Below are 137,606 nucleotides of genomic sequence, written 5' to 3'. Positions count from 1 at the left end.
CAATTCAGACCTAAAGACACATGCAGACTGAAAGTGAAGGGATAAAGAAACATTTAGCATGCAAATAAATGTAAAAAGAAAGCCAGAAGTGGCAATACTTACATCAGACAAGATAGACTTTAAAACAAAGACTGTAACAAGAGACAAATAAGGACATTATATAATCATAATGGGAACAATCCAACAAGAAGACATAAGAATAAATATTTATGCACCCAACATGGAAGAACCCAAATACAAAGACAAACATAAAGGAAGTAATCAACAGTAATACAATAATAATAGGTGGCTATAATACACCACTTACATCAATGGACAGATAATCCAGGCAGAAAATCAACAAGGAAATGGTTGCTTTGAATGACACATTGGACCAGATGGGCCTTAACAGATATATTCAGAATATTTCATCCTAAAATAGAATGCATATTCTTTTAAGTGTACATGGAACTTTCTCCAGAATAGATCACATATTAGGCCACAAAACAAGTCTCAACAAACTCAAAAAGATTGAAATAGGCACCTTTTCTGACCACATATTATGAACCTAGAAATCAACCACAAGAAAAAATCTAGAAAGAACAGATACATATGGAGGTTAAATAATACGCTGCCAAACAATAAATGGGTTAACCAATAAATCAAAGAGGAAAAAGAAATATATGGAGAAAAATGAAAATGAAAACACAATGGTCCAAAATCTTTGGGATACAGCAAAAGTGTTTCTAAGAGCAAAGTTTATAGCAATGCATCCTATCTCAAGAAGCAAGAAAAATCTCAAACGACTTAACCTTACACTTAAGGAGCTAAAAAAAGAACAAACAAAACCCCAAACCAGTAGAAGGAAGAAAATAATAAAGATTAGAGCAGAAATAAACAAAATAGATACTAAAAAAAGAATAGAATAGATTAATGAAACTAGGAGCTGATTCTTTGAAAAGATCAACAGAATTGATAAACCTTAGGCCAGACTTGTAAAAAAAAAACAAAAACAAAAACATCGAGAAGACTCAAATAAACCAAATCAGGAATGAAAAAGGAGAAATAACAACTGACACCACAGAAATACAAAGGATTGTAACAGAATATTGTGAAAAATTATATGCCACAAAGATTGGACAACTAGAAGAAATGGATAAATTCCTAGAAACATATAACTTCCAAAAACTCAATCAGAAATAAATAGGAAATTTGAACAGACCAATTACTAGCAGTAATTGAATTGAATCAGTAATACTAACAAACAAAACTCCAGGACCAGACAGCTTCACAGGTGAATTCAACCAACCATTTAAAGAAGAGTTAATTGAAAAGAACAGCTTTAAATCCAAATGACAGCCCTGCCTTAGTTTAAAGCTAAAGTTCTCTTTTCTGCTTATTATGGATCTTTGATAAGAAATACAATTGCTGAGAAGTCTGTTTTGCTTGCTGTTTGCTACGAGCATTGTGAGGCCTTTCCTGAATGTAACCCGCTGTGTAGTAGAATGGGTTGTAAACCTTCCTAAATGTAGTCTGATATGTAATGGAATGAGTGATTATACATAAACTAACCGGCATTTCTCGCTTCTGTAAACCTGCTTGCTTAGCACATTCCCCACCTACCCTACCCCCTTCCCCCTTCCCCCTTTTTTCCTCCCGCCACAAGTAACGGACAAAGCCTTCCCGCCAAAGGACAGACAAAGGACGCCCAATCAGAGAACAACAAATGTCCTTACTTTAAAATCAACTAATCAGGCCCCTCATAATTTGAAACCTCCCCTGTGCTATTTGTCTCTGTCTATAAAAACGCTGTACCAACCCTGATCGTGGCCTCTTGCGTCACCGGCGACGAGTGCGCAGAGGACCAGGTTCGAACCTGCAATAAACGACCCTTGCCGCTTGGCTTTGACTTACGACTCTGGTGGACTTTTGTGGGAGGTTTCGGAACTTCGGGCATTACATTTGGAGGTCCCACCGAGATCCCCCCCGAGCCCACCAGACTTCTGGTCAACGGGTCGTATCTGATTCCGATCGGTAAGTAAGCCGGCTCTAATGTTCTTCCTTTTCTCTCTGATCTGTCTTTCTTCTCTGGAGAACCGGTTCTGTCTGGAAGCTGGTGTGACCCTGGCGGACGCGCTATAGGGCACCCAGCCGGGGTCAGTTGGAGACGTCCACTGACATCTGGGGGCCTTCTTGGCCCGTCTGGGGGCCTTCTTGGCCCGTCTGGGGCCTTCTTGGCCCGTCTGGGGGCCTTCTTGGCCCGTCTGGGGGCCTTCTTGGCCCGTCTGGGGGCCTTCTTGGCCCGTCTGGGGCCTTCTTGGCCCATCTGGGGGCCTTCTTGGCCCGTCTGGGGGCCTTCTTGGCCCATCTGGGGACCTTCTTGGTCCATCGGGGGACCTTTTTGGCCCATCAGGATTCTTTTCTGTGGGCTGCTTACGCCCAACGCGCCTGCGAACTAAATACTTTCATTTTCTCTATGAACTACCAGAGTGCTAAGAAATATCTCTACGCGTCTAAAAGAAAAACCATCTAGGCATGCCAATTGTTACCCGTATTTTGATGTGATGTGTGTCTGTGTGTCTGTCTGTTAAACTGACTGGAATGATTGTTGGGAGTCAGGGGCACGCGCCTGACTTACCCTATATGTAGTCCCACGGCATAAGCTACGGGATTCGAGTGGGCTCTAACCCGACTTCCGCGGTGATCCTCATACGGCTTAAGGCGGTCAAAATTTATTTTGATCCAAGCAGGGGGATTATACCTGCCCGCCCATGCTAAGAGGCACCTAAGTTCCCGAGAGGGACGCGGACGGGCGAGTACGCGAGTGCTTCTATGTCAGTCTAAATGTATTGTCACCCCTGGGCCCTTGTAATTACCGCCGTCCTAGCCACAACCCTCTCTGTTGGGCTGGCCGAGACGGCACCAGAAAGTTGGAACCGCTGCGAAAGATTCTTGTTAGTTCTTGTTTTTCTTTCATGGGTCGGATGTTTTATTGGAATTGAGTGTTTTATCGGCTGATCAGAATTAATTATTCCATCCTTTGTTCCTCTCTCCTCCTTCCTCAGCTCCCTGCGGCTTTCCCTCCCGCCCCCTGGCCAGCGGCGCCCCTTCCCCCACGTCCGTGCTGCCCGCGCCCCCTTCTCTTCTCCTCTTCCTCAGAATCATAACATGGGCCAAACGCAGAGCACCCCTCTCTCCCTCCTTCTCGCCAACTTCAGGGACGTAAAAGCTAGGGGACACAACTTAAGCCTAGACATTCGCAAAAGGAAGTTGATCACCTCTTGCCGCTCTGAATGGCCCACCTTTGGGGTCAATTGGCCTACAGAGAGAACCTTCTGCCTCCCTGTGGTCCTTAAAGTAAAATCAATAATTTTCCTACCAGGGAAAGAAGGTCACTCGGATCAGATTCCCTATATTCTGGAGTGGCAAGATTTCGTAGAAAACCCACCTCCCTGGATGGCCTTTTTTTTTAACAACAGGGCCATGCAAAATTCTAGCGGCTAAACCTATCAACCCTCCCAAGCCGCCAACTCCAACTGCACCCCCTGTTCTCCCCGACAGCCAAGATTTACTTTCCCTTGACCCTCCCTCTTACCAGGTTCCTCCTCTTATTCCGCAAGCTGCCCCTATCCCTGCTGCGCCGGCAGAGCCTCCTGTAGCCCAGCCCATAGGAGAACTAGAGAATAAGGAGGCTCAACCCGCGCCCATGCCTAGTGGGGGCGAAGTCCAAAGGCCGGCTGGACGCACCTGTAGGCGGGCCCCTCATGAGCCAGGACTCCGCCTTCCTGACTCCACCGTAGCTTTACCCTTACGGGAAATAGGGCCTCCTGATGGTACGGGGAATCCCAGACTTCAATACTGGCCCTTCTCTACCAGTGACCTATATAACTGGAAAACCCAGAATGCCCGATTTTCTGACAACCCTAAAGATTTAATAAGTCTCTTAGACAGTGTTATGTTTACCCACCAACCCACCTGGGATTATTGTCAGCAGCTCCTCCGACTCCTGTTCACCACCGAGGAGCGAGAAAGAATTCAATCGGAAGCAAGAAAGTTGGTTCCTGGAGATGACGGCCAACCCACTGCTAACCTTGATCTCATTAATGCAGCTTTTCCCTTGACCCGACCCCCACAGGATGGCTGGGACTACACGGCAGAAGGTAGGGGACGGCTGCGCATTTATCGCCAGACTCTAATGGCAGGTCTCCGGGCTGCTGCACGCAAGCCCACTAATTTGGCAAAAGTGTATTCAGTAATACAAGGTAAGACAGAGAGCCCTGCCACTTATTTAGAAAGATTAATGGAAACCTTCAGACAGTATACCCCCATGAACCCCGAGGCCCCCGAAAATCAAGCTGCTGTTGTAATGGCCTTTGTAAATCAGGCAGCCACTGATATTAAAAAGAAACTCCAGAAACTAGAGGACCTGGAGGGAAAACAGATTCAGGACTTACTCCGCATTGCCCAGCGTGTCTATAATAATAGAGAGACTCCAGAGGACAGGCAACTTAAAGCCACCGAGGAAATGACCAAAGTCCTGGCCGCTGTTGTCCAAAAGCCCCTGGATAAACAAAAGCCCCTAGATAAGGACCAATGTGCCTATTGCAAAGAAAAAGGCCATTGGGCCCGAGAATGCCCTAAGAAGAAAAAGCCACGTCATGATCAAAAACCGTGGCAGCCAAAAACCACACCCGCCCTCTTCACTCAAGATGCAGAAAAGGGGGTTGGGGTTCGGATCCCCTCCCCGAACCTAGGGTAACGCTACAAGTGGAGGGGAACCCAGTTCAATTCCTAGTCGACACAGGGGCACAACATTCGGTCTTGATCAGACCCCATGGAAAAATTTCTGAAAAATCTTCCTGGGTCCAAGGGGCTACCGGAATAAAAAAAATATCCCTGGACCACCCAGAGGACTGTGGACCTAGGAAATGGAGAGGTCACCCATTCCTTCCTAGTCATCCCCGACAGCCCCTGCCCCTTATTAGGAAGAGACTTACTCACTAAAATGGGGGCCCAGATTCATTTTATGCCAGGGGGCCCCCCCAAGTGACTGGCCCTCACAACCAACCCATGACCATACTTACTCTAAGATTAGAAGATGAATATCGACTCCATCAGGAGCCACCCTCACAAAGTCAAAACATAGAGCCCTGGCTCCAGCAGTTTCCAGAAGCATGGGCTGAAACCGTGGGTATGGGGTTGGCTAAACATCGCCCAGCTCTATTCATAGAGCTGAAACCGGGGGCAGATCCAGTTCGGGTCCGACAATACCCGATGTCAATGGAGGCCAGAAATGGCATCACGCCACATATCCGTCGCCTCCTAGACTTAGGCATCTTGCGTCCCTGCCATTCAGCCTGGAACACCCCCCTGCTGCCTGTACGAAAACCTAACAGTGCGGACTACCGTCCGGTACAAGATCTGAGAGAAGTTAACCGCCGAGTCATGGACATACACCCAACAGTACCCAACCCCTATACCCTCCTAAGTGCCCTCAGCCCAGAAAGACAATGGTATACTGTCCTTGATTTAAAAGATGCTTTTTTCAGCCTGCCTCTGGCCCCCAAAAGCCAAGAGCTCTTCGCCTTCGAGTGGTCCGACCCTGAGAGAGGCATAAATGGGCAACTCACCTGGACCCGGCTCCCCCAAGGATTTAAAAACTCACCCACCTTGTTCGATGAGGCACTTCACGAGGATCTGGATCCGAGGTAACCTACTTGGGGTATCTGTTAAGAGAAGGCCAACGATGGCTCACTGATGCACAGAAGGAAACCGTCCTCCGCATCCCCCGACCCACAACGCGAAGGCAGGTAAGAGAATTCCTGGGATCGGCCGGGTTCTGCCGCTTGTGGATACCTCGGTTCGCCGAGATGGCTAAGCCTCTTTACCTGGTCACCCGAGAACAGGTGCCCTTTGAATGGACAGAGGAAACTGAGCAGGCTTTCCAGCAAATTAAACTCGCCCTGTTGTCGGCACCAGCCTTAGGGCTCCCCGATGTCTCCAAACCCTTTCATCTCTTCATAGATGAAAATAAAGGGGTAGCCAAAGCAGTGCTGACGCAACTCCTTGGCCCATGGCCCAGGCCCATTGCCTATCTTTCAAAAAAGACTGGACCCAGTAGCGGCTGGCTGGCCCCCTTGCCTCCATATGATCGCTGCTACAGCTCTAATGGTAAAGGATGCTGATAAATTAACTATGGGACAAGAGTTACATGTTACAGCCCCTCATGCCATCGAGGGAGTCCTCAAACAACCTCTTGACCGATGGATAAGTAATGCCCGACTGGTTCACTACCAGGGACTATTATTAAATCCCCTCAGAATCATTTATGCTCCCGCCCCCGAACACTAAACCCTGCCTCCCTGTTACCAGACCCGGACTTGGATACCCCCCTCCATGACTGCGCTGAGAAATTGGCACAGGTTCATGGAGTTCGGGAAGATTTACAGGATGACCCTCTACCAGACGCCGAGGTTACCTGGTTCACTGACAGCAGCAGCTTTGTACATCAGGGTCAAAGGTATGCGGGGGCAGCAGTCACAACTGAAACTGAGACTGTTTGGGCAGAGCCTTTGTCAGCTGGCACCTCTGCCCAACGGGCTGAACTTGTGGCCTTAACCAAGGCACTGACTTTGGGAAAAGACAAGAGACTAAACGTGTATACCGATAGCAGATATGCTTTTGCTACGGCCCACATACATGGAGCTATATACAGAGAGAGGGGACTGTTAACTGCAGAGGGGAAAACTATCAAAAATAAAGAAGAAATATTGGCTCTTTTAAAGGCACTCTGGCTGCCTAAACGACTAGCCATCATACATTGCCCAGGCCACCAAAAACCGGTCACACCGGTGGCCAGAGGAAATAATTTGGCTGACCAGGTGGCCCGAGAGGTGGCCTTACAGGTGGACTGTGCTTTAACGACCACCCTACCAGACCCCGGTCCAGCTAGTTTACCAGAAAGTCCCACCTACACTAAAGAAGACCTAAACTGGATCCAAAAATTGCCTATGACTCAGTGCCTTAATGGATGGTGGAGAGCAGCAGACTGTAGCATAATCCTCCCAGAAGAAATGGGAAATAAAGTCTTATCCAAGATGCACCGAGCCACTCATACGGGCACAAGAAAAATGCAAGACTTAATAAGACATGCTAGGATCACCATTAAAGACTCTAGGACAAAAATTGAACAGATAGTTACTAGCTGTAAAGCTTGCCAAACTAACTAACGCCACCAACCACGGGAAAAACCCTGGCTCCAGAACCCACGGAACCAGGCTGGGAGCCTATTGGGAAGTAGACTTCACCGAGGTAAAGCCTGGAAAATATGGGTACAAATATTTGTTAGTGTTTATAGATACCTTTTCAGGATGGACAGAGGCCTTCCCCACCAAGCATGAGACTGCGCAAGTAGTAGCAAAGAAAATGTTGGAAGACATCATGCCCAGGTACGGATTCCCTACCCTAATAGGATCAGACAACGGACCAGCATTCGTTTCAAAGGTAATACAAGGGATAGTGTAGTTTATTGGGGCCGATTGGAAACTACATTGTGCATATAGACCCCAAAGTTCAGGACAGGTAGAAAGAATGAATAGAACCCTAAAAGAGACCCTAACCAAATTGACCATGGAGACTGGCGCTAACTGGGTAGTCTTACTCCTCTACGCTCTGTTCAGGGTGTGGAACTCCCCTTACAAACTGGGATTAACCCCCTTTGAAATCATGTATGGAGTGCCCCCCCCTATAATTCCCAACCTACAGTCTAATGTGTTAACTGAATTTGATGATCATAAACTTCTTATTTCCCTGAGGGAACTCCAGCGCACCCACCAGAAAGCTTGGCCCAGACTGAGAGCCGTTTACGAGACCGGGCCCCCTCCTGAGCCGCATCACTACCGACCCGGAGACTGGGTATACGTGAGGAGACATGAGCGAAAAAAGAAAGAACAGGAGGCAGGATGGTTTGAATCCTGGTTCAGTGCATCCCCATGGTTAACTACCCTGCTCTCTACTTTACTCGGGCCTCTAGCCATCCTACTTCTCCCTCTCACATTAGGCCTCTGCATCATAAACAAAATTATTAATTTTGTCCAAGACAGGTTCAATGCTGTACAATTAATGGTCTTACGAACTCAGTACCTACTGCTCGAGACATTACAAACAGAGGCTTAAAAGACCCAAGATTGGCTCTTTAGGCACAAGGAAAAGGGGGGAATGAAAAGAACAGCTTTAAATCCAAATGACAGCCCTGCCTTAGTTTAAAGCTAAAGTTCTCTTTTCTGCTTATTATGGATCTTTGATAAGAAATACAATTGCTGAGAAGTCTGTTTTGCTTGCTGTTTGCTACGAGCATTGTGAGGCCTTTCCTGAATGTAACCCGCTGTGTAGTAGAATGGGTTGTAAACCTTCCTAAATGTAGTCTGATATGTAATGGAATGAGTGATTATACATAAACTAACCGGCATTTCTCGCTTCTGTAAACCTGCTTGCTTAGCACATTCCCCACCTACCCTACCCCCTTCCCCCTTCCCCCTTTTTTCCTCCCGCCACAAGTAACGGACAAAGCCTTCCCGCCAAAGGACAGACAAAGGACGCCCAATCAGAGAACAACAAATGTCCTTACTTTAAAATCAACTAATCAGGCCCCTCATAATTTGAAACCTCCCCTGTGCTATTTGTCTCTGTCTATAAAAACGCTGTACCAACCCTGATCATGGCCTCTTGCGTCACCGGCGACGAGTGCGCAGAGGACCAGGTTCGAACCTGCAATAAACGACCCTTGCCGCTTGGCTTTGACTTACGACTCTGGTGGACTTTTGTGGGAGGTTTCGGAACTTCGGGCATTACATTAATACCTATTCTTCTCAAACTATTCCAAAAACTCAAAGAGGACAGAAAGCTTCCAAATTTATTCTATGAGACCAGCATTACTCTGATACCAAAACCAGAAAAGACACTACAAAAAAGAGAACTAGAGGCCAATACTTCTGACGAACAAAGGTGCAAAAATCCTCAACAAAATATTAGCAAACTGAATCCAACAATACATCTAAAAAAATCACTCACCAGGATCAAATGGGATTTATTCCCAGGAAGTAAGGGTAGTTCAATATTTGCAAATCAATCAGTGTGACACACTACATCAAAAAGAGAAACAATAAGAACTATATGATCATTTCAATAGATACAGAAAAAAGCATTTCACAAAGTACAACATCCATTCATGATAAAAACCCTCAACAAAGTAGGTTTAGAGGGAACATACCTCAACTAAATAAAGGCCATATATGAAAAACTCACAGCTAACATCATACTCAGTAGTGAAAAACTGAGAGCTTTTCCCCTCAAGTCAGGAATAAGACAAGGATGTCCATTCTCATCAGTTTTATTCAACATAGTACTGGAAGTCCTACCCACAGCAATCAGATGAGAAAAAGAAATAAAACTCATCCATATCAGTAAGGAAAAAATAAAACTTTCACTCTTTGACATGACACTGTAAACAGAAAACCCTAAAGACTCCACCAAAAAACTACTAGAACTGATAAACAAATTTAGTAAGGTCACAGGATACAAAATCAATGTACAGAAATCCTTGCATTTCTATACACTAATAATGAAGCAGCAGAAAGAAATTAAGAAAGCAATCTCATTTCTAATTGCATCAAAAATAATAACATACCTAAGAATAAACTTAACCAAGGAGGTGAAAGACCTGGATTCTGAAAACTATAAAACATTTAGGAAAGAAACTGAAGATGTTCCATGCTCATGGATTGGATGAACAAATATTTTTAAATGTCCATACTATCCAAAGCAATCTACAGATTTAATGTAATCCCTATCAAAATACAAATAGCATTTTTCACAGAATTAGAAGAAACAATCCTAAATTTTTCATGGAACTACAAAAGACCCTGAATAACAAAAGCAATTTTGAAAAAGGAAAACAAAGCTGTAGGTATCATGATTCCAGATTTCACATTCTATTATAAAGCTGTAGTCATCAAAACAGTATGGTAATAGCACAAAAATAGACACACAGATCAACAGAACAGACCAGAAAGCCCAGAAATAAACCTGTAATTATATGGTCAATTAATCTTTTTTTTTATACTTTTTCAAATGTTTATTTATTTTTGAGAGAGAGGGAGAGACAGAATATGAGTGGGGGAGGGGCAGAGAGAGAGGGAGACACAGAATCCAAAGCAGGCTCCAGGCTCTGAGCCGTCAGCACAGAGCCTGACGCGGGGCTAGAACTTACGAACCGTGAGATCATGACCTGAGCTGAAGTCGGACGCTCAATCGATTGAGCCACTCAGGCGCCCCTATGGTCAATTAATCTTTGACAAATGAGACAAGAATATGCAATGGGAGAAAGACAGTGTCCTCAACAAATGGCTTCGGGAAAACTGGTCAGAAATATGTGAAAGAATGAAACTGGACCACGTTCTTATATAAGACACAGAAATAAAATCAAAATGGATTAAGAACCTAAATATGTGGGGCGCCTGGGTGGCTCAGTCGGTTAAGCATCCAACTTCGGCTCTGGTCATGATTTCGCAGTTCGTGAGTCCGAGCCCCTCACTGGGCTCTGTGCTGACGGCTCAGAGCCTAGAGCCTGTTGTGAGTTCTGTGTCTCCCTCTCTCTCTGCCCCTCCCCTGCTCATGCTCCATCTCTCTCTCTCTCTCTCTCAAAAATAAACATTAAAAAAATTTTAAGAAAAGAACCTAAATATGAGACCTGAACTGATACAAATCCTAGAAGAAAGCACAGGCAGTAATTTCTCTTACATCAGCCAGCCATATAACAACTTTTTTCTAGATAGGTCTCCAGAAGCAATGCAAACAAAAACAAAAATAAACTATAGAGACTATGTCAAAATAAAAATCTGCACAGCAAAGGAAACAATCAGCAAAACTAAAAGACAACCTACTGAAAGGAAGAATAACATATTTGATAAAGGATTAGTATATAAAACATATAAAGAACTTATACAACTCAACACCAAAAGTCCCCAAATAATCCAATTAAAAAATGGGCAGAAGACAGGAACAGACATTTCTGCAAAGATGACATACAGATGGCAAACAGACACATGAAAAGATGCTCAACATCACTTATTATCAGGGAAATTAAAATCAAAGCCACAATGAGATATCACCTCACACCTGTCAGAATGGCTAAGTCAAAACCATAATAAACAGTAAGTGTTAGTAAGGATGTGGAGAAAAAGGAACCCTCATGCACTGTTGGTGCCAATGCAAACTGGTGTGGCCACTGTGGAAGACAGTATTAAATTTTAATTTAATTTAAAAAATAAAATTAGAACTACCATTTGACCTAGTAATTGCACTAGTAGGTATTTACTCAAAGAATATGAGAATACTAATTTGGAAGAATATATACACCTCTATGGGGTGCCTGGGGGGCTCAGTCGGTTAAGCGTCTGACTTCGGCTCAGGTCATGATCTCACGGTTTGTGAGTTTGAGCCCCGTGTCGGGCTCTGTGCTGACAGCTTGGAGCCTGGAGCCTGCTTCAGATTCTGTGTCTCCCTCTCTCTCTGCCCCTCCCCCACTCATACTCTGTCTCTATCTGTCTCTCAAAAAAGAATAAACATTAAAAAAAATTTTTTTTAAAAAGAAAGAATATATGCACCTCTAGGTTTATTGTGGTATTATTTACAATAGCCAAGTTATGGAAGCAGTCCAAATGTCCATCAATAGGTGAATGGTTAAAGAAGACGTGGAATATATACACAATGGAATATTATTTCAGCTATGAATGAAATCTTGCCATTTGCAACAACCTGGATGCATTTAGAGAGTATAATGTTGAGTGAAATAATTCAGAGAAAGACAAATACCATATGGTTTCACTCATATGTGGAATTTAAGAAACAAAACAAATAACCAAAAGGAAAAAGGAGGCAAACCAAAAAACAAATTCTTAACTACAGAGAATAAACAGATGGTTACCAGAGAGGAGGTGGGTAGAGGGATGGGTGAAATAGGTGAGGGGGATTAAGAGTATACTTATCTTGATGAGAACTGAGTAATGTATAGAATTGCTGAATCACTACATCTGAAACTAATATATCACTGTATGTTAACTAAAGTGGAATCAAATTAAACTAAATTAAATTAAAATTAAAAAACAAAAAACAAACCAAAACAGAAGATGCAATATGGGATTAATATAAATCCTTGGTGAAGAAAAAAAGCAAGAGACTAAAAATACTTAAAAATATAATTAAACAGTTTTCCTGAAAACAAACAAAATATTGGCATCCAGACTATTATGTGTGTAATGTGGGATAAAGTAAGTATGTATTTATAGAATAGTATAATTCTACCAATTCCTGTGTCTCTAAGAACCATGAGTCCCAATGAAAGAAAGGAGATAAAGATGTAACATAGAGGTCAAAGACTGTAGCATCCTCAAATTTTGGTTGGTGGTATTAAATATTTTACCCTAAAGTATGTATAAATATATTTTTAAACATGGAACTAGGAGATAGTTGGATAGAAAAAAAAAAAAAGGAAAGAAAGGAGGGAAGGAAGGAGGGAGAGAAGACAGAAGGAGAAGGAGGGAGGGAGATCTTTTAAGATCTATCCACCCAAGAGGCCTAAAAACTGACCAACCCAGTAGCAATAAGCATCTCTAGTACTGAACTGTGTGGTCTTAACATTTTCCACTTGAAAACAAAACAAAGCAAACAAAGACAACAACCAAACACCAGGGCCTGTTGGAGAAAGTTAATTCAGTGCGTGGGTCAGGAAACATACAAAATAAACCTAGAACATCTTGTCCGAAAGATAGCAAGGAAGTTATGAAAGATTACTAGGTTATATCAAAAGGGTTTGAAGAAAACTTGAAGAGGATCCTAATGGCCAAAGGTGGAAAAATAGAGCATTTAAATAGATAACTGCAATTTATTAAAATCTATCAAGTGTGAGGAAATAAGTGAGCAGGAAGAAAACAGAAAGCAGGGTGCTTATCCCAGCAAGACCAAGACAGAAAACCTCATGTCAGTTTGTGGGGTTTGTCTTCTAGGTGGATTGAGCACAGTGATACTGAATCATGGCTGTGTTTGCAGACATGATTCTAGGACAATCTATTACTCAAGAAAAATCAGAACAGCCATGGACCTGCTGGAGCCTTTACCCAGAGTCAGGGAAGGATTATTCCTACTGAATAAAGTTTCAAAGAATGGTGAAGGATTAAAAAAAAAAAAAAAAAAAAAAAAAAAGTGATGTTTTGATTATAATCCATGGGACTTGTTTATTCAACATATCAGTTACATGCATAAAATATAACTCCGTCCCCATGGAGCAGACAATCTAGAAAGATTTTACATGCATACAAATAACAATAATGAAAAATAGTATGAAATTTGTGCCACAATAGAGGCACAATCAAAATTCTATAGTTCAGTAGGCAAAAGTATCACTTCTGACAATGGTGAGAGAGAAAAGCAGGATCAGAGCTGGTCTTTCAAGGATGAGTGGCATCTAGTAGGCAGAGATAACAGGGAAATCATGCTAGTCTAAGGAAATAGATTGAACAGAAATGCAGGATAGGAAAGTACAGGGACTGTCTTGAATTGCAATAGGAAATTCCAACTGTCTGGAGAGAAGGTATGTGATGAAGAAGTGAGAGACAAGGCTGGAAAGATGATTTGGGAACAGGCAGCTGCACAGGCCTGCATCATCAGTGTAAAAGCTTGGAATTTATCCCATAATAGAGAGTCACTGAAAGTTTTCAAATGAAATAAAAGTCCTACCAACTAAAAAGCATTTTAGAGTACATGAAGGATAGGCTCAAAGAAAGAGCATGCAGAAACAGAGGGACCAGTGAGGAGGCCATGGCAGTCATTAAAGAACCAGGCTGCCATGGTGGCAGTGGGGATGGAAAGGAAGAAAGGGGTGCCAGAAATATTTTGAATGAAATCTCAAAATAGATTTTTGATGAATGACTAGATACGGAGTTGAGAAACTTGAAGCAGATGAGGTTAACTGAAACTACATGATCAGAAAGAGCTACGATTGGAGAGGAGAGAATTTTGTGTCTTCTCAACTTGCAGTATGTTGAGTGGGAGAAGCAGGAATCAGAGAAGAGCTGGGGAGAAACTGGAATCAGAGAAGAGCTGGGGCAGGAAACAGTTTTATGAGACAGGCCCAAAATGCAACTCTGGGAGAGTAAATGAACACTCAAGGAAGTGCAGAGGAAGAAAAGAAGGGAATCAGTGACAGGCTCTTGGGAGAGACTGGTATTTGGTGAGGGCGGAAGGAATCAATGGAGAGTAGGGTAGACCCAGTGCAAATTCTCCGGCATAGTCTCCCAGGGCTTGCGCTGCCTACCCTGGGTTGATTACATCAACCCACCCGTTCCACTAGACACTCACTACCCAACAGAAGGCACACTGTAGAGTAGCACTTCACAACCTGTGACGAAAGACCCATTTTTCCTTTTCAATTTGTTAGAATCATTACTTGTATAAAATCAATATAAGTTAATCACTAAAAAAGAAAATGATCAAGTGCTTCGATGTTTTGGCAATATAAACTGCTGTGAAAGTTTTTGAAAGCTTACTTTCAATTTCTGTACTTACACCGTGGTAAATATAAACACCAACATATCCAAGTAGCGTAAGAGGAACTGACACCAAGACAGGATGCTGTTTCTAGTTCTGTTATTACCACTGTGACTACTGACAACCCTTTTAACTTCTTTGAGCTTACAGTCCCTTGTTTGTAAAGTAAGAGGATTAAATCTGTCCTATAAAGTCTAGATTGTATGGTGTTTAAATGTTAGTTGAAACCACAATGGCCTGATTAAATTATCATTCTGCCCATTCTCACTTCCGTGCCTAAGTGGGAAAGAACTGTTTTCATCTCCTGGAGTATTTCCCCCCTCCTAATATTTTAAAGTGTATTGTTGTATTTTGAGGCTAGGAGGCTCAGGGAGCCAGATTTTCTGCAAAACTATTCTGAACTAATCTCTAGTTGTCTCTAATCATGGTACATCAAAACCACAGGAAATCTAAAACAAAAACCTTAATCTGAATCACAGAGCCAGTTTACATAACAGGATCCATGATTCACCTACTCAGGATTCCAGGCTACCAGCACCCTGAACCGGGCTGAGGGTGTGCACGTTTCCACATGCCCCAGTCGATTTGAGATGGTCAGTAGCATTTATCATATCCTGTTTATCTTCTTGCTAACAGGCATACAGTAAATGCCCAACAGCTCTTTCCCAAGTAAATAAATGAATGAAGGTGAATGCCTCATGTCCTACAAAAGCCTTCCACACCCCAGGGTGACATTAAGTTTCTCTTTATTCAGTGTTTCCCTAGCACTTATTCCGTGAAGAAATTACCTGTTTTCTGTCATTTGCTGTAGGAATTGTGATTCACATCTCTGAAAAATGCCTGTCTGGACTGAACTGTGTCCTTCCCCTTTCTCCAAATTCATATGTTAAAGCCCTACCTCTCAATGTGACTGTATTTGGAGATAGGATCTGTAAGAGGGTAATAAAGGTTAGGAGAAATAATAACAATGAGGCCTTGATATGTTAGGGCTGGCATCCTTATATGAAGAAGAAATCTCTCTCACTCTCCCTGCACATCGCAGAGGAAAAGCCATATGAAGAGACAGTGAGAAAACAGCCATCTGTAAACCAAGAAAAAAGTCCCCGCCAGAAACAGAATTTGCCAGTATCTTGATCATGAACTGTGAGACATTGCTTAAGCCACCTAGTCTGTGGTATTTTGTTATGGCGGGCCAAGCAGACTAATACAATACCCTTTCCTGATTTCTCCCATGCATGCATCAGATGATCGAATGAAACTAGTTCCATAAAAGCAAGAAAACAGGACTATTCACAAATACATGAAAATTAACTCTTGAACAACTATTGAGTCAAAAAGGAAATCAGAAGAAAATTAAAAAACATCTCAAGACAAACACAAATGAAAACAAAACGTATCCAAACCTATGGGATGCAGGAAAAGTAGCAATATGGATGTTTATGATGATAAATAGCTGTATTAAAAAAGAAGCAAGATCACAAATAGTAACTTTACACCTCAAAGAACCGGAAAAAGAATAAACTAGGCTCAACATTGGCAGAAGAAAGGCAAAACAAGTATCAGAGCAGAAAAAAAAAAATGAAAGAGACTAGAAAGACAATTATAAAGATCAATGAAACTAAGAGGATAAACAAAATAGAAAAATCTTTATTTACGCTAAGAAAAAAAAACAGGGAAGACTCAAAATCACAAATAAAAGGAGACATTACAGCTGATAACACAGAAATACTAAGGATCATAGGAAACTACTATGAACAATTATGTGCCAACAAATTAGGTAAACTAGAAGAAATGGATAAATTACTGGAGGCATATAATTTATCAAGATTGAAGCAGGAAGAAATAGAAAATGTGAACAGACTGATAACAAATAACGAAATTGCATCAGTAACCAAAACATCTCTCTCAACAAAGAAAACTCGAGGACTATCTGGCTTCACTGGTGAATTCTACCAAACATTTAAAGAAGAATTAATACCAATCCTTTTCAAATTCTTCCAAAAAAATAAAAAAAAAAAAGGAGGAAACACTTCTAAATTCATTTTACAAGACCAACAATATCCTGGTATTAAAGACAGACAAGGGCACTACAAGAAAATTACAGGTCAATATCTCTGATGAACATAAATGCAAAAAATCCTCAACAAACCAAATTTAGTAGTACATTAAAGGAATCTGGGGCACCTGGGTGTCTCAGTCGATTGGGTATCCAACTTTGGCTCAGGTCATGATCTCACAGTTTGTGAGTTCGAGCCCCTTGTCGGGCTCTGTGCTGACAGCTTGGAGCCTAGAACCTACTTCAGATTCTGTGTCTCCCTCTCTCTCTGCCCCTCCCCTGCAAATGCTCTCTCTCAAAAAATGAATGTTAATGGGTGCCTGGGTGGTTCAGTCAGTTAAGCATCTGACTTCAGCTCAGGTCATGATCTTGCAATTTGTGAGTTCAAGCCCCATGTTGGGCTCTGTGCTGACAGCTCGGAGCCTGGAGCCTGCTTCGGATTCTCTGTCTCCTCTCTCTCTGCCCCTCCCCCACTCATGCTCTGTCTCTCTCTCTCTCTCTCTCTCTCAAAAATAAACATTAAAAAATTTAAAAAAATAAATATTAAAAAAATTTTTAAAAAGGAATCATACACATGATCAAGAGAGATTTATTCCTGAATGTTTCAAAATATGCAAGTCAACAAATATGTTACAGCACATTAATACAATTAAGGATAAAAAGAATATGAGCATCCCAATGTATGAAGAAAAAATTTTGGACAAAATTCAACATTCTTTCATGATAAAAACTCTCAACAAGTTAGGTACAGATGGACTGCATCTCAACATAATAAAGGCTATCTATGATAAGCCCACAGCTAACATCATACTCAATGGTGAAAAGCTGAAAAGTTTTCCTCCAAGAGCAGAAACAAGTCAAGAATCCCCACTCTCATCACTTCTATTCAACATTGTAGTGGAAGTCCTAGCCCAAGAAATCAGACAAAAAAAAAAAGGGGGGGGGCATGGAAATAGTAAAGGAAGAAGTTAAATCTTCTTTGTCTGTAGATAATATTATATATAGAACAGCCTAGTGTCTGTCAAAAAACTATTAGGCTAATAAATTTAGTAAAATTTCAGGATACAAAATCAATACACAAAAACTAGTTGTTCTTCTATATACTAATAGTGCACTATTCAAAAAAGAAATTAATAAAACCCTATTTACAATAGATTCAAAACCAATAAAATATTCAGTAATAAATTTAACCAAGGGGGTGAAAGATCTGTTCCCACAAAAACTATAAAATATTGATGAGAGAAACTGAAGATGATACAAATAAATGGAAAGATATTCCGTGTTTATGGATTGAAAGAATATTGTGAAAATGTCCATACTACTCAAAGCAATCCATAGATTCAATGCAATCCCTATCAGAATTCCAATGGTATTTTTCACAGAAATAGAAAAATCAATCCTAAAATTCATATGGAAGCACAAAACACCTTGAACAGCCAAAGCAATCTTGGGGAAGAACAAACTAGAGACATCACACTACCTGCTTTCAAACTGTATTATAAAACTGTAGTAATACAAACAGTATGGTATTGACATAAAATCAAACATACAGACAAATGGAACAGAATCAAGAGCCCAGAAAGAAACCCACACATACATGGTCAATTAATTTTCAACAAAGGTGTCAAGAATAAACAGTGCGGAAAGGAGAGTTGCTTCAATAAATAATGTTGGGGAAACTGGATATACACATGCAGAGGAATGAAATTTGGGACCCCTACCTTATACCACATACAAAAATCAACTAAAGTGTACTAAAGACTTGCAGATAAGACCTAAAACCATTAAGCTCCTAGAGGAGAACATAGCAGACCATTGGCATTGGTTAGGCAATGATTTTTTTTTGGATTTGCCAACAAAATCTAAGGCAACAAAAGCAAAAATAAACAAATGGGACTACATCAAACTAAAAAACTTCTGTACAGCAAAGGAAATGATCAACAAAATAAAGGGCAACCTATGGAGTAGGAGAAAATATTTACAACCACATATTCAAAAAAGGGTTAATATCCAAATTATACAGGAACTCCCACACTTCAATAGCAAAAAACCCCACATGACCCAATTAAAAAATGGGCAAAGGACTTGAACAGACATTTTTTTCCAAATAAGACATACAAATGGCTAACAGATACATGAAAAGATGTTCAACATCACTCACTAATCATGAGGGAGATGCAAATCAATACAGTAATAAAATATCACCTCACATCTGTTGGGATGGCTATTGTCAAAAAGAGATAACAAGTGCTGGTGAGGATGTGAAGAAAAAGGACTTGATACACTGTCAGTGGGAATGTAAACTGGTATGAAACTGGTATGAGACTGGTATAGATGGTATGAAAAACAACACGGATGTTTCCTCAAGAAATTAAAACCGGAACTACCATATGATCCCGATACCTCGCTTCTGGATGTGTATCTCAAGGAAATGAAATCATTATCTCAAGGAGATATCTACACTCCCATGGTCATTGCAGCATTATATATGATAGACAAGATATTGAACAACCTAATTGTCCTTCGAAAGATAATGGATAAAGAAAATGTGACACACACACACATCATATACACAATAGAATATTATTCAGCCTTTAAAAACAAGAAAATCTTGTCATTTGCAATAACGTGGATGACTCTGGAGGGCATTTCACCAAGTGAAATCAGCCAGATAGAAGACAAATACCACACATTATCACTTATATGTAGAGTCTTAAAAAAAAAAAAAAAAAAGCCAAACTCATAGAACTAGAGAGCAGAATGGTGGTTATCAGAGGCTGGAGGAAATAGGGAGGGGTTGGTAAAAAGGTACATTAACTTTTAGTTATGAGATGAATAAGGTATCAAGATCTAATGAATTGTATGGTGACTACAGTTGCCAATACTTGAATGGATTTTAAGTGTTCTCACCCACCTACCCTCACCCAAAAAAAGGGAAATATGTGGTGATGGGTGTGATGGATGTGTTAAGTCTAAGAATCCTTTTACAGTTTATTTATATATCAAATAATCACTTTGTACACAGTAAACACAATTATACTTTGATAAGACAAAAATAATTTGAGTCCATTTTCCTAATTTTAGAAGGATAAATATGAAGGGTAGCAAAGGTGTTATGAGATTGAAACTGCAAATAATTACAAAAACAGAACCACAAATATTTGCAAACCACGTATTTGATAAAGGGTTAATAACCAAAATAAACTGGATGCATCACTGTTATTCAATAAATGGACGGATGAGAATCTCAAACGCAAAGGGTGTTCACCAACATCATCAATTTCCTTCCTCCATCACCACAAGAAATACCAGGAGAGAGAGGTAGTGATTTTTGGTAACTGACATCTCCAGTATGCTTAAATACTTAATTCTTGTGCTATTCTACTGCCCTCTGCTGGACGTATGTGATACTCAAAACTAGGTCTAGAGTGGTGGCAATAGTGCTCATTATCATATTAGCAGCAGCATTAAAGGTCAAGCACTGTGCTAAGTGCTTTACATGCACTATTGAATTCAATCCTCTTAATAACTCTATAGCTAGAAAATGCTATTCTCATTTTGTAGGTGAGGAACCTGGAGGTTCAAAGGCAAGCAAACTAAATTTACATAACTAAAGAAAGGGAACTGAGAATTAAATACTGGCTCTAGAACCCAGCTCTCAGCTACCTCTTGTTCACTAAACACAAAACTTTCATACTATCAACTGTATTAGAAATAAACCTGGAAAGGTATTTTCATTTGAGACCTGTTTATTCACTAACAATGGAATCGAGAATATGACCTCTATTCTAAAAGCCCAAATGTATATCTTCTAAGTTTTCCCTCTTAGGAAGCCCCCAAATTATTCAAAAAGGAAAAGTTTACTCCTCAATCAAGAGCAGGAGAGTGTTTCTTAGGGGTTCTCACGTGTGATCCATGAATCTCTTGCATCAGAATCATGTGAATTACTTGTTCAGTACACAGAATCCCAGGCATCCAGATGTACTATTGGAGGTAGAGAGGACAGAACATTACTATGGCATCATGTGTTACTAATGTAGGGATGGACAGAAAGAAAAATCAAAGATGATTCCTAGGATTTTTGGCTCAGCAACAGGATTGGTAGTAATGACATTAATTGAGATGGGGAAAATTGGAAGAAGAGAATGGGTTTTTAGCAGTTCACTTGTGATAGGTGGGTGTTTGGCAGTGGATAAAAACTGGGAGCTTTGATTTTGACATGTTAAGTTTGTAATGTCTAACAGACAGCCAAATAAAAATGGAAAACAGAGGAAACTACAAAGGAAATAACTGAGACTTACTTTTTTAAATTCAAAACCGTGTAAGATCGATCCATGTTGTGTTATGTTTATCTATTCTGTTTCTAATAGCCATGTAGTACCTCATAACCCTACCAATGAAAATAGCCAGATTGCTTCCAACTTCTGTTACCACAAATAATACAGCAATGGCATCCTCCTATCTGTTCCCTGTAAAATAATAATATATATTGATCCTTGCCCTCAGCTCTTAACACAAGGCTCCTAAACCTCTTAGAAATTCCTAAGTGATAAGAACACTAAGAGCATCTTTTGTTCTACTGAGGTGATTCTGGGTAGGTTCTTGGTTGGCTGCTGGTAACCAGGAAGACCAAGCCATGATTAGAAGCTTGGAATTTTCAATCCCACCTGTCATCCTCCAGAGAGAGAGGGGCTAGAAATAGTTAATGATTGATTATGCCTATGTGAGGAAGTCTTCATAAAATCTCAATAGTACAGGGTTACTTTCAGTTGGCCAAACACAGCCACACCGGGAGGGTGAAGCATCCCAATTCCACAGGGACAAAAGCTCCCGCACTCAGGACCCTCCCGGACCTCATGCTATATAGATCTCTTCATCTGGCTGTTCATCTGTATCCTTTATCATATCTTTTAATAAACCGGTAAAACATTAAGTGTTTCTCTGAGTTCTGTGAGCCACTCTAGAAAATTGAGACCGAGGAGGGCATTGTGGGAACCTATAATTTGTAGCCAAATTGGACTGAGTTGTGAGTAACCTGGGGGCCTATTACTTGGAACTGGGATCTGAAGTAGGGTGGATAAGTCTTACGGGACTGAGCTCTTAAACTTTGGGACTGATAGCATCTCCAGGTAGTGAGAACTGAGTTGAATTACAGGACGCCTAACTGGTGTCACAGAAAATTGCTTGACGTGGGGAAAAACCTCCACACAGTTGGTGACTAGAAGTAAAATGTTCTACACAAGTAGTAAAGGAGAAACACAGGTGCAAAATATATCCCTATAAGATCTTCTGCATCTATTCCTTTGGATTATACACTCAAGAGTGAGACATTCTTAATTTGACCAGGTATTACCAGATTCATCCCTAAAATGGCTGTGTCAGTCTACACTCCAGCAGTGCACAAGGGTTGGTTCCAATATCTTCACATGTCTTTGAATGCCTGCCATTATCCAACAAAATGTTTGCCAACTGAATAGGTACAAAGAAGCATCTTGTTTTAACATCTTTCTGGTAAGTTTGACTATCTTTTTTTTTTTTTATTGTTTATTTTTGAAAAAGGTGGGGGTGGGGAGAATCTCAAGCAGGCTCCGCTCCATTAGTGCAAAGCTGGACGTGGGGCTCGAACTCACAAGCTGTGAGATCAAGACCTGAGCAGCAATCAAGAGTTAAACACTTAGCCAATGGAATCGCCCAGATACTCCAAGTTTGAGTATCTACACATCTTAGCTTTTTGAGTTTTTCTTCTATAAACTGCCTATTCATATTTCATCTTTTTAAAAAAAAAATTAGAATTCCTGGCTGTGGACTTTGAGTCTATAAAGTGGCCCACAACGATCCTTGCCTCACAGCATTCACATCTTTGTATAGTTGCCTTCCACACTGGATAGGGCTGACCTGTGCAACCACACCGGATAGGGCTGACCTGTGTAACCACACCGGATAGGGCTGACCTGTGTAACCACACCGGATAGGGCTGACCTGTGTAACCACACTGGATAGGGTTGACCTGTGAAGCCACACTAGATAGGGTTGGATACTAGGGAAACCACGCTGTGAATTCTCAGACTAGGTCATAAAATACACTGTGGTTTCTGCCGTACTCTCTTGATGACTTGCTCTTGGAAAAGCCCCATCATGTCGCGAGGACACTCAAGAAACCTGATGGAGAGGTCCACATGGTGACAAATAATCACTAGTCAGCACCAACCTGCTGGTCATCTGCCAAGACAGTCATCTTAGAAGCGGATCCTCCAGGTCCAATCAAACCTTCAAGCACCTGCAACCATGGCCAACATGCTGACTGGCAACATCACTAAGACCTTGCCCAGAAACACAGCTAAGCCACTCCCAAATTCCTGATCTACAGAGACTGTGAGATAATAAGTGATTATTACTGTTTTAAGCCACTAACATTTTGGGGCAATTTGTTATGCAATGGACTGACACCCTGATTTTTCTGTTGTTGATTTGTAGGATTTCCTTGGATAGTCTAAAAAGATGAGTCTCCTGTCAGTTTTAGACTTTATAAATATCCTTTTCTAGACTACCGTTTAATAGAAAATTTGTATTGTCTTTTTAAAACAAATTCATAATTTTCATATAGTAAAATTCATCTATTTGCTGAATTATGGTTCATGCTGGGTAGGGGAAGGACTGGTTTTCAAGGAGACTTCTACATACTAGGTCACAAGGTATTTCCTATATTTTCTTCTAGAAAGTTTTTAGTTTTACCTGTGATGGCTGTTCTGGCCTACTTCATCCTCTCTTCAGGGAAGGTTTACCTCAATTCAGGCATATGTAATTTTTTGCTGCAAGAATATGCCCCTTCAAATCTTTGCAAGTAGAAAGAGTGTAAGTTATAAATTCAAAGCATTTTCCATTCTGTAGCTTAACAAGTAATAAGCTTTACCTATAAAGCTCACGTGCTTTTAAGAGTTCCTTCTAACAAGCTGTTATTCTTACCTAATATTTTAGGAAAATCTAGGCTTGAGTTGCTTGGTTGTCTGTCCTTACTTCAAATAGAAGTCTATATCCTAAAAAATAAATCAAGCATTATTTAGGTAAGTGAGCTTCACAGAGTGCTTTAGGAGCTCTCAAGTCATTATCACATCATCATGTATTTCCAGAATAAATCATTCATGTGCAGAGGTCAGAATAAACATTCTTCTATTTGGCTTAGCTGAGGAGTATATTTTGAAGCTAGTGTTTTAAAGTTTATTTGAGAGAGAGAGATAGAGGGCACACATGAGTGGAGGAAGGGCAGAGAGAGAGGGAGAGAGGGAATCCCAAGCAGGTGCCATGCTCAGCACACAGCCCCATGTGGGGTTCAATCTCATGGAGCTGGTAGATCATGACATGAACTGAAATCAAGAGTCAGATGCTTAACCAGAAGAACCACCCAGGCACCCCAGAAATTGATGTTGTAAAAAACATAAAGACCTCTGCCTCAAGATGTAGAGAGCTGAAAAAAGTATTTCTTCCATCCTTGCGGCAAAAAAAGAAAACTAGCTTCAAATTTAAGAATTTATGTAAACCCACAGGAGACCTGAGGTTGCAGAGAAAACACCTGGTCCAAAAGCTTCCCTCCAGCAAGAAAGAAGGGTGGCACAAGCCCACCAGAGGGAGTAAACTGGTATGGCTGGGAAGCAGTGAAGGCAGACTCCAGAATGCAGAATACTGTGAAACCTTTGGGGCCAAACATACTGGGGGGAGTCCACACCCTCTTCTTCCATGGACTCCATGTGGCACTCACAGAAGAGATCAGAAGGAGCCTTAAGAAGTATCTGCTGTGGTGCTGACCCAGGGTGGGGGAACAGCAGCTATGCACGGGTGGGGGGGGAGTAGAAACTCCACCAAGATTGTTCCCCTCTATCTCTACTATAGAACAAAATCCCTCCAAAAAATACAGATTACCAAACTCAAGAATAGTTATATCATAAACAAAGTAACTGAATTTGTATTTAAAACTTCCCCAGGGGTGCCTGGGTGGCTCAAACGGTTGGGCATCCGACTTTGGCTCAGGTCATGATCTCATGGTCTGTGAGTTTGAGCCCCACGTCGGACTCTGTGCTGACAGCTCAGAGCCTGGAGCCTGCTTCAGATTCTGTGTCTCCCTCTCTCTCTGACCCTCCCCCGTTCATGCTCTGTCTCTCTCTGTCTCAAGAATAAACATTAAAAAAAAAAAAAATTAAAAAACAAAAAACAAAAAAAAACTTCCCCCAAAATCTCCAGGCCCAGATAGATGACTTCACAGGAAAATTCTATTTGTACACAATATCTTCGAGAAAATAGAGAGGCAACACTTCCCAACTCATACTATTGGGCTAACATTACTGGAAAACCAAAATCAAAATTAAAGACATTAGAAGAAAACCATTGGCAATATCCCTCATGAACATAAATGTAAAACTCATCAATAAAATTTCAGCAAATTTGAATCCAGCCATAATAAAAATATGTGGTTCATCTGAGGAATGCAAGGCTATCGCAATAATCAATGTAATCCTTTTTTACAGGCATAATACAAAACACTATATGACTGTTTCAATAGATACAGAAGACAAATTTGACCAAATTTAACATTTATAACAAAAATTCAGCAAACTAGGGATAGAAGGGAGATTCCTTAACCTAATAAAGGCTTAACACAAAAAGCTACAACTAACATCCTACTTAATGGTGAGAAACTGAGTGCTTTCTCCCAAAGATCAGGAACAGGAAAGGATGTCCACTCACATTACTCCTAATCAACACTGTACTGTTCAATTAGGTAAGAAAAATACAAGACACATAGATTGGAAACAAAAAAGTAAAATTATCTATATATGCAGATGATACGATTGTCTATATAGAAAATCTATAGGACCTGCAATAAACAGGAATTGAAAATGAATTTAGCAAGGATACAGAACACATCAGTATATGAAAGTCTGTTGTATTGCAAGCAATAAACAATTGGAATTTGAAATTAAGAAACCTAGTCTGACTTCAGCTCAGGTCATTATCTAAGCTCATGGGTTTGGGCCCCAACGTCAGGCTCTGTGCTGGTAGTTCGGAGCCTGGAGCCTGCTCTGGATGGTGTCTCCCTCTCTCTTTGCCCCTCCCCTGCTCGTGCTCTGTCTTGCTTTCAAAAATAAATAGTGAACATTAAAAAAAAAAAAAAAAGAAAGAAACCTAGCAGACACCACCTTAATCAACTGCTTCCTAACATAATGTTAAAAGGGCACACCAGCTCTGTGGTATTCTTTCCCAAATTTTTTAACCTCAGTCTCATCATGAGAAAACATCAGATAAATCCAGATTGAGGGGTATTGTACAAAATTTCTGACTATTACTCTTTAAAACTATCAGGATCATGAAAGATAAAGACAGAAACGGTCACAGATTGGAAGAGACTTAAGACAACTAAATACAGTGTATCCTAGATTGGATTCTGGAACAGAAAAAAGACATTAAGTAAAAAAAACTCGGGGGAGTGTGAATAAAATCTGCAGTTAATAGTATGATATCAATGTTAATTTCTTAGTTTTGATAAACATGGTTACATAAGATGTTACAACAGAGGATGCTGGGTGAAGGGTATACAGGACTTGTAATGCTTCTGTAAATATAAAATTATTTCAAAATAAAGTTAAAAAATAAAGAAAACTATTGCCATTTGCTACTATTTATACAAATCAGAGTTTAAAAATACTACCACGAAGCTAATATAAAAAGTAAATTAGGTGCAAAGGCTTTAAGACTGTCATCCATGATCCAAATTTCATCAAAACAATTATTGTTCTCATAAAACTCATGAGTTTAAAAACACATTCATATCATTAACACATCCATTTTGTATATATTAAGGATCTATACAAAGATTTCAATTGGAAAAAATTACTGAAACTAAAAAAAGGTTTGACCAACAAAATGGCTTATGCCACCTAGTGGTGACTGAAATATGACCTTTACTTGAAAAGATTTGAGGTTATCTATATTATTGATAAGACTAACTGGGAAAAAGTGCTGACTATGTGATAATATCTAATAATAGATATAATTTAGATTAAAGGTATTCAAAAATAGAACACTTCAGTAAAATCAGTTTGGAAGATTAACAAAGGAAAAGAGCTGGCTGGCTTTATGAGCAAGCAGGATATCTGAAGTGTATTCGATGATGCTCATTTTTGTATCTCCATATGACACCCTATCAGACAGCATCTTAACTCTACCAAAACATTATCTTTATAATGGAGATTTCCTTGCAATAAAAGAACTGAACTACAAATGGGAAAAGGAGAAAAGTAAAGGGGCACTGAAAGAGAGTATTCTTGAATGATGAGAAAACAGCAACAACAAAACAAGGAAAGTTCCTTAGAGGCAGGGTTAGCCATTCCATTATATGCAGAATGGAAAGAACAGAGCCAAGAGGCAAAGTACAAAGAGAATATATCCTAATGGGCATTCTGGTCCTTCTCCCTAGTTGTCCCACAGTAGAATGCATTTGACCTTTCTGAACTTCTACACCCAGATCTATACACTGATGTGATACAACCAAGAGATCCCTTTAAATTCTAATATTCTACCATGCAATTTCCAGAGATTTTTTTTTAATGTTTATTTTGAGAGAGGGAGATGAGAGAGACAGAGAGAGAGACAGAGAGAGAGACAGAGAGAGAGAGAGAGAGAGAGAGAGAGAACGAGCACAATTAGGGGAGAGGCAAGGAGAGAGGATCCCAAGCAGGCTGTGCACTGACAGCTCGTTGGGCTCGATCTCAGGAACCGTGAGATCATGACCTGAGCCGACATCAAGAGTCAGATGCTTAACCAACTGAGCCACCCAGGTACCCCCCGTTTCCAGAGTTCTAAAATACTACTATAGGGGCGCCTGGGTGGCGCAGTCGGTTAAGCGTCCGACTTCAGCCAGGTCACGATCTCGCGGTCCGTGAGTTTGAGCCCCGCGTCGGGCTCTGGGCTGATGGCTCAGAGCCTGGAGCCTGTTTCCGATTCTGTGTCTCCCTCTCTCTCTGCCCCTCCCCCGTTCATGCTCTGCCTCTCTCTGTCCCAAAAATAAATAAACGTTGAAAAAAAAAATTTTTTAAATACTACTATCATCTTTTGATAAGAAGCAAGAAAAACAGTCTCCTTACACTCATTTTTATTAAACAAATAAGGCTGGTAGTGGAACTTTTTTTATTTAATGCATAAACATATAAGTCCCTTTATTAGAGAAATTGTACATATTGGTGTATATGGTCAATGTCACATCTATGGGTTAATTCTTTAAAAATCAGAACCAGTAATTAGGATAAATTCTATGCTCTCTTCGTTACATTGTGAAGTGTCTTGTGTAGTCATATTCTATTGTTGGAATGACAGCTTGTACGAACTTCAAGAAAATTAGAAGATACCTAAAGGTCTTTAGCTAAGGAAAATTGATTGGTAAATAGTACTAGGATTTAAGCTAACATTGTAATTATCCTTATTAAACAATTTCTCAGAAAAAATACATAAGACAAAATCTTAAGTATATTAAAAAATAATTCATGGAAGTTTGTGTCTATTCAACATGAGGTTCTCTGTAACTTGAAGACTGCTTGACCTACTCCCATTTAGCATCTAAATGTGAAACTTCCTAATAAGTATGAGTTTGCATGAGCCCATTTTTTTTTTTTTTTTATATAAAAGTGAGAACAAGGTTGTTCATGTTTAAATGAGTGGGAAATGGTTCCTTTACTGCCTATTAGTTTGTTAGAAAATAAGACAGGGTAAAAAATATAAAAGCACTGAAGCAAAAGAGAAAAAAATAATTAAGTGGAAACCCTCCATAAGGACTGATTGTAGTTAGTGTATGTACTTGCCATACAATCTGCTACACTAGACTGTGTTTAATAAAATCCTGAATTTTTTTTCTATGTTCCACTGCACCTGAAAATATTAAGACCTTAACTTTTATTGGGGGAACTGATGACTCAATTATTAAACACAGAGTCTTACAAGTCGCTACCCAGTCTCCAACACAGAGATGAATGCTCAAGTTATGCGCAATAGGGTTTCAGGAATCAGATTGGCTTGGTCCGAGGGTTCCAGGTTTGTTTCAGTGTCAAATAAGCCCAGTGTTCCTCTGAGGGACACACTTTATTAGCAATTTTTAGGTCCTTTACAGTTCTAAGACAGGGGTGACCCCTCACAGTCTACATCTAACACTAAGTGGCAAGAACCAAGTGTTATATCAATGTAGCACCAAACTTATGTAAACTATCTGGCATCTACATTATTGACTTTGGCTGCTTTTGCCAAATCCATGCTATGGGTACATGTATTTCAGGATCCAGCAGTTTACTTAGTTTACTCTTGTCAACCCCAGAAGTAGGAAAACCATAGTAAGATATAAGAAGGGTGCTCTTAAAATAAAAAAGATACTCTATTTTAAGAATATATGAAATATACTTCGTGTGCTTTACTTTTTATTAACCTATTAAGCTGAATTCTGTTTCAGAGACCTCAGAATGACACAACCTAACTTTACTTTTACCTGATGGGAAGCACATTTTTTAATAATAGTTAAACTGGAAATATACTTAGGGAAAAGATACTCAAGTGTTATCCTCTAAATTAGGAGGTTACTCTTCTTTTTGCCCGTTTTTTTCCATTAAGAGCAATGGTTCTATATTCACATACTCTTAGCCATTGCCTCCTCCACAAACAAAAGCAACTAGCAAGCTGCTATGAGGGGCTAAAACAAGTTATAGGTACTGTGTCATTAACATTATACTACATGTCCCAAAGAGGAAAACAATCCTAGGAGCCAATGTGCCACTAATGACATACACAGGTAAGGATACATATGAACACCAAGTTCTCCCCCTCCTTCTGCAACAGTCTCAATGATTTTCTTCATCACCTCAGCATGCCTAAAAGCAAAAGAATAAATAAATCTTATCAGCATAGATTAGATCAAAATAGGAAAAGCAAGGAATCTACCTTATTAGTGTCAGTGAATTAATTTTAACGTAATAGTTATATTATAAAATATTCTCCTTCCTATTCCCAAACAAATCAGATTGTTGAGTCACGTAGAATATTTTACTGGAGCTCAGGCTAAATTTTAAAAGCTATGGTAGTCACAAACACAATGGCACTAGTTAGCTATCCTACAATGCGGGCTGAAGGAGTTTGGGGGATAGTGCAGCAGAAAACTAGAGAAAAGGGAAACCATGCCAGGGTATAATTGCAGAGCAAGGGCTGTGTGCTCTAAGAAACAAGAATTATACCAGGCAAATTCAAAAAACCTACATGGTAACAGCTAATCAAAAAAAAAAAAAAAAAAAGAGACATATTTACAATGCTGGAATTTCAGCTGCTCAAATATTTAGCTGAGAATAAGCCCCTGCTCACTCTCTCTCAAAATAAAAATAAAATACAGTTAAAAAAAAAAAAAAAAAAAGATTCTCAGAGTCCTGAGAATCCAAAAACATAATCTGAGGTGGCCCATGGCCAGGCCTAAAATGTACTTGAAATCTTACCTTATAGGCCCCCAACTTTTTGCTACTTACATTACATTGTATAATACAGCCATTTATTAAAACGTTTAACATTAATTACCAGTTAAATTACTTATCTCTTTTCCCTAACACAGCTAAGAAAGAGACATGCCTCAGTTTGATAAGCACCATCCTAAAACCTCAAACCATCAGAGAAGGCAACAAAATAAAATGAAAACCTTTCAGATAATCCAAAACTAAAACTAAGGACTCTTGAATTACTTTTCAGTTAGCAATATTAACAACTCTTGACATAAATGAACTGGAAAAATGAACTAGGCTTTCTATTGGATAAAGTATGAGGATAAAGAGGTTGCAAAAAATAAGAAAATACTAAGAATTTTTAAAAACTAGAATGTTGCATCTAATTAGTCAATGGAATACCAAAGTTTTCATCCAAAAAATATTGTTACCAGAATTTCTCAGTGATTTGTAAGAGTTACCCATTAGAAATAACAGAGTAAATTGTGCATATAGAGCCCGCTTCACTTACTTGGCCCTACGAAAACACAATGATGCAAAGAAAATCCCAAATAGTAGGGCTGAATATCTCTTAACTGGAGACTAAAGGAAAATAGAAACTCTGAATACATCTTCCTTCACTAACCAATAAAAGGAGATAAATAAAAAACACAAGGATAACTTTATACTCCACATTCATAGCAAGATTTATCACAATAGGGCAAACCATGTCTAAATGATGAGTACTTTTTAATCTAAAGAGCATCTTCTAAACTATTCTTGGAGCTGAAAACAGTAAAACCACAAAGATCTATACTACACTATAGCTAAACACACAAAGAGAACAAAAAATAGTCTTATTAATTAAACTTATAATAAATTGGGTCTTTTTCCTTTGTTCTTACATATTTAAGCACAAGAACCTTTCTAAAAAAGACAAAAGAGAATTTTACTTGCTTATTAAACTTTTCTGTTAGGACACTTTGTTTACAGACTCTCAAGTAATAAATCCTTATGGACACACAACACACACACAACACACACACACACACACACACACACACACACACACACACACACACACCTGCACGGGTGAACTGAACACATAGGAGGAGGTGGGAGATGAGGGTGATTTTCAATGGTCACTGTTTTCTTCACATGATCTTGACTGATGTCTTCATACATGTGTTCAACTGTTAAAGGCTGCCTTTGCTGAAATGATAAAAAATGTTTTGAAATCACTGTTTAAAATCTTTCAAGCCTGGGGCACCTGGGTGGCTCAGTCAATTGAGCATCGAACTTCGGCTCAGGTCATGATCTTGCGTGGTTCAGAAGTTCAAGCCCCACATTGGGCTGGCTGCTGTCAGCACAGAGCCTGTTTCAGATCCTCTTGCGCTCTCTCTCAAAAAACAAAAACAAAAACAAAGAAACAAAAAACACTTAAAAAATTTCAGGCCTAAACTTCAATGTTTAAAATAGATATATCCCTCCCTCCCATATCACCTGCAATACACTATTACAGACTATTTCGAATCACCAGACTCTTTGGGGAAGAAATTACAATTTATTTATACTAGGGAAAGGAGGAAGGAGTCTGTACACCAAGGTTATATAACTTCAGCTGCAGTAAAGATTCCACAAAAAAGTAGGTTCATAGCTGTCGAAACAACTTTATAACTTTATAATTCATCTTTGGGGCCTATTTTGTTTTACTTTTTTATTTTCCCATTTATAGTCATAAGAATGACATACATGTTAAAACAAGTTGATTTTATTTCAGTTATCCCTTAATTCAATTACGTAAACAAGTTAAAAAAAAAAAAAGGTTTTCCGTCTTAAGGAAAAAAAACACACGCAACATGATCATTTTGTAAATGTCTTATGTATGCAACAAATGTAATATCCCCAAAATTTAATACAAGAAACTAAGTTCAATTTCTCTTATATTTTGAATGAATAACCTCAAGAACAAAGCAATAAATATGTAGCAGATTATTTCTGTTTAATTCTTAGTAGTGTTATTGTCACACTGAATAATTCATAGTTTCTTTAAAATAAGAATCAAGTTCAGTATTAATCATGAAATTATAAAACAAATGATTTCTAAAATTTAAAAGGTCACAGTATATACACATGGACCTAATGACAAAGGAATTAAATCCAAAAATTATAAATATATTTTCTGTTTGTACCTCATCATAGCCGAACAACCATAGCCGTGGTGTCTGGTAGTATTTATCATAAGTGATATAAAGGTCGTAAGTTCGCGTTTGCAAAATAGCATCTTCACCTCCAGCATCAGTTTTAGCTTTACAAGCTTCTACCATTTTCCTTGTGTCTAGGGTAGCCTAGCAATAATGGAGAAAAATTTACAGCCGTTAAAATTAGTATGAATGTAACAATTTAGAAAAGGTAATTTTCCCACCTTATATTTTTTTCCAAAAACAAATAGAACTTAAAAGTCAAAGCTAAAATGTTATACACTATAACCAATGTAAACATACAAATAAAAGTTTACTGGAAAGATCAAGATACTATTAGAAATATTAATCAGCAAGTTTATTCAGTAAAAGTTAACTAAAAACTCAATTTACAAACCTCATCTGTTTCCAACAATCCACTCTCTTCATATTCTGTTATAAAAAGCAACAAAAGATTAATCAAGTACAAGATTTCTTAAACCAAATAACATATATTACTTCAGAGTATGATTCAAAACCTGGGTTTTTGCTTTTGTTTTTACTTTATTTACTTATTTATTGACTTTTTTATTTTGAGAGACAGAGACAGCATGAGCAGGAGAAGGGCAGAAAGAGAGGGGGAGAGAGAGTCCCAAGCAGGCTCTGCACTGTCAGCACAGAGCCTGACACAGGGCTTAAACTCACGAAACCATGAGATCAAGACCTGAGCCAAAACCAAGAGTCGAATGCTTAACCGACTGAGCCACCCAGGCACCCCTGCTTTTGTTTTTAACTGAAGATATTGAATAGGTATGAGTGGGCTAATTCCACACTTCCAAAGCAGCACTATACCTGACAAAGCCAGAGAACATTAGCATGGCAAGGCTTGGTCCACACTACTGTCTATTAGCAATACCAAATGGCATGATACTGTAGAACCCTCCAGTGACTCCACTGTATAACATAAGGCTGTTTATATAATTGCATAAAGTGTGCTTATTAAAATCATCAGTGACTTCCTCTTTGCTGAATCCAGGGGTAAATTCCCAGGTTTCATCTTAACTGACCTTCCAAGACCATCTGGATGATTTATTCCCACCTTCCTGAACACTTTCCTTGGCTTTGCCTCTCATCTCAGTGGCTTCTCCTTTACTAACTTCTATGCTTGGTTCTTCTTCATCTCAACTTTATTTCCTTTTTTTTCTTTCTTTTCTTTTAAAAAAACTCTATAGTAACCAAGGGCTCAGTTTTTGGACTTTGTCTTTTCTCTATCTACCCTTACTCCCTTGATGATTTCATCCAGTCTGATAGCTTTAAATGCTACTGATCCCCAAATTTACCCCTGCTCACAATATCTAACTCTTCACTTATGGCTCCAATGGAATGACTAATGTACATGGCAAACAGCACACATCTAAAACTGAACTCCTAAACTCCCCCTCCAAAGCTATTTGGTCCTACAATTTTCCTCATCTCAGTTCAAGACACCTTGCCAGACACTCACACCAAAAATCTTTGGCTACTCTGTCTCTCCCATGCCACTTCCCACTCAGCAGCAAATCCCTTTGACCCTACCCTCAAAATATGTCCAGAAGTCTATTTCTCATCACTTTCAGTGTTGCCACTCGAGCCCAACCTCTTATCATTTCTTGCCTAGATTATCCAAACAGCGTCCTGTTGTCCCTAATCCCCTTCAGCCTGTTCTCAATACAACAATTACAGTGATTCTGTTAAAATAGTAAATCTTATTCTAAGTTGCTCTTCTAGTTAGAAAAACCTTCCAATGGCTTCTCATCTCACTGAATTAAATCCAGGGCCCTACATGATCTGGTCCCAAGGTTACCTCATTGACTCCATGCCTTACTTCTCTGCCCTCGCTCATCTCTGGACACAGGATTTTTTTTTTTTTTAAAGTAAGTTCTGTACCCAATGTGGGGCTTGAACTTATGACCTCGAGATCAAGAGTCACATGCCCTACCGACCGAGCCAGCTAGGTGCCCCTGCTCACAGTATTTTATATAAGCCACACAAGCTCCTTCCTCAGGGCCTCAGATATCCAAATAGCTTGCTCACTCACCTCCTGCCAGGCTTTACTTAAAATTCATATTCTCAATGAATTTCTTGACCAACCTATTTTAAATAGTACTCATCCCTCCCCAAGACTCTGTCCCCTCCCCCTCCTTTATTTTGCTAATACTTATAACCACCTAATAAAGTATATTGCTTATCTATTTTTTTTGTCTCCCATAACTAGAATATAAGCTCCGTAAGATGTCTACTGCTTTATCTCTAGCACCAAGAACAGTGCCTGCTACATAGATACTATATTGCCCAATAAACATTTGCTGACTAATGAAAACTGCCTGTTATATTAATTATTATATTACCTCCTATACCATCAACACAGTTTTTTAAGCAAAATTCCACACACAGCAATTTTTTCTTCAGCTCTATCCAAGGGAAATGTCACAAACACACTAAAAGGCTGTCGGTCAGATATTTAAGGCAGTCCCACAACTTGTACTCTAAAAACAGTGCTTTCTTCACTGTTTTCTTCCTACCCTCTACCCCAGCCTGGGTAACTGTACACCATTCAGACAGATGGAATGCGCAAAAGTATTTGTGCAAGAAGGTGGTTCTGACAATTATGAGACATCCAGGTACAAAGGAAACTACACAAGTACCTCTGAAGTTCAGGATATCTGGACTGGAGGTTTAGATACAGAAGTCGATCACTGGGATGATTGGTATGTGAGGTTGCTGTGAGCAATTCTGGTTACAAGTAACTCATACAGATTTCTTCCAAGAATGGGTGTTTGCCACAAAAATAAGGACAAAACTCTCACTAGAATTCAGTAACAGATATACAGCTAGGTTTCATGAAGACTCAAAAGTAATTTAGAAAACAAAACAGAAAAGTACTTTGAGTCAAGACTATGCTGGTAATTCAGCTACGCGTCATCTCCTCATGAGCAAACGCCACTTGCTATTAACAGCACCTCGACTCTCCCTGGCACCATCTTCCACTTCTGCGTGCTACAGAACATTTCTATCTCACCATAAATTCTATGTATTTGGTCAAAAGAAGAAAAGTAAATGCATAATACAAGAGCACACTTTGCTCTGCTCTAAAATAGTTTTCAAGAATTAGCTTTTAAGTGGGCACCTGGGTGGCTTAATGGGTTAAGTGTCCAACTCTTGATTTTGGCTCAGGTCATGATCTCTTGGTCTGTGAGTTTGAACCCTGCATCCAGCTCTGCGCTGACAGCATGGAGCCTGCTTGGGATTCTCTGTCTCCCTCTCTCTCTGCCCCTCCCCTGTTCAAGCATGTGCCCACATTGTAGGCGCGCTCTCTCTCTCTCTCTCTCTCTCTCTCTCTCTCTCAGAAATAAACATTAAAGAAAAAAAAAAAAGAATTAGAGCTGTCCCCAGTGTTAAAGATTTATGACTAAGATGTATCCCACTAGAAATAATACTATCAAGGCTATGCCTTAGGTAAAGTAGAAGAGTCCAAGATAAGGTAAGTTCTGCACTACTTAAGTTTAAATAAAAGCCTCTGTAGGTTGTTAAATGTTAAAACCTAGAACACAATGGAGTAGAATTCTTGTCCACCTCAACTAGAAATACTCCAAAATCCATATTCTAGTGTGATTAAAGCAAATCTAGAACACAAATACCTTCCATATCTGCAGCTTCTCCTTCATCTTCCTCTTCTTCCTCCTCACATATTGCTGAGCAATCTTGAAGTTTTATACTGTCCTTTGAAAATAAGTATATTTAAAGTCACTTAAGTATGTCCATTAGTTCACACACTGAGCACTCATGCATCAGCACAGTGCAAACCACCGTGAAAATAAGAGTGGTAAAGACAGTTCTTATCCTCAAGAAACTCCTACTCCACTGGAGATGACAAACCCATAAGCCAAATATTAAAAATGATATGCTAAGTGCTGTGACTGAAAAATATAAAAGTATTATAGAAGTACCAAGAATCACCTAAGCTCTCCATTTAAAAATAGTTGTCAGTTGCACTTCCAAAAAACTGTATTTTTATTTAACCAATTCATTAGTATTAGGAAACTGGTTCATAGTTATAACTTACTTACACACATAATTTAAAAGAAAAAAAAGGTATATTTTATAAATCACAATACATTTATAAGTTAAACTTATTAGAAATCAAACATTATGTTCTAATTTGTTAACAATATCTTCAGTTGAATTTAGTAAAATTATCAGACTCTACAGTTACTATAATATGTAAGATTTCAGTTCAATTTTTAACCTATATTTGCACTAGAATAAAAGAATAATGCTAACCAAAGACAAGCCTAATATAGAATTATTTCACAAAATCAATATTCTAAAAAAGTGAAGTCAATGTAGTAAAAAAAAAAAAAAAAAAAAATCCTGGATATCTAGTTTCACCTAATTCGTAATTTTACTTAGGGAAGATTTTATTTACCACTAGAAGCTTAAATTGTATGTATCATTACTACACTCAAAATGTGAAACCAGAGAAGAAAGATAATATCTGGGTAATTATTAGAAGAGCCAATATCTGACAAAGTGATTGTTAAGGGAAATTTTAATCATGTTGATGTCATGGTGATCATACTTGAAACAGAATACAGTAGAAATCAACAAGAAAGATTAATATTTGGGTCTGGACAACAAATATTCTAAGCACTAAATTATGAAAAATAATATAAATTCTATATTAAATAGGAAATGACAGGAAAGATACATTCCAGTTGTCCATTATTCTAAGTAGTCACACTTTAGTAGGACATAAGGATGTTAGATGGGATATCAAGTACCATATTAACCACTACGGCATTTATAAAAAATTCTTTCAAGAATTATCATCAACCTATCATAAAATGCTACCCCACACTACACTGCCATTTATCATTCCCAAAGGCTGAAGGATACATAATTAACAGCCGGAGTAAACAAGATTTTCTAAAGTAGCCAAAGCCATTTTGGGGTTTTTCAGTCATTCAAACTCTCCAAAAAACAGAATTTCAAAAAGCTGAATTTTCAGGCCAATGAACTGAACCTTAATCCCTAGCAAGCATAAAACTGTACATTAAAAAAACAAAACAAAAAGAAAACTTGTTTTAGTTTCTAACCCTTCCTGTTAAGACTCAGTTATGAATCCCAAAAGATCTAAATGATAAAAACACACAAAAAAGAGTATCTTAAACTTGTAGCAAATGTTGTATCAAGTGTTTCCTAAGGACAAAAGAAATGCAATTATTCTGTCCAAACATTCTGCTCTCTAAGAGATCTATTAACAAAATAATAAAGAAAAGATAAGAATAAAGGCATTTTGTATTTTTCATATTATTTCAAATATAAAAATATGAAGACAGCTTCAATCATCCTCTCTTTAGAAATGAAAAGTTTCTATAATAAAGTTAGCTTGAATTAACTGAAAATTTTCAAGCAGAAAAATTCCACCCCGTTACAGATTTTTATCCCCTCTCCCCACAATAAACCATACAATAAAACCCAACTGATTTAGCTCCCACTCAGTCAAAATCCATTCTGGATGATGTTAAAATTTACCTTTAAATTTTCAAAAACAAAATTTTCAAAAACAAAAACTTCCACTGAAAACAACAGTAAATTAAGAGATTACAGAGGGAATGAGTAAATTACTTAAGACAATGTTTAAACTACAAAATTTGAAATTAGTAGCTACTAATCACTAAGTACATAAACCTCTTCAAAAACTTCTATTCACAGAAAATTTTGTACTTAAAAATAAAAAAATTTCTTTTAAACTAGCGTAGTAGCCTTCCCAATTAGTGACAATTAGTTGTTTTTACCAGTTACAATCTGAAAAAAAAATTTTATCATACACAGATTTAGGAAGATAAGCACTGAGAAGGAGTAGTTTTGATATGATCATATAAAAAAGTGAGAGGAGAAAAAAATAACTCGAATTTTAAAAAGCTTGAATAAGAATATATATATGCAAATAATTACAACACTGAATTTAGAAATGTAACTAATTAACCAGTACCTTGCTCTCCAATGTAATCTCCTTAACTGCTTCAGTTATTCCTGCAATACCTGTTTAAAATTCAAAAAAATACCTGAATTAAAGTGTAAACATCTACCATTTCCCAGATTCAAACAACATATAAATTAACACTTAAAATTACCTAAATTCTCACAACTCCTCTGAAATAAGGAGGCAATGTTAGCAGTATTTTACAAATAAACTCTAATAGGAATAAATAATGCCAAAAGCACTTCTCAAATTAAAAAATATACCAATTTGATATTTTACCATGAATTATTCTATCACTCATTTACCATTCCTCATTTACTTTCCCTGTGTGAGTCTTTATCAAATATATATTCATTCTCAGAGTAAACACATTAGAAGACTATAGGATTCATATTCATATTTCATTTAAACCTGCATTAAAATTTTCTCAAGAAGATATTAATGTTATTTGTTTCAGAAATCTAGGAGAGCCAGAAGTAGTAATACCATACCACACTTACATGGACCTTTCTATTTTATTGTTTCCATAGGTTATTTGATCCTTATAAACACTATCCTTTGAGGTAATTAGGTAATCATTTCTCCTTATAAAGAAATGAATGAGACTTGCTGAGTCTCACAGTGAAGAAACTGGGATTCGAATCCATATGTGCTACCTTTTAGTTCAATGCTCTGTCTACTGCACCCCATTAAGCAACTACCTTGAACATACTTGTCTCAATGAAGGTGGCACTAAGCAGATGGCAGCACCACAAGTCAGCTAAGTACATTTTCATTTAAAATACATGCCAGTTTATTTATTTTATTTATTTATTCATTTAGAGAACAAGCATGGGAGGGGCAGAGACACAGGGAGAGACAGAGAATCCCAAGCAGGCCTCATTTTGTCAGTGTGGAGCCTGATGCAGGGCTCAAACTCACAAATCATGACATCATGACCTGAACTGAAATCAAGAGTCAGCTGCTTAACCAACTGAGCCACCCAGGCGCCCCCACCACCACTTTTTTAAAAGCTTCTTTATTTATTTTGAGAAAGAGAGACAGAGACAGGGAGGGAACATGAGTGGGGGAGGGGCAGAAAGACAGGGAGAGAGAGAACATGTCAATCTTTCTAATTTGATGGTTTATTTAAAAAAAATTTTTTTAAACATTTATTCATTTTTTGAGAGACAGAGAGAGAGCACAAGCAGGGGAGGGGCAGAGAGAGGGGGAGACACAATCCGAAGCAGGCTCCAGGCTCTGAGCTGTCAGCACAGAGCCCAATGCGGGGCTTGAACTCATGATACGCAAGATCATGACCTGAGCTGAAGTCGGACACTTAGCCAACTGAGCCACCCAGGTGCCCCCCTAATTTGATAGTTTAAGAAGGATGAGATACACTAGAGAAAAAACTCTACATACAAAATATGCTTTGCTCCCTTTTTAATCTTCTAAAACTTTGAGAAATCTGTTCAACATGTCCAAAGAATAACTCACTTTTTACTAATAGAAAATATCACAATCCACAGCTCTAGCACAATGCTTTTACTTCATCCTTTTTTAGAAATTATTATATAATAAATACGATTATTTCATAACATTAAGACCCAAATCTTAACATACTGAATTGGTATTACAAAATGATTCCCTGAATCCAATACATAGATACAAAGAAAATAAACCTCTTCAATTCATTTATATATAATAATGCAGTAGTATGCCACTAGACTCTTCTAAATGTAGGACTAACAAAGAAAAAAAAAAGCTCAAATGACTCTAATGAGGGTAACATTCTCAAAGACTGTGATGGTTAATTTTATGTCACCTTGGCTACGTTACTGTGTCCAGATGCCTGGTCAAACACCAGTCTAGATGTAGCTTTGAAGGTGGTTTTTAGATTTTTGTAGACTCTAACATTTAAATCAGTAGACTTTGAGTAAAGTAGATCACTCCCCATAATGTAGGTGGGCCTCATCCAATCAGTTGAAGGCTTTATAAGAAAAGACTGAAGTGCTCAGAAGGACAGAATTCTGCTTTCAGACTATCTTCACACTCAGGCGGAAGCAATCAACCCTTACCTGGGTCTTCGGCCTGCTGGCCAGTCCATCCTATAAACTGCAATCTTGCTAGCTACCCACAATCATGTAAGCCAATTCCTCAAAATAAATCTATGTATACCTATATATCTATACCTGTATCTACCTCTATAATGTAATCTATATCTATATATATACATTCTATTGTTTCTGTTTCTCTGAGAACCATGACTAATACAAGGGCTAAAAGAAATAAAAGAAACCTATGAGAAGCAAGGATGAAGCAAAGAGAACTGAGGTAACTAAGGAACCGGGCACATGGCCTTTTGAGTCCATCGGAAGTAGTGTTTTAATCAGATCAGGACAGAGTTTAAACTAAAATTCTAAGGATATCTCTCCAGCAGGGCAAACATTTTTTCAGTTGTTGAATTTCTTTAATAGACTTTCATCAATCCAATCGTACTAATACCTACTTACCTCTGTAATGAATGCCTTTGTAAATAGCACCAAATTTTGAGCTAGTGATTATGGAATAGAATACAACCAGACAACAGAATAGCTCATTTACTTCACATCAGAAACATACTGATACAACTAATGGCTTTGGTTAGTCAACAATTGCCTATAGAGGTCCTGCGCATGTCATCCAGACAGAGGAAAACTAAAGCAGAGCAGCTGAACAATTTTGGAAAGGTCAAAAAATAAAGGTTTTCAAACCACATTTTCTTAAGGCCTTGACTAATTAACACTCAACACATTAAGAAACAAACAAGTTTCGGAATATTATTCAGCCATCAAAAAGAATGAAATCTTGCCATTTACAACAACATGGATGGAACTAGAGTATATTATGCTAAGTGAAATAAATCAGTCAGGGAAAGACAAATATATGATTTCACTCCTATGTAGAATTTAAGAAATAAAACAGATGAACACAGGGGAAGGCAAGGCAAAATAAGATAAAAACAGAGAGGGAGGCAAACCATAAGAGACTCTTAACTATAGAGAACTGAGGGCTGCTGGAGGGGAGGTGGGTTAGGGGATGGACTAGATGGGTGATGGGCACTAAGGAGGGCACTTGGGATGAGCACTGGGTGTTATATATTAAGTGATGAATCATTATTTTTGTTTTATATATATATATTTTTTTCAATATATGAAATTTATTGCCAAATTGGTTTCCATACAACACCCAGTGCTCATCCCAAAAGGTGCCCTCCTCAATACCCATCACCCACCCTCCCCTCCCTCCCACCCCCCATCAGCCCTCAGTTTGTTCTCAGTTTTATTTATTTATTTATTTATTTATTTATTTATTTATTTATTTTTTTATAAAAATTTTTTTTTTCAACGTTTATTTATTTTTGGGACAGAGAGAGACAGAGCATGAACAGGGGAGGGGCAGAGGGAGAGGGAGACACAGAATCGGAAACAGGCTCCAGGCTCTGAGCCATCAGCCCAGAGCCCGACGCGGGGCTCGAACTCACGGACCGCGAGATCGTGACCTGGCTGAAGTCGGACGCTTAACCGACTGCGCCACCCAGGCGCCCCTTGTTCTCAGTTTTTAAGAGTCTCTTATGCTTTGGCTCTCTCCCACTCTAACCTCTTTTTTTTTTTTTTTTTAAGTGATGAATCATTAAATTCTACTCCTGAAACCAATACTGCACCATATGTTGACTAACTTGAATTTAAATAAAATCCTGGAAGAAAGAAAAAGAAACAGGTTTCAAATGAAGAAGCCCAAGCACTGAATCTATGCTTCTATCACCATGAAGAAACACATGGCAGTGTCCCTTTTTAAGGGTAGAGAAAAACTGACCTAACAAGGTACTTTTTCCTGTGCAGATTACTTAGCCCTCTGACCACTGTATGGGTCTCAACAGATGGCAGCAATATGTCCTTCACAGAACACTTGGTACTGTCTGGAGGCATTCTTAATTACCACAATTGGGTAAGTACTACTGGCATCTAGTAGGCATCTAGTACCAGAGATACTGCTAAATATTCTGTAATGTACAGGAAATGCTACAACAAAGAATCACGCAGCCCAAAACGTTAGTAGTGCTAAGACTGAGAAACCCTGTGCTAGTACTACTTTTGATACAGCTGCTACTCTCTAGGACTTAGAAAATTTATCTTTAGTACCTAGATTTAAACTCAGAACACATTTTCTCCATTAAAACTAAGCCAAAAATGGCACTTATATAACTGTGTAAATTAACTAATTGTTAACTATTAACTAACATTAATTAATTCATGTAACTGTATATTATGTAACTACATACAACTACATAAATGCACATTAGTATATGCTGCTGTCTCTGTCATAAATGGTAGTTAGCTATAGCAGCATATACTAATCTACGTTTACATAGTTAAATACAGTAGCAAAATTGGTGTTTAGGACTTGGAATAAAAAATCATATTCAGATTTACAACTTCTGCAAACACACTTATGAAAGGCTTAAATTTAGTCAATTTCTTTAACAAAAATCTATTGATCAACTTGTGTATCAGATACTATGTTAGATACTGAGGATTCAGCAATGAATCTCTACCTCCACAGAGTATACAGTGTTTGTCACTGAACAAATAATTATTAAATAATTTTAAATGTGGGTCTCTGAGTACAATAAATACAACCGTAGTTCCTGTCCTAAAGTTCGTCACACAGCAATGGAATGACACGTAAATAAGGAACTCTAAAGCAAAGCAGTATGCATACTCAGCAATACTAATTGTCTTTCTTTCTTTAGAAATAAAGAAAATGACATGGATATTTTCAAATTGCTACTGAAGTAGCAGTACTATAGAAATTTGGTATTCTCCAAAGGCACTTTTTCTTTTTTTTTCCAATTTGTCTTCCTGCTATTTTTCAGGTAAAAGTGTATTGGGACAACTGTGCCTTATGTATCCTTTGTTGTTGTTGTTTTATAAAATCAATGCTGTTATAAAAGATTGTAAAAGAGTTTAAAACAATTTAGACTAAAATACAGTATTTTATTCTCCTCTTACCTGTGTTATGGTAAGTATCTACCCATCCCCCATCACCATCATCTTCTTCAATGATAGCTTCCAATTCATCTGAATATTCCATCTGTTTGCACCGCTTGTAGCATGGCACTATTAAACAAGTGGCAAATACAGTTACTAGCACATAATCTGCTTCCTATGAATCCATTAGAAAAAAAGGGAAAATTTATTCCATTTTAAGGAAATACTGTATTTCATTTCTAATAAGTGCTTAAGTAAGTGTTTAAAGAATTATATTCAGCTCATAAATACATTAATGATCACACTTATCTTTCCCTAAATAGCTCTGTCAGAACACAGGTAGAAAAGTTCTACTGAAATTTTTTTTTGTTTGTTTATTTACTTATTTTGACAGAGAGGGAAAGGGGGAGAGGGAGAGGGAGAGGGAGAGGGAGAGGGAGAGGGCGAGGGCGAGAGCGAGAGAGAGCACAAGAGGTGGAGGGGCAGAGAGAGAGGGAGAGAGAGAATCCCAGGCAGGATCCACACGGTCAGCACAGAACCTGACATGGGGCTCAATCCCACAAACTATGAGATCATGACCTAAGCCAATATCAAGAGTCCAATGCTTAACTCACTGAGCCATCCAAGTGCCTCTCTACTTGAAAGTTTCTGTGTATTCTTTACCCTGATGGTCTGTGAAGAACAGCAAGCTAAAGCCAGAGATGACACTGTACAATTTCAGGCTAATGAATAATAATACCTTATTTTAATGGCTTTACTCTCAAAACATGAAGGCACCACCTGGCATTCTCAGAGGTGGTAGAGGTGACCTCCAGTTTGCAATGCTGCAGTAACTTTCAATATGTATTTCATAATTCATACCTAAGTTCCAGCTATTCATAAAGGATAAGCTAGTGTAAAAGTCACTAACTGCTAAATTTTACTATCTTCTATAATATCGGAGCCAAGTTTTTCATATAGCATATGTGTGAACAGTTATTTTTATTCACACAAACCTAGAACTGAACAATTATAAGGTAAAAACATGATGTAGAGTCGAGAAATTGCTATTCATCTCCTGATTTCTTTAAAAAACAAGCAGGATATAAATGAGCAACTCTAATAAAACATATGCTGTAGGAAAGAAAAAAAAAACCTGGTATGTTATACATATTTTCCTTTGCTGTAATAGATAAACCAGAACAAAAATCAATGTGCTGTTTTGTGATTAGATAGGGACTATAACAACCTTCTGAGGCTGTTTTCATAAATAAGAAACCACTTGTTTCAAAAAACAATTTTGTTCCTAAAGGCAATCTTTAAAAGACACAATGGATAATAAAATCTTTAGCTTGGAGCTTTTAGATGTCAAAGGTAGTATCAATTTCATTTTTCATGACAAATGTTTAAGTCTAAAGGAGATCAGAATCAAACAGCTAAAAAAATTATGACTATGAAGTCAACTTTTGAAAAAGGCCATTAAAATTCCAACTCTGCTCGGGTCCTTTTCCTCCACACCTTACAAGTGGATCTTTTTGGCAAAAAGAAGTTAACAAAAAGGAAGAGGGTAAAAATCAAATAAGGAAAAAATACTCTAGCAACAGAAAACACAGCACTTCATCAAATTTTTAAATTTCTGTCTGAGAGAAGCTGTAAGTATGGCTTCAAGCATAAATTAAGTTTTATTTTTTTAAATATAACTCTTTGTGCAAGATTTACTGATATACACAATGTAATTCTTACCATTTTTGGTGACCAAAAATTGTTTGCCTGTTGGTAGATATGCCTTCACTTTCAATTCTTCCCCTGTAGCCCTTTAAAGAGTAAAAAGGACCAAATATGAGAACTATTTTAACAGGCAAAGACAGAACAGAAGCTATCACATCTAAATACCAAAACTACACAATCCACACTCTTGACAAAACGGTCTCAGGACTGGTTTGGGAAGGATACTGTTAAGTGATGTATGTTAGGGCACGGAAAGACACAGCATTTTAAGTAAAATGTACTAAGAGACACAGACAGACCTAACAGAATTTATATTACACATGAGACAAAAAAGACAACAATACAGAATTACTAAACAACTATTATGTTTGCCTCAAACAAAAAGAAAATGTTGTTCCTTAGTGAGTATAATCTCAGACTTTGAGTTCTAAAGTATTGTTCATCTTCAGACCAAGAGGAGGCCAGAAAAATAGTTGCATGACATTACATAACAAAGTAGGTGGTTGGCAAGATCCTTGTTTCTTCCACTCTATTAAAATTGGAACTAAGAGAAAAAAGATGCTTTGAGTCACAAGATGATAATGTTAAAAATAATGAGTGAAAACAGAAAAAATCCTTTTATCAAGTATTTATTAACTGTAAGACTTAATAACTTTTATTTACTCCTCGGAACTCAAAGTGGTAATATTAACATCTCTATTTTAGCTTAAAGAAGTCAGATGGCTCACAGTCATAAAACCAAAACACAGAACAGCAGGGCTCCTGCTCTTCACCACTATTCCCTCTGTGGGTCAGAGCCAGCTATAACCATTTCTGATTTTTCATAGCTACTTTGGACTATCAAGAATTGGTTCAAAGATTCTTCTGTGGGTCTCATAATGGAATTGGCCAGAGCTGGAGCGGCATGTGGTTTACTGCAAAAACTGAGAGTCTGCTGCCTTATCAGAGCTTCAGTCTAAAGTTTAACACATTTGAGCACAAAATAAAGCCAGGAAATGACCTACTATCTTTTAGTAGCCACCTAGGCTTCTTTAGACCATTCTCAACTGTCAAATTCAACAATGAAATGGCAATGCCTTAAGTTCTGAGTGAAGAATATACAACAAGGTCATGATGGTGCCTGCAGACACGAAACTGTAACATACAAATCATCTTTTTCTAGCACAGGTTTTAAATGAATCTCCTTTGGCTCCAGCTGTTCGGCCAGTATGGACACTGGAGTAACTAACTTCTAAGTTACAATAAAATTATTTCAACTATCACATTTCATAAAGTGAAACTATAAACTACCTGCTAAAGAGCCTGACCATATACCAAACCTCCATAATACTACTATTAATCATATGTTTGAACTAATTAGACAAATAAAGACTATGACTAAGAAACCTAAAGAAAATGTATACCTATTAAAGAAAATCCTAAATTACTTCCTTTTATAAAATGTATATTATTTTAAATTTTATATACCTATTTGACTTGAAATATAAAAAATTGTAGGCTAGAACCAAGCTAAATATAGTTTTAACAGACAATTTGTAATCTAAAAAAATCAATCACCCTTACTACATCAGACAACTGCTATGATATTAACTCAATTCTAAATACAAAACAGAAATACACGTAAGGAAGACAAGGACATAAAAATAAACCTGACATTTTGGCCTTTTTTTGTACATTAAGAAACAGTGTTCTAAAAGAGCAATTGACAAAGAGCAGTAACAACTATTTTGGGTATGTGCAAATATAAAAATTAAGAAGAGAATAGGCCACAGATAAAAGAGAGTTTCAACTTTGGCTTAAAACAGTTTTAACTATTTAAGCTCTTTAGATATGAAGGAAAACAGTATCAGTTCTAACTTTATTAATTTTAGAACCCCTGCTCCTAAATCAAAACTACACCTTTCAACAACAATTGTAAAAGTGTCATTGGGGGAATTTAAAAAAAAAAGGGGGGCGGGGGGAGAAGGAGTTGAGCCACTTATATCCAAACAAGATGGTAATTCCAAAACAATTCTAGCCTTTAAATTAAAACAGCTCTGCCAGTATTGGGATCACTTTTTCAGCCACAGTCAGGTAGTTTTACTGTAAGTACTTGAAAGTACTGAAACAGCATTTGTTTTAAAACATTGTTATTATTCAGAATATTTAAAATATGTTATGAGATCTGCTAAGTTGCTTAAATTAATTTTATAATTAAAAGTGTTAATAAAAAAATTAAAATGTAAAAAGCCTATTACCAGCAAATTTCCAGTTAAGACCTTAATGAGTATCATGAACCTTCTTTTCGGCTAATTCCTAAAATGGGAACATACTTTTGAACATGAATACAAAGTTTTATGATTAAAAAACATAAGACTGTAAAATGTCTGTGTTTATTAATGTTATAAAAATATTCAATAAACATTTTAGTTAAAAAAAAAGTGAGCTGGTCATATTTATTGAACTCTTGAACATTAATTTTTAAAGATCCACCGTAAGATCAGACCTAGACACTACAAAGAAAGTGAATACTAATAAAGGAAGACATTTATCTCAAAAATATCTTTTATTCTAATGGAGCAAAACAAAATAGGTATAACACCCAATTTGTCAGCCTTTATTTTACTTTAAGTATCATGGGTACACTGCTTAACAAAGAAATCTATTAGAAGAGGGTTAAACTGGTCATTCTAAAGTTCATGCCCTAATTTATTCTGCCAATTGCCGTGATTATGAAGTCATACCTTTTACTAATTTTCGATTTCTCACTCAAGATTACTTACCATTGCCATGTTGGACAGTGGTGGACTAAGTGATCTCCAGCTGCCACAAACTATTTAGGATTTAGAAGGAATATAAAGAAAAAGGAAAAAGAAAAATTGAACATCACTGAATGTTAGATGGTAAAATACCAAAGTGACCATCGTGTAATCTTGTTACACAATAACCACATAAATGCAAACAACACCAAACCTGCTCTACCAGTCTGGTGATTTATTTTTTATTATTACTAAAACTGCAACATTTTTTACATCCATAAAGTTTAAATTTTGGAAGAAAAAAAGTATTGAGTGTTATTTTTTATTCTTTATTTTAAATTCAATTTTTATCTTCGGATTAAATAATGCCAAAAGGATACTGTATCATGAAATGAACAAAGGTAACACTGCAGGATTTAAAATGTCAAAACCATTTTATGGATAAATAAGATGAAGAGAGATTCTTGCTAGTGGTTGAAAACTCAAAGAAGATCTTTGTGAAAAATTACTAAATAGACACAGGCCTACAATGTAAGAATAGTTTATTACATCACAGTGTACACTTCTCTTTTTTTGTTCTTTTTTAAAATTCAGATAACAGCCCATTTTGAAAGCTTTTTCATATTAACGAGAGTGAGAAACGCAGTGCCAAGCAATGGAGAAGAAGTTAGAAGCTTTTGGATTGACTCAGAAAACACCAACACAGTTAAGAAATTGAATCCTCTAACACCTTGGACTTTCTGGGCAGGTTGAACACTGCACAAGTTTTTGTTTTTCTTCAGAAATAAAAAACTGAGAAAGAAAAGAGTTTAAGCTTTTGAGAATTTCCATTATACATGAGCATGAACTGATCTTACTATAAGACAGGAATCAGGCTTATTCTTGAGAGCAGAAAATGAAAGTCTGTTAAGCGTAACTGCAGTGTCCCAACTCAAGCAATACACATGCACATATTTTCCCAATTACTTCTGTTTCACAACAGCTCTAACTTAAAATCATTGTTCATGGGTTATTACACGCCAAAAAAAAAAAAAAATAGTTACCTTTAATCTTCCAATGCTTTTCTGAGAAAACAATGTCTACATTAATATTCTATCTTCGTTTAAGAAAGTAAAATTTTATAAAATAAGAATTCTAAGAGTAATTTCTTTAGAGAAGATACATTAACAAGATAAGATTTAGCAGCATATTCCCAACAGCAACTTTTCAAATGTTTCTGTTCTTTCATTTCAAAGAATCTTTTTATTATTTAAACTAGTTAAGTGAAGACAAAAAACCCAAATGAAAACAATACTCTCTCCCAAAGTTTTAAGCATTTTAGTTCACTGTAACCAATGCTACCATTAACTCTGTGGTTATCAGAAACTAATTTATTACTGAAAAAGTATTAACTCAACAAAATACAATACAAAAACAGTCAAAAACTTAATTCTTTAATGATATTGCCTTGACTCTAGTATTTTATTCCATGGCACCTCCAGTAGCATCTATTGAAAAACAACAGGGGCACCTAGCTGGCTTAGTTGGTAGAGCATGCAACTTTTGATCTTGGATTTGTGAGTTTGAGCCCCACATTGGGTGTAGAGATTAAAAATTTTTTTAGAAATTAAAAAAACTAAAAAACACTAGAAGAAAAATTATAAAGGAACAAAGAATTGTACAGATAGCTAATATATGTACACATTTATCCTCATTAGCAATGGCCTTTATTGCATGGTTTATATGCTCAAATGAAACAAAATGCAAGGCAGACTCGAGTTTCTCAAGCTGTAGTTTCTCTCAGTGATTAAAAATTGCACTGTACTGAATAATTCCAACAAGACGGAACCAATATTAACATTTTAGTCAGCAACTTTATCCTTCAAGCTATTGTATTACTGATAATCCAGTCACATATATATACGTATATTAATTTTAGTCAGACAATTCTGTATTAGATAATGTCTACCTCTCTTTTTAAACACAGTACTTCCAATACCTCTCAATGAAAACAAAAGAGAGCTGGAGACTAACAGCCAGAAGCCCAGAAACAGTAAGAGAAAACAAATACGTAGATCAACTCAGTATATCATTTATCCGAAGTAAATTATGTCTTATTTTCCTCCTGGAGACTCATTCTAATCAAACTGAACTCTGTAACTGTGTTCTCTCTCAATCCAGCATTATGTGGTTGGTACCCAGCTGAGCTAGTTTTGCCTTGCATTTTTTTTTTTAAAGGAGGAAATTTATAAACCACTTAATGATACAACTCTGTTGGAGTATAACTGTTAGTTATTCATTCTATGGTGAGTAGCTGTTTTAAAACAGTTAGCTTAAGTCTATCCAATGACCACAGACTTGCATCTCTCACTCCAACTGTCTATTTACCAATTAGTCATCTTCCCATATATAAAGCCAAAGAGTGGAAGAAGAATAGCATACTTTCATTCCTGCTCTTGATTTCAGATAGTTTTCAGAGCTATGTCTAAATTATACGTTTGTCTGGCAAGAAAGTTAAGAATATCAAAACTTAATTTTATGTGGTATTCAAAATATTAAACTCTTGGTGCCTAAGGTAGAATCGATCCTTTAGAGAATGTCTAGCCAAAACCCCTCATTTTATAGACGAGAAAACATGAGGCCTGTGTGTAGTAGCTTAACTGATTTGCCCAAGTCAGAAAAGGAGAAATTAAGAGAAATGGGTCTAGAAGGTCGATCTCCCAGGTTCTTTCTATACCACCATCTGTCTTCACTAAAAATAAAGACAATTTCAGATAAAAAGATCAGTTCAGCACACCATTCTCAGAACTCACAAGGATTTGGAACCCAAGAGATTCCATCACAATTGAAAACTGAAAGATCAATAAATTCTTAGGTGTGGTCTTAGAATTTCTAGCAACAGCCAGATCACAAAGCATGGCCCAATTCAAAATGTTTCTTTCAAAACAGTAAATAAAGTTCTATTGCCAGCGAGTGGTATTTTTAATGAAAGTCAAAGGTGAAGCTTAAAATTTTCGCCATTTATTAAGACAAGAAAGTAAGTCTGATGCAACTGTAACTATTCATGAAACTGGAATGTAAAAGGATTTTTAGGACAGTATTTATTTCTCAAAGGATAACAAAACAAACTACCTAAAAAAAGAGAACATTTTTGTTATATAGATTTGGTGAACAAGTAAAATGATTCCTCAAAACCTAATTCTATATTAAAAGTTCAATAAAACACAACTGGCCTATAAAATAGCCATCAGTTTCAGCATTAGGTAGACTCAACATTACTTGGTTAGTAGAAAAAGTTAAAGAATTGTGAGAAAAAAGTCAGCCTTAAGTATGTAGCAATAAAATATTTAAGCTAAATACTGAAAGAAAACATACAAGCAGTAAGCCAAGTTTCCAAATGAAAAGCCATGAAATCTCATGTTTGATGCAGACAAAGGCAAGACACAGCAAACACTACAAGAGCTCCCTGCACAGCTTCAATATAACACAAATATAAGTGAGGGGTAAGTGACCAAGAATATTTTCCATTCCCTCTCCCACCATTTCTAAATCAAGAGGAACTACAGAGAAATATGAGAAGTGGCAAACTGAGAGGGAAGTTACATCTTCTTCTCACATAGGAAGTAGAAGTCCCTATAAAACTGCTAATATAGTCAAAAGAATCTAATTTTAATCAAATCAAAATTAAACTTTAAGATATTTTCTAATAAAACAAAAAAGCCACACAGTTTAATATAATTGTAAGACATAACAGCTTCAGAATATCTTTAACACTCACCTCTTCTGGTGTGATTACACCTGTTTCCTTAAATTTTGATTCCTAAAAAGAGCAAAAAGAATTAACCTATTACACTTTCGCTTTCAAATTAAAGATGTTTGTGGGCAAGTATTTGCCTGGTACCCTTCTAGGCAAAGGAGCACATACAAAAAAGAATGTATCACTGGTACCTAGAGGAATATACAAGTCTAATGAAGGAAACTGACATGAAATAATTACAATTTCATCAGTGCTATAATAGAGCAAAGCTCTTTGGAAAAGCATCCAAAGGTTTATACATTAAGTCTTACAATGATTTTGTACACATCTTTATTTTTACAGAACGATAAAGATGTCTTAAAAATGTTTAGACTTTTTACTATTTAGTGAACATCTCCAACATCTCATTTCAATGGAGTAATATTAGAACCCAAATCTAGAGGTCATAAATTATTTAGTCCTTTCCCATTATTATATCACCAAGATATTGATACAATATTTTCTCCTCCAAAGCAAAGATGCTATTTACCAAATGTTTCTAAATTTTAAGTTAAATGTAAGATTTTGTAGTACAGTCTACAAAAATGAAAGAATTCATTTATGAACATTATTCATTCAACACGTATTTAGAATGACCAATATGTGCCAGGCACTATTTGAAGTAATGGGGCTACAGGAGTGAATAAAATAGACCAAACTGATCCTTGTCCTCATAAGGAATTTAAACTCTAGTGGAGGGAGAAAAGCCAAATGGTAATGAAAACCACGAAGAAAAATGAGGCAGAGAGGAAACTGGTCAGGGGTGGAGGAAAAGAGATGGCTATTTAAAATAGGATGGTGAGAAAACAAAGACTTCCCTGATAGGTGACTACTGAGCAGAGACCTTAAAAAAAATGAACAAGCCACACAGCTGTAAAAGAGCATTTTAGGCAGATGGAGTGGCAAATACAAAAACACAAGGCAAGAGAGCATTAAACGGAGAAACAAACAGGACAGACTAGACTGGCTTAAGCCAAAGTGAGCAAGGAATAAAGTAGCAGTTGAGATAAGGGTCTCTCCCAATCAAGTAGAGGCTTGAAGATCATTGAAAGGACTTTGGCCTTTACTGTACCATGACTTTTCTTAATTTCTACTTGCTAGGATAAGTCACTGTTTCTTTCAAAGGATTTGGTTTTTCTTCCTTGCCATCTTATGTCTAGTAGGAAACTACAGGATTCTCTCTGTAAACAGGGACAGGCAAGGAAAGGATCAATAATTCTGCTTTCCTTATTACTAAAAATACACACTAACAAGTACATTCTGACAAGCTAACACTTTTCAGTTTGGAGAATAAGTAAAATGATTCTTCAAAATATAATTCTAAGTTCAATAAAATACAACTGACCAATAAAACAGTAGTTTTATATTTAATTTGGGAACTCTTTTTCTTTTCCTTGGAAAAAAAAAAGTTTAAGAATATGTATTATTTCAATGCTACATACCTTGGTAGACATATTTCTGAAAAATGACATAATATGCAAAAGAATCATTTGATTTAAATGTCAAAATTATTTTCAATTTCAGAGTTGAATGAGTTATTTTAATTACAAGGGATTTCACTGTAAAATATATATATATATATCATATAACATATATAAAAGCATAGCAAGAGTTGGAATTCCCATTTATAAACTTATCCCCCCCCCCCTTTTTTTTTTACTTGGCCCAACAAGGTATCATTTTAAAATCAGTCTTGGAAATAAATATTAAAAAAGTAAGTACAGGGCTAACATTTCCCTTTGTCATGGAACAGGAGCAAAATAAAGCTACCCACTATTCCTAGCATATCAGAATAACTTCTTGAATAAAGAGGACCAACCATTTCCATGGGTATTTCATCCCTACCGTAAGATTTGTAAAATTTTTACTGAAAGCTTAAAAAAATAATAAAAGCACTTAAGAACTCCCTATTCATTTATTCTCATTGCTCAGTTTTCAGAAAGGAAAAACAATGACAACAAACTTAAATTTTAAGACTTATCAAAACTTGAACGCACTTGTAGAAATTTATCTTTGAAAATAAAGTCACTGCTTTAAAACCAGTATGCTACAAATTTTACTTTAAAGACGCCGTACTGACAATGCAAAAAAATAAGTATATCTAGGAGCGTCAAGCTGCTCCTTATTATCACTTAAACCCAAGATTTACAAATAGTTTTTCGGCTATTTAAAAAACTCAGGAAAGGGAGGTTTTGCCTGGTAGGTTCAATGGTACTGTTGGAGATAATGTTGCACTTCACAGTGTTCTCTGAAATCTAACAAGATGAGACCTCAGTCACAATTTACTCTTTCAAACTCCTAATCATAAGAGACTTTCTATGAAATTTGAGGAATAGTGACATGTCATTTTAATACCAAATACTGATTTCGTTTTTAAAAAGATAAGCAATACGCTCGTTTAAAAAGTTCAAAAGACTTCCGATGTTAAGATTTAACATTCTCAAATCTACTTAGCTGCGGACCACCTTCCAACTTGACGTACCCAGACGCGCTGAGCTCTGACGGGTGGCGACAGCAGTGCTCCAAGTTTACCTGAAGAGCCCGAAAGCCCTACAGAGCAGCTGGATAACACCTCCGGTGTGTGCTGCACCTTTGCCTGTGTCCCATCCCACCCTTACCACCTTCCTACACTTTCCCCCGCCGGAAAACACGGTGTCCCTCCCGGCGCCGGGTCCTCAGTCCCTGCGGAGTTGAGCGTGTACCTGACAGCCCCTGGCAAGCCCGGCCTGGCTTACCTTGAGGACCGGGGTCAGGTACTCAGCCACTTCCAGTGCCTTTCCCTTCACCGTGTTAATCACATTCTGCATCCTGGGGCCGGAGAAGCGGCCGGCCCCGCGATGGGGTGGGAAAGGCAGCGGGGGCAGGGACCGGGAGTCAGAAAAAATCCCCGCTGCCCCCGACGCGCATCGGCACCCAGCCGGCGGCACCAGAGGGGACGGGACGCGACGGGACGGACGGGACGAGGGGGAGGGGCGGCTGCGCCAATCGCGAGGGCAGGGCGCACGCTGCTCACAACCCAGGCAGCGCGCGGAAGACCGGGCCTAGGTGTCTCCCCGGCCGCAAGGGAGGGCGGCGGGGACGAGGGGAGAGTTGGGGGGAGAGGCGGGCGCACGCGCACCCCTCGCCTTCTCGGGAGCTGTCTTCTCCCCCTCGCTTCACTCGCGCCCCTTCCGGCTTCCCCTTCTCTCTCTTGCCGTAGCTCCGCCGCTACCTGGGCCTCACGTGACACAGGACTCTCCCGCCACGTGACGCGAGAGAGGGCTCGCTGGGGCGGGCTCAGGCCTCTTCTCCCCTCCCTCCGGAAGCGTAACACTGAGCGCGCCTGCGCAATGGGTGCCAGGTCCGCTCTTTCCTAGTCTGGACGTAGTTGTGCTTTTTTGTTCCGGAATAGGAGGTTCAGGGGCTGGGGTTTTTCGCCTTTCTTTCCCTCCCGTAGCTTCCCCGACCATGGACCCTAAAAGCTATTGCTGCCTCTGCAGAGCTACACAGTTACTGTTTCAGCTGTAGGATGTGCGCTCTTCCACCAAAAACCCTTTGGACGGACAGAGGTAACCTCGCCCGGCTGGCAAAGAAATGCGCGTGCGTATGAGGGGAGGGCGCGCCGCTCGAGATCCCTACTGCGCATGTGTGACAAGAAGGCTTTTCTCCCTCCCCCCCCCTCCCCCGCCGTGCCTGGAGGGAAACCTGCCTGCCTTCAGCAGGGGAGGTGTCTCTTTTACCTCTACGTTTGCGCGCTGGTGGGCTGTCGGTGTTGACGTTTCAAGCCCATCTCTCACCAGTCCTCCCGGCCCTGTGCGCTATCCCTTACACAGGCAGGCTTTGGACAAGTTACTCAGCCTAGAGTTTAGTGCCCTCAACATGTCAGAAGAGGACTCTAGAGTCATTGATTTCTAAGCTCTCTTGTACTTTTAACACTAGTTAGGTGCAGATTCACAACACTGTTTCAGATATTCCCCTTTCGGTCATTATTGTAATGAACTGTCCCTCTTTCTAGGGAAGAGCTGCTACTGAGGTGAAGGGAAATCTGAAATTCTCCTCTAGGGCAAAGTTGCTAATAGGAATGGAAGTTAAAATTGGCTTTCTGCAAAATTCTGCAGTCCCCAGATGTCAGTTGCTCACTTGCTACTTTTAGCAGCACTTCTAGTCTGGCGCTGCCTTTCTGTCTTTGGAGTCCCCCCCTCCCCCAACAACTTTTGACACTTTCATTTTCTTTCCCTTTTCTCTGGTTCTCCTCAATTTTCTTGGTTTGGATACAACTGTAGCCAAACATCTAAAAAATTGCTTTTCTGTTCCTCACTAATCAGTGGTATTTGTACTATGCTTTATCTACCAACAGTGTTGCTCACGAATATGTTCTCTTTAAGACCATTAAAAACCAGTGGAATGGAAAGCAAGTGCTGTGATCATCCCACATTGTGCTCCTTGTCAGCGATGTATACATTCCTACTAGGCACCATATTCATTGCTTTGAGCTCAAGTCGAATCCTACTAGTAAAATACTCAGCCAATGAAGGTAAGTGAAGACTTGGAATATATGGAACACTTGCATCTAATCACACGTTACGTCTCCTGTCGCTGGTCTCCTTGTATGCAAAATAGAGAAAATACCCTGGCAAGTACTCTGCTTCATGTGAAGGGCAAAGCGTGTTTAAGTTTGATTCTTTAACCTTTTATTCCTTAGCAAGAAAAATTTTTCATGCTGAGTGAAATTTGGGTTAAATACAGTGTCACACCCTTTACAGAACAGATCATAACATCTTACTATTATTTTAATCAACAGGTATTTCTGGACCCATAGCAATATGTGTAATTATAACTTACTTTGAAATAGGAGGATATATTTGGCCACTTGGCATTTGTGAGTTAGTCTTAATTACTATATCATTGAGGCAGTACAGATTATTTGCTTTGAAATCTTTGAAATTATTAGCTAAGAAGTCTTCTGTGTTTTGTTTTGTTTTTTTAAGTTAGGAATTTGGATTTAGACAAACAGTTTAATTCTACAAAGCTGTATTGAGAGCCTCTCACTAGTTATTCAGGACACATAGAAGTATGACATCATGACCCTTAATGGTCTGCTTGGGGAGTCAGATGTGTATATAGGTCTCTACTTCGGTTAACATTTCTGTCTTGGGCAGTAGGCTAAATATTAGGAACAAAATTCAAAGTGTATAAGACATAGTCGTTGTTCTCAAGAATTCAGTTTATTAGAGGAGAGCTGTACATTTGAAACGTCATGAAAGTACAGTATAATAAATGCAGCCCTATACCAAAGGTGTGGAGATAGTTTTATGTAGAAAGTGCTATGTTCTCTCTGGGACAGGAGGATGTGGAGTGCAAAGGATTAGGGAATACTTCCCTGAGAAGGTGAAGTTGATCCACAAGAGGATAGGTGGGCAGTGGTATTCAAAACAGAAGCAACAATCCATAGAATCAAATAGATACGTTTAAAAAAAAAAAGAAAAGCAGGATGGATTGTAAGAACATGTACTTCAGAATGACTGAGCGAAAAGTTTAAGGACTTGAAGGAGAGGAGGAAGGAACGCATGCATATGAGCAGAGGGGAAGTAATGATCGGATACTAAGGGACTTCATATGCCACGCTAAGGAACTGGGACTTTATTTTCTAGGCTCTAGAGTCTGGGGAATAAGGAATGCTTGAAGGATTATAAACAGAATGAGAGAGACTGTTACACTAGCTGAATAGAGGATGGACTTGGGAAGAGACTGGATGCAGAGTAGCCAGTTGGGGTTATTGCAAATACAAGCCACAGATTAAGAAGACTAACCATGGCTTTGGAGGTAGGAATAGAGAAGAGAGGAGAGATTCAAGAAATATACTAAACATGAGAAAAGACAGGACTCAGAGAATATTGAATGTAGAGACTAAAGGACGTGAAATATTGGACAGCTCAGAGGTTTCCTGTTTGGGTGCTAAGTGGATTGATGATGCTCTCAGCTAAGATGGAAGCTGTTAGTAGGAATAAGCAGATAGGACAGAATTCAGAAAGATTGAACAGTTTTAGTTAGGTACCTTCCGTGAAGTCAGGAGCTATGTCCTTGTTCATTGCCATATTCTGCACTATCTAGCACATCCCATATATGAAGGAAATACGAATTAAATTTATAAATAGGAAGTAGTACTTCATGTGGATATGTTTAGTGAGCGTTAATGTTCCAGAATACAGATTTGGAGACATGAATATTAAATTGCTATTTAAAACCGTAGGAGCCAGAGGGCTTTTTCAGGGTAAGCACACAGAATGAGAAAATGAGAGCCAAGGATACAACTCCAAGGAAGCCAACATTTAAGAGGCATGCTGACACTCAGATGTTAGGAAAGAATCATCAAAGAAATAAGAGAACTAAATGCACATGATTCATAGAAGGGAAGGAAATAAGTTTGAAGACAGAGGAAATTGCAACATCATAGTAAGATAGGGGTTCAAGCATGCCCTTTGGAATTAGAAATTAAAAGATGTTTGGTAATCTCAGAGACCAGGTAGTTTGAATAAAGTGATGGGATCAGAAACCTGATTGCTTGGGAACAAGACCTGAATGGAAAGTGGGTACAATGGAGATAATGAATGTTGATGCTGTTTTAGGGAAAGAAGGAGAAAGTATGGTAGCTGGGGCAGGGGTGGGATCGTATATTTTGTTTTTCGGATGGGACAGTTTGAGCATCCTTAAAGGCCAAGGGGAGCAAGCCAGTTAATAGAAAGATAAAAGAGATACACTGAAGCCAGAAGAAGAAATACTCACTGAAGCAAAGTTCCTGAAGAGAAAGGAAAGTTTTAAAGGGGAGAATGGGTCATCCTGGGGCTATGGCCTGTTTCTTTGGACTAATGGGAGATCAGTAAGGATGAATGCAGTGTAGATTCGGTGTATGAGTGTCAGCAGAACGTTAAGTGGAAGGAGGTACCACATGATGCTGAATCATAGTTTGGGATCTACTATGAAAGAAATATGATTTAAAAGTAAATAAAAGTCAAAGTGAGTTCTGGAGCAGTGGTAAGAGTTTGAGACTTCTAATCTGAAGACCTCTGCCTCCATTCTTGTGTGTGCATGTTCCCTCGTGTGTATCATAGAGATCAATGCAAAGTATTAGTGGAAGATAGTAGAGTGTGATTTCAGTCTAGGTTTAAGCTCAGAGAAGGGAGGAGGAGATGTTTTAATTAGGCTTTGAATGATGGAGAAAGTTTAACAGGCAAATATTAAATTCAGGAGAACATTTATCAAGTGCCTACCAAGTGCAGAATACCATTAACTGCCAGTTTTATCAAGATGACTGACATGGGCCCTTTTTTCATAAGGGGCTTACATTCCAAGGGTAAGACATACACAGAAGAAGTAGCTATAATATAATGCGACAGGTATTGTTATAAAGGTTTATAGGTAGCACAAAAGGATTAGAGATGAATAAAGAATTGACTGTTTAGGTTGAGAAGGTCAAGGGAAACCACAGGAAAAAAAAGAAAAAAGGTGTTCTGGATAGAAAGAGTGTTGAGTTGGCATTGTCCCCCTGTACTTGGCCAGTTTTGGTTTTTCATATCATGGCCAAGGAAAATAAGGAAATGTTTCAAATGATAGGAAAAATGCATTCCTTAAAATAGGACCTACTAAAGTTTATGTTTGTCCTTGGCAAAATTTTACAGCAAGTTGTTTGTAAGCATTTGGAATAGACGTAACAGCTAAGACCAAGGCATACAAACCTAACCTCATTTTCTGATTAGATTGACTTATAAGTGATCTTTCCAACTCATCAGTGGGTTTTGATATATCAGAATATTTCCTCTCAGCCCTAGAGGTAGCCAGAGCTCTGGGCAGTTGCCTCTTGGCTCCTTTTACCCCAACGTGCCATTTATTCCAGAGTGCCAGACCAATACTGTTTTCTGTATGTGCCGTGATGCAAAACAGATAGGAAGATTCCAAGTTAAGGGACTATCACAGACCATTTACTTTGATTGTAGCAAGGCAAACAAATGACACAAGAGGAACCATAAGCTGGGTCATAATTCCGCCAGTTAAATTCATAGCTTTTTGATGAGTCAGGCTCTCAGTGCTAAATAATGGTCCTGTCTAATGCCACACCACAAAGCCTTCTGTGCCCATAGCCTTAGCCTCCTCAACATATTTATCAGCAACTTGGGTGAAAAGGTGAGAAACTCAAGAATAATAAAACACTGAATGTGGTAGGGATAGCTAATACATTAGGTGAATTGATTAAAAAAATCCAAGAGAAGAAAGCCAATTGGATGAAGTTTAATATAACCAGTATTAAAATCCAGCTTTTAAGTTTAAAAACAGATATAAATTGTTATCTGTATACAAGCATTATATAGCACAAAATTTATAGTTAAAAAATGCCTGTTACATTTCAGAGAACAAGTATGATTATCTTCCAACTACTGTGAACGTGTGCTCAGAATTGGTGAAACTGGTTTTCTGTGTGCTTGTGTCATTGTGGATTTTAAAGAAAGGTGAGTCTTGAAGTCTTGAACTCTATACTTGTTAATTTTTTTTTTATTTTTTTTTTATTTTTGAGAACATGAACGGAGGAGGGTCAGAGAGAGGGAGACACAGAATCTGAAGCAGACACCAGGCTCCGAGCTGTCAGCACAGAGCCCGATACGGGGCTCGAACTTATGGACTGTGAGATCATGACCTGAGCTGAAGTCGGACGCTTAACCGACTGAGCCACCCAGGCGCCCCTATACTTGTTAAAAATCACAGAATCAAAACATTTTAGGAAAACTAAAAGGAAGATTTTATGTCATTTAGTCTAGCCCAGTAATTTTATATATGAGGACACTAAGATACAAACATACGTACAGTTACCCATGTTTTGCAAAAGCAAGGACAGGCTCAAAAGAACAGATGTTATGCAGTGGTAGGTAGGAGGGGGCAGAGCCAGGACTCCAGCCCATGTTTTCCTCACGTTTTGGCCATCGCTCTACCTTGTTACTTGTTCCTTTGTTGGAGCACACAGCAAGTTCGTTTTTATTCAAATTCAGGGTTTTGTAAATCACTGCTGTCTGATTTGATATGTAGCACATTGCAAAAACAGTCCCCATTTCCTGCAAGGGAGGTAGCAGAGTGGATTGGAGACTATATTCTAGGGCGGGATTATTTTAACTTCTCTGAGTTCCAGTCTCATCAATTATCAAGCAGGGATACTCATCCCTTCCTCAAATCTAAAGCATCTAGCCTTTTGTGGCTCTTCCTGTGTATTAATTCTTCATCTTAGTTCCCCATTTATTGAGCCTTACCTTTCTCTGTTCTGTGATCTGCCTTCACATATGAAGTAAACAGAATTCAAAGTATTAAAAGTCTTTTCCAAGAAGATTTCTGTTTTATTCTTAAAAGTGTCAGTTTGTGCAAAGATTCTAGTTGGTGGAATATATTTCTTAATCTCATGAATTTGCAGGACTTAAATTGTTTTCTATTTTTGTATGTTATTTTACATTCTCTGGTTACAGTACCTTCCTGAGTTCTTGGAACTCTGGAAATGGGATCATAACTCATACCAGGATTAGCAAAATTTAATTTTCTCTGCTCCTGTATGTACAAATCTTCACCTGGTACTCCCTTTTCCTGATTCCCCCTGGGGGGAAAAATCCCAACATAAATACTTGATTTATTTTCTCTGGATTCTAACTTCTTTCTTTGCTTTAGGCTCTCATAGTAGTAAATAAAACCATAGTATCCTGAGTTGTTCTAAGTGGTGTTTCTATCTCAAGTTAACAGGAATTAGGAGAATCAGTATTCCTCAGGGTGTTGCTGATTGTCAGTGATGAGGTCTGGTGGGGAGTTGAAGAGAGACCATAAATGAAATCTTATATTGTGTTTAATTTCTTAAGGCTAATAGTCACTGATAAAAGTAAGTTCATAAAACCTCTTTCAAAGAATTGTATCAGTAATCAAATACAACTTGCTTTGTCTAAAAATATGGGCATTCTCATCAATATTCTTTGTTTATTGCTGTCTTTCTTTCTTTAGAAGATCATCAAAGTAGAAACTTGAGATGTGCTTCCTGGAAAGAATTCTCTAATTTCATGAAGTGGTCCATTCCTGCCTTTCTTTATTTCCTGGATAATTTAATTGTCTTCTATGTCATTTCCTACCTTCAGCCTGTAAGTAAATATGATAGAAAATAGCATTAGAAAAACGCAGAGAAATGAATCCCAGAACTAATGTTTTTATCATTTTCCTTATCAGTGTTAGTTTCTCATTACTCTCAGTGGTCTCCCTGAGGTTTCACCAGAATCATCTGAATACTGAGTTACCAATCTGCTGCTCACTGTGTTTTTTCAAAAATGTTTATTTATTTATTTTGAGAGAGAGTGCACAGGTGAGTGGGAAGGGGGAGGGACAGAGAGAAAGGGACAGACAGAATCCCAAGCAGGCTCCGTGCTGTCAGCACAGAGCCCGACGCAGGGCTTAATCCCACAAATCATGAGATCATGACCTAAGCAGAAGTCAAAAGTTGAATATTTAACCAACTGAGCCACCCAGGTGCCCCACATTGTCAGAAAATTGTATACTCAGTGCCCTACTTTTTCCTGTACCTGCTTTAATGTAGTAAATGTATTCTGTTTGTATGATTTTCTTTTTCTGTCAGTCCTATCATTTAACCAACGAGTTCTTTAAGGGTAGAAAATACATTCTCCCAATGATAAATGTTATCTATGACTGATAATACTAGGGATGTTTCTCATCTCTCTTGGTGTTCTCTATGCCAGTTTAGGAATCCATTAGTAATCAGAATTAAAATTTGGGCTTTTGCTTTTACCTGTTACTCAGTTTGGGGGAATTTGTGTATTTATTTCCCTTAATTTATAAAATGAAGATTTCTGTTGCCATTGTTGCCAAAATGTATTTTAAGTTTCTTTCAAGAATAAATTCAGGCATTTTGATAATAAATAGGATTTTTATTGGTCCTAGTTCTCCATATGAAGCCTTTTACGTATAGCGAAATCAGTTTGAGAGTGGGACAAGAAGAAAAGGATCAGTAGAGCACTAACTAGACAACAGGTATTTGATTATTTTGCAGTTTAGAAGCTGTGTAACTAGGCAAGCCCAACTACTCTAAGATGACCATCTGTAAAATAGAATAACATTACCATACTAACCCAAAGGCAGGGACTGGGGCCAGGTGATCGATCGCCTGAAGTTCCTTTCAGCTATGTGATCCATGTTATTAGTAAGTGTTTTGAATGTTAGACTGTGTTCTCCCTTAAATTCTTACTTCCACTTTGTTTTTCAGATCTGAGAATTCCTGTACCCAACAACATAATTATTTGCATCAATGAGTACATATTTGTTGTACTTTATTTAGATTAGCTCTAAATTTATATCCCTTTCCTATATCCCCAGCATGAAAGCAAGATTGCAGCTTCCTTGTTCTTCCACCTTATTACTTTGCTCTTCCTTCCTGATTGTGCACAACCACAGATATTACAAAAGAAATCACATGGCATTTTCTGTGTATTGCTGTGCCCAGTCTAGTTGGAAAGAATTAAATAGAGATGCACAGAGATTTTGGGGCAAAGAGCTCTGGTGTTTTGTTTATTCTGTGCACTTGCATGGAAAGTAGGTTCTAAATTCATCATCAGGTCAGCCAGGCTGCTTGGTTAGGTGCATCCGCTCCATTATTGTGGTTGATCAGAGCTACTATGTCCTCCCTCTTCTTACCAGCCACTTACTTTCCTCCTTAGGTTTTTCTCTGCTTTTACCAAGGGGTTCACAAACATTTGTCTCCAGAGGACACAGTGAAATTCTTAAAACAGTGCTTCTCATAAAAAATTCAGTAGAAAAACAACAATGTTGTATTCTTGGAATTTTTGCTGGTTTTTATTGGATTCACTCTTATTTCTTTAATTTACCTGCATGGTAGCCATGCTTGCTGGTTACATAGGACTAGTGAAAAATACTCTTTGGAGTTTAGTGAACTTAAACTGAGCAAGGAAGAAGGTAGAGTGAAGTAAATGAGTAGGATTTGTTTTTAATTTTTTTTTTTAATGTTGTCAGATCCAAATATGGAGGAGCACTGATGAAATTTCATACTTTTTGAGCCAAATTATATACATGTTCAGATTAATACTCTCTATGTGAAATATGACTGACTTCATAAAAACCCATCTTTATGAAATCTGGCTACCACATTTCTAAGTGTGTAGAGCAATGTGAATAAATCCAAGGACTGTCAGGTATGAGTTTGGGACTGAATCACTGGTATTGAATCACTGCAGTTCAACCAGGAGAACCGATTCAATTCCTGTAACAGTAAAGATGCTTAAAAACCTCTACCTCTATTGTCTTAACGTATAAATGGGCCTAATAGTACTTGCCTTCTCTCTACCTCTGAAACGGTGTTAAAAGTCTATAAAGCACTTTAAGAGCCTGAAAAAGTATGCTTCATAAGTAAGGTCACTATTATTTTTGGACCTAAACATTTAGAGTTGATAAGTATTCCCTGATCTGCACATACGGATTATTTACACAGGCATTTGCTGAATTTAAACAAGTTTTCAAAGTCTGTCCAATAATTTGATCATATCTGTATAAATTTAACAAGCAATAAAAATGGAATTTCATCCTCTAGTGAAGTAGCTGCCCTAATAACCCCTCAGGTTTTTGACCAAAAAGCTTTTTTTGTCAGGTGAACCAGCAGGCTGGGAGATTTCTGAGGTCACTACTTTGTTTGGATTGTAATTCTATCTTCTCCTTCTTTCTAGGCCATGGCTGTTATCTTCTCAAATTTTAGCATTATAACAACAGCTCTTCTATTCAGGATAGTGCTGAAGTAAGTAACTTGCTCTGAAAGCATATATCATACTTTAAAACGGCACAGCCTTGTTTCAGATCATATACCCGGAGCACTGAACCCTCTGAATCCCAAGGCCAGGATTTTATTCCTAATTGGCTTTGGGCAACTTGTTTAACCCATCTGGAAAGCAGCTCCAGTGCTGGCCTATCTAAATCATTGCAACTAGATGTATGAAAAGTTTTTTCTTAGTATCTCAAAAATAAATAAATAAATAAATAATTGTCCAGCTTACTTTAATTTTCAGTGCCAACTTTTCAACAAATTCATGAGGTTTTTTTTTTTTCTTTTCTTTTTTATCTTTTTCAGAATCTCTATACTTTAGTAGGGAACCAAGAAGTTCCTAAATATTGTTAGTACATTTATTACTTGTAGTTTGGAGATGTAAAGAGTGGCAAATTCTTTATCAAACTACTTGAGTACATGATCTAAGCTCTAATTGGCAGAAGATTTACATGAGAAATCTAGTCAAAATTACAATAAATAAGAATGATAGATTTTTGCTTTTAAAAATGCTGTCACCAGTGTTTCCTGTCGCCAGGAGGACCTTTGAATAGAGTAAACATTTTTAAGTAAACAGTCTCTGCCACCATGTAAAGGCCAGGATATTCTAAGGTGTAATGGGATCTGGGCACTTAACTCCAGTTTAAGTTGTTACTTGATGATAAAAATAAAATTAACTTCTTGTTATATTTGTTGTGATTGTTTTTTTTTTTAATTTTACGTTCACTTTGCCCTTTTAATTTCTTATTCTCAATGTGCCATGTCATACTGTGTGCTTTCATAATTTATGTGTATGTAAGGGTGAATGGCTTGGCACGTAGGCACTCAATAAATATTTGTTGAATATGTGATGCATTCAGTACATTAATTATATGGAGTTCTTGAAAGACTTTCTTTTACCCTGAGGAAGCATTCAATTTAATGCTTGATGTGAGAGATGGGAAAAAAATGAACATTATATTTCATCCAGGTTAAATATTAGAGTGCACTGAATTTTTTTTTTTTTTTTGAGAGAAAAAGCACAAGTTGGGGAGGGGCAGAGAAAATGGGGGTACAGAGGATTCGAAGTAGGCTCTGAAAGCTGACAGCAGAGAGCCCAGTACAGGGCTCCAACCCACCCACAGACCATGAGATCATGCCCTGAGCTGAAGTTGGACGCTTAACCAACTGAGGTGCCCCTGAAATTTGTTTCTGCATCAGGTTCTTCATTTAATTTATGAATTGTGAAAATAATTCAACTAGCAAGTGAAAGAATGCTATTCCAAAAATGTTTTGAAGTCCTTAAAATCAACATAAAAGCCACTTTATAGGACAAAAAGTTGATTTCTGAGGGAAAAAAATGTGTGTGTATATGTATATATATATATATGTGTATATATATATATATATAGTAATATAGGTATATATATATGTATACATTCTTAAGTAGCTATATATACATATATGTGTGTGTGTATATATATATATACACATATATATAGTAATATCTTTATATTTATTCCTGTGATAAAATTAAAGATGCATGTCCATGGAAGAAAAAAAATGGGCTCTGACATAATGAAAGGCTCATTATTTAATAAGGGCATCTCATAAAGGGGTCTCAAAAACATGTTGGGTTTTTAAATTTTTTTCCTTTGAAATGACAGTTTATGGGTACACGTAGTGGTGTACTTGTGTTACACAAGACGCAAGTGTTAGATCAAAATTGTATCAATTTAAAATTGAAATTTTCCAAAGCAAAAATATAAAGTATGTATTGCTAGGTTTGGAATTAACCCATAGCTCTAGCTGAGCCTGTAGTTGTATATAATATTTTTTATTTTTTTTTATTTGTTTTTGTTTTTTATAAGTTTACTCCAGAGCCTGAGCTGTGGCTCTGAGGTTGAGGTGAAGGGCCTCTCAGGCCTTATCCAGGGCTGGTCTTACTGGTTGGTAGACAACAGTGCGAGCAGGCTTTCAGCTGACAGTGACAAGATAATCACATCAAAGACTCCTCAGAGCCAAGGGCTGATCCGAGGGCCTTTCGCCTATCTAGACTTAACCCCCACAACAACCCCAGGAGGTAGGAGTTATTGTCCCCATTCATAAGTAGATTTGTTCCAAGCAGTGTCTGTGCGCAGAGCCACTGGGTATTTTGCAGCATTTATAAGTGGTTTTGACCATGGAGAAGGGAGTATGTGGGGTGGCAGGGTTAGAGGCAGAGACCAACTAGAACTGCCCCTGTCAGGCTGAGAGAGCTAATATATGGGCAGAGATGGCCCATTAAATTTTTAAGCATTTAACTATTTGTATTAGGAAAGTTAAGGGTGCCTGTGGCTCAATCAGTTAAGTGTCTGACTTGATTTCAGCTCATGTTGTGATCTCACAGTTCATGGGATGAGCCCTGCTTTGGACCCTGTGCTGAGAGCATGGAGTCTGCTTGGGATTCTCTCTTTCTCTCTCTCTCTCTCTAAAGGATGGATGGATGGATGGAAGGAAGGAAAGAGGAAAAGGAAGTTAATTCCTAGTGTAATCTAAATCTAGTTATACTTAAACTTTAAATGTTTGCTTTTATAATACTATTAGTTATAATAAGTATTATATTATTGCTAGTTTTAATAATAATTAACGTTATGAACTAAAGTTCCAAAAAGCTTTTTCACATATTTTACCTCTTAATAGAACAGTAATATTCTTAGACATGTGTTTGCTTTGTTGTTAATATCTGTTTTGAATCCTTTGAAGTTATTTATATTAAACAAACAATAAAATCATTTATTTTTTTTATTATTTTTAGAAGCACTAACTTGGCTCCCAAAGGGAGTCTTAATTTGAGTCACAAATTAGCACCGAAGCTACTCTTAATAGTGCTAAAATAATATAATTAATCTAATACTGTCTTTTATGAGAATGTCTTCCAAGTACTGTATTATCTATTATTACAGTTTATTTTATTTTATTATTTAATTAAAATTTCTTTTTTATTTTTAGAGAGAGACAGAGAGTGAATGTACGAGCAGGGCAGAGGGGCAGTGAGAGTGAGAGAGAGAGAGAATCTTAAGGGGGTTTCACACTCAGCAGAGAGCCTGATGCAGGGCTTGATCCCACGAGTCGGACACTCAACCGACTGAATCACCCAAGCGCCCCTATTATTATATTTTAAAATCAACTTTGTTCTATTTTGATCTTTTTGTTGTTGGTGGTATATATTGTTTGTTTGGTTTTTGTTATTCAGTCTACTCTTCTTTTGCCCTTAGCAATAAAATTTTGACCCAGGAGTAGAAGCTTGAGTTCTGTCATATTCTTAATGTGTTTGCCATAAGTAACTCATTTTTCATGGTGAATATGAATATGAAAGCCATTGTCTTATACTTGACTCTAGCGGAGCCACCAAATACCTTTCCCATGAAGACAAATAGTATAAGGCTACAAGGTAGGGAAAAAGAAGCCCAGTGACTAATGCAAGAATTACCTGGAAGAATTTGGAAGCGGTACACAAAAGATCACCGTCCAAATGTCTTACCATATGTTCTAGAGAAACCCCATGTGAATGTGTGCATTTGCTCTTTGAGGAATAGCTACTGGTCCACAGTGGAGACTGGTCGCAGGTGTTATCCCTCAAAGCCTTGCTGGCTTGCTGTTTAAGGCTTGGTGAAGTTGTATAATATTGTTTAATTAGTCTTTAGGAAATGGTAGTATCAACCTGAACATTGAGAACTGGGGGCAAAAGGTAACCATTTTTGTCTAAAAAAATGTATATACGTTTCTCTGATATCTTCAAAGGAAAGCTGTTGGGGGAAAAAAATCAATGAAGAACATTTTGGCACAGATGATGGGTGTCTTAGAAGTTATGGTAACATTTACTCTTCAAAATCAGCAGAGAAATAACAGTGCCACTCGGTAGCACACGCATTTCTTCAAAATCATTCATTTGATAATTCTTTTTTATAATTTCTCATTATAAATCTGCTACTGGTCACTCTGTGCTACTAAGAAATGTGTACAATTTTGTTTTAAAAAGTCATCTGAGTCTTTCCATTTAATTATTTTCATGTTGTGCCCTGTTTTACTATCACCAAATTTGGTAGGGATGCTCTTATCTGATACAATTTGGACTTAATTGTTGAGTTACTAAGAGTACTCAAAGTGGTGAATCATGTTTAAAAAATACATACTTTAAACAGTTTAAGATATGTAAATGTCCATTCATCATTCTTCTGAAGAGCTCAGGCCTTTGAGAATGTGTGCGATTTGCTGATTGGAGTGTTTTAGCTTCTTTCTTTTTAAATGTTTATTTATTTATTTTGAGAGAGAGAGAAAGAGCGAGCATGTGCACGTGCAAGCATGGGGAGGGCAATAGGAAGAGAGGGAGAATCCCAAGCAGGCTGGGGGAAGGGGGTTCTGTCTCACAACCCTGAGATCGTGACCTGAGCCAAAATCAAGAGTTGGATGCTTAACTTACTGAGCCACCCAAGTGCTCTGTAGCTCTTCTTTCTTGAAGCTACATTCAATCTACATCATACATGCTTCCTGGTTCTAGTTTCTTTAAAAAAGAACAAGCTCTTGGGGCGCCTGGGTGGCTCAGTCGGTTAAGTGTCCGACTCTTGGCTTCAGCTCAGGTCATGATCTCATGTTTTGTAAGTTTGAGCCCCACATTGGTCTCCATGCTGACAGTGTGAAGCCTGCTTGGGATTCTCTCTCTCCCTCTCTCTCTGCTCCTCCCCTGCTCACTCACTCTGTCTCTCTCAAAATGAATAAATAAACTAAAAAAAAAAAAAAATGAGCAAGCTCTTAAAAATACTTTTAAAGCAGATTGTTGTAGATTTTTATTTCCTAATCTTAAAATTAGCTCACCTGTACCCAGTTTGAAGGCAGATTATCTTGTGAGTAGTGTGCCTTTAATTTTCCCAGAGCATTCAACTTTTCATAAAAACAGCAGTCCTTTTCCTTCACTCATAATTTGTCATTTATGTAATCATTAAAATATCTAATTACAATAATGAGGTCACTGGCAAAAACATAGGAACCAGGTCTCTCTGTGGGCAAGCAGTTCATTTGGGAGTCGAGGCCCTCAGGTAGAGGAGCCTTCTGGCTGTACATGTTCCACTCTGAGCAGCAATCCAAACGGTTTACAGGTGGTTTACTGGGGCAGTGGAGGGATCAGGTGAGTTTTTTACTGTCTCATCCACTAAACTGAGGAGCAAACTGTCACGCACTGTCATTTGTAAGAGCACCTATCCTCAGCTGACTTTATGGGATAACTTTATTTTCTTTGCTGAAAATCTACCATTTTCAGCCTAACCCTTAATAATTTTTACCTTCTAGAACATTACCTTGAATGAATGTTTGCAGTGGGACTGATTAACTTGTTTAAGACTGTTTAATTAGATTATTTTTTTCTCAATGTCCATGTTAGTGGAAAGTCTACAGCTATCAGAATTGAAAACTTCTATAGGAATTATAGATTGTTATTGCCTCATTTGTCTGGATGTCCAATAATTAGTTACATGATATTTATAAATTGGGCATGTACTTTTCATCTGTTTTTCCTGTCTTCAATCAATTTGGTTTCTACCACTTAATGTGTACCAGCTACACCTTTAGAAATTTATGTGACTAGTTCACAATTTTGGACCTTCCGGGCTATGCTAGCCCCATCACTAAATGCTAGATCTGGCTTTTTGAAAGTGTATACATGAGAAAGCACGATACTGTGCACATGGTGCTGCTATCTAGGCTGGTCTGTGCATTTATCAGTCTCCACTCATGAAGCTCTATGGAAGCATTAGTGAAATCAGACACATCTGCCTGTATATGAACCTTGAAAACTCATTATACTTAAGAGGGTCATTGGTCCAGGAAGAAACATGCAGACCATCCTTCAGATCCCTTCTTTGCTCTTTTGTAAGTACATGACCTTAGGGAAGTCAGTCTTAAAGTACTGTGTCCTCCCTTGGAACAGAAATTGCTGACCCATGGTACGGGTTCAGTTAATGCTCCAAAATCTTGTAACTTCTATTTCTTACCTGTTGCTTTACACTTCTGCCTTTGCTTCTGGTATTCTGTGTGTGTGTGTGTGTGTGTGTGTGTGTGTGTGTGTGTGTGTATGCGCGCGCGCACGAGCGCCCTCTCCTTCACCTGATAGATCTTTAAACTTGAAGATTTTATTCCTTGACTACCCCAATCTGAGTCAGCTACTCCTCTTTTCTTAGTTAACATTGTGTATTCTTGTTGCCTTTTTATGGACTCTTCCCTCTGCCTGGATATATCACCAATTCCCTTTTCATGTGGCAAATTTCAGTTTATTTTTCATGTGTCAACTCAAGTGTCCTTTTATCTTGGAAACAATACCTGACTCCATTTGCATACTTAAGTGTTCCCTCCCCCGTTGTACCCCAGTTGTTCTGTGTATAGCTTGTCACACATTATACTGTCATTACTTAATTTCATGGCTCTTCTCCTATTAAAATTCCTTAGGAATGGAGATCAAGTCTTCTTTATCTCCCCAGGCACACAGCAGCTGCTTACTAAATGTCTGTTGAACTAAATAAACCCACAAAATAGATTGACAATAATGTGTGTCATTTATATTACACAAGCTTGTGGTTAGACAAAATAAATAAAGAAATAAAGCATTGTTAAGACTTTGTAAACTGAAACACTAAAAATATTTTTTCCTTGCCTTCCCAAACAGGAGTTTGCTATAAAATGCTTTATGATTAGGCCATGGATCTAGGAGCTAGCTCCCTCCTTAAATCTTTTTTGGTTCATGAACACCTTTGAAATTTGACAGAGCTTTGAAGGGTCTCATGGGATTGGTAGGGGCAGAGACAGGAACTCAACTGTATAGATGTGGCACCCACTGCAAGGACTCACAGATTTCTGAAGCTCATCACATTCAGGTTCAGGGAAACCAGGTTGAGAATCCCTGCCATAACTTACTTTATAGCAAGATAAAAAGTTATTTTACAAAGATCTAAGATCAGCTCTGGAGGTAGAAAAGAGACTTAGTTAAACCTATAGGTTAAAAGGAAACTTACAATGGCAATGGTATTAAGAGACAGTTATTGTAAAGAAGAATAAAAATACCAAGTTTAAGAAGCAGAGATACCAAAAGGTCTCCTTTGAACTTGAATTGGGAATGCTAGCAAAAATTGGGTACAGTTTATTCAGCCAAGTAGTTAAGTGTCAGAGTTTTCAGTAGAAACAGTCAATATGGGAAGGGAGGGGAAAAAGTAGTAATATCCTGTTTTTCCTCTCTGAACAGGAGGCACCTGAACTGGATACAGTGGGCTTCCCTCCTGATTCTGTTCTTGTCTATTGTGGCTCTCACTGCTGGGACTGAAACTTCACAGCATAACCTGGCAGGACATGGATTTCATCATGATGCCTTCTTCAGCCCATCCAATTCCTGCCTTCTCTTCCGAAGCGGATGTCCCGGAAAAGTCAATTGCACAGCAAAGGCATGGACTTTTCCTGAAACTAAGTGGAACACCACAGCTATGATTTTCAGTCACATCCGTCTCGGCTTGGGCCATGTGCTTATTATAGTCCAGTGTTTTATTTCCTCAATGGCCAATATCTATAATGAAAAGATATTGAAGGAAGGGAACCAGCTCACTGAAAGCATCTTCATACAGAATAGCAAACTCTATTTCTTTGGCGTTCTTTTTAATGGACTGACACTGGTCCTTCAGAGCAGTAACAGTGAACAGATTAAGAACTGTGGGGTTTTCTATGGCCACAATGTGTTTTCAGTCACCCTTATTTTTGTGACTGCATTCCAGGGCCTCTCAGTGGCTTTTATTCTGAAGTTCCTAGATAACATGTTCCACGTGTTGATGGCCCAGGTCACCACTGTCATCATCACAGCGGTGTCTGTCCTGGTCTTTGACTTCAGGCCCTCCCTGGAGTTTTTCTTAGAAGCACCGTCAGTTCTTCTCTCCATATTTATTTACAAAGCCAGCAAGCCTCAAGGTCTGGAATATGCACCTAGGCAAGAAAGGATCCGAGATCTAAGTGGCAGCCTTTGGGAGCGCTCCAGTGGGGTAAGTCTATGGAGATGCTGCCTTTCTCCTGTTCTTCCCAGATTCAGTTCATGCTCATAGAAAAGAAATCGATCAGTGCTTATTTATCAAAGGGTGTATTGGATTTCTGTGACTTTTAAAAATTATTCAGCAAACATTCACTGGACTTACGTGTGCAAGGGCTCGTGATAATGCCATCAGTGGTCGAGAAAGAGTGTGAATCAGAGCCTCGAGGACCTTATCCGTTAGTTGTATCTTAGAATATTATAGAGCCACAGAGCTGGGAGACAGCACACAGGTTATCTTGTTCAGTCTTTCTGGTTTGCGGAGTGAATAAACAGATTTGGACAGGCTAAATGGGTTATAGATAGTACGTAAAAAAACTATGATCAACCCATGAGGTCTCACTCCTAGTCCATTACTCTTTCCACTCTGCCATAGTCAGAGAAGTATGCCTCATTGGCAAGAAAAGTTGATCATCTTCGACATTAGTAGGTCTTGTTAGATGTAAGCTCCTTGATTTTCCATCTGTAGTTGCTTGTAAACTACACCGTGCCAGAAGGGTAGGCCTCAACTCACTATGAAGGTGATTTTCAAAACTATCTTCATAAGTAAGAGAAAAATATTTTCTAGAAACCTACTTATGTCATTATTCTGAATAAGCATTATTCTTCCAGTTGCTTATAATTGTTTTAGGAAGGTCTGTCAGGCATGGTGTTGACAGATGAACAGTGATCTTTTGGAGACTGAAGTAAGGAGTTAGATATATATTTAAAAGATGAAACCAACTCCTCTAGCTTTAAATTTACAATTTTCCTGTACACCCAAAATACCAAGCACTTCACAAAATGAATATTTCACTCTTTGGGAAAACAGTCTCTTGCCCATTAGAGTTCATGGCAGAGCTTCCATCAGCAATGTCACTGAGGTGGTGGCACAACAGATCCCTAAGGTGAAAAAATCAGCAGCGCCTGGGTGGCTCAGTCGGTTATGCGTCCCACTCCTGGTTTCAGCTCAGGTCATGATCTCACGATTCATGGGTTCGAGCCCCACTTCAGGGTCTGTGCTGACAGCGTGGAGCCTTGCTTGAGATTCTCTCTCCCTCTTTCTCTGCCCCTCCCCATTTCATGCTGACTCTCTCAAAATAAATAAATGTGCTTTAAAAAATAAATTAGAAGCGTGGGTCCCAAATGCCCTTATCTCAGCCAGAGTATAGTTTCAAAAGTCATGCATTCTTTTCCAGTGGTCTGATAACACTGCTTGCCCTACTTTAGAGGTAAAAAAAAAAAAAAAGTAACAATTTAGATAGTAGCCTAGCTTATTTATACTGTACCTATTTCTTTAACCACTAGTTATTTCCCTTGAAGACCAGCAGAGGGCGCTCCTTACTGTGTTCCCGTGGTCAACTTTGAAATTCAAGTCCTGAGATGCTTGCTTGTCCATGTTTTGTGAATCTCCTTATGTGTCAAAAATGAACTTTCTAAGAACATAAGTATTTATTGAATTTCATTTGACTAGATTATATTTGTAGTTTAATGAAATACATTTGCCAGTAAGGTTTCTCCTTAGTAATCATTACAAATGCTACATTTCTAGTTTTGTTTTAATTAATTACTGATTTCCTATTTCTTTTTAGGATGGAGAAGAACTGGAAAGGCTTACGAAACCAAAAAGTGATATTGACTCAGATGAAGATACTTTCTAATTAGTACCCAAATAATTGGCTGCTCACAGAAACTTTTTTGCACACTTTCAGCATGTGTCATATTTATCTTTTCACTTTGATAAACACGAATATTTCTGAAGTAGAAAATTTTTTGCATATGTGTAACCACTCCCTAAACAGTTCCATCCATGGCTTAGAAGACCCAAAGGCTAAAAAGTTCTAAGGAACTGACACGAGAGTAATAAATAGTATGGAGACTGCATTAATGGTACTTGATAAGTTACAAGTTATCTCCCAGGTTATTTTCCTTGTCCTCCAGGGTTCAAAAAAAACCTGTAATAATCACGTTAGCTGTACCCTAGACATGTACAAATAGAGATCAGCTTGCCAGATATTCATAATGATGTAGTTCTACTCTGCATGCCAAAGTCTTCCCTTTTTTATCATTATAAATATCTCCTAGGTTGTCCCTTGAATTTTGAAGCTCAAGAGAAGCTCATTTTGCTATTAAAAAGTAATGTGACTCTTTCTAAAAAAATTTGGTGGAAGGACCTTACCATCTATCTGGCTACACCATTGATTTGAGGGCAATATAGTCTATGCTGAATGTTTTGCTGAAGAAGCAGGTTTTCAGAACTGAAAGGTTAGAATTTTAATTTTTAAAAATTCACAGGGGGGGCGCCTGGGTGGCGCAGTCGGTTAAGCGTCCGACTTCAGCCAAGTCACGATCTCGCGGTCCGTGAGTTCGAGCCCCGCGTCAGGCTCTGGGCTGATGGCTCAGAGCCTGGAGCCTGTTTCCGATTCTGTGTCTCCCTCTCTCTCTGCCCCTCCCCCGTTCATGCTCTGTCTCTCTCTGTCCCAAAAATAAATAAACGTTCAAAAAAAAAAAATTTAAAAATTCACAGGGAATTTGATTTTCAGTGATTATTTTTTGATATATTTTTCTATACAAATAAGCTTCAATTTAGGTGAATGTTTGTTCCCAATTACCACAATTCTCACTTGGATTTTAAGTCACTTAAGCCATGGTGGACTTTTTCCCCTCAATTTGACCTCATTTCTCGTAGATTATTATATTTCAGAGAACTAATGAGACATTTCATTGTATCAGTTGTCAATTAGAACTCATGTTTGTTATATATCTTACTATCATATCCTATCCCTAAGAATCAAGCCATTGGCTTCAGAATCATAACAGATTGTCAGTAAGACTAATGCCTAAGAATTCCTTTTAAAAAGATCACCTTGCAAACAAATGACTTTCACTGATTATGAATAGTATTACTCTAAAATGAGGAAGCCTAGTAATATGTAAAGTACTTTATGGTAATATTCATACTTCAAGTGCATGGTATTTTCATGGTATTTTTGCATGCAGTCAATTGAGAATGAGATCGAGAATCCAGATGATAGATCATTTAAAAGTGAGAAAACAGAAGTGACTTGCCCACGATCATGCAGCTGGATGGCAATTGGACAGAGCTAGCTCACAGGCCTATGTTTACAGAACACTGCACTATAGATGTGAACTTTAAGGTGTCATTTTCATGCAGTCTGTACATCTCTTCTTTCCCCTAACTTTCATGCAGATGAACATGTGAAAATACTGTTATATAATCCATCTGTGATACCTGGAATAATATGACAGGCAAGAGTTGGCGGAGATTTATAAATAAAATAATTATTAAACCTATATCTTGAGTCATCACTCTGTCATGGGACATGGGACATGGAATACTTTTCATTACAAAAAATGTACTGAGGCAAGAAATTCAAACAACTTTTAAGACTTTCTATTTCAGTCGATCTTGACCTCTGAGAATAATCAGAAGTACACCCCTCCATGGTGTCAAAGAAGGAGATTGCACTATTATGGCAATTTATTTTATTTGTTTATTTTTTTAATGTTTACATTTGAGCACGCACGAGAGAGAGCATGAGCAGTGGAGGGGCAGAGAGAGAGGGAGACACAGAATCCGAAGCAGGCTACGGGCTCTGAGCTGTCAGCACAGAGCCCGACACGGGGCTCGAACTCATGACCTGTGAGATCATGACCTGAGCTGAAGTCAGACGCTTAACTGACTGAGCCACCCAGGCGCCTCGTGGCAATTCATTTTAAAGGTAAGGAAATCAAGTATAGGAAGACCTCACTTCCGGGAAATATACGAATCATATTATGGAACAGATAAAATTATAACGTTATTCGCAAAGTTATTGCCTACATTAAATACATTAGATGTCACTGGCCCACAGAGCTTGATTTTCTTATTTACAAGTACTTTATCTAATTATAGGTTTACTTGTGTTAACTGGCCAGTTAATGAGAGAGAAAGAGCTGGAACTAAAATGTGAGGTTCTGGTGTGGATGCCCTGTACTACTTTGTGGGCACTACTGCTTTAAAAGGAGAATAACTGGAAGGTGAGAGGTCCAGAAACCACATCCTTTCATCTCAGGTGCTACTGGAGTCAAGTGTATGACCTGGGGAGAAGAACAGTTGTCACGTGGAAAAAGTAGTCTTTCCTACTCTAAAGAACCAAACTATAGTGAAAATTATAGGTTGACAGCTATTCTTTCCTTGTATGAAGACTTTCCTAACAAATGACTCTTTTCAACAGTACAAAAGTCCCTCCTGGAGAGTGGTAGAGAGTACTAGTAAATTCTCCATCTCTGAAGTTTTCAGGGAGAGATCGTACCATCAGGATGCTTTAGAAGAGGTTCGGTCACTGGTAGAGAAGTTGGCCTAAGTGATTTCTGAAGTCCCTGCTTATTTTTAGATTCTCTGCTAAGCAGTTATGACCTACAGCTAATATGCTGAATCTGCTTTCTTCATAGTTTCTGAATAGCCTTTGGTTGGACCACAAGTGTGGCTTGCAGTGACCTAGTTCCAGCTCTGTCACTGGCCCTACGACCCGAGTCCTGAGGGGAAACAGGATGTGGATGCCGGTAGTAGAGGGAAGATGGCCTAAAGCCAGGATCCCAGATCTGTGGCCAGCTGTGTCCTGCTGCTGTAGGTTTTCATGGTCCACATGCGGAGGGGACTCAGGACTAAACGACTTTGTTTATAACTCCAAGGCTTGCCTCTAAATCCCCATGTGGAAGCCCTGTTGCATGAGCTGGACTAGACTATGTGGAGCTACAGGGAATCCCTTCACTTTTCTGAATGGGCCCAACAGGCTCGACCAAACACAGCCCAGGTCCTCCTCAGTTCTTTTTTATGTTTGTGCTGATTTTTCCCACCAACTCTTACTGCTCCAGCGTGGAGAAGAGGCAGAGAAAGCCAGACTCAAAGGAAAGACACTGGCTTTTCTCCTTCTAACACCTAGAGCTGACTTTCTGAAATTGAGTAATACATCCTCCTCTTTTAAAAGAAAAAAAAATTCTCACAGACATCAGCATTGGCTTTTTTCTCCTTTGCTGTTATTTAAATTCATACAAACATAACATGAAGTATAAACTTGCTTATGGTTTTTATATGAGAACCAAAACAAATTTATAAATTAAAATAGAAATGTAGCTATAAAACCAACCAACTTTCAATGCAAATATGAATTTAGTGAGAAGGTGTTGCTCTGCTCAAATAAAATCACAATAACCCCCCCACCAGACCTGCAGAACTTTTGCCCTCCCTTGCTATTTTATTTGCTTCAAGCTCCATCCCGTCTTTGCCAAGATAACTGAAGCCTGCTGACATTGCTAGTAATGCACTTAATCCTGCCGGGATTTATCAGCCCACGTCCCTGACAATCCCATACGGATGTGGTGTGGGTCAAGCTGCCAACTCCCATTGGCCTCGGTGCCCTGGAAAGATATTTAAAACGTCAGCTTTATGTGTTCCCTAAAGTTTTGAAAGAACTCACCCACAGAATTGCCCAGGCTTGGCACTTTTTGAGGAACACTTTTTTCCCCCCACAACATTCTCTATTTGTTCCTTGTCCTCCTTCTGGGTCTACTCTCTGTCACTTATGTTTTGCTAAAAAGTCATTCATCCAGATTTTCAAATTTACTTGCATAGGAATCTATGAATTATTCTCAGAATTCTTTTAATTTCCTCTGTTACTGTAGTTGTTTTCTTCCTTAATTGTGTGTGTGAATGGTTTCTCTATAGTCTTTTTAAATAAGTCAACCAGCAGTTTCTAATTTTCATTTTATTGAAGTTTATTTTATGTTCCATTTTTCTAAGATTTGTTTTATGTTCTTTTTCCATCTTATGTATTTGAAATACATTCATTCTTTCTTGTTCATTAATGAACACTTTTATAACTAGTAGAAACATTTCTTGGAATGAGTACATATTACGCCAATCCCCAAAGACTTTAAAATTTGGTACTATGATTATTTTCTAACTAATCTGTTTTGAGCCAAGGGCTGTGGGATTGAGGGATTTTTTTTGTTTTGTATTTTTGTTACTTTCTAGTTTTCATACACTTGGTTAGAAAGTGAGAATAGTATTCTTTCCATTGTTAAATGTGTATTTTTATTGTATTATTAAGTATATTTTGGCTTCTCCTTTAGTATGCAATAATTTTTTGAGAAAGTTGGTATTGATTTGATGTTTTGAACCAGTTCAAAAATTTCTTGTAATATTTGAAATTTATTCCACTCACCTTTCTAATCTATTTCATCACTAGTAATTACTTTTACATTAAAAAAAAACAAACTTAGGGGTGCCTGGGTGGCTCATTCGGTTAAATGTCCCCCTCTTGGTTTCATCTCAGGTCATGATCTCACAGTTTGATGAGTTTGAGCCCTGAGTCGGGCTTTGTGCTGGCAGCGTGGAGGCTGCTTGGAATTCTCTCTCTCCCTCTCTCTTCCCCTCCCTTGCTCATGCTGTCTCTGTCTCAAAATAAATAAACTTAAAAAAAAAGCCAACTTAGAACCTTATTTACACATTTATCAATTTCAAAAGTTAAAATACAGTCATTGACTCCTTTCACTGAGAGTTGAGGAACATAGAATATTGTGTCCTCCCGATTCCCGGTTTTTGTTAATAAGCTCGAGAATTTTCTTTAGGTCTGCTAAACTGTATTTCATCTACTCTAAGATTCATGTTTTTCCGTTACCATCTCTGAAATTGGAATGCCTTAAACAATGGCAGGTTAAACTAGCTGCCACCTTGCAGCGGTGGTGATGAAGTTGTCTTTGCTTGTGTATGCGGGCATTTGGTATGACCAGATGACATTTCAGTCGGCAAACCACTTAAAAACCATTTGAGGAGAGGATGAGAGCTCTGCTTGTTGTCTGAAAATCTTCCAACGATCCCTCCTGGTAAGATCAGGAACACGTCAGCACTGAATTTTGCAAAATGGTTATCAACAGCTTGAAAGTTTTTGGAAACCCTGGAGACAGTCGAGCAACTTAAGGAATGCTACATCATCATCAGTTCTCTCAAGGGCTCAGAGAACTCTGGAAAACTTCAGACATCTGCAGCTCTGCGCCAGAAAGTGATTCAAAGATCGTTGGCTCAAGATGGGAAGATTCTTTAGAAATAGCTTAATTAATTTATTTAACGTACAGCTTTCCTTGTTATGTAACCAGAATATAAAATGTTGTCTTTAAAAGCTCTTTAAGGAAATATGAAAGTAAAACTCCTGAGTCATGAAAAAGAATGTTTAATCGACAGTGTGCTTTCTTAGTGGAGCATAAAATAGTGATTCCTTTTGGAAGCTGTCATAGGCATGTTGCAATTTGGAAGTTCATTAAATTTTTTGTTGTTGTGCTATAACTCTTCTTTCAAGAATTCGTAGTTTGCCTTTTAGTTTGTAATCCCAATTATCACAGCTAATTAAACTTAATTTGTTCATGACATAATTTCCTCATTTATAACTTTTTAATGCTAATTTTTCTCTCAGCTGAAAGCTGACACAAAAGAGGTTTTTCTCTTCTGAAAGAGTTTTTGGCTGATTCACTTCCTGAGGTCTTGGGTTTTTTTGTTTGTTTTGTTTTGTTTTGTTTTTTTTAGCATCTAGCAATTATTTACTAACTGCACACTTTTTCTTGTCATATTGCTCAAACATAGTCATTTAACATAAAGAAAAGCTTGCTTGGAAAATATTTCTATTTTTTTAAATTTTTTAGAGAGATAGAGAGTGAGTGGGGGAGGGGCAGAGAACAAGAGGGAGATGGAGAATCCCAAGCAGGCTTCGCTCTGTCAGAGCAGAGCCTTATGCAGGGCTCGAACTCATGAACTGTGAGATAATAACCTGAGCCGAAATCAAGAGTTGGATGCTTAACTGACTGAGCCACCCAGGTGCCCCTGGAAAACATTTCTTGAGTCACCCGTTTTTTTCTATCAGAAATCTCTTTTTTATTGTTCAGTGTTGCCAAGAAGTTAAATGTTTCCCTGCTATTTTTATTATGCATGGATTTTTTCTCCTTTTGTAGGTGAGTTGTTTTCTTAGACTAAGTGCTTGAATGACCTTTGTATGAGTCCCTTTTTCAAGGTTTCTGTGTACCCATCTTTAAGCAAATTTAACACTCCAAGCAAGCCAAGTACTTGCCACAAAATGGTGTAGGTAGAATCTCCTTTACTTATTTGCTCTTTACCTGAAAACTGGGAAGCAGGGACCATAGAAAATTGCGACGAGGGACCTTTGTGGTGAGTACTTTTCTTCTGTATTGGTTGAAATTTCTGCTTTGAGGCCAGTTTCAAAAAGATAGGGAAAACTGTGTCCTGTCTGTAAGGAGGGGAGTTTTAGTTTGTTCCTCTGCTTTAGAAGGAGGCCTTGCTTTGGTAAGAAGTCAGATTAAGCAAAGTGCCTTGAAAGTAGCACACAAACTTTCTCTACAGCTATGAAATTTACTGCTAGAATTTTGATATTACAGACTTCTATATCACAAAATATTTAATGTATTATTTTATATCTTATATACATGTTCTATGCTATATAAAATGTTATATTTTATAAAGTTTTATATATACACACATATGTATACAAATACTTATGCATACTTATAATACTTATATATAATATAATACTTATATATATATTTAAATATACATGTATATATGTGTATGTCTGCGTATATATATATATATATACGCAGACATACACATATATACATATGCACACCACCCTGCAAAGATTTCCCAAATTCGTATATTTCAAAGGACTCATCAGACTCCACAGAACACGCTTATTTAAAGGCAAAGGATATGGTGTAGCAAGAAAAGGGGAGCAGAGATATTGGAAGTCCAAAAGAGGGCTCTTGACTAAGCTCTGTGGGGTTCTTATCTGTTCATGCAGACCACACTGTCTCCCCTGTCTCCTGCCTGAGCTACCAAGATCTGTGTGAGGAATCTTGACTTTGGGAGAGCTCAAAGCAGAATTTCCCAACACTTTTATGCCTCGCTGCCCATGTAATCAGCTGGGTTTTCTTAATCTTTAGGCCAGTTGGAAACCATCATTAAAGAAGCTGACCCTGGGGATCACCAGAGTGTTCCAGACTTTAAACAGCACATCATAAATCCCACTGCCCTAATCTTGGCCAAGAGTCAAAAAACAGACATCCTCATGGTCTCAGAGATAAAGAGAAAGCATTTCCAGCCTAGCTGTAAACCAACTCTGTCTTCCATATCTATATACACCCTCACCTCCAAACCACCTTCCTCCCACGGAAGCTAGGTGAATCAGAAGGGGGACAAAAAGGACCCAGCCATATCACCTATCTTTGGGTTCTCAGACAGCTGACCTTTGCATGAGCAATGGACTACAAGTGTATTACTTATCTTTCCTACTGCCCTGTTTCTCCAAGTTGGGGATGGTGAATAGGCACACATTACCAAAGTTCATGCATAATATTAAGGCCCTTCCCTAGTTTCAATCTTTTTTTTTTAATACGAAATTTATTGTCAAATTGGTTTCCATACAACACCCAGTGCTCATCCCAACAGGTGCCCTCCTCAATGCCCATCACCCACTTTCCCCTCCCTCCCACCCCCCATCAATCCTCAGTTTGTTCTCAGTTTTGAAGAGTCTCTTATGGTTTGCCTCCCTCCCTCCCTAATCTAGTTTCAATCTTGAGGAAGTTTTCTTCTATAAATTCACTGATGCTTGTTCATTTTGGTTTATTTCAGGGAAAGGGTGGTGTTGACAAATGAATTAATGCCACCATCTTCCCATGGATATCCAGACAACTTCTTAAATCTGGGAGAGGGAAGAAGTTTCTAGGAGAAGCACTTTGAGTACCCAAAGCCCTTGACCTTGGTGACAATAGAGTCAATATGAGGCACTTGCTCACATCATTTGGAGCCTGACTGACAGAGCAATTTATAATTCTAGACTCCAAAAGACTGAAGAACTATCATCACTCATCTTTCCCTGGTCTCGTATTCACCCCTCACCCACCCCCCTCACCCAAAATGAGGACCTATCATTGATTATCCATACACAGTGTTATATAATTAAATGTATATGACTGTTCTCTACTCGTCTGTGCAGGGAAAAAAATTTTTTTTCAGTTTTGTGTTCCTGATTTCTAGCAGACTACACAGAAAATAGTATAAAATACAATAAATGTTTGAATCATCATATAACTTGAGTCTAATCTACAAGCTAGTATCTTGGATTAAGAACCAGAATGACCAGATGGTTCTTTGCACACATCAAGAATTTCAGCAATTGTGGATCAGGTGTTGCCAAATTTGGGAGTATTCCAGCCTCTGCTTACCCTAGCCTACTTTGGATCTCTAAAGAGTGCTCATCACAAAGAAGTAAGCTAAAGATAGAAAAAAGGACTGGAGGAGACAAATGGAATGATGGTGAAGTCTGCAGGCAGAATTTAATTCTTTCTCTACATTTTTGGGAAGAAAAGTGAGGCTTGCTTCCAGGGATTGGCAATCTTCCAGAAGTGGTTTGTTTCCTACCTCTCTCCTTCAAGGATTTTCCTTTGCACTGTATATATTCCTAGAATGGATGGCACCTTTAGCCTATAAGTTATGCCTAATCAATTGTAGCCATCTCTGAGCCAGAATGGATCATGGGAAAGTGGCCTGGGAAAGGGAAAAGGGCTGGGAGAGATGAAAAAAATTCTTATGTTGGAGGTGGAAAATCAAAGAAAATGTTGCCCAGAGTCACTTTTAGCTCTTTAAAATCACCCCACCCCTTCACCCAGCATCTCTGCCACATGTATCAACCCATGGATTGGAGGATGGAAGGTCATTCTTTTGCTTTTTAGAAGGAAAGTGGTAATATTGAAGGTCTCTGAAGTTTGTCCAGGGATTGCCCAGTTTGTAGAAGCTTCAGGATATCAGAGAGGTGATGCATGCAGTGACTACATTAGGTAATTGTGTTGGAGAACAAGTGTGTGCTTTGTTGGAGGGATTCCTTCAATGTTCAGGATGCTCAGTCTTTGCCAGCCTGAGTGTCCTTGGAAGCTCCAGTCTGGCTGTGTGGAGGTGATGAAGGTTTCGCTGTTAGAGGTGATAAGCCCCTTGGGTCTCAGCTGGAAAAGTGCACCATGCTGGAAAGAAGTTAATACGTTTTCCTGTTCCCATAAAAATCTGGAACTGGAATCTGAACTATGAAGTCTGGATTCTCTAAGAGTTTAAATCTCTTGAGTTTAGCATCCTGCTTCCTAAAGGTGAAAGGAAGATTCAAAATACCATGGAGTTAGACAAGAACTTATATAATCTATTCCTACTCTCTCATTTTGTAGATGTGGCACTGAGTCACAAAGGTAAAGTGACTTGCCTCAGGTCACACACGGACTATGGCAGAGCATGGACCAGCTCTTTTCCTAAGTCCAGTGGCCATTTTATGACACTACTGAATTCTATAACAACTGGCCCTTTGCCTCTCACTGCCCTAAACTTCGTTCCTGAGTTCCTAATAACATATCTGAAACTAAGAGAAAGTCTGGCATTGGGTCTTTGCACCAGCTTTGAGAGAACTAAAGAGAAGTAGTTAGCATTTAACTGTCCTTCACTTTGTCATGAAGTTAAGAGTACTCATCAACCACCTCCACTATCTGCACACCTCAAACCATTAAGTACAGAGCAGCCAAGAAGAAGAAAGAGGGAAAGGAAAGCAATCCTGCAGGAAAATGGGAGTTAATGGCTGAAAAACAGAGGTTCTTTTCAAGACACTTCTCTTTTTCTGGAATTTCCATACATTATTGAATACTGAGATCATCAGTCACGGCCCATTGAGCCATTATTCACCCTAGTCTTGAGTTGTTTTTATCACCAAGGCTCTAGAAGTCGAGAAGGTGTGAACTTCAATATTAACCATACTCCAGAAAATGAGACCAGCTGGGTTCTACAGATTCTACTGTGTGCTTGTAGCAGGGGAAGGATTTCTCTGCTGAATTAATATTCACCTCAGAGCCTTGGGATTTCTCCAGTGAAAAACAATTCCTGGAAGTTTAGGGAAGAAATGTAACAACCAGTAGCTTTGTCTTCCTCAGAGTCTTCCGGATTTCCCTAACTCTACTGGGTGCTTTTCTTTCTAAATACCATAATTCTATAATAATTCTCAAAAACTGTATTGTCTTTGTTGCTGTTATTTGGAATGAAGTGCTTTTATGAAAACAAAACCAAACAAAACCAAACAAAAAACAACACCCAGATTTCAAACAACCTGATCTATATGCCCTGAAGACAGAGATTCAGGATACCAAATTCTCTAATCCTCGCATTTACTGAAATGTACTTTGTGTTTTTCCAGATTATGGGATTTGAGGACATTTACCAACAGCATCTTCCTCTACACGTGGCTCAGTCCCTTTGCTGAGCTATGGCTTATTCTACCACACTCCAAATAATGATTCATGGCTTCTTGGCCTGTGCACAAAAGGAAAAAGTTTACATACATTGCTAATTGTTATTTCAGTGCCAGTGAAAAATAATCTCAGGTAATGAAAAAAGCGTTGTCTTTCTTTGGTTGTGGAAGCTAGAACTTTATTAATATTATTATATAAGTAAATTGTCTATTATTCTTATCTACTTAGTTTCCTCGGGAGCTGAATCTCCCTCGTTGCTATATTTCCTGAAATTGACACTATGTGGACCCCTTACTTAGAATTTGTCCCTATGTAATTTCAGAAGCAATGGCAAAGACACCCATTTTTATTGGGGATTTTAAACTGTCCATCACCTTGGCAAAAATTTAAGAGCAATTACATAATCCTGCTTCTCCCACCTGCCCACTTCAAGCAGCTGGTATATACTGTTCTAAAGGGAGAGAGGAAGTGGGGCACCCGGGTGGCTCAGTAGGTTGAGCATCCGACTTCAGCTCAGGTCATGATCTCATGGTTCATGAGTTTGAGCCCCGCGTCAGGCTCTGTGCTGACAGCTCATAGCCTGAAGCCTGCTTCAGATTCTGTGTCTCTCTCTCTCTGCCCCTCCCCTGCTCATGCTCTGTGTGTGTCTCTCTCTCAAACAAGGAATACACAATAATAAATAAATAAATAAATAAATGGAGAGAGGAAGAAAGCTCTTCACCATGGGAGAGGGGTGGAGGTGGAAACATAATTTACACAGTAAGAGAACTGTGTTCTAAAGTCACTTGAGCTGCCTGGGCCTCAGTTGCCTGTAAAACAAGTAAGAATGAATGGGATCTTCATGGAGAATGAAGGGCAAAACAAGTAATTTCTCAAGTTCATTGAGGTACAAATTCTACTTTTACAATATGATTATTAATAACCGAGTCCAGATGATGTAAAGACAGATTTGTGCAAATAGGCACAGATAAATGAATAGCAAATATTCACATGCGGCTTGAATGCAGTTATTAATATCTATGCTCATTAGAGTTAACAACCAATACTAAGATGATTTGCAGGATTAGTCATTAATAACAGTGGCAAAAAAAAAAAAATAAGCATCCCCACTACTGATAGAGGCTGGAGCTGTTAGGATGCTAAATGCCTGGGAATTGGACTGACTACCTCAAGGCAAGTTCATAGATCTTAGTACTATTGTATTTGTTGAAAAAGAAAAAGTAGAAAAGAAGGAGGGGAAAGAGGGTAGGAGGAAGAGAGGATATTTAGTTTGAATTGCCATATCTAAAAAACAAATGCTCTTTTTCAAAGATAGAGAATCTATTTTTCACCCCAGCTACACTTGTATCCGTTTTAACTTAGTAACATTTTTCTCTGAAAACAGAAAGAACCCTTGGGTATAATCTTCTTTGTAATTTTCTTATATGAGATGCCACTATGGTAATAGACCCCTTAACAAGTAAGTACAGGGGTGTCAGGTGTGAGGGGGTCAAGGTTTCCCATGCCAGGAATTCACGGCATCTGCTAAAACTCTGGAAGTATCATGTCTGGCTGCCGTGCCAGATTCTGGTGGTGATTCAGGGATTGCTTTTCCTGGCCCTCTCATCTATTTCTGAAAAGACAATAAGAGAAACAGGGCAGGAAATGGCTCTGATAGCAAAGCTGGGTTTGGTGCATTTCCTGGCTTTGGTGGCCAATATCATTGGACTCCTGTGGTATCAAGCTTTATGAAAGAAACTAACAATAGGAAGCAGGGCCATCTCAATCACTTTTAGACTGACATTTCCAAAAGTGTTAAGAAGCTATTTCTTCTGTTACATGTGATCAGATGTTTCCTGAAAACATCTGTGCTGTGGTCCTTAATTTTCTTTAACAATCAGTTTTACTTGCCAATTAATACTTTTAAAAAGTAAATAAGAGGTATTAATACTTTTATATAGAATTATGTGTTCCAAATAATGTCTATCATGTAAGAAAAGGGAAGTGTCCGTTCAGCACCAGGTCCCCTCCAGTTAGAGAAACAAACAATTCTTTTAAACATCTTTATGATTTAAGGTTTCAATAACAACTCACAAGTAGGCAAAAGTTTGCTATTTATTTAATCTTGGAAGAACACAGAAAGAAAAAGGCAGGGAATGTAGGCAGTGTGGAAGAACTCCTTTGCAAAGCTGGCCACTTGTGGCTTTAACAGCTGCAGGGGAAACTGGCTGGGGCTACGGTTACGTGTTTCTGTTCAGTAAGGATAGCCATGGTGGTAACTCTCATGATGACGGTGGTCATCCTGGTAACCATCCTGGTATCCTTGGTGGTAGCTATGGTAACCGTAGCCTGCGTACTCATCTTCTGGGCAGCGCATCCCCAGTGACTGCTGAATGGCCATTTCCTGTCTCCGGAGTTGCATCGAATCGATTAAATCATACACAATCACCATGGACCACATTGGGGAAGGATACCAGGATTTGACATTTCCATCTTTTCCAACTAGAAGCATGGAGAAGTACTCCGGGCTCACTTGAAAATAGTTACGGATGTCTTTCACCAAATGGGCTGATATGTCTTCTCGCTCCACAACAGAACTCCCTAGAAGAGGGTTAAAAAAGTTGTTAGTGGATTGAAGAGTCACCACTCAAGCAAACATCTAAATGAGAAGAAATCACTATGAGAATAGACAGAGGACACATGAGTCTATTCCCTTTGGTTCAAAATCCAATTAAAGAAGGTTGCCGGGGTTTTCCACTAGAAATTAAATGTCCCTAATGTTCTGCAACATTATTAGCATCAAACTTTAGGACACATGATGTCTCTTTTATAGGAATGTTACAAAATATAAAACCAGTCCTCTAATTTAATTCTGGCAAGATCAACTTCTTTCAAGTTTGTCATGAACAAAGATTATATTGTTTGTATTACTAAGTTTATTACCAATTAGCTTAGTTACTTCTTTGCAAGTATGGATTTCCTTTTGATACTGTGGTTTTTATAACAAAAAGCTTATTTTCTTGTCAGAGGGGGAAAATACCAATTATATAAGATGTGAATAAATGTATTTAAACTATTATGGTCAGTGAAAAGCAGAGGGGGAATGGGGAGGGTGCTGAGGCTTTCTGGGCCAAGGACTTTATGCACATTATCTCATGTGAATAGCTTGATCTTGGAAAGAAGAACTGATTTGCTTTCTGAAAACTTTAATCGTAGTCATTTTTTTTTTTTACAGCGTTTCTGAGCCTTTCAAGCATTTATCCTCATGTGCTGAGAGGGAATCAGTAAGATATGACCCATGTGCCTCATAAAATTATTGTGGGAATTAAATGAGATTACATAGATAAAAATGCTTTGTAAATCATAAAGTCCTATACAGACAGAAAGCATTATTCTAGTCAAGAAAATGGATATTTTTACTGTCATTTTTGAATTATTTTATATTAAGAACAATATTAGTGAGTGCACTCTACTTCCTGTGTGCACACGTGCACACACAGGTGCATACACACTGAACTGCGTTCACCTTAGAGGCACACCCACTGCTTGCATATAGTTTAATATAATTTAATAGAACTTAAAATTTTTTATTTTTTTTAAAGTTTTTTTTTAATGGTTTTATTTATTTCTGAGACAGAGACAGAGCATGAGCAGAGGAGGGGCAGAGAGAGACGGGGAGACACAGAATCTGAAGGGGGCTCCAGGCTCTGAGCTGTCAGCACAGAGCTTGACGTGGGGCTCAAGCTCACAGATTGTGAGATCATGACCTGAGCTGAAGTCGGACCCCTACCAACTGAGCCACCCAGGTGCCCCTAAAATTTTTAAATATTTATTTATTTACTGGAGAGAGAGAGAGAAAGAGAGAGAGAGAGAAAGAGAGAGACAGAGAGAGAGAGAGGGAGAGAGAGAGAGAGATAGAACACAAGCGGAGGAGGGGCAGAGAGAGAGGGAGACACAGAATCTGAAGCAGGCTCCAGGCTCTGAGCTGTCAGCATAGAGCCTAACGCAGGGCTCGAACTCATGGACTGCGAGATCAGGACCTGAACTGAAGTCGGACGCTGAACTGACTGAGCCACCCAGGCATCCCTAACAGAATTTAAAAGGAGTTCATACTGTTTTAAAATAACAGCACTTTACCGTTAATTGGGAACAGTTCTAAAACTCCCCCAATCTCCTCTCCAACCCCTAAAAGTTTCAGAATGGTTATGTGACGCAGACCTGAAAGAAAAAAGAAAGCCATAGAATTGGTAAATCATCTTTTACTTCCAAAGGACAACATCTGACAATTAGAAATTTCTACCTTAAAAACAATATAGAACATAACCTGATTAGGTAAAACAATTCATCTTTCCCCATAAAAAAGTAATCAAATACTTTTAAAACCTTGAAAAAGACCAATTGCAGATTTAGGATTATCAACAGGGTCAGGTGTGGGTTGGTTTGCTTTGGTTTGTAGATTGAAACAAAAGAATCTGCTCTTAAACTGTGCTTCTATTAAATAACAAAACAAAAATGAAGCCATCAGAACATTAAAACGTCTGGGATAATCTGAGCCGATTAGCATTCTGGAAAAAGAGTCATTCCTGAAGTTTCAATACTCACACGGATAATTCAACTGTCTTAGAGAAAAGACTGCAGAACCCATGTATTGGGAGTGTCAGAGGAAGAGTTCTGGCTTCCTCGTACAGAAGTTTGTCAGCTTAAAGGGCAGTTTCTTATCGCTTATTTAGAGGATTCAAAGAGCTTAAGCAAGCACAGCTTGTCTTCCCACCCTCAGCTAAAGTTTCAGGAAAGGAGAGAAGGTCATGCCTTGGTAGCTTGTTGGAATTCTTTTGAAGATGAAGTACATGTGAAGGGGTTCAGGAGAGAAAACCTAGGAGGACAAGGGGGCTGTCAGTTCATCATATCAAGATTTCATGGTGTTAGACAAAATGTCAACCTTGTCAGGGTCATAACTAGGGACTATGAATATGAATTTTGATGGTGCTTATTGTTCAGGGGAGAAAACTGAAAGCTGTCGGGGTAGGGCTGTTTTAAGGAGGAGCTAAAATTCAAGCAAAAGGCTATTCCTAAAAAAAAAAAAGAAAGAAAAAAAAAAAAAAGAGTTTGTGGTCTTTGCTCTTCTCCCAGAGAAGTGAAGCATTCTGTTCTGCATGTTGTTGAGTCATGTTTTCTAAAGGGAAGATCACGAATTTCATTATTCCCGGAAAATATGACTTGTTTACATTTCCTGTATATTACAAAAGGGTTTGCTTACACTAACGTGATTTAGGTTCTGTGTGCATAATAGATTAAAAATGAAACACCACCTAATAACTGCTCCAAAGATGTCTTTAGAAAATTAATAATCCACGATTTTATTTATATTCTTATTGTGAAGAGTCATTAACTGCTCTAAGAACTTCTGTCTTACCTAGCAACATTGGTGGTTCTAAATAATTTAAAATATGCTTAACAGGGGCGCCTGGGTGGCGCAGTCGGTTAAGCGTCCGACTTCAGCCAGGTCACGATCTCGCGGTCCGGGAGTTCGAGCCCCGCGTCGGGCTCTGGGCTGATGGCTCAGAGCCTGGAGCCTGTTTCCGATTCTGTGTCTCCCTCTCTCTCTGCCCCTCCCCCGTTCATGCTCTGTCTCTCTCTGTCCCAAAAATGGATAAACGTTGAAAAAAAAAATTTAAAAAAAAAATAAAATAAAATATGCTTAACAATACAAAAAAATCTTATATATTGTTATAAAATTTTAAATTATTTGATAATAGGAGTATACATAAAAATTCACGACTTTTCTAGTTGTTCTTACTATTATGAACTTGTTTTCTGCTTGTGTGTGTTATTATTTCACATCTTAAAATTGAAATGTGTTTATAATTTCTAGGTACTGTGTTATAGCAGGGACCCAGGCTCTGTTAATGCTTTACAAAACCTACACCCCCATCTTTTTATAAATCAGGCACAGTTTTGTAACTAATAAATGATTCTTCTTCCTAACAGAAGTATCAAAATAATGCTGATTCATCTGTGTTCCAATTAGGAATTTTTAAAATCTGTGGCTCCTAGCTACTTTTCCACCCCTCTAACAACTGTTCAAATTCTTCCTCTGCAGAAGTGTATTTTAAATGAGACTTCAGTTGTGAGTTCCAGTTTTGAAATTGCCCTTAGCTCCTTGGTTCACCATTGAACTTAGTAATAAGGTCTATGCATAATAACCATTCATTTTCCTTTCTGTATGTCCATATTCAAAATGATACTTTAGGTCACCAAGATAGTGATTTGGGTAAAGAAAGCAAATGTTACTTTTCGAAACACTAAGCAGTTCACTACAAAAAATAAACAAATAAATAATAAACTATGTTTCTCTTTGACCTACTTGTCTTAAAAATAAGATTCTGTTTAAGAGATCTTGCTGTCTTTGATGCCCAATTATAGATCAAAATCCTTTTTGAGGGAATGGCAATATAGTACAGTTTACTTCCATTAATATATTAATTCTCAAAGCCATTCGTGTTTTTACAAAAGGCATTTCATCTATGGAGAAGTACCGCCCCCCCAATGTTTTTACCTAGGTATTATCTAAGTAAATGATAATACCTGAGGTTTATAATGTTGAGACAAGTTTTAACAAATCAAACAAGAAGGCACATAACACAGATCACTGGAAGTAAAACAGTAGTTATTTTCAAACACTTCAGTGAAGAATCCAAGGGGGGAAAATATTGAGAAAAAAAAAGAAAGAAAGCAAAAAAAAAAAAAACTCCAGTGGACTAAAGCTTGAGTCTGAAAGCAACTTTATACTCAACACAATTGAGTAAGTGTCTGGGAATCTCCAGTCTGGACTGAGGAATATTTGGATGATCTAAGCTTCTATGTTCCATTTTAGAATTGACCAGGAAGAGAGTGGTATGGGAAAACGGTGATGACGAAGCTTCCCACTCACCAAAATTGCAGGCCTGGCCACTGAGGGCCGAGAGCTGCTGTGAATAGGCCCAGTCTTCATCATTAGGGGCAGAGATCACCAGCAACCGCCTCCTCCATCGGAACCTGGAACAGACAGGAGGCCGTGATTACTGCTTCAAACAATAGAGGCTAGTGTAAGAAAGCAGACTCGCTTTGGCTGTCGGGTTTTCCTGTGCCCAGAATATAAAACACCGGCCCTTAGAAGTATCTCCTAGCTCATCAAAGTCATTAAACTGCATTTCCACATTTCTTGCTCTCTTTCCTTTGTAACTTCACGGTCTGCTGACTTTGGCATTTGCACGAAACATCAGGCGTGAGTCTGGCCACCGTGCCCGAAGAAGTCACTTCCGGAGACTCGGAGTTTTAGACGCAATGAGGACTGGCCCAAATCGTTATGTTATGTTGTAGCCACAGAAATAGGGAATCCAAAGAAAACTGAAGAAAACTCACAATCTAATAGAGTTTTCTCAGGCTTGGAGGGGGTTAAGAATCAAACGTATGGACTGGAAACCGAGTAGAAAAAAGAGAACTAAGTTTTAAGGCGGTGACAGTGACAGGAAGAAGGAAAGTGGCAAAGCGGTTCCAAGGGCCAAGGAGAATTCCTGGGAAAACAAAGCCCTGTGTGCCTTTCTCAGTAGCCAGTTGTTCTTCCAGAGGCAAATGCAAGTCCTAAAACACAGCCTACTCTCATTAGTAAGACCCAACATTATAGAGTCCTCTGTGAAGTGGGATGGGGCTACATCTCGAGCCTAGGACCATAGCATATATAACAAACTTGCTGCTCCAACACAGTAGGGTAGTAGAAAGAGCTTTTGTCTTGTAACCTAGAAACCCAAGTTCATGTTTTGTCACTGCTACTTTTTGGGTTCCTTGAGCACATCGTTGAGTTCATCTGAGTCTCAGTTTTTCCTTATCTCTAGAATGAAAAATAGCATCAGCTTCAAAGAGGTATTATAAGACTTAAGCTAAAATCTGTCAGTGTAAGTTATTCATGTGATGACATGGGTATAGATGGTGGCTTAATCTGTGGGCTTCTTAGATGTAGACGTTTGTCTGTTAATAGACCTTGGACGTTTGTCTCTCATGCCATATGATAACTTAGTCAATCCTCATGTTTGTGTATCATTTCACAGCTCACGTTCATCTATACTGACAACATTAGAGGTCAGTGAAGGTACAGCTTATTGTCTTCATTGTACAGATGACAAAATGGGGCTTAGAGAAATAACCTGCCTAACTAGTACATCTAAGAGGTGGCACCAAAATAAGATTTCTCTGACTCCCAGGCCAATGGTTTCCCTAGTTTATCCCCCTCAGAGATCCTGAGGCTTGGCTTATACAGTCAGGGTCCCAAAGGAGATACGAAGGAGAGAGGGAATGCATCCCAGGGGCAACTGTATGGAGTTATCTCAAACTCCACCTTCACTGGAGGAGGGGTTTTGCTTTCTGCCTACTGTGCAGACCCCTGTGGGGTGTTAGTACACTCACTGAGCTGGAAGCCACTCGATTTTATTTGTGACTTCTCTCCCTATGCTCATTCTAGCCTCACAGTGAACATGAGAGTTTTCAACCCCGAAGAAAATGGCCTCTTGGGGGAAGAGTGGTTTGGGTGAATGAGAGAAAATGATAGTCTGATGAAATACAACCTCTGAATGGACTCCTGTAGGAAGGCTCGCCAAGAACTGCTTACTGTGACATTACATTTGCTTCCTCTGCTTGTTTCTCTTCAAAGGGAAAGAAAAACTAAAATCTCCACTGAGGATAGGGAGATGAGTGTATCTGGCACGGAGGAGGGGAGAGGAGTGTCTGAGATTGTCCGAGGTCTCCCGGGAAAGGGAACAGTGATCACAAACATGGTCTCCTGTACTCTCCTGGCTTCCTTAGGAGGCATGCCAGCCCAGCTCTGGCCCCCCAGCCAGCATCCAAACCAGGCCAGCCTTCCTGGCCTCACACAGAGCTGTAGGGTATCCTGGAAGGAGCTATTTTGGGTGAGGTATATTTTGGCTTGTTTACCTGTGTGCACCACTGAATGCTGTCCTGATTGGATGGGGACAGGATCTGAGACTCCCTGTCGCAGACAGAACCAGGCAAAGGTCATTCCCCCTAAGTAATGATTCTTTCTCCCACAGATCTTCACATTGAGACACAAGACTCCAGCTCACAACAATGAAGGAAATAACTTCCAAAGGATGTAACAAGAGATGTCAGTGTGGCCCAGATCCTTATTTCGGGCAAATAGTTTTTCTGTCACTTTAACTTATCAGTAAATAAAAATTCTATGAGCTGTGTGTGTGTTTACTTCCCTTAACTGGCATTCCCAGATTAGTGTGCATTTGCCAGTCTTTGGGGCTTCTGTCTCAGAGGAACGTAATTATAGCCTGAACCAGATGAGTGTCACTAAAGACCAGACTGGCTTTAGAGTCTGGTCAGCTGAAACCAGGCTGTATAGACTCACCAACAACTCAGCAAATTTGAAGGAAAATTCCCATTTGGATACTCATTTATTTATAGAACTGCTATTTAAATTTTTTTTTCCTTCAGTTCTCTTTGCCTGGGTTTCAATCCTGAGGTGTTTACTAAATTTCCTCCTACCTCTTCCTTCATGACAAAATTCTCTAACTAGCAGCTGATTACCTGGTCCCAATACTAATAGCCAGCATTTATCGATTACTTACTTTGTACTAGGTCATGGGCCATTGTTGTGAATTTACTTTTCACAACTCTTAGGAATAAATACGTTTCTTATCTGCCTTTCGCAAACGAGAAAACTAAAGCCTGGAGAAGTTAAGTAATCAGCCCAAGGTCACACAGTCAATAAATGAAGAAACCAGGAATCAAACTCAGGGCTGTCTGACTCAAACCTTTAGGGTATACACAACTCCACATTAATTTTTAAGATCAATGATAATCATCAGCACAGTGATTTCATGAGTTGTGACCACAAATCATGCATAGCTACAGGACATCTAAATTATAATCATATCCATCCTGAGTATCCACAACAGATGCATGTTCCTAAAATAGTACGGAATATGAAAGCCCGTAAGGTTCTGACATTAGAAAGGAGATACATTTACACATCACAGTGCCCTAACCAGTACAAAAGACTTTAGAGGCAAAGTGTGGGGACAAGTCTTAAAAATCAAAGATATGCCAAATTCAAGTCAGTTATCAACTGGAATGAGCACTGCAAGCTTCGGGTGTGAGCAAAATTGAGATAATGTCAAGCTTTCCCTGTCATGTTTTGAAACCCATGACACGGTGATTATAAAAAAGGCAGCCTGCCTGGGGATGGTAAGAAAAATCAGGATGTCGGTAGCTGCAGCTCTCAGAGCTGGCCCAAATCCTAGGTTATAAATAACATCAATGGACTGGGTGGTAACTGCCTGCTGTAGAGGTTGGGCAACCTGAGTTTACGAGGTTGGTTCAGCAGGTATGCATCTTATAGTCCTGGAAGATTTAGAATTAAGAAGAGCAAGTTTTCAAAGAATCAATCATAGTGATAATTTATACTTCTAAGAACGATCCTGGTCTTCTTTATATACACAATATATGTACTTGTGAAACTTAAGAGAATTTGGCTCAATAAAATGACAACCTTGAAACTTTAAATTAGAATTTATAATTGAGTAATTGGTTTAGATGTGTGGTTTTAAGTGATTGGAACACCTGAGAAACTCTAGATTCACTGTATTTACAAGATTAGCTAATTAAACTTATGGATCATTAAAGTACTCAGAAAGATTTTGTTTGTTTATTTCAACAACTCAAAAATATATATTAAATATAAAATGCCCGTTTGAAATAATAAAATTGTTTAATTATTGAGTTTGTAAGCCAGATCAAACATTATTCAAAGCCCCGTAAAAGTGATGGCTAAAATTTGCTAGGTTGTAAATAGAATAATAAGATTAAAAGCCTAACTTAAAAGTTTAAGAGAGAGCTAAGGAAGAAAGCAAGGGAAGGAAGGGGTAGGGGAGAACGGGGGAAGGAAGGTAAAGGAAGAAAAACACCTCAAGGGCAACAATAAGCTTTGACCATCCATCTTCTAAGTCACTGCCATAGAGAGGGATGACCTTGGATCAGAAGTTGATGTTTCAGTGCCCCCAAGACTAGACAAGGAGCCACCTGTCAGGTGGAGAGTTAGAGCCCTTTCTCAGCTAAGAGAGTGGACTGAAGACTGGGTTGAGCCTCAAGTCCTTATAAAGTCAGGCACCTTCCATCTCCATTCCAGATGCTTGCATTGCACTGAAAATTGGGATGAAGGAAGAACCTCAGGTTACTTTCAGCTCTGAAATCCTGTGGTTTTAGGGATATCTCTCTTCACTTCAAACTCTGGGCTCCTGGGTCCAAGACTAAAAATAATTCACGTTATATTTTCAAAAGGAGTATTCAAAAAGAATATGGGCCTTGGGTGGCGCCGTGAGTCCCAGAGCTGACACTAGCTGGGTGATGACCGAAAGTTAGTTACTTGATCTCTGTCAGCCTCAGTTGTCCCCTCTACAACTCAACAATAGTTACAGTATTCAGCTCATAGGATTGTTGTAAAGATTAAACTTGGGAAGGTGAAGTGCTTGGCACAGAGGTGAGCATACGAAAAGTGATCCCAGAAACCCTGGGATGGAGTCAGGGCCATAGAGGCAACATAGCTGGTAAACTGCAGACCCCACACTTGGATGAACAGTAAGTCCTGTGCTCTTTACACATCATGAGGTTATCTTTTAAGAGACCCAAGCCTCCTGAATCTAGAGGAGTTCAGATTATCTACCTACTTACTAAACAGAGAATCCTTGATTCTCCAACTCACACATAGAGAACATGCTTTATAGACACAAGTAAGGAAGTTCACAGCCTCCAAGTTAATGAGCCTTCAAGTAAGTTCTTGCTCCATTTCTGGAGCGTCTTCGCCACACAGTACAGCTGGGCAGGGGTGGGGGGGGGGTGTTGGGGAGGGGAGATGTTACACGGAGATCTCTGTGCATTTATTTGCTGTAGGTGGAACTTCTGTAGTTTTGCATCTCCTAGGGCCCCAAAGGCCCTGTAGAATTTCCATCCAGCATGGGGGAAGGGATGGAGAAGGGAGGAAGTGGGGCAATTTTTTTTAACAGTCTTCTCTGTGTATTTACTGAAGTTTCCCTACAATGGTTTTCAATAAACCCTCCTCCCCAGGGAATCAGGGAGCTGGGTAAAGAGCATTTCTCCTTCTAGAGGGGCTTTTATTGTTTTCTGCAGAGCTGGAAGGAAGCAGAAAATCAAGCAGAGTGTTCCAAATCCTGTTTGAAACCAGAAGGGCCTAATAAATAAATATGTAAAATAAAAATGCAGTATATAAAGCCCTCCAAATTCACTGATGGAATAAATTAACCCTCACAGGTCAGAATTATTTATTCTGTGCCAAGAAAGAAGCAGAAAAGAGAGAAAAGGCCTATCCAAAGCCACCAAATCAACATTCAAGCTTGGAGCTGACCCCAGTCAACCTTGTGACCAGAGCCCTTTTGACAGGAAAAGACTAAGTCCAGTGGCCAGAGGGCCATGAGGTACACGGACCTTTCAGCTGGGCAGGTCTGCACACACATCTACTTTTGTTTCCTTAGCCTTTTCATTAACTCACTCAGAACACATCCCCACCTGCCTCCTCAGGGACTCCAAAGGTGAGGTACCTGGACAGGAAGTTCTCCAATGACTGCTTCTTGTCTTCCTTGCAAACAATGCCCTCCTTCTTCTGCTTTTCCATATCTTTGATTCGGGACTGGAATGTATCGATCAAATCGAACACAGACTTCATTGCTATGGGTACCTCGTAGTATTGCTGTTTAAGAAAGAATAGAAAGCATATAATGTTTAAGGGTGTTTCTTCCCTCTGCTCAGAGGATAGAGGGCCTGGGAAAATTCAGGGAAGCGCTGGAGAAATCAGAGTCTCGAGGGTTCATTGATTTACACATCCTCGTCTGCAAAAATACCTCTGCTGATGTTTTGGGGTTCAGAATCCATGAAGCAACTGTCCCTTATGTTTAATGAGAATTTCTTAACTGCATGCCTTTTATGGGAAAGGGTCCATGACTTCCTTATCACACATATCCTAGGCTCACTTCCCTACCTCTGGGACTACGCTGGTTCCTGTTCGCTACGCAAGTGAGGAGAAGGTGAGAAGTGCTGTAATTGACACGGAAATGGAATAACCTGTTGGAATATCTGACTTGAACTATCAGGGTAATTTTCCACCAGAAGGAGCACCGTTCTTTGGCCATCAGGAATCTAGATAAACTCTTTGTGATTCCCAGAGGCTGTTTTATTGAGCAAGCATCACTTAAAATTAGACCATGTTTCTATGTGTATCCTTAGAAAAAAAGGTGAAATCCACCTTAAAGATAATGCAATTCAGTTTCCTGGATCAGAGCTTCCTGCACTTATAACAGCAACCTAAGATGGATTTGATGGCTGGCTGAGCATTGCCAGCATAAACTACAGGGAAGTCTGGACATGGCTTGGAGATATGCCCCCAGTGGGAATTCAGTAAGCTAGAATGTAAAAGCTGGCAGAGACCTTTGGGCCCATCCAGTTCAGCCCCTCACGTTATAGGTGGGGCAACGCAAGTGAGGAATGCATTAAAGAAGGGAACTCTCTCCAGATCCAGAAGGAGACTACAGGTTGAATGACCTATTCTGATGGCCCAGGTGACCTTTCTCCTGATGATCTTCATGTAAGCATGGTATGCTATTGGTGCACTAGAATAGTAAAGACAGTGCAATCTGGAGCCAGCCTGTGTGGGTACCAAGCGCAATGCTAAGTGGGTAAACTTGGGCATGTTACTTAACCACGCTGGGCCTATCTTTGTTCTTCTGTGAAATGAAGATAATACTCATTATTTATCTCAGAGATTTGAGATAGGGATTGTAAAGGGTTGAGGTAAGTGCCTGGTGTAAGGAAGATACTTAATGAAGTTAGCTATTTTTGTTAGTATTAGTATTAGTATTAGTATTAGTATTAGTATTATTAGTATTACTACATGGCACAATTTTTCATGGTTCAGAACTTCTGTCCCTAAGCATAAGAAGAAAGTAGGTATAAAACCCTACTGTCTTGTCCATGTGGGATTGAGAGGTAAAACTTCCAGGCCCTTCCAGAGTGGGTCCATGTTAAATCTGACCTTCCTGAAGGAAGAAGCCAACTACTTTTCACCTTTTATCCCCAGGGCCTGGGACATCATAGCTACTCAACCAGTGTCTGATGAATGCATGACATTGATGTTACAGAAGAGTTTAGTCTGAGTCAAACAGCTGGGCCATACGAGGTCATCCAACCCAGTTCTTTCCATAGACTACATTTGTAGGCACAAATTCTGTAAGATAACGTGGAATATCTGGACCTTTTCAAAACCTTCCCACTTAATAAAATAATTTGTGCTTATTCATATGTATAATAGATTCATTGACAAAAAATTCAGAGTTGCTATTCTAAGGAATGGAACTGTACTGTCTAAAACAGAAACCCGTACCTTGACTCTCAGGTCCACGTCTGTGAGCACCATGAAGAAGTCATTATAGGTCATTCCATACTCTTTCCTCAGCTCACCAATGAGATGCTGGTCTACCAGGTCCTCATCATCCACCACTCGCATGGGTTTTTCATTATCTTCAAGGAAATGAAATGTGAATGAGTATGGGTGTGACAAGACCGAAATAAGTGGGAAGCGAATGGGTGGAGGCTCTGAGTCTCTGTCCTGAGTTAATTAGAACAGCTTTCATTAGTTGCACACATTCAGCTAACATTTTGTTTGAACACAAGTTCCCCAAGTGAATAAGTAAATGTAGATATAAATGAATAAACTCATTTTGAAAGTCAATTCTCTACAGATAATCAAGCCCCATCTGTGCCTACCCTGATGGTAGGTAGTGAATCAGAAGGAGCAAAGTGAGAGTGAAGGCTGCTGACTCACCCCTGGAAGAAGATTGCCAACTCTATCCTGGGAATGAGTCATCACCCCATCTCACCAAGGAGCTTTTAAATTTATTTTAGTTTTTGTTTCTGTTTTAAAAAAACGTTTTTTTTTTTTTTTAGTTTTCATTATTTATTGAGTCTAAAATCTCTGTATTTTCCTCACTTTTATTACAGAATCACTTTGAGACTCAGTGAACCATGTCATTGTTATAGAGAGAAATAAGCCTATGTTCAGACCTGCCCAACAGGTTCATTTTAGCTCCAAAAATGTAGAGCTCTCCATAATACAATTTTTTTAAGTTTATTTATTTATTTTGAGAGAGAGAGAGAGAGAGAGAGAGAGAGAGAGAGAGAGACTATGAGCAGGGGAGGGGCAGAGAGAGGGAATCCCAAGCAAGCTCTGTGCTGTCAGTGCCAAGCCCGATGAGGGGCTTGATCTCACGAACCATGAGATCGTGACCTGAACTGAAATCAGGAGTCGGACACCTTAACCCACTGAGCCACCCAGCTGCCCTCATTATACAAATTTTGTAAATGAATACAATTTCAAGCAAAGTGTTACTAAGTGTACAGAAGTTTTTAACCATTATATATATTTTTAAAACATCAAGCCCTAAAAATAAATTATTATACTTCGAAATGGTTCTTGAACATGTCACTAGGTGGATGGGAAGTTTGAATATGGCAACTCTTAAGTCTGGAAATCAGTTTAACATCTCTGAGATGAAAATGCTACATTCCTCCCAGGTCACAGTGTTTCCCTCAACCCTACAAAAAATTTTATCTGCCAAATGACTCCCTGTATTTAAAAAAAAATGTGAAAAAAATAAAGTCAGCAAAGATGTGATCATAGATATATCTATGATCTCACTAAGACTCTATCACTTACTGCCCACATTGCTACCCACTGAATAGTACTACAGTAGAAATAGCCATAGTTTTACAGATACAGAGGTTATAGGGCTTGAGTACCACAGACCATTGCTCTTTTACTCATAAAAAGGGGATGATTACAATTTAACTATTACTTTGGTTTATTTGATTAGGATCACTGAAAGTACACAAACAAGGAACTTGATTTCCTCTAAAGCAGATCAAAATGCAAAGACAAAGAATCTGCTTTCTTCCCCCAAATTGTGACAGTTCTTCACAGAGGCAGTTCAAAGGCCTGGGAGCCCATAGCTTATATGAGGACCAAGCGCTCTGCAAAGTGAAAAATTATATGCTTCGTACATATAAACTACTTTTTAAAAAATTTTTAAACGTTTATTTATTATTGAAAGACAGACACAGAGCATGAACAGGGGAGGGGCCGAGAGATGGAGAGACACAGAATCTGAAGCAGGCTCCGGGCTCCGAGCTGTCAGCACAGAGCCCGATGCGGGGCTCGAACTCACAAACCGCGAGATCGTGACCTCAGCCAAAGTCGGATACTTAACCCACTGACCCACCCAGGCGCCCCCATATAAACTATTTGTTATGTTTACTTATTTATTTTGAGAGAGAGAGAGACAGAGACAGCAGGGGAGGGGCAGACAGAGAGAGGGAGAGAGAGAATCCTAAGCATGGGGGTGGATGCCACAAACCGTGAGATCATGACCTGAGCCGAAATCAAGAGGCAGAAGCTTAACTGACCGAGCCACCCAGGCGTCCCTAAACTGTTTTTTAAATGTACATTTTTGCTGTCATGAATTAATTACAAAGTAATTAAAAAAAATTGCCAGATTCATGTTGTTGGTTTTTGTTTACTATGTCTCATTGAGCTAAAAAAGCAAGTTGCTGAAGAAAATGCATAGTAGACATTATTCTTGCTTAAAAGGAAATAAAAGAAAATACATCTGTACAGGAATAGACACTGGAAAATGTCCAGAAGGACATCTAGTTGGTAACAATGGTTGCCTCTAGGGAATGGAAAAGGTGAGTGGACACTTCCACTATTTACTCTACACGTGTCTATATTATGTAAAATTTAACAAGGAGCATATTTTACAATTAGTAATAATAATAAAATAATTAAAAACTGATTTAAAAATGTTTTTAATAACTAATGATTCTGAAACTTTACAAGCAAGATTTTCTCTTGAATCTAAGGATTCCTAGTTTTAATTCTCAGCATACTTTTGTTCATTCCACAAAGTATTTGTTAATACACTGGAGTGTAATAACAAAGTATTTGTTAATACACTGTTAATACAAATAACAAAGTATTTGTTACACACTGTTAATACACTGGAAATGCAGCCAGTGTCCTGAGCTAAGTCTATGCTGGGTGCTGGATTCAGAAATGAGTAATTTGGATAGAGTTCAAATTCCTAATTAGAATCAAAATGAGACCATTATCTCTACCTCACAGAGAAAGTTACAAAAAGCACTAAATGGCTGAGATGGAAGGAAGTTGGAGAATGTAGTAGATTTCAAAAAATGGCCCCAGTTCTTCACCTTTCTCCATACCTACACTCTTTGTCCAGTGACTGTGGCTCCTCTTTACAGTGATGAGTTAAACTGTCGTGCCTCTCGATTCTGAGCTCATCTATACCACATGCTCCGGCCAGTGCTAGGTGATGTTAGCAAAAGTGACATAGAGGCTAGAAATGAGCCTGTACATTTGGGATTGCTCTTGCCTCTACCGTCGCCATGAGAACAACATGCACGCTAGACTTCTGAAGAATAAGCTAAACCAAGTTACCCTGGCCTCAGCACAGATGGGGCGATTCCAGATCAGCTGACACCAGTTGATCCCTAAAGTGTTCAAGCCCAGCCAAGATCAGCAGGACCACCCAGCCAACCAGCAGCTGACTGGACATGCATAGGCCAGCCTCACCAAGGCTTGCCCAGCCCAGCCCAGGTGAGCTGAACCCTACAGGCTTATGACTGAATGTTTAATAATTACACGCCACTGGAGTGTGTGGGTCGTCATTACACAGCCTTATTGTGGCAACAGAGAAGTGATACGGACATTACCTAGCAGAACCCAGTCACATTACTGAGAAACAATAATATATGGTGCATTAGATGAAACAGGGACTGAAGCAGACACTGTGGTGCACTGTCCAGATCCTGCCTTCAGAAGCAAGGCTGCTGTGAAGGTTAGCCGCTGACTCCCTCTCTGCAAATCACTGACCTTAGAAAGGAGGTGCCTTTCTGCCAAGTCACACTCTTCCTAGGGGACAGCCCACATTCAGCGGCTGATGCAGTGGGGTAGATGGAAAAAAGTCCCCGTTGCCTCCAAGTGAACTACTACTCCGAAGGGTTCATTGCATGACAACTAAAACTCCCTCTCTGTTCTCTCATATCCCTCCCCTCTCATAAGCATTATTCCGAAGATGACTCCCCCATTAACCGCATGTATGCAAATCTCAGTTTCAGAGCCTGCTTCCCAGAGAACAAACCCATCACAGAGTCCACAAAGGAGCAACTGGCTCAAGTTTACCCTACTGGTTAATAACAGAGTGAGGGTTAAGGCTCAGTTAATACGACCTCATTCTTATTGAGTATTCTCTCTACTTGACCAAAATATATCTCACCCAAGGACAGAGAAGACCTAGGACCAAGATTTAAGCCAACCTTCGTTCTAACTGGGATATAGCAAGAAACCGATCTCATAGCCTGTTTTCTCCTTTCAACTAAAAGATCTTCTGAAACATTTTGACCTGACATTAAAAATAAAACATTTTACACTTCCAGACTGCAGAGTATCTACATCCCAAATGAATGTTTGTGCTGAGGTGGAAAATCACAGTGAAAGCACTGATCAACGGTGGCTCCTACAAAGGATGACAGCAGCTCTACCATAAGACAGTGTCCCCCTCTGGCCCAATTCGGAGGAAGGGATGTGTGAGGCCAGCTCCCAGCTCCAGCTGCCTGCCCCTGCCCCAGATCTCCATTACGATCCACGTTCCGTCTCAGTCAGGGCTGGGTGAACACGAGGCTCTCCTCGGTCTGGAAATGCAGCATCAATTTGGCAGCTTCTTGTTACATTTTTGTAACAGTTTTCCCAAGGCTCTCTAGTCCTTTGCAGGGCTTAGAAGCAAACATTCTTGAGGACGCAATCCTATAAACAGTCTGCATGGTCTTGATCCAGCTAAATGGATTCACAGATCCAAACCCATGTGGTGGGATTTGGTTATTCCACACAGCCTGTCCTTGACCTAAGATGACTTAGGAGGGACAGGAGGGAGCTTGAACTCTGTCACACCCTGGTGGGGACTGGTCCTGTAAGTGGGGCATTGGCCTGGGTTTCCATCCTTTAAGGATCTCAATTCCCAAGTTGAGGTGGTAATAGATTTCTTCATGTATTTGTTCTTCCATGTCTGACCACAGACAGCAATGACGTTGCAGAAAAATTCAGCTCCAGCAACAATTTACTAATCACCAACTGTGTGCCAGGCATTACATTTGAAGTTTCCATCTGTGACGGCTCCTTCTCTACGATATCTGTGGTATCTCCTACTCCCACTCTGTCTCACCTGAGTTCAGGCATTCTGCCAATGTTCCTGGACCATTTCAGCCTCTCCCATTGCTTCAGAAGTTCTTTATCTCCTCTAACAGTTTTTCAAAGCATGATCCACTGTCTACCCTCACCTGGGTAGACAGGTGGGGCACAATCACCTGGGGCACTTGTTAAAATTACAATCCTTGGGTCCAGACCAATTTGATCAGAATTTCTAGAGGTGAGGCTCAGGAATCTGCATGTTAACAAGTTTTCTGGGTCGCTATGTTGCCATCTAAGGACAGGGAACAAGGACAGGATAAAATCCAAATCCTAGGCATAGCGGCCAAGGCCATTTCTGCCCTGGACTCAGTCTATCTTAGCGAGCTGATCACTTAACTCTTCCATACAATATGCTCCAGCTTCTATTTTCAGTTTCTAGAAATATGCCTTCTCTTCCTGGAATGCTATCCCTACCCCTGTCTACATGGGAATTCCTAATTACTTCTGCAACCTATCTTTACCTCACCTATGCACTCACAATACTTTTAGCTGCTTCTGGAATAATGCTTATCACCCTGCATTGCAACAGGTTGTTTACACATCTATCTTTCCACTAGATATGAGTATTTCATCAACAGGGACTAACCTTTGATTATCTTCTAAATCCCTGTAGCCTGGCACACATAGACACTAGGTACAGATTTGGCAACCATGACATCTCTCCCCTAAGAAAGATGTCATGTGAGAAAAAAGAGGGTAGTGAGGGGTAGAGTCAAGGAGGTGAGCAGTTCTGGGTCCACATAGAAAATGCATCATCAAACCCTTACACTTCCTGTATCTTGTGAGTCTATAACACAGCCAGTCTAAGTATAATTTGAGAAAGCTCATCATATAGATTTATTTTCTAAATTTGGGTTTTCACATATGAGGTCTTATAATTGTATTAACCACATTTAAAAATTTCTATATATTATGATATTTTGACATGTTAAAAACCCTTTCTGACTAGGGAGAGACTGCCTCTCCCAAAGCTAGCCAATTCTTAGAGACAGCAAATCTGCAGCCTGCAATAGCTCTCTGAAATGCAAACCAACCAACCCAATGCCCTACCTCCTCTCTCTGACACGTGCACGCCAGGAAACAATATTCCTCTTCCTTAATCATCCAGGGTCAGGTACCAGGCAACTAGGGACCAGCCCTATAGCCCAAAGCCTGGTGAAATTATTCAAACTAGCCAATCAGAAACTATGTACTTTGTCCTGCCTCACCTTTCTCTTGGGAACCCCAATAAAGACAGTGACCTAGGCTCTCCCCTCCTTGCTCTTACTGCTGCTTTCTGACCCAACCCTGGCTCCACTTGTGGGCCTAGGGGGCGTGCTGCAATTTCCTCTCTGGGACCCATGAGCAATAAACTCTATTTTCCTTTGGCATTCTGATCTCTTGAGTGTCATCCACTGCGCTGCACCATTCATCACCTACCTTAATAAACCCTTTCCAGGGGTAACACACAACATAGATAAAATCTATTTATATGGCATTTAAAATATAACTATCCTGGGGTGCCTGGGTGGTTCAGTAGGTTAAGCACCTGACTTCAGCTCAGGTCATGATCTCGCGCTCTGTGAGTTCGAGCCCCACATCGGGCTCTGTCCTGACAGCTCAGAGCCTGGAGCCTGCTTTGGATTCTGTGTCTCCCTTCTCTCTCTGCTCCTCCCCCACTTATGCTCTGTCTCACTTTGTCTCTCAAAAATAAATACATGTTAAAAAAATTTTTTTTAATAATAAAATATAACTATCCTATTCAAGAAGTCAGCACAGGCCAAAGCTATGGATAAATCTGAAGGCAAAGACTCCATAAAAAGCTGAATCTTTTATTTTAACGATATTTCTGGGATTGCTGATGATAACCCTGGCCTCCAGTTATGGGATTTACTTTCTTTTGATTGGAAACAGATTAATTTAAAGGATTCTAGTTGATTCTCTTGTTCCTATTTTACTACATGAATGGGTCAGTTGCCTGCCTACCAAACCCATTGTGAAATGAGTGTCTGGATCAAATTGATAGGGGAGACTAACCTGGCCATTCCTGATCACAAAGTTGCTGCTTTCTTGGTCTCTAGAAAGAGCAACTTGTCCTATCTATGAAGAAAGCATCCTTCCAGATTCTTTTCTGTCCTACAGATTGACTCCCCCAAACCTGGGAAGTTATTTAAAATTTATTTGAAAAATATATTTAGAAATCTTTAGTGACTTCACATGGTTTACCAAATAAAATTTGATTTCTCTGTGCTGGTGTTTGAAATCCTTTAAAATCTGGTGCCAACCTCTCTTTCACTCTGTCCTACACTTAACCGTCTGCTCTCCACCAAACCTAGCTGCAAATCAGAACCACTTGAGCAACAGTTTAAAAATATAAATTCCTGGACCTTATCCCCAAACTGGGTCAGTATCTTGGAATTGGGAAGAGAACTGGAGTCTCAATTTTCATTCTAATTTAGAAAGAGTACCTATAAATTGATATTAAGAAGAACAATCCAATAGAAAAAAAAAAGGCAAAGGACACTAAAAACAAAGTATGAATGCTCCTCAAACACATGAAAAAATGTCCAATCATACTCATAGAAAGAAAAATGCAACCCACCAACACACTACGCTAAGATCTCATTTTTCTTTACCACATTGGCTGAAAACATTCACAAGCTTGGTTGTACAGTCTTTTGGAGAGCTTTAGGGAAACAGACACTTACACATTGCTGGTGGGATTGCAGTATGATACAACTTGTATGGAGAGAAATCTGCTGATATCTAATGAAATTAAATACATTTTCCATTTGGCCCAGTAATCCTGATTCTCAGAATCTATTGTAAAGATATACCCACATAGATAGAGTAACATATGTATAAGGTGATTTACTGTGAAACTATTTATAATAGCAAAATACTGAAAGCAATCTAAATGTCTATTAACAAGGGTACTAGTTAAACAAACTATGATAGGATCTCACAATGGCTTAATAAAGAATTAGGATGATTTTTGTATACACATAAGGGAAGATTTCCAGGAAATATTTTTTAGGTAAAAAAAGCAAAGTCCAGAGTATTATATATACTATATTTTGTACTAAAAGTGTGAAGGGAATACAGATGTTTATATTTATTTGTATTTGCATAAAGAAGCACTAAATTCATAAATAAGGAATCATAAAAATACCTATGGGGCAGAGATCAACAGGGTAAAGGGGTCAGGAATGGGTGTAACATTTGTCTGTGGATACCTTTTTGTGTAGCTTTGACTTTGGAATCCAAAAATCCAATTCTCTTTAAAAAAAATAAATAAAAACAAAAAGTACTTTGATAGAATCATCATCTGTCAACAAATCTACTCCATTTTCAAGGCCCCTCCAATGAATCAACCCACTTTTCGAAATTTTCTGACATTTACACCTTCTCTAATGACTGCAACTGGAAGAGCTAATTCCTCCACCACATTCTCCAAGCACTTGTTTTGTATGGTTGGCTTATCAGGTGCTTTTCACTCCTTGATCATCAGGGGTTGATCTTGACACTGACACACTTGAGAGGCAAGAGGGCAGTGAAACGGGATGATGGACAAGCTGGGGGCAGGCTCCCCCGCCTCGAGGACACAGCGTGATTGATAATCAAAGACGGAATAAACAGAGAGGGACGCCAAGCCAGTGTCTGGAAGTGTGATCACTCCCCCAGCCTTGCCTCGCTGCACAAAGTGGCAGGGTCTGAAGAAGGCAGCTGCCAGGCACTGTCACTACTGACGGAAGAAAGGAGGAGTTGGGGCAAAGGGTCAAATTTTCAGGTGCTCCTGAGGAAAAGTGACACTCTACATTGTTATGGAGCCTATGAGGCTTGTCCATAAAGAACAATCCTCTTCAACAGGATCAAAGACAGAAAGAGAATATTAGGCTGAAATGGAGTCTATCATTTTCACCTATCAAAGGTATTTTAGAAATGCACCCATGAATTCTTTATTCATGGGACTGTGGAATCACTTTCTTTCCTGTTGTCATGTTCCATCCATGAGCCCATCAACTTCCCCACCTCCTTTCTCATCAATTACCCTTAGAGTCTTCTTCCTTCAAAGGAGGCCATCAAAGAACTTCCTTTGCCCCATAAAAATGTCCGTATGTTCTGGCCCTTAAAATCTGGTGATTGACTATCAGTGTCAAATATTTTTCAGCCCTCTATTCTGCTAAGAAAGAAACATGTTTGCTGTGCTTTCCCCTCAGTTTCTCTTTTCAGTTCTGCAACAAAGTGTCTTAGGCCAGCACCTTCTTCCCATCTGCACACTTAGTCTGTAATTCCTCCTCTTGACATAGATACAAATTTTTCTACCCAATTGATATTTTAAATACCACTAACAATTGGGAATGCTTTAATGTACCATGTCTTTCTAAACTCTCATGTATAATATTATCTTGGATGAGAAAACCAGATGGGCTTATCCTGCATTGCAATTTGCTCAGGCATGAGTGACTTTCATTAGGCTAACGACTGAAATCTTAAGGTAAATTTCCTGGAATTTGTGGGTCCATCATTTATAGTTCAAATACACTTAGCAAGATGGACCAGCTGGTGAGTACAGCCCACAGTGTAGTTGGATGTGGGTCTCTGTTTTTGAGGCCCAGTAAAAGTCTGGAAGAGGAGAGACTACTTGATTTATTTTTAAGGAAAGTAAGGCCATCTGATAGATTTCCAGCTGAAAATTGGTCAAGGCTAGAGTTTGGTTCACTGAGCCCATGATGCATGCCAATTCCTGTTTTCCCATGGCTGGCTCCCAGTCTTGGCTGAAAGTTCTACGGCCTTTCCCATAAGGGTAAGCTGGGACATAACACGAGGAGAGAAAGGCCTTCCAGGAATTAAATGAGGAACAAAATAAAAGGCCCCCCCCTCCAGATCAAGTCCAAACTGCCATTCAGTGAGAGGCAAACACCAATGCACAATACCTGATTTCCAATAGGGTAGGGAAAAAAACCCTCAGTGCCTCTACAGCTCATATTTAATCCAGATGTGTAAAAAACAGCAGGATTAATGCTAAAAATTTGCCAAGGCAACACCAGATGCTTATAACAGTTGGGACCACATAGAGACTGAAGTAGAACATATAATGATTTTTCCAAACTTCTCTGAAATAAGGAATGAGGTTTCTTTGTGTAAGGGTTGGTGGGCAACACATTTGACACTGGAAACACCTGGTGGAGGAAGCCTTTTATCACCAGCCAGCACCAGCTTCTGCACTAGATTGAATACCTACTTCCTTTCTAGACATCTGGGCTGTAATTAAGCTCACTGGCTCTTGCTACTATTTAAAAATCCAGGAAGCTAATGGTTGAATCTCAGTTAAACACTAAATATGTGGCTTTGTAGTATTAGTCTTTTGGGCTTTGGTTTTATTACCAGGAGTAGTAATGTACCTTGTGACCTCGAAGGGCAGTCATGAGGGTTCACTGTTAACATTCTGTAATTAGCAGAAAGCAATTACAAGTCCCTTTTCATTATAGGTGCTCTAGTCCCTGTGACAGTTCGTTGATCTCCAGATGCCTGCCAGAAAAAAATGGTGGTAATGATGACCACACCATAGTACTTATTATATGGCACATATTTATACACATTACCTTACTAAATCCTCACCATGGCCTGTGAAAGAGATATAATTATTTTCAAGGCCGAGGCTTAGGAAGTAACTTGCCCAAAGTCACACAAGAAATAAGTTGGGACTGTTGGTTTGAACTGGTCTGTTTGGCTCTAGACCTTCTGTCGTATCTTCTGTTTGTATGTATGAGTATTGTTGTTTTGGTAAAGGATCTTGTTGTTGTTTTCTCTCCCAAACACACACCGCACAGGGATTAATGCCCACAAACTAATCACCAATCCACAATGATTTATGATGGGACATTGGAAAGGATGGAATTTATTTTCCTTTGGAGCTATCTCAGTGGAAGGTGAGTTAATAAAAAGAGAGAAGGCATAACTGAAATTCCATATGTGAATAAATTCTAGAGACCTGCTATACAATATTGTGCCTCTAGTTAAAAACACTATACCGTGCACTTAGAAATTAGTTAAGAAGTTCAGTCTTCTGTTGTGTTTTAACCACAATTTAAAAAATATGATTTAGAAGCCAGACAATATTCAAACCAAATGACATTCTCATGACATAATTATGACTACTATGTGTTCTGTTACATCAAGATCACATGACAGAAAAATCTGTGAGCTAATGTGTTATATATATTGAAGCTAACTGTTAACTAATGGGGAAAATATGTTTTATATTCTTTCAGAGGAAATATATTTTATGAAAAATGGGCAGGATATGCATATGGTAAAATATGAAGGACTTTCATTATAGTTAAAATAAAAACTTTGAGAAGTCGAGAATACATGAAGGGTAAAAGTTTTTTGTTTTTTTTTTTAAAGATAAAGCCCCAGAGATGTAATAATTATAAAAGAAACTGGGTGGGTCAGATCTGGGGCTTCTGACTTTGTGGCTGAACTACTCACAGTAAGTCTTGCGACATTCCCATGAGAATTGCAAGAAGTTAGACAGCTGCCCAGCACTGAGCTGTGCACCTCCTGAGCCTCACATGCACCATTAATATGAAAAATTGTGAAAACTCTACATTCAGCCAAATTCTTCTGCTCTCCAAAAGGACTTGGGTGCAGTTCAGTCCACACTTTCAGTGACTTTTCATTTAGCTGAACAGCGTCTCTCAGCCCTCCCCAGTCTTGCCAGAGTCAAGTGCTTCCAAGGGCCTGGCAGGTCCCCATCTGTGAGTGAGTCACCTGCAGCATGAAGGCAGCAGGAAGATCAGATGGTATTAGTCACAGGCAAGAAGACTCCAGATCCAGAAGAAACTGTCTACATACTTTTCTGGCTGCCCCACCACTGTATTACCTCTCACATTTTTCTCCACCTTATTGATCTGCAAACCATAGAATTCTTGCATATTTTTTTTTCATTTTAAAGTGCCAAAAACCTACACCAGAACCATGTGGAACAGTTAACATAAGTAGGTAGGTAAGCTGACCTTTGTTACGACAAGGAAAGAGCCCTCTGAATATCTGAATTTTCCTCTTAATTTCCCACTGACCTCTCCCATAAAGTTTGTCCCACCTTACGTATGAGAAAAACAATAATGTAATTAAAATGTTTAAGAGAACCTAGCTGGAAGTGGTCGATTTTCATGGTGCTGTTGTTGACAGGGCCAAAGATGGTGATCACGGAGATTTTCCTGGTGGCCATCTTGCAGAAGCTTTCCAGATACTCATCTCGCTGTTGCACATACATGTTGTTCTCAACCTTAGGAGCGGTGATCAGCTAAAGGCAGGCGGAGGCAAGCAAATATTAATTCACAGTGATGGTTGTACACAGAGGCAAAATCCAAAGGGAACATTTGGAATAGAGGGCTGGCAGTGACTGGCACTAAAGTCAACTAAAGCGCTCCCCTGGACACTTAGCATAGTTAGGGCCAAAACAGGCCATTCGGAAAGGCCCTCTTTATTTCAATGGTTCCAGACACCTTAGAGTTTTCTATTCCCACCAGTTATCTTTATCACCAGTCTCCATGTGCCTTAGTTTTCTCATCTGTGAACTCTGCACAGGAATACTTGTTTTGCAAGGCTGTTATGAGCATTACACGAATGCTTGACATGTCATGATTGTTCAATAAATGCTATCTCCTTTCCTTCCTTTTGGTCTTCATAATCCTAATTGGCAGCTCACACATTTGTAAGTTCAGTGGTTTTTACTCTTTTGTGTCATGTCCCATAGGGTTGAGAGAGCTTCATAACCAGGCCTGGGGCACTACGGAACATTCAATGACTCAGTATCTTTAGTAGGCAACTTGCAGAAAGTTTTTAGGATGGCCTTTTCGCCTATGTTTTGTCACACTGGGCCCATACAGAGCTTGTGGCAGACTTCTTTGACATTCGAATCCCCCAACAGGATGGAATTTTACTGTTTCATTTCAGCCTTCTTTCTAATTCAGACCTGGTATTTTTCACCTAACTCCTTGTGTCTTTCAAGCTCACTTTGAACCCCTGAGTTTTGGGGAAAAAAGAGGAAAAATAGAGCAAAAGAAAGAGATGCTGTAGTCAGTGGAGCCATCTGGGACAACATATGTTGTATTTTGTAGAAAAAGAGAATATCCTTATTTTTAGGGCTCCTGTTGAATGCTCTAAGAATGTCTCAATGCTCCTATCTAAGTGGATATAAAAGCTTTTCTCCTTCCTTGATTATTTTTGTGGCCTTTTCCTGAGCCTTCTCCAATTCTACCACATTTTTCATGAGCAGAAACCAGAACTGTATACCTCACTCCACAAGTGAGTGGGCATGGTGGTGTTCACCCTGCCCACTGATGTGAAATTTCATTCTGAGGATGACCAGGTCTTTGTTGAGCTCTTTGACCCCACATACCTCACTAGGCTGGTATCTGCATTGAAGGCTATCTATTGATCTTTTGCTAACTCGTCACTTAGCTTAGAGACCAGCCTGTATACACATTTCTCGAACTTGACCACATTCAAATTTATCAGCCACTTTTCTTTTTTTCTTTTTCTTTTCTTTTTTTTTTTTTTTGGTATTCCCTTTCCTTTCTTTTTCTTTTATTTTTCAATATATGAAATTTATTGTCAAATTGGTTTCCATACAACACCCAGTGCTCATCCCAAAAGGTGCCCTCCTCAATACCCATCACCCACCCTTTCCTCCCTCCCACCCCCATCAACCCTCAGTTTGTTCTCAGTTTTTTATTTATTTATTTATTTATTTTCAACGTTTATTTATTTTTGGGACAGAGAGAGACAGAGCATGAACGGGGGAGGGGCAGAGAGAGAGGGAGACACAGAATCGGAAACAGGCTCCAGGCTCTGAGTCATCAGCCCAGAGCCTGACGCGGGGCTCGAACTCGCGGACCGCGAGATCGTGACCTGGCTGAAGTCGGACGCTTAACCGACTGCGCCACCCAGGCGCCCCTGTTCTCAGTTTTTAAGAGTCTCTTATGCTTTTATCAGCCACTTTGCTACTTGCGCATCTAAACTTACAAAATATTTCTTAAGTTTGTGACTATTAGCTTGGCATTTTTCAGAAAGGAAGTCACCATGTTGCTAAACCTCGTCCTCACACTTTATCAAAATGGTTACTAAATCTGCTCCCAGCTTGATATTGGTATTTATCTTTCTCTGTCACAGACGTGTTAATTGTTGCCTGTAGGCTTTCCCTTTTAAAGATTTCCTGTGCCTGCCAAATTCTATCACTCGTGGATATCAAAATGTGTTCAATAACACTTTTGAGTGGAACATTAACAAAGATTTTTCTGGGATTAAATTTTTTTCCCCTCAGGTTGTTATTTACTTTAAGTAGTCATGATTTTGTTTATTTTTGATTTCATGTTTATATGCCTGTTCAGATGGACAGGGTTGGGTAGAAAATACTTATTTTAGAAATGTAATTTCCCAAAGGAAAAATAGTATTTCCCCAAATGTATTCCTTGATTCATACTCAGCCTTAAAAAAAGATTTAAAGTGGCTATAAAAAATACACGGTGATGATATTTTTGCTTTGTTTGTTAGTTTTTAATTAGCTTTATGATATTTGAAAGCATTTCTTCAGCTTTGGTGGTGGCCCAAATCTTGGAGTTTTATTTTCAGTTGGTATGTTTTAGGTTTTTCTTTCTGGCCATTCTTTGCTCACAAACACACTATTTTAAAATAAATGAATGTTTACGTGAAAACACAAAACCGTCAAAAACAAGGGTAAGTTCTACTGGTAATGATCTTGGATTCCTTTTTCTATATTTAGAATATATTTAGAGGAGTGCCCATGTGCTAGATGACTGATAGTTACCTGCCACTGTAACTTCAAATCCATACATTTCATTCTTGACATATTTTGCCATGAACCATTACAGTCTATGATATGACATGACATGACAGGATTTCCAGATTCCTCAAAACTACTTCTGGTCCCTTTGTCCTTCTTGTGCATAACTGGGGTTTGCAGACCATATAGAATCTCGTACAGAACCTCATCCTCCCCTGCCTGGCAGTTTTTCTCGGTACCTCTGAACACCACAGCCTGAGGCCATTGGATACCCAGTGGGAATCCAACAGAGGTAAATAGTTTATTTGATGTTTATTTGCATCTCAGGACCTATGCCCAGGGATGCCTTAACCCACCAGTGAGGTGACATTTATTTTGCATGACTCATTTCCTCCCTCCTTCGGCAACCTGGCCCCAGGCTCTCTCTTGCTAACCTTTCCTCCTATTCCTCCCTTACGTGACCTCTTCACTCTTCAGCCAGACTGCTCTCAATGGTGAAATGAAAGGAATCTGGGCAGAGTGGCACAGAGAAAGGGTGTCTGCAGCCAAAGCGGGAGGGCCTGCATTTTCTCCTAGTTCCACCGTTGGCTACCTTGCAGCCTCAACAAGACCACTTAAACCTTATGAACCTTACCTTTTGCATCTTTATAACAGAACAACTCTGCCACTCATCAAGTAGTGAAAATCAAGAAAAAAATTATATCTATCTATCTATCTATCTATCTATCTATCTATCTATCTATAGGCTGTGCGCACACAAACACCATACGTGTATGTTGCCTCTGAAGAGTTCACTCTCATTCCTTCCTCTGCCTTGGCCCCTATCACTCTTTCCACCCAGAAAGCTCTCCCCTCCCCTCCCCCTTATCCACATCTCACGTAGTCTTCAAATGCAAGATCCTTCTTCATGCCTTTACTGGCCCACAATGGCCACTTTCTTCTTTTAATTGCTCTTCAGATGCAGGCCCACATTTCTCGGGTCCCACAGATTACTCCAGCCAGAGGAGAGGAAGTGGTCCCCTGCTGAGGAATGTCTAGATGCAGCCTGCAAACCAGCTGATAAAGACACTCCTCCCCCCCCCCCCCCATTTAATCTGCTCCTCGAGTTTGCATCAGAGGAGGCTGATCCTGTGAACATATTTCGGTGACTCTTTCTCTGTATACTGACACCTCCAGCCCATTCACTGTTCAGTTCGGCAGTATTTCCAACGGTATTTAAAATGGTAACCGTGTCCAGTCCCCTCTTCCTAAAAAGAGCATCCTAGAACTTTTTGGTAAACATTATTGTCTGACACTTGCCCTCTTTCCAGTTTGGTGGTGATAAATCAGGGCATGTGTCATGAATAGAGAATTGTGTTGTGTTCTTTTTTACATTTCTGTTTCCAACTGGTGTGTTGGCACAAGGAGCCTCAGAATGTCATGAAGCCAGTTTGCATAAGTAAAGGGAGCAAACAGGAATGGGAGGATGCCAGAGGGAAGATATTTTAAGTCTCAGCTTCTTCTAAGTGCTGCGCTAGGATCAAAACACGAGATTTTTACAGGATTCTGAAAAATGACATTCAAGTTAGTCGTCTCAGTAAAGCAGAGCTTTGTATCCCTTTCTAAAATTAAACCAAATAAGTGGCATGTTGTCCCAATACCCAGATTTCTGAGGTAAGGCTAAAAGTGTGAACCCAGTTGCATTAGAAGAGATTCAGTCTCCAAAGAGTACTTAAACTTGATCTCGAGTCTATGCAGTCCCACATTATGAGGCCTCTTGCTAATTGACAAGTAGGGACATCTCGGGGCACAAAGTGGTGGCTTTAGAGCCTGGCTCCACATAGTTCCAATGTTTTCGTGATAAAAGGCTTAACTGTGTTCTTATGTTGTCAATCCCAAACTGACACCAACCGGTCTGAGGGATTAGGTTAACAGGGATTCAGTCTATTGTTCTCCACTGACTGAGGGCCAGGAAAGCCAGAGAGCTAAGGTGCAGAGAATTACCTGGGTATTAAAGGCGGAAACTCTACATTGTTGCTTAGCAAAAAAATGTTGACAATTGATATACCTGGCCGTTTACCTGAGTAATTTAAGGTTGAAAGTGAATTTTAAAACATCTGTATTGATTAACAGGATGAATCCTTAGTTTCCCCCTCACTTTACTGCTTATGCCCACTAGAAGCTCACACCCATAGGAAGGCAGAATAGAGGGAGAGGCTGGAATGTGAGCTTTAAAATCAAACAGGCCCGGGTGCCTGGGTGGCTCAGTCAGTTAAGCATCCAACTTTGGCTCAGGTCAAGATCTCACAGTTGGTGGGTTTGAGCCCCGCAACCAGCTCTGTGCTGACAGTGCGGAGCCTGCTTGATTTTTTTTCTCCCTCTCTCTCTCTGCCCCTCCCTGACTCATGTTTTTTCTCTCTCTCTCAAAATAAATAAACTTAAGAAAAATCAAACAGACCCGAGTTCTAACTCTGACTCTGCACATATTAGCTGCACACCTTGGGAAACTTCTCAACCTCTCTGAGCCTCTTTTCTTGGCTGTATGGTAGAGTTAATCAGTCCTTTCTCATGGGGTTGTTGTGAAAATTAAACCACACAGTTTTGGTGAAGCACCTTACGTTGCCAAAGGATGTGCCCTTTTCTGTTCACAGGCTGACAGGCAGGGGCTTGGAAGGACTGACCTCTGGCCTCAGAGTAGGAAACCTGTTTTTACTTGTAGCTCCTTTGAAGGTCCCTACTATGATGTTCACTCATACCACTGCAGCCACCGTTTCTCTAAAAAATTGGATAAGGAGTGATTACATGATGTTTTCACATCTAAAGAATGATATAAATAAGTGTAAAAGCACTAGGGCTTTATGATAAATTGTACTTGGGCACCAGGTTACGGAAAAACTGGAAAGATGAGCTCAAAGTCCTGCGCGATTTCTGGGAGTGACACCTTATTTCAGTCCGAGCACACTGGGTTAGGTTGAGGCCAGTTGGAGGTATATGTTGTCAGCCGTCTTTAACAACTCAGAGCGTGCTGAGCCTTAGTGAATATTAATTGAATCACTGAACCTCCCGAGTAACATCGGCGTGTCGAATGGGAAAAATGAGTAGAAAAAGACAAATGGCACCAACAAGCCCTTTCGCCCAGAAACACAAGTCTCCTCTCTGCCTGGTGAAATGGAATTTCTTTTCTCTCCATCTTTTGCTATTTTGTCACGTTTATTTCATCTTGTCTTTTCTCGCCCATTCCTATTTTAGATATTAGCTCTTCAGAACACACATTTCTGATAGGATCATCAGCTGGGCACATGTGGGATGGCAAGATTGAACTGCCTCCTCTTGCTACTTTCTTTCTAATAACAAACCTGGTTCATTCACCAGCCCCAAAGAGCAACACTGCCGTGAGCAATCCCAGCTGGTTTCTGTTTTGCCTCACATGACATCAGCAGAAACTGTCGCTTGATTTTCATTTGCTAGAAATTTATGATCAGGGATACTGTTTAAAGCAGAAACTAGCCAGCTGGACTTTCAAATCCCTGACTAAGGGAGTGGAGAGAAAGGGGGAGAAATGAAAGGCATGACTAATATCAGGGATAGAGTATGAAAACCTCTTTCTTTTGACTCAGAAACCAGGGGCAATGGCAGTATTTGCCAGCCGGGTGCACAATTACAATCCTGACATTTTACCCAGGATTATTTCTCCCCTGCTTGAACCCTGCCCACGAGGAACACTTCGCCTGCCCTGTTGGCTAAATGGCCAGGGTTGGGTGATGTGCTTTCACAGGCTGGACTAAGTGCTGTGTACTCAGGAGGAGCACACTGCCAATGCTTGCCCACGCCCCAAAGACAGCAGTTGACTCCCTTGGGTTCTCTAATAAACATTTAAGTACCAGGTAATTCTTCTCTGAAATAGCGATTCTTTTGGTTCTGACTAAAATATTCTCACTTAAATTTATGTCCTCTGAAAATAACCAAGTAGCTGTTAAAGTACTCTAGCAGACAGCATATCCTCTACTAGCTAATTTATATACTTTAAGGCTCAGTTAAAAATGAGTAAAATATACCAAAAAAAAAAAAACCACATAACAACACACATACACACACCACACAAACCTGTACAATCAATGAAAACTTACGTTTTGTTCTAATACATAGGTGCACTATTGTGGAACAGCTAAGAGAATTTTGGGACATGTCTCGCCCATGATAAACACCACCAGGGACTCTGCTCAAATGCGTCTTTCAGCTTTTTTGAAACCACTAAAGATGAATGGACACCAGAGTCCCGCTGCTCAGATTCTTAATCCATTAATGACCAATTAATCCATCATTAGTCTGGAAAAACTAAAAGCCCCTTTGAGACATGCCTTGAGAGAAGAGTGCCTGTCTCCTTTGGTGGGGATAATGCAAGGTGCAGAGTCACCTTGTGCCTTTGGTAGGACAGATGCTGTCCTCGGTGGCATGAGAGGTCTCCTTCCCACCCATGTACCTGAAAAAACTCATCCCTGACCCACATTGCCCAACATTAATTTCTGATCCTTTTCTCTGAAGTGATTGTATGGTACCTTCTCCTCCTTGACAGCCTGGAGTAAAATGACAGTATTAAGAAGGGGTAGAAATCTTGGAAGGGCCCTGAAAGAACGGGCAAGGAGACATGGAGAGGGGAAGAAGCCATTCTCACATGGCTGATGACAACTGCCCTTACATTTAGGATGGGATTCATTTCTGTCCAAAGCCTTCCTTGGATTTGACTAGATTCTTTTATCATTCTTTGGATGGAGGCAAGTAATTGCCAAAAGAGAGAGCTCCTGAGATGGACCTACAGCTTGCTCAACATCAGTGGCTTCAGAAACACCCGCAAAGTAGGAGAAAGAGCTGCTTGTCTCCTTACACACACACACACACACACACACACACACACACACACACACATTCATTTGACAGGGGCTCAGGAGAAACTGACATCTGTCTCTAGGGTATTGGAAATTGGAACAATCAACCCAGTTCCTCACACTCTACCTTTTTGGCCTCTTACTGGAAGCTGGGCAGTGACGAGGGAGGCAATCTTTAAGGGGAGAAGACTTCAGCTGGTTTTAAAGTACTTGTGAGGGTCACACCAACAAGGACGCTCCCCCACTCCCAGTCGCACTCACTCCCCACCCAGGCTGCCTTACTTTCCTTTTTGAGGCTTCCATGTGTTGATACAGACCTAATTAGGGGGAAAAGGAAAAACTTTACCAATTCCCCACACACATGCATCTAGTTCCTAAGCTCATGAAGAGATAAGTCCTTTTCCTAAGTTGTCACCAGAGTCAAAGCATGCCATTTTAGGAACTATACCCAGAACTATCCCTTGGGAGAGAGCTAAGGGTGAGGGGTGGGCACTGACAGGTTTGGAAGAAGCTGAGCATAGGTGCCTCCCCAGGCACAAGGTCTGAGGTCCTCTGGCCATTGAGTCTGGACGTTAGGGCCAGGAATCTGTGTGGACAGAGGTTCACAGAGCACGGGCCTGGCCACCCTCTCTTGGCACACCTCCTGATCTTCTCCACACGGCCTGGGTTCAGCCACAGCCCGCCGTCTAGCAACATGATTTTAGAAAAATAACAAAGCAAACATTAACGTGCCCTGCTTCGGCCCACAGAACACTGCTGGGGAGATTACTTACAAGAAGTCGTCGTTTGCCTTCAAAGGACCCCAGCAGATCGGTCACGGACTTCCTGGGACTCTGAGCGAAGTGTTTTGTGGTGGGTTTCAGGTAGCCATCCTGCTCTGTTTTCCCTGCTTTTTTCTTCTTGCTCTTCTCTTTCTCCTGCCGGCTCTTTTTCTCAGCCTTATCCTTCTTCACTTGCTTTTCACTCTTGAGTAACTTGTCTGTTTTCTCGTTTTTCACCTTTTTTTTCTTCTCCTTCTCAGGTTTCTCCAGCTTTTCGTGCTTTTTGGATTCCTTTGCTTTCTGGGGGGGAATATTCCCCACCTGCAACTCGTCCTCCAGCTGAGAGGCAGTTGGCCTGCTGAGGTCGTATTTACTCTCATACTCATTGCTAAGGATTTTGTCCTGGACTTTCTTTTTGGGAGGTTTCCCCTTCGCTGGCTTGTGAGGACCTGGCACCACGTTTGGGTCCCGGTGGCCGTGCTCCCGCCGGTCGGTGCGGTTGTCCCGGAGACGGCCCGCGCCGGCCCGCGTGCTGTGCTCCGAGGCGGTGGTGGGAGGGGCAGCCGTGAAGCTCTCCAAGCTGGTGGCCTTGCTGGGCCTCCTGGTGGCCTGCAGCCTCTCCCTGTGCTGCTCCTTCCTGGGCTGGGGGTAGAGATTCTCCGAGGCCCCGGGCTCCCTGGCCGTGGCCACCTCAGCAGTTGCTGGGGGCCGGTGGGCGTCCGAGGAGGGGTGCGCCCTGGGGGTCCAGGGCCTCTGGGTCGTGGGAAAGGCCGTGGTGGTTGTCGGTCTTGCAGCCGCGGTGACCACCCGAGAGGTGGCCCGGGTCACTGTTGGCACTGCAGCAGGAGACAGGGTGGTGGTGGCCCTTGGGGTTGGAGGAGCGGGGGGAGCAGCGGCCGTGGTGGTGGCCGGCTTCCTGAGCACCTTGCCCCGAGTCTCTCTGGTCGGCGGGACTTGTGCTCGCCTCTGGTCTTCTTTTCTCTTCTCACCGCTCAGGCCTGGCCTTCCGGCTCCTCCACCATGGTTCCCCTCCTCCACCACCTGGCCCTCTACCCCAGACGCCTTACATTTTTGGACAAAACCCTTCTGCCTGATTTTCTCTATCCGGCGGATGGGGCCCTGGTCGATGATCTCATACAGGGCCTCCAGCCTGACCGGATACGGGTAGCGCTCCTCCACCTGCAGCGTCTTCTTCAACAGCACCATGCCGAACTTGCCCTTCTCCAGCTTCAAGAAGCTCATGAGCTTTGGGACGAGGTTGGGGTCCAGGGGCTGCTCCAGGACGCGGCCCTCGCTGGTGATCCTGCGCACCTTGCCTCCTTCCTCGCCGGCCTGGTGGAACAGCACGATCTGCTGGATGTGCCTCTCGGCCAGCTCGCAGTACACATCGTCCTTCAGGAGGCTCATCATCAGGCGGTAGTAGCCTTCCGAGGCGTGCGGCGCCGAGATGACCCACACCCTGTTCTTCCCTGCGAAGCTGGCGAGGATGTTGGGAGAGCTGGACCCAGAGGGGAAGCGCAACACCCTGGAACGGGCTGAGGACCCCTCATCTCGGATCATGTCACGCGGAGAGCTCGGGGCTCCTGGTCTCTGCTTCGGTCTCGCCGGGGCTCCACTGCCGCGCGGCCGGGCTGGCGGGGCTGTTGCGGGGGCCACCCTCAACACGGGTGCACTCCTCCTTCTTTGGAGAGGCGGAAGCTTTGGTTCTTCCACAGTGGTTCTCTCAAGTCCCTGAGCCTTCCCTGTGTGCCTCAGAAGCCGAGCTGGCCTTCTGTGGACGGGGGAGACCAGGGGCACCTTCCGCCCTCCGTGGCTCCCTCTATGCATGGCATGGAGGTGGGGTTCTGATCCGCACACCAGCCACATTGCCAGCAGCATGGTAACACTGAGTCCCATTCTCCATGTCATTGTGCAATCCACTTTGAAAGGCAGCGGGGTCAAAAGACAGAGAGGGGGGAGGGGAAGTGAAAAAAAAAAAAGAAAGAAAGAAAGAAAAGAAAATCATTTAATTGCAAACAGAACTGGGCATTTTTCTCTTTCTCTATCTTGGCCAAGGGGTGGGGGAAGGGATGGTGAGAGAAGAAGGAGGTCAGGGAATGGAAAATAGGATGAGATCCTGTTGCTTTTAAACCCCTGCAATTTGTTAGTGCTTAACAGAGACAGTTCCATTAAGCAGGAAACCCAGCTCAGTTCCCCCATTCAGCCTGCGTGCACCGTTTCCACGGGCTCTCTGATGCTCCAGAGAAAAGGCACACTGAGCACGTTAATGATGACAACATTCCTATTTCATTTCTTCAAATAAGCAACAAAGAAACAAACAAACACACCAAAGACAGAAAAGATTACACACTTACATGGTGGCTCATGGAGATGGAATGCAGAGGGTTTAAAAGGCAATCTGAAGTGTGGTCCCAGGACAGTTTTCTAGATGAAATACTTTTCCTCCCAAGCCTCTTTCTCCTTTGCAGGCTGAGCGGTACAAAGGGGGGGTGTGCTGCAACTCCAGCTCCCAAAGGCGCCACCGACCCACAGCCTGTCCTGACCTGAGGGCTGAGCTGCTTTCTTCTTTCCTCTGGCTGTCTTTTCACCTTCTTGACAAGTAGGATGAGGTGAAAGGAGCTGTCCTTGTAAGTCTTTGCTTCTCCATTTGTCTGTAGTTTCTGCTCGGTCTTGTGTGTCTGTGTGTGCCAGTCCCCTGTGCCGACAACACAGGGCGCCCCTGGAAGTGGAGTCCCAGCTAGTCCTGAATCTTGCTCTCTCTTTAGAGTTCCAGGATCCTTCTTATCACCCTTTCCCCCACAGTCTGGCTTAGTCCCTTTGTTTCCAAGCGTAAAAGCACTGGGATTAATATGTTTTCCAGGCTGAGGGAAAACACAGGAATGTGATGTTGAAAAAGACTTTTTTTTCTTTTCCTGCGCTTCTCTCCTCCCTTTATTTCTCCCCACCTTTTTTTTTTTTTTCCTCCTCTTTTCCTTCTCCTTTTTCTTCTTCCTCTTGCCTGGACTCGGTCCCAGAAATGCCAGGACAACCTCAGTTTTGATCCAAACCAAACTCAAACAACAGCAGCCGCTGGAAATCAAGGAAACTTCACTAAGAATTTAACAGATCAGCAAAACACCACCTCCTTCTCACTTCAGCACGTTGAGAGTGGACTCTCGGTGGGGAAGGGGAGGGCTGCTCTTTGGGGTGGGGGAGAGTTTTGAAACACTACCCATCATCATAAATCACTTTAGAATAGGATGGCTGAGGACTTAACCCCTTCCTTGCCAGGAAGGATAGTTTCCCTTCCTGTCTGTACTCACATTGTACTTTGGAAAGGGAAAATTCTCAGATTTCTGCCTCTGGCTGCTTGGCTTTCCTAGAGACAGATACTCGTTTGGCTCAGGGTGCTTGGCTGCACATCCACAGACAGTATATATATTTATAGTTCCATGTGTATATTTTTATCTCTTTCTCCCTGTTTCATGTGTTTAGTTTGAGGTTGGAAAAGCCCGTGGAAAACATGACTGGGTTGTTTTTATTTTATGCTAATTGGGGATCATATTACTGAGTTCTTGTTCCTAGTTTTCTCTTTGGCATGGAAGGAAGCTGGTAAAAGGTTAGAAATGTAAGCAATGGCTGCTGTTCTCCTGAGATTGTGATTGGTCATTACATCAGGAGAAGGGCATTATGATCTCTAGTTCTGGGCTCTGGCTAGAGAGACGCTAGGCTAAGAGAGAGCTTCCTCAGAGAACATGATCGTGTGTCTGGGGGTGTGTGTGTGTGGGGGGTGTAGTGCAGTATTGTGCTCCCAAAGGCTTCTGCTGTCTGGAGGGTTTTAGGCAATCCTTAGAAGTTGTCATATCAGGTTCCAAAGGAGAGACTGAGACAGCTCTGTGCATCCACCTCCTGGACCTGCCATGGGGATTTAGCTCTTGGTGGTGAGAGAAGGCGCCTCGGGGTATACAGATATTTAGCCCGGTCTCTGAAAGAGCACCATTCAATCAGGATTAACGGCCATAGACAGTGGTGAACCAGGATTCTCAGAAGCCTCCTTCAAGCTAGGTCGTGTTAATGGTTACCCTCACTGGTTCCTAATTGCCACCCCCTTGATCAGTCCCGTCTCCGACTGGTCACATTTACCTTTCCTTCACACAAACTCCCAGCACTGAATTAAAGACCTGTAGGGGGTTGAATGTAGGGTTCTCAGCCCACAGCTTCAAGACCAAGGTGTGCCAAGAGGGAAGGCTCTCCTGTGAAGCCCTTTCTGACACTTGTGAGTACAGTAACAAAGGTGAACTTCAGACAGAGACTCTGTATCTACTGGGGTCGGGGAAGACTCCCCCTTTCATGGGATTCACCTGCTAAGTTGATCAAATAAATGCCTCTGCTAAGTTGGAAGTCCTAGATGTTATTTTCTTTCTCACATCATAATGTGTTCCACATCTATCCCTTACTGAGCTTTCTTCTTTCCTTCTCTTTTACTTTTGTCTTTTCCCTACTAATAACACTACCATTTATTGTGCATTTTCACATGCATCCCTGGGCCTGGTGCTTTTGTATCTTCCTTTATCTAACCCTCATAGCATCCCTACAAGGTAGGGGGGATGATCCCCATTTTACAGATGGACAAATTGAAGCTTAGTAAGTTTAAATAAATTTCTCAACATCGCACGAATGGTAAGTGATAGCTCTGAAATTTGAACCCAGATTTAGAACTATCTACCCAGCATTACGCTATCCTGTCTCCCTCTGTCATTTTCTCCCCATGCTTTCTCTTTTTTCCTCTTCCTTCCTTTTTGTGTTTCTCATATTCAGAGAGAAGTATTATTTGTTTTCTCAGCCAGAGTACTTATAATTTTAGAGTGCTACTTTCTGGAGTAACTAACAGTACGTCTTGACTTTCTTAATTGGTTCTCAAAGTCTTTTATCCTCTTTCTTAAACATCCCATGCCTTTAAGCAACCTCCTAACGATGTGTACCACATTTGCCCCCTGTGCACTGGTAAAGTTGAAATACAGTCAGTTTCGCCATGGGGAATTGACCCAGAGGGGAAGCCAGCCCAATCCTGAGCTGTGTGTGTCTTCGTGGGGCTTTCTTCCCTTCTGTGAGCTCCACTAGATGGCGCGCGAACCACGTAGGCGGAGGAGGACCGACTCCGTGCCTCCCCAGAGCTATCTGCCCCCCACCTTCCCGCACAGACGCACTGCCAGAGTGGGGCTTCTCCTGCCTGTTAGGAATTTTTCAACCTCAATACCTAAAGCCTTCCCTGAGACCTTAAGAGTCCAGGGAGCACATACTTAATAAAAGCAATTAGGAAACAAGTGAGAATCCACAGCTTTCTGGAGAATCGTGTACTGATACATGGTTTGCAGAGATTCTCAATTTCTAGTCCAAGATTTAAGAGCTCTGTATTAAAAAGTCTTCCACGGAGATATTTCCATTTTTCTATAACCTAAAAAAGAAACAGTGACCCATTAACTGAGAAGAGAGATTTGAAAGAGATGGATGCTGAGGCAGACGGGGGTAAAAGGAATACAAGTTTAAAGTGGACTTTAGAAATGCTAGTTTGGGAATTCACTGTGTTGAAACTGCCTGACACCCGTTGCACAGTAATTTGGAGGGAGGAAAGGAAATGAATGAGCAAAACAGAATGGCTTTGGAGACACAGGGTTGGGAGTAGTGTTTTGATGAATGTGGGAGTGAATGTAAGGAGGCATCCAGAAGAAGGTGTGCTAACTGGTCAGACCCACACTGACCTAAAGCTTCAGCAACCTGGGACCAAGACTTGGGAAAATAGCAGAGCTGTTTTATCACATCTTTGTGTCAGAGGCATGGAATGGCCCGTTGAGGTTTCTGCTGGGTGTTTTTCGTTTTTATTTGCAGGCCTTAATCAAATGTTCAGCCTTAAGAATGAAGACCACACTTGTGTCTTTCAGAATGCAAAGGAATTCTCCTCTTTCTCAGTATTCAAAGGGTAGGACAATGAAAGAAATAAACAACAGGGTCCAGGGGAAAGCGAGGGATGTGTTAATTCAGGACGCTGCCAGTCCAGAGAGGCTCTGAGACAGGGTAATTCCCAACAAAGAAACACTCTAAAATTGTCCCTGGAATGTCAACAGGGTCACATGTTTGATCCAAAATTGATGAATATGTGTATTTAAAAAAGTAAAATAAAAATAATTATTTGATAAGATAATGTCCCAAACTATTGGGAAACGGTTATTAATATTCTTTTTATTCATTTTTTTAAATTGCTTTAGAGTTTGTTGGGGGAGACTTAAAGGCACTTTTTTCCCCAAGCGGAAGGTTATTTAATTAAGAGAATGTTGAACTCCTAATAAGAACAAGTAGAAAGATCTTGCTATTAAGGAAGATTAAGGAAGATTAAGGAAATATGTGAATCACCTAATGGCTCATTTTAAATCTTTGAGGTCAATGATTTGAAATTTAGGTCCATATTGATTGTCATTCTGTCTGTGCAAGAGGTATAAATTCGTGGGCATATCAATTTGCTGCTTGGGAAGGGATAGACAGTACCTTGTTAAAAGTCTTAACCATTGGCCATGTAATGCATGCAAAAGATTTCTAGCAATCAGGTTTAAGGAGGCAAATTCTAGTTATGCTGCTCTTCACACCTTTGTATATAGCGAAGAAGAGATCAGTGATCCATTTTTTTTTTCTCCCTTCTTTCAGCTATTCTCTCAAATATTTGCCAAGAGTGTAGACTTTGTATCAGGAGTGATACAGGACCAGGCAGTCTCTTCCCCTTAGAAACTCACAGCCCATTGGAAAAGATAAACAATTTTCAATTATACTTGCACAGCAATACCACCAACTTCCTCTTCGTGTAAAGATTCAGTGCTGACTATGGCTACAGCCAATATGCACAGAGTCCATTCCTGTTGGAAACTTTGCTCCTTCAGTTCCCCCAGAAAGAGGCTTCCCATGGCAGCCACTGCATGACACTGGAAAATCTTGCTTGGTATGTTCCATTGGCTCTAGAGTCCCCTAGAGTCTGCAAGAGTCTAGATACTGTGTGTGTGGCAGGAGGTGCTGGATTGCCTGACGGCCCTTTCATCCTCGTTTTCCAGTCCCCATCTTAGTTCTGTCTTCTGCACTGGCTCTGCTAAGATTGCCCCATCTTTCACTTGTAATTTCTCTATACTGTGCCTGCACTCTGGGTTTTGATCACATCACTCAGGATACCACCTTACATAAGGAGGGGCTAACCAAGAGGATGGCAATGCACTCATTCAACAGATATTTATTCAATGCCAGGCATTGCTCTAGTCACAAGAGGTATAGCAATGAGCGCTCCCTGACCTCATGGAACCTATATGCCAGTGGTAGGAAACAGGCAATAAGGATATGAATAAATAAATAAATAAACAAACCCGTACCCAGATAAGTGCTTGGAAGAGATTTTTTTTTTTTTTTTAAAGAGAAGGGAGTAAAAGGTGATGAATGGAGTGTGGCCATTTTTAAATAGGGCTCGAGGATAATGGTCCTAAGGGAAGCTAGGGGAGCTAGTCACTCAAGTGTTGGGGGAGGGGAAGAACATTCTAAGCGGAGGGAACAGCAGGTACACAGGCGCTGAAGCAGACTCTTACACAAGTGTATCCCAGAAGAGCAATGTTTGAAGGCTTTTAAGCAAGGATGTCACAAGAACTGAACATATAATATGAAGTGATTACTAGGGGGCTACATGGCGAATAGACAATGGCAGCAGGGAGACCAGTTAGGAAGATACTGCGCTAGAGCAAGTAGATGGTGTGGTAACTTAAATTAGGCTGCTAGTAGGATTACAGGTGCAGAAAAATCACCCTCTCTGGCATATATTTAAAAAAAATTTTTTCTTTAATGTTTATTTATTTTTGAGACAGAGAGAGACAGAGCATGAACGGGGGAGGGGTAGAGAGAGAGGGAGACACAGAATCTGAAACAGGCAGAGCACAATGTTTAAAAGATGAGGGGTCAAGGTCATAGAGGAGGGGCAGCTGTAGGAGGAAGGCATTGTATTTGATAGATCGGTGCTGTTTTCCGCTGCCCCACAGCTTGAATCACATGTTGCCTCTGACCCTTTCTCTACAGGTCCTCACCTCACGTGTCCACATTCAGCTCATTTCTCAGTGTCAAGGTGCTGTACTCTGTCTTCTACACCATCCTCTGAGAAGCTCCAACACAAATCACTCTCCTCTCTCTGAGAAGGTATTCCATAGAACGTCACTCTTCTCATTGTTTTTTACTTTAAATATGGGCTCTTGTTCTTGCAAGCACATCTTTAAGCTCCTGAAAACCTGGAGTAGTCCTACACTTATTTTGCATCCTTCTTAGCACCCTGCATGTAGTTATGGCACAAAAATTGTACCAATATAATACAGTGAAAGGGAGAGACAGCAAGACTCCAGAAGGCATCCAATCGTAACTTATCCCCTTGAAGTAGGAAAGAACTGAAGAAAATAATCTATACTGCTAATGAACCAGAGGACCACTTTATCTCTATTTATTGAATAATAATAGAAGAAACAGAAAACATTGAACTATGTAAGTCATTAATTGAAACCTTATACTTGCATTGACTTATGGAATTGTGAAATTAAAGCAAAATTTTATGTGAAGTAATATAAATCTTCATTTTATTTGTTCATTCATTCATTCACTTATTCATTCAAAAACTGTTTATGGAGCACCTTTTATGTGTCAAACATTCCAATGTTAGGAATACAGCAACATGCAAAAGTCTCTGCTCTCATGAAACTCACATTCTATTAAGTGAGAGATTCTATTCAGTTTTCTCAAGTAGAGAAAAATAATGTAGGGAAAAGTAATAGCATATAAAGGAAGAAAGGTACTATTTAAGATGGGGTGATCGGATTTTACCAACTGCTAGCCTTATAGAAGTGGTTGTATGCTACACATAAAGGAATCTTTAGCATATCTTCAACTTGATCAATTCTTCAGCCTCTGAAGTTGGAATTGACTTTTAGTTATAGCCTGAAGATTCTAGAAGCCAAGTCTATTGAATAGTCTATTTGGTAGATGACCAAACTGTATATTTCTGGTTGGGGTCAAAATAATAGATGACTATAACGAAGTAAGTTTTGGAGCACCTGGGAAGCTCATTCAGTTAAGTGTTTGACTCTTGACTTTGACTCAGGTCATGATCTCACAGTCTGTGAAATGGAGCCCTGTGTTGGGCTCTGCACTGACAGTGTGAAGCCTGCTTGGGATTCTCTCTCCCTCTCTCTATGCCCCTCCCCCTGCTCTCTGTCTCTCTGTCTCTCTCTCAAAACAAATAAAGAAACATTAAAAAAAAAAAAAAAGAAATGTTTTCTTCGTGCTTCATTAACCGGATTTGGAAGAAATATAAAAAAGGAATTTTAAAAATTCTCTGAGTGTCTGACATAGAATAAGTGTTTCTTATGTGTTTCAATGAATAAATAATTGAAATATCACTATAGTCTCCCAAGATGTTTGCTTTGAAGTCAATAATATGAATTTGGACTCCACTGTTTTCTAAAAAGTCACATTAGTTTCTAGTCACATCTCTGTTTAAAAATTATATTGTTATGGCTTAAATATTTTTAACCAAAGTCTGTTGCAAAAAATTTCAGGATAAAGATCAAATACAATGTGGTCTTCAAAGTGAGTTAAAAAGTTCAAAGCAAAATTCATTCTGAATATGTTAACAGGTAACATTCCAAAGCTTTAAATGTTATTTTTATTTAAAAGTTAAGTATGGAAAATAAAAGCGTGTGGTGCCTTTACAAGTAATTTGTAATGGTGGATTTTGACAGAAGTCTTGGCATAACTATGGGGAAAATTCAATCAGTGCAAATAAATGTTGGTAAGCAACTGCATCAAAAACAAGAGAAACAACTTAGATTCCCCTTCCCCCCACCAAATTCCTGATTGGAGAACAGTTCTTAGGTGGAGATGTATGAATGTATGAGTGTATGGAGATTTGATACATTCATTGGATAAGATTTGTTTTGCCTATGAAAAGGTAGTACAAAATTTGAAGCCAAACAAAACTTAGATTTGAATCCCTGGTTCACTGCTCATTAACCATGTGATGTGGACAAGCTGTCAACCTCCCTGAACCCCAGTGTCTTCACCTATAAAAGTGTGAAAGGCTATTTTTTATATAAATAATAGGGTTAATTTTTTTCTAATAATGATTTTATTAGAGTGCTTTGTGGTTCAAATAACAGAAAATCCATAGCTAACTGCCGTAAACCACAGAGAATTTGTTAGCTCACACAAATAAAATATCTCAAAGTAGGGCAATCTTCTGGGTTGATTTGCCCCAGGAGTTCTCAATTTTTGTTTGTTTGTTTGTTCATTATGGTAACATATAGACAACATAACATTTACCATTGCTACGATTTTTAAGTGCACAGTTCAGTGGCATTAAATGCACTCACGGTGTTGGGCAACCATCACCACCGTCCATCTTCAGAACTTTTTCATCTTCCCAAACTGCAACTCTACCCATTAAACAATAGCTTTCCGTTGTCCCTCTTTCCTCAGTCCTTGGAAACCACTATTTTACTTTCTGACTCTATGAATTGAACTGTGGATGGCTTTTAATGTATGAGATGTGCCTACCACAATACTAATACTCAGCTAATCGGGGGGAACGGGGAATGGTGCCCACACAAGAACAGCCATAAACTCAGGCTTCTAGCCTAAGGCAAAGGGCTACTAGAATGATGTGGAAAGGAATTAAAGGGTCAGACAGAAATGCTAAGGACCAAACACAAAGAGAAATGGTTAAACACTGGAAGAGGACTCACTGATTATTTTGTGCCAATCTGTTGTGAAATCAGAAGCCAGAGCAATCTGTACACTTTGTGTCTCCTGTTGGCTTCCACCTCTACAGCAGCAAAAGTCTTCTGATTGGTTTTCTGGCCACCAGGTTCATCCTTCCAATCTGTCCCATAAGTGGTCATAACTATAATTTTCCTCAAGCATCAATATTTCATTTCTGCTGAAAATTCCTCCACAGTGAGCAGAGAACGTTAGTGAGAAAACTCAAGCCTCCCCTGGCCTACGAGTGAGCTGAAAAATAGGCACTTATTCTAGCAGTAACCACAGAAACCTGCTGATGGGCACTGATTCTAGCAGTATCAATGGAAATCTGCCAATGGTGTGAAATCGGATCAAGCTGGAAGCAGTCGTGAGACTGTATGGACTGCAGTATGATATCTGAGTGGAGCTTGGGACCCTGAGATTTCCTTCTGCAAATAAGGTTTTGAACTTTAACCAACAGATGAGTATGAAGGTGCCCTACATGGGCAAGAGGAATGCACGACCTCATGGCCATGGTCTTCAGAAGAAAACCACTTGATGGTTTGAATATGAGCTGCACAAAATGCAAGTATTTATGAAACTCCCCAGACACGTCTTACAGAGGACAGTAAATAGTCAATATCCCCATGTACGAAGGGACAGAAGAGCCCCAGAGCCTCTGCTTCCAATTAAAGACCAGTGCAGTTGCACTGGAAATTGAGCAGTGATTCCATTACTTAAGGGTTATAATTATAAAAAAGTATTCCTGAGTGTAAACTTGGAATAAGATGGAAATAATTTTATACTATGTTGGACCTAAATTAACCTGGCTATACTTAAAACTTAGCAAGAGGAAAAAGGCAGTAAAGAAAATTATGCCTTTAATTTTATTTTTGGAAATAATTTATTTGATTTTTAAAATATTGTAGCTTCAATTTATCTTTAATTTAAACATTGTGTCAAAATAGATGGGCATTAAAACATGACACATGTACATCTGTCCATGGTAATATGTCTAAGTTACCAGGATTTCTGTATCAGTGAGTGGTTATAGTGAAAATATAGCAAAAAAATGTTTCAAATCCAGAGGTTATTTTTTTTAATGTTTATTTATTTTTGAGAGATAGCATGCACAAGTGGGGAAGGGGCAGTGAGAGAGGAAGACAGAGGATCCAAAGTGGGCTCTGTGCTGACAGCAGAGAGCCCAATGAGAGACTCGAACTCATGAATTGTGAGATCATGACTTGAGCCAAAGTGGATTCTCATCCAACTGAACCACCCAGGCACCCCTAAATCCGGAGGTTATTTTTAAGAGTTTTTTTTTAAAAACAAATATTTTATTATATTTAAGTGTTTAATATTCACCCAGTTTATTGAAATGACACGAGATTTGAAACTATTTGTTTTGTAGATATTCAGAGCATGACAGTCTAACAGATGCTTAAAAGAACAATTTCTTTTCTGTGTTTTCAACTGTAGTATAGCCAGCTAAATGTTCACCCAACTATTCAATTTACGTCCATGGAAAAAATAACCCAGTTGATGTTTTTTCTTCCCTTTCCCCACTGTGTTTTTCCAGCATCCTGACAGCTGAACTTTCACATGCCCAAATAGTAGATAAGATTTCAGCTTACTATAAGGAAAATGTTCTAAATATAAGAGCTGTTCAATCATGAAGAGAGATGCCTGGGGAGGCAGCACGCTCCCTGCCGCACAAAGTGTTAAAATAAGGGCTCCTTAGCCGAGCATTTAAACATTAGGTAAGTGGCTAACCCAGGTGGATATTTAGCCTTGAAGATTCTGGGAGTCTATGGTTACTATAATGACCATGTATAAATTGAAGCAGTAATTTCCCTGGCTTGTTTTTTGGGGAAAAAAATTATGTGAAATACTTATGATCAGAATTGTTATCTAAAGACACGAGGTAGAGAAGCAAGTGTCATAATAACACAAAAGTAGTGGACTGTCCACTTACAAAGTTAGTTTCCAAACATTCGTCTCCACATAACAACTTTGCCCATCAATTACCATCTTTATCTAACAAGAAATACTGAAGAACTACTCAAGCTCCATGCAGACATATTAATAAATGAATCTGGCAGAAGACAAAATCAACAAACATGAAAAAATGATTGGTACTTCATATGAAAATTATTTGGAAATAGGTCTTTCAGAAAATCAATTAAGCCATTTAAAAGTCATTGAATAGACTTAAAAGTGTGATCCTCATTGGGACTGTGCTATAAAAGTCCACTGTGAAGTGATGGGTACTAGCTTACGTTACGCAGTTTGGTTGGGAAATTTTACTCTCCCCCAAATCAAGGGCTGAGTCATTCATTCATCATCCAAAGAATGTACTGCACATTTGCAATTATAACTCAATTGAAAACTAAAATGAAATAAACTATATATTTTTTCTCTTAGATTTCAAGATAAGGTTGCAAACAAACTTTGAACTATTTGCTATGACATTTAGTACTTGTTGAGATAGATTAATTTGGGTGGATTAATTTTCTTTCAGGATTAAATTTTTGTTGAGCCATAAGGACTTCTTGTATTTTCAAAGGGAGCTCCTTTAAAGAATCTGAAAAGAAACATATACAATGAGAGGTGCTGTATTAATAAAATTTAAGAAATTATTTAAACTTTTCCACCCTACACAAATCCATAGTAGAAATAGCAGGGGTATATCAACTTAAAAGGAAAAAGTCTAAGCCTGTTGTGTCATAAGCTTCTGTAGATGTCTAAGATAATTCGACTAATCAATTATACCAAAAAGAAAAAAAAAAACACCAGTTTATACAAGGCAGGAAGCATACCCTGAGATCTCTGTCACTGAATGCAATTATGGGTGACATTTTTAGGTGATTCAGCATACCAAGACTCAGGTGTTTGCTTCTAAACGAGGTCTATGCCAGCTCTGCCTGTGATGTCTGCTCCATGAATCATACCTCGGTCTCTTGAACTACTTCTAGTGTTTTGGGGTCTAGCACATAAGTCTGAGTGCCTATTGGAATCCATTTCCACTCTAAAAGTCCTCACAGGTATTATCTGGTTTTTAAAGTAAAATTAACTCTACCCCAAGTGAAATGCCGGGAAAAGTTGTCCTGGACGTGCACAACCTCTCGTTTACTCAAAGCCAACTTGCTCCTTCCCTAATTACAGAGTATTGCCCCAGGAGAGATCCAGGAGGTCAAGTAATCCTGATACTGAGATGGAGGTTCAAGTCTTCTCATAGTTGAGCTAGAAAGACTTTGGAGGCAGTTTCAGACAAGATAAGAGACACAAATATAGACTAGAGCCTCAAGACCAGTCCAAACAACCTGTTAAGACTTTTCTGGCATCTTCCTTGACCTTTACAGAGCTCATAATTTCACACCTTGGCTCTAAACACACCGGCCTTTGGACCAAGGCAGCAAGGTGAAGCTTTTGAAGAACTGGTCTTCAGGTGGTCTTCTCCATGGTAGGAGATTTCCACTTCCTTGCTCACCATTGGGAGTAAGGCTTAACCTCTGGCTGCCTCCCTTTCTTACATAATCTGTTCATCACAAGGCCCAACCCTAGTTGCCAGTTGCTTATTTGGATGAAGAGAATTTTAAATCTTTTTAAATTCTTTAAAAGCTTATGTAGATGGCTTAGTGTCATTTTCTTCTATGTTGGTAAATTCATGCCAGTCATGTCAATTTAATGTGAAAGTTTTTGTATGAAGTAATAGTATTACCCTCTTGCTACCTATCTTGCTCCTACTCAATTAATTCTCCTTGCCTTGGGAATAGGAAGCTCAGCCCCATGTTTGCCCCTGGCTCTGAACAAACCCAGTGCAAGCTCTGAGAGCTCTGTGGGACATACCAAGACAGTGTCTCACACTCTCTGGAGTTCATCATGGAAATGTGATAAAGATTAGAAATATGCAGACCTTTCTCTGTGTCCGCCTTCCAAACACCCTGTGAGGGCTGGCAAAAAATGTTCTTATTCTCCAAATATTTGCTGGCATGTATTTGTGCAGTAAAATTATGTTTGGGGTTTGCAGTTGGACTTTTTAAATGAACATCTGTTATTCTCTTTCAGTCCAGAGGTTCTGAACCCAGCTGGGCAGGGCAGCTTGGCTCCCTCCACCACCTCTGCAGAGCCACACATGGAGCCTGTCATCTGTCAGCTGCTTGTTGATTGGCGGACCAGCTGCCACTCATCTCCCACAGCTGTTTTGGCTCTGAAAGGCTCTTGGGTGTGGAGGGAGGGGATCAGGGTCAGCTTGTTCCGTGCTCGTAGCCCCATGGGAGTTCCAGAAGCAGGGATATTTCATTAAGTTGCTCTGATCAGCCATTACTGAATGCTAAATTCACAACCCTGAGTGGGTGTGAAACAGGGTCCGGTGTGTACCTTTTAGAATGGTGAGTCATAGCAGCTTAGTTTTTGGAGCAATTGTTTTTACCTCCTGGTGTCTCTCTCGTCTATTTCGATGACATGAGATCATAGATAATGTGACCCATGCTAAGGCAAATGAGAAATGTGGTTGCAAAGAGTGCTTTGTTTTCAGCAAAGAAAAATGTTCTTTGGATCTATGAGTTCTATATTACTTGGAGAAGGAAGTTTATTTTTTACCTGTCTCAGTACCATGAACTACAAGAATACATCAAGTTCCCTAGACCACTCTGACTCTGATGGCTTCAGGACCCTGGATTTCAAGACAAAATAAAAGACTTCAAAGCTCTCTCTCCAAGCCATTCAGCAAAATTATATCAATAGTCATAACACTCCTTCTGACATGTTGTTACAAGATGATTACTCTTCCTTACTCACAGCTCCAGTCATGTTATGATCTCACTCAAAGTGCTTTCATGGCTTGCAGCTGTCAAAAATACAGGTCATTACTCTATAGCTCGGCATTCAAGGTCCTTTATGATCTGATTTCAAACTACTTGTCAAAACTCTTAATTGCCAACTACCGCCATTAACACTTCCTTCAATCTAGCCAAAATATACCACATAATGTTTCTCTGTTGCCCCTTGTCCACCCACTTCTGTGCTTTTACTTATTCTGTTTCCTGATCTCCTCAAGTCCAGATACTCCCAGTCAAGGCCAGTTCAAATACACCTGCTCCATAAAGCCTTCCCTGAGCCTTCTCAATCAAGCCCACCTCTGCCCTCTCCAAATACCCACTTTCTCCTCCCTCTCTCAAAGCACTTTTTAGGACTTTCTGCCCAGAATAATAGCCCACAGTGCCCAGTTGTCCTACCTTCCCCCAGCACAGGCAGGCAAAACCCGTGTCCAATTAATGTTTGTACTTGCCGTAGGGCCTTGCAAATATCAGGTGCATGGTCAACTTTTGTTATAAATACAGAAATGGACATTTGTAGAGAGCTTTATAATGTCCAAAGTGGATTCACATTCATTAATTCACTTGATTCTCATAAATGAAAGTACAAAGAACAGGTGTTCTTTTTATTACAAATGAGGAGAAAGGAAAGGGAACTAATTTTTAGTCAGAATTAACTTTTACTTATTTATCAAACCATTATTTGTGTCGTTCTTATGTCTGCCTTTTCTGCCATATTAGAAACCCCATGAGAGCAGGAACCATGTCTGTTTTTTCACTGATGTATTTCCAGTGCTTGCACATTGCCAAACATAGTGTAAGAAAGCATTAAACATTGCTGAATGGAGTGAATACTACAAGATAAGCCGTAGACTGAATGTTTTGTGTATACTATTTTATTCTCACAGTTGGGGTCATCTCTTTTTTACAAGCAAGGAAATATAATCTCTAGGCCACACAGTGCTTGTGTGTGTAGCTGAAACTGAAACCCAGTTTTCATGATTACAGATATCATGTCTTTTCCATCACACCATCAACCTTCTATGAAGGGCCTTTGTCTTTCCTTTATTTGTTTTTCACTTTTAATTGCTTTATAATTCTATAAGAAGAAATTTTCAAGAATTGCCTTAACTTTTAAATATTTATCTCTGTTAATTATAGATAACATAGTTACAAAATAGTGAATAAGCTAATAGTCATAGTTACAGAGTCCAACAGTATCATTGTGTGAGGGTAGATGGGGGTGCACTCTTGGAAGGGAGGAAATGATTTTCTAAGGACTTCTCTACCTCTACTGTAGTTCCCTGCTTTCTTTGAAATGAAAGAGCTGTTTTGATCTAAGAGTAAAAAATAATTAAGTTCCCATCACAATTTACTTTGTCCTAAATGATCCAGATGATCATAGTTATATTTATAGTTACATTTTGATCACTGTCTCTGAAGAGAGAAAATGAACATACACAGAGCAATCTCCTCATGTCAGGACTTATGTAGATGAATAATCTGATGAGTAGGTATTATTATTATCAATTTTTTACAGAGGAAGACATTATTTTTAAGAATGTCTTCTTTTTACATCTATTTAATTTGAAATGAAAAATGTATCTTTGAATTGTCCAAATCTTCTCATTTTTCTTCATGTGAAATTTGGGGAAAGATTTTCTTCTGATTTAACCAAATTCTTCATATCTAAAGTCAAAAGGGGAACCTTTAACTTTGTAATTTTCTGAGTCCTCGTTCATAGTGTTTTCTTTTTTTTTTTTTTTTAATTTTTTTTTCAACGTTTATTTATTTTTGGGACAGAGAGAGACAGAGCATGAACGGGGGAGGGGCAGAGAGAGAGGGAGACACAGAATCGGAAACGGGCTCCAGGCTCTGAGCCATCAGCCCAGAGCCCGATGCGGGGCTCGAACCCATGGACCGCGAGATCGTGACCTGGCTGAAGTCGGACGCCCAACCGACTGCGCCACCCAGGCGCCCCCATAGTGTTTTCTTACTGTGGTTGGTGGTCAAGTCATCGGGCTTCATATGTCGTGTTTGGTTAACACAAGCATGCCACAATGAAAGTTAAATAATGCCCAATTATTATTATTATTATTATTATTATTATTAGATTTTTAAATATGACTTATTGTCAAGTCAGGTAACATACAGTGTATACAGTGTGCTCTTGGTTTTGGGGGTGGATTCCCATGATTCATTGCTTATATACAACACCCAGTGCTCATCCCAACAAGTGCCCTTCTCAATGCCTGTCACTCATTTTCCTCTCTCCCCCGCTCCCTCCCCATCAACCCTCAGTTTGTTCTTTGTATTTAAGAGTCTCTTATGGTTTGCCTCCCTCTCTGTTTGAAACTATTTTTTCCCTTCCGTTCCCCCATGGTCTTCTGTTAAGTTTCTCAAGTTCCACATATGAGTGAAAACGTATGGTATCTTTCTCTGACTTATTTCACTAGGCA

At 39.6% G+C, this 137,606-nt stretch overlaps 3 protein-coding genes across 6 annotated transcripts; 1 reads left to right on the top strand and 2 right to left on the bottom strand.

Annotated features, from left to right (window-relative positions):
* Nucleotides 1-27,794: 27,794 nt before the first annotated feature.
* On the bottom strand, nt 27,795-54,688 carry ATG3 (autophagy related 3). The gene is made up of 12 exons (XM_047100356.1): nt 54,293-54,688; nt 51,540-51,581; nt 47,807-47,856; nt 45,060-45,130; nt 43,359-43,466; nt 38,338-38,387; nt 35,981-36,062; nt 32,722-32,756; nt 32,316-32,471; nt 31,208-31,335; nt 29,464-29,532; nt 27,795-28,029 (listed from the first exon to the last, which is right to left on the bottom strand). Exons 1-12 carry the CDS (start codon nt 54,362-54,364, stop codon nt 27,948-27,950), a joined length of 945 nt encoding a protein of 314 aa, XP_046956312.1. The 5' UTR covers nt 54,365-54,688; the 3' UTR covers nt 27,795-27,947.
* A 329-nt stretch (nt 54,689-55,017) lies between these two features.
* Nucleotides 55,018-74,779, top strand: SLC35A5 (solute carrier family 35 member A5). 4 transcript variants are annotated; one of them, XM_047100354.1, is made up of 7 exons: nt 55,018-55,105; nt 55,922-56,070; nt 59,939-60,037; nt 61,557-61,690; nt 64,295-64,362; nt 71,633-72,413; nt 74,029-74,779. In XM_047100354.1, the coding sequence occupies exons 2-7, from the start codon at nt 55,941-55,943 to the stop codon at nt 74,095-74,097; spliced, it is 1,281 nt and encodes a 426-aa protein (XP_046956310.1). In that variant the 5' UTR covers nt 55,018-55,105; nt 55,922-55,940; the 3' UTR covers nt 74,098-74,779. The 4 variants fall into 4 exon arrangements, with proteins under 4 accessions (XP_046956310.1, XP_046956309.1, XP_046956308.1 ...); XM_047100353.1 differs by having other exon boundaries at nt 55,022-55,105; nt 55,894-56,070; XM_047100352.1 differs by having other exon boundaries at nt 55,057-55,136.
* A 12,112-nt stretch (nt 74,780-86,891) lies between these two features.
* On the bottom strand, nt 86,892-121,462 carry CCDC80 (coiled-coil domain containing 80). The gene is made up of 7 exons (XM_047100121.1): nt 119,567-121,462; nt 111,273-111,429; nt 99,204-99,340; nt 97,369-97,517; nt 91,689-91,792; nt 88,895-88,975; nt 86,892-87,358 (listed from the first exon to the last, which is right to left on the bottom strand). The coding sequence occupies exons 1-7, from the start codon at nt 121,460-121,462 to the stop codon at nt 87,012-87,014; spliced, it is 2,871 nt and encodes a 956-aa protein (XP_046956077.1). The 3' UTR covers nt 86,892-87,011.
* Nucleotides 121,463-137,606: the final 16,144 nt, after the last annotated feature.

Source organism: Lynx rufus, unplaced genomic scaffold (assembly GCF_022079265.1).
Source record: "Lynx rufus isolate CCGP_SWC_20201006 ecotype Redwood Valley unplaced genomic scaffold, mLynRuf1.p SCAF_5, whole genome shotgun sequence".
NCBI classification, from domain to species: Eukaryota; Metazoa; Chordata; class Mammalia; order Carnivora; family Felidae; genus Lynx; species Lynx rufus.
This window is presented reverse-complemented; position numbering and strand designations above follow the sequence as displayed.

What these genes read in the sequence shown, in the direction of transcription:
- ATG3 (XM_047100356.1), bottom strand. Translation starts at nt 54,364, where the DNA reads ATGCAGAATGTGATTAACACGGTGAAGGGAAAGGCACTGGAAGTGGCT. An exon ending in GTGTAATCACACCAGAAGAG is followed by an intron (nt 47,857 to 51,539) that starts GTGAGTGTTAAA and finishes AATCCTAAATAG; the next exon opens with TTTGTGGCAGCTGGAGATCA. An exon ending in CACTGTCCAACATGGCAATG is followed by an intron (nt 45,131 to 47,806) that starts GTAAGTAATCTT and finishes TACTCTTTAAAG; the next exon opens with GGCTACAGGGGAAGAATTGA.
- SLC35A5 (XM_047100352.1), top strand. Translation starts at nt 55,066, where the DNA reads ATGTGCGCTCTTCCACCAAAAACCCTTTGGACGGACAGAGGTAACCTC. An exon ending in ATTGTGGATTTTAAAGAAAG is followed by an intron (nt 60,038 to 61,556) that starts GTGAGTCTTGAA and finishes TTCTTTCTTTAG; the next exon opens with AAGATCATCAAAGTAGAAAC. An exon ending in CTATTCAGGATAGTGCTGAA is followed by an intron (nt 64,363 to 71,632) that starts GTAAGTAACTTG and finishes CTCTCTGAACAG; the next exon opens with GAGGCACCTGAACTGGATAC.
- CCDC80 (XM_047100121.1), bottom strand. Translation starts at nt 121,462, where the DNA reads ATGACATGGAGAATGGGACTCAGTGTTACCATGCTGCTGGCAATGTGG. An exon ending in ACGTGGACCTGAGAGTCAAG is followed by an intron (nt 97,518 to 99,203) that starts GTACGGGTTTCT and finishes TTTCTTAAACAG; the next exon opens with CAATACTACGAGGTACCCAT. An exon ending in AGAACTGTTCCCAATTAACG is followed by an intron (nt 87,359 to 88,894) that starts GTAAAGTGCTGT and finishes ACCCTCTTCTAG; the next exon opens with GGAGTTCTGTTGTGGAGCGA.